This window comes from Rosa rugosa, chromosome 7, assembly GCF_958449725.1.
Source record: "Rosa rugosa chromosome 7, drRosRugo1.1, whole genome shotgun sequence".
Lineage (NCBI taxonomy): Eukaryota > Viridiplantae > Streptophyta > Magnoliopsida > Rosales > Rosaceae > Rosa > Rosa rugosa.
The window spans coordinates 8,088,329-8,231,807 of NC_084826.1; the positions used below are offsets into that span (position 1 = coordinate 8,088,329).

Consider the following 143,479-nt stretch of genomic DNA (forward strand, 5'->3'; position numbering starts at 1 on the left):
TTTAGGTTTTCTGTATGTTCTTGTTTTGGTTGCTTAAAGCTAAATAAAACACAGAAACTTAAACATATTTTCTTTACAAACTGAGAACTCACTCGAATTTTTGTTTTGCTCCTTAGATACTCTTACATGAACTTGAACAGTGTCTTGATGTTAACTGGAACCAACTATAGAGCTTGGCTAGACTCTGTGGAAAATTATATGGGAATGCATGAGAACATAGACTACTGCTTTACTGAGGATAAGCCTGAAGAGTTAAATGAAAAGAGCACCAAGAAAGATACTGACCTTTACAAGAAGTGGCATAGATCCAATAGAATGGCTAAGAACCTCATCAGAACATCTATGTCTAAGACTGTCAGGGGGAAGTATAGAAGAGCCTGAGCTAGCATCAGATTTTCTGGAACTCATAGGTGCTAAGTTTAAAGAAAGTGAAAGGGCAGAAGCAGCTAGGCTAACCAAGGAGTTTCATGATTTGAAGTACATGGGTTCAGGGGGAGTCAGAGAGCATATCATGAAGATGATCAATATAAATGGCAGACTCAGGGAACTCTTGATGGGGGTTAGGGATGAGCAGGTAGTGCATTATGCACTACATTCCTTGCCTAACAGTTTTAGTCATCTTAGGACCAGTTACAACTCTCAAAAGGGAAACTGGACTCTAGATGAACTTATATCCATCTGTGTGGATGAGGAATCTAGGATCAAGGAAGAAAAGCAACCTGCTACAACCATTAACCTCATTAAGAAGCCTAAAAGGAAAAAGCCCCAGAATAAGCTCAAGCCTACCAAAGCCATAACTAAGAGTTCAACAGCTGCAGTGGCCAAGGAAATTAGGCCATTCAGGTTCAAGTGCTACTTTTGAAAAAGAGTAGGACACATGAAAAAGGACTGCACTGGCTATAAGAACTGGTTAGCCAAAAAGGGTAAGATTTTTTCTAATACAGTTTTTTCCTTACAAATTAATCTTATAAATGTTAAACCACAGTCTTGGTGGATAGATTCAGGCTCACCTATTCATATTACTAATTCTTTGCAGGGATTCATAAGGAGGAGAATCCCAAAAAGTGATAAAGTGAACCTGTGTGTAGGCAATGGCATGAGAGTGGCAGTCAAGGCTATTGGAACCTTAAAGCTCGATCTAGGATTAGGAAAATTGTTAGTTTTGGATAATGTTTTTTATGTACCTTCCATGAGAAGGAATTTGGTTTCAGTTTCTCTTTTAGTAAAATCTGGTTGTAGACTTGTTATGGATAGTAATGGAATTCTTATTTCTAAAAATTCTGTTCAAATTGGTTCTGGTGTTATTATGAATGATTATTTACAGTTAAATTGTTCAATGGCTCAACAAGAAATTTTACTTGTTGAAAATAACACAAACAGTACTAGCACTTTAACAGGTGTTAAAAGAACCAAACTAAATGAAAAGTCTGCATTTTTATGGCATAGAAGACTCGGCCATGTTTCAAAAGAGAGACTGAAAATTTTGGTGAAAAACAACATCCTAAATGAACTTGATTTTTCTGATCTAACAGACTGTGTTGAATGCTTTAAGGGAAAAATAACTAATACTAGAAAGAAGACTGCATATAGAAGCCAAAATTTATTAGAACTCATACACACTGATATATGTGGACCATTTAGGCATCAAACTATCTGTGGGAATGTGTATTTTATCACATTCATTGATGATTTTTCTAGATACAGTTATGTTTATCTACTTTCAGAAAAGGCACAAGCATTGAAAGCTTTTCAAATCTTTAAGTCTGAGGTAGAAAATCAATTAGAAAAGAAAATCAAAACAGTAAGATCAGATAGAGGGGGTGAGTTCTATGGCAAGTACACTGAATCCGGCCAACAAAAGGGTCCATTTGCCTTGTTTTTGCAAGACAATGGAATTAAAGCTCAATATACAACACCCTATAACCCACAACAGAATGGTGTTGCAGAGAGAAAGAATAGGACTCTTTTGAACATGGTTAGATGTATGATGTGTACAACAGGTTTGCCTAAATTTCTGTGGGGTGAGGCTTTAAAAACTGCAAATTATATTTGCAACAGGACACCTAGCAAAGACATAGAAAATACTGCTTTTGAGCTTTGGTGTGGCAGGAAACCTAGTCTTCACCACTGCCATGTTTGGGGATGTCATGCAGAAGCTAGGATTTATAATCCAAGCTTGAATAAACTTGATCCTAAGACAGTTAGTTGCTATTTTATAGGTTATCCAGATAAATCTAAAGGCTATAAATTATATTCTGCTCATCATTCACCTAGAGTTTTTGAAACACATCAAGTAAAGTTTCTAAGTGAAAAAGTTCACAATACAAACCTTGAGGATTTATCATCAGATTTTGAGGAAATTGTGTCAGATGAAAATATAAGTGTAGCATTGCCTTTAGAACAAGATGTAACTGATCAAGTCACTGGTCAAGTAACTGACCAAGTAACTGTCACTGGATAAATGACTGACCATGTAACTGACCAAGTAACTGTAATTGGACAAGTAACTGACCATGTAACTGACCAAGTAACTGATCAAGTACCTGTAGCTCAACCTAATCCTGAACATCCTCAACCTAGAAGATCACAGAGAGCAAGAAAACCAACTTATGGGGGGGAAGAGAGTGACTACATTGTTTATCTGCAAGAAGCAGAAATTGAAATGGACTGTGCAGAGGACAATGATTCAACTACATTTAATCAGGTCATTGAAAGTAGTGAATCTCATCAATGGCAGCTAGCAATGGAAGCAGAAATTAATTCCATGAGTCAAAATGTAGTTTGGGAATTAGTTGAACCTGACCCTAATCAGAAGCCTATAGGTTGTAAATGGGTTTTCAAAACCAAAAGAGATGTAAATGGCAATGTAGAGAGACATAAAGCAAGATTAGTTGCCAAGGGTTTTACACAGAAGGAGGGCATTGATTTTACTGAGACTTTTTCTCCAGTTTCTACAAAAGACTCGTTTAGGATAATCATGGCTTTAGTGGCTCACTTTGATATGGAGTTGCACCAAATGGATGTTAAAACAGCCTTTTTGAATGGTGAACTAGATGAAGTGATTTATATGAGGCAGCCAGAAGGTTTTGTACAAGCTGGAAGTGAAAATTTAGTGTGCAAGTTAAGAAAATCAATTTATGGCCTAAAACAAGCTTCTAGACAGTGGTACAAGAAATTTGACTCGGTGATTTCTACTTTTGGATTTACAGAAAATCTTGTGGATGAGTGTGTTTATTTGAAGACAGTTGGGAACAATTTTATTTTTCTGGTACTCTATGTGAATGATATACTTTTGGCCAACAGTAACCTTAAACTGCTTAAAGACACCAAGAGCTTTCTGTCAAAGAACTTTGACATGAAAGACTTAGGAGAAGCATCCTATGTACTAGGTATTGAAATTAAAAGAGATAGGGCACAAAGACTACTTGGTTTGTCTCAACAGAATTATATTACCAAAGTTTTGAAGAGATTTGGTATGGAAAAGCGTGCAGCTGGAGAAGTTCCTATGTCTAAAGGAAATAAGCTAACCAAGAAGCAAAGTCCCAAAAGTGATGTTGAGAAAGAAAATATGGAGTCGAAGCCTTATGCCAGACTTGTAGGAAGTCTCATGTATGCACAAGTCTGCACTAGGCCAGACTTGTCTTTTGCAGTAGGGATTTTGTCAAGATTTCAGTCTAATCCAGGCCATGAACATTGGGTAGCTGGGAAGAAAGTGTTGAGATACTTGCAGAAAACAAAGAATTACATGCTAGTTTATAGGCAAGTGGAGGATCTGAAACTCATTGGATTTTCAGATTCTGATTTTGCAGGAAATTATCCAGACTCCAAGAAGTCAACTTGTGGATATGTGTTCATGCTTGCAGGAGGTGCTATTGCTTGGAAGACCATGAAACAAACTCTTGTTTCAACTTCTACTATGCAAGCTGAATTTATTGCAGTATATGAAACTGTGTGTGAAGGACTTTGGATTAGGAATTTTTTGATGCAGACCAAAGTGTTAAGTCACATTGTGGCTGGTACACTTGTGATCTATTGTGACAATGAAGCAGCTGTTTTCTTTAGCAAGAACAATAAAAGATCAAATAATTCCAAACACATTGATTTAAAGTATTACAGTGTTAGAGAAAGGGTAAAGCATGGTGAGATAGCTGTTTTGAGTATTGACACAAATTCACAGCTAGCAGATCCTTTCACCAAGGCCTTGTCAGTAGCAGCATTCCAGAAGCATACAGCAAGCATTGGAGTTTTAGCTAATATAGATGCTTAGGTTCAGCAGAGAGTTAGTCCAGTTGGAGCAATTAAAATTCTAAGGTTTATGCGTTCTTGTGCTTTTCAGTTGTGATCTTTTGTTTTATTTATCACAACTCATTTGTAATGATAGATTTTATTATTATCAATAAACTTTTGAGGTATTTCCAGTTATGATTTTGCTGCAGCTTTATTGTTTTATTTTGGAAATTATCATCTTGTTTTGAATATCATACTTGCTATCAGATGGCTTAAATCATGTTTAGCATGATGTTAAGGTTCAAGCAATAATTTTAAGCCATCGGTGTTCAGAAAATTTGCTTAAGTTTCTGGTTTTAGAAACATACAGTTGGACCTAATATATGTTTACTTGTTGATACACATTAACATATATTGTATCACTTCTAGTTTGACATATGTGGATTGCAGGAGCTTGTGTTAATGGTTTTGAAACTTTGCATTTTTGATAAAATGTATTATGTTTCTTGCTCTGCATAAGTAACTGTGATCTGACCATGTTGGAATGGATTTTTGGTTTGATTTTGTTGTCTGGCGCGCACTACAGTAAGTTGAGTAGTTTTTGACATTTTCTGGTGCAAATTATCAAGCTTAATATGTGTCAGTCCAAGGGGGAGATTGTTAGAATCAACATGGACTTGTCACACATTAACATATGGTAAATTGATAATTAGCTTAATGTCAAAACTAGTTCAACATGGACACAAACTATAAACCAATACTTGTAACTTAATGGAAGAGTGTATCTATTCATTAAGGTAAGTAATCCATTGCTTAGTCTACAAGAAAGGCTACAAGATGTGATACATTAAGAATCTAACTAGGAAACCTAATCCGATAAGGAATGCTTTAATGGGAAGCTTCTTGAGGGTTAAGTCACATATATAAATAAGATGAATTGGTCCCTGTTGCCACCGACTACTATTGCATAAGTTCTGTCCATTGAGAAACAAGTTGGTAAGTAACAGAAGGCCATATTCAGTGATCATGTTTAGCAGCTACATAAGATGGAATCCATGCCAGTAATTGCTGAAGGTAAGCCTTAATCCCTTTTATGATTGTTATGCATATGTTGTGAGCATGTAACTATGGTTTTACATATACACCTCATCCTAGAAGTGCCCTTGATCTCATCAATTCATTAGTACATAAAATTTTCTATGAAATCTCAATACACATGAAGATCGATTTTCTGTTACCATGGCACAAGCAATCATCAGCCCTCACTTCTGCAGTGTGTACCCTGTTGATCTTGGAATCGTTAGAGAAGTTCTGTCCGGTGACTTTTCAGTCAAGGATGTTAACGGCAACACTGTTTTCAATGTTAAAAGAGCATTTTGGAGCTTGCGTGACCGCCGAGTCTTAGTTGACGGTGCTGGATATCCCATTGTCACTCTCCAAAAGAAGGTTTATTCTTAATATTTGGTTATGCTTCACTGGCTATATCACTGATCGAGTCCTGTATTCTACATGTATAATTGCTGAGTACACATCATAGATGGAAAGTTTACAGGGGTGATAGCACGATATTCGAGGAATCCGGTCTTTAGTGTTAAGAAATCTTCGTTCTTTCAGTGAAAGACAAAATTGCACGTTTTCTTAGCACAAAATAAAGGAGAGCATGCCCCTGACTTCAAGGTAAAAGGAAGTTGCTATGAACAATCTTGTGTTGTATATGCCGGGAAATCCAAGTCCTCCAACAATATTCTTGCTCAAGTAAAAACCAATACGATGACTAGCTTAATTTATTTTATGTTTTAGTAAGAGCATTTTTAGTTGAGTCTCTATCTTTGCTACTGAACTATTTTGAAGAGAATGGTTAAATCGATTTTTATCCATTTTAGCTCTGTATTTTAACTTTTAACTATTTAAAACAATTTTGTAAAGTCGCCTGATATTATTTCGGGACCTCTAGATGCTTATTGTAATCAGAGTTTTAAGCTCAATGTCCCCCCCTTGTATTCAGCAGTTTCATTAATTAAGACTTAAGGGTAGCTGCACCAGTCCTTCTTTCAAAAAAAAAAAAAAACAATTTTAAAGTTGTGTGTATTTTTGTTAATTTAAAATACTTTTAAAGTTGTGTGTAATTTACATGTAAACTATTTTTTCTTTATTAAAAAAAAATAATAATTGAAAACTAGCTAAATATAGAAAACTTATACATACATATTTTAATAGTGGCTAGCAAAAATAACTTTTTAGCTACTTTAGCTCAAATTTGACTAAAAAATAACTAGCATTGCTAAAGATGCTTTTGTTCAAGTAAATCCTTATTTGTGTGTCTGGCCCAAACCCTAGGTTACTTGACCTAGTGGTAATAGGGTTAAATTAGAAGGATCTAGATATTCCTATTCAATGTATGATTACATTTCCTTGTATGATTCGGATTCTATGCATTGTAATCCTCTATATAAAGAGGCCTCTATTATCAATGAGAACACACAGTGATTCTCTCTCAAATATCGTTTCCCTTAAACACGTTATCAGCACGAAGCCCTAATCCTGAAACAAATAGCCAAACCCTGATTCAAGAAGCTAAAAACCTTGAATCCGAATACAAAACCTTGAAGCCTTTTCTGCCTTCACATCACACCTTGAAGAAATCGATCCCAGGATTCCAGAACCGGCGGCGCCACCCTAAGAACCGGCAGGAAATCTACCGAACCGGCCACCAGAAGCTTCATACAACCCGCAGCAAATATTCCACCGGTTCACCATCTTCCGGACATCCAATTTCCTCCAAATTTTGTCACCAGATACCTCTCAACCTGACGATTCAGGAACCGGAAGAAAAGGACCAAAAACCTGTCTAGAAGTTACTGAACCGGCAACCAAAAGTTCTTGCAGAAAACCGGCAGAAAAGAGAAAAAAACAAAAGAAAAAGGAGGAGGCAGCCCAAGCCGCGGCCCACTGACCAAGCCACGTCAGCAGCTACGTCAGCAGCACGTGCCACGTCAACACTGGACCCCACGGCCACGTCAGCAGTCAACCTGGTCAGCGGTCAACGATCGCCGGAGACTTTTCCGGCCATTTTCCGGCGACCTATTTCGAGGTATTTTTTTCTAAAAGTTCCCCTTTTAAAGAGTTTTTTAATTCAATTTCTCTTCTTTTTATCGGGGACTTGCAACCTCCCTTCTTCTACCCCCCTTTCTTTATTATAGGGGAGACCAAAAGCCGAACTGTGGGGGTTCGTGCTCACTCCAAGCTTGGAGCTTGTTGAGATCTCCAAACTTAGAGTTTGTAGAGAATTTATGATCGACCACTTACGTCATTGTTTCGATCTAATCCAATACCTCTTGGAATTGAATTTCTTGGAAGCAATTACGCTCAGAAATTCCTAATTTCTTGGAAGCAATTACGCTTAGAAATTTTATATGTTTTCGTGGTAGCTTTTACGCTCCGAAACTAACCCTAATTTCTTGTTCTCTTTCAGGATGAGTAACCTGAACAAATTGGACTTTGCTCCATTGGGAACAACTGGCTCTGCATATCATAGGTGGGTTCGTGATGTCCGCCAACATCTCAAGGCCGATGGAATCCTGGATACGATTCTCGAGCCTAGCCAGGACGTGCTAACTGTTGAGCAAGCTCAAGCTTTGGAAGCAAATAGAGCAGCCTTAGAGGCAAATAAGGCGAAAGCCATCATCCTAATGACCCGTCATATGGATGATTCGTTCCAGTACGAGTGTATGTATGAAGAAGATCCCAGAAGGCTGTGGGTCTCACTCGAAGAAAGATTTGGCAACGTCCGTGACTCCCTGCTTCCTGACCTAGAAGTGAGATGGCATAGCCTTCGCTTCTGTGATTTCAAGTCAGTTCTTGACTACAACTCGGAAGCACTTTGCATTAAACCTTTAATGGAATTATGTGGTAAAGAGATCACAAATGCGATGTTGATTAAGAAGACTCTCTCTACCTTCCCCGTCTCTGCATTGATGGTTGCTAAGAACTATCGAATTGATGTTACTGCAGGACGGATCACAAGGTTTCATGAGCTCATTGGAGCTATGAATATTGCTGAAAAGCATGACAACATCCTTGTGAAGAACTATAATTCGAGATCCGTGGAAATAGAGCATATTCCGGAATCCAATTATAGTCGCGCCCATAAGAGAAGGCGCCAAGAGCAAAACCCTAACCTTAGGGATACTTCTGGACTTCTAGTCCATATAATCGCTCTACTTGGGAAGGTAACCGCCAAAATATGCGAACACGGAACAGAAGAGGTAAACGTGGAAAGAGAGAGGGAGGCAACGCTTCTAGCCATGTTGGTGGCGCCACCAACACTAAGAGCCATTTAAATGACGCTTTCAAAGCGCCTCAATCAATGGAGTCTGAGCAAAGAGATGTATGTTCTCTATGTGGAGTATCCGGTCATTGGGCACACATTTGTAGAGCTCGTGAAGAAATTATTACCGCCTACAAAGCATATTGTGAAGCAAGATAAGCTCACTATGTGGAACAAGAAGATCAAGAAGATGATCTAGAGTAAGGGGTTGAAGACTACAAATCTGGCTGGGATCAATAGATCGCCAATTCTGTTTAAATCTTTATTTTTCCAAGAGATGTAATAGGCAATTGCCATATTTTTTGTAGTAGATGCCAATGGTTTAGTCTTTCTTCAAAGTAGGCTCACCCAAAGTAAGTGTGATGTTTAGGAAGGTTCTGAGATTAGTGGTACTTAAGTGAGCCTTGCTCCACCGACATCTCTCTACTCACCTGGTCACATTTATTTTGGAATTACCGAAAGAAGATAGACAACTACCATTGTTTTGCATTAGCTAGCATTTTGGATTAGATTTTCTTTGGTCAAAGAAACAATGATGTAACTCCATTGGCTTATGAATAAAATTTCGAGTTCTTTTCATTATGACTCAATTTTGATTCTGAGCATATTACTTTGTGACTACGATGGCTGGGCCATCGATATTAATTCAAGGACATGGAATAGCCCAAGTTCCACTTGCCAAATGGCACCTTGATTACTGTCACAGAAACTCTCTACGCTCTTAGGGCAAATCGTACCCTATAGCCAACGGATTCCATGTGAAAACGCATGTAGAGAACGGAAATGAGTTCCTTTGCAATACCTCTAATGATTGCTAACAAAAGCGCATCTTAGAGAAGTTTATGTGTCTCTTTAGTGGACTCTATGTCATTATTCGAGCTATTAATCCAATGAAGTTATGAGAGAATATCTCTTGGATTTAGACACATATTGGCTTTGTCACGACAGGATAGGTCATCCTGGTCATGATATGATGATCCGTCTACTAAAGACTTCACATGGACATCTTTTCTCTCGAGCAAAATGAAGCATGAATCAAAAGTTAATTCCTGGACTAAGTGTGACCGACGCTGCTGCCTAGGGCATCGCCTTCGTCCACCACCAGCCTAGGGCTGGCACAATCCCTATCCATGACGCCATGGATGGCGTCCATCATGGTGATGGCGCCCCAGTTGATGTTGCAATCACCAACTTGCTTCAAATAGCGTTTCAGACGCTCAGGCCTAACCAAAATTCTCATCGGTTGCTTTTAAAGCCTCTCACTCGTTTTACAAAGCCCGTTCCTTAGGGAAATTAGGACTGAGACCGTCCTATGCAAAGGATATAAAAATACTCATTATGTTATTACATAGAATCCGTGGGGATTCTGTGGACTAGTTCAACCAACTTGCGGACGTTTAAATATCTCATGGTGTTGGTTTGACACGCATACACGCTGGTCACGTGTTGTGCCATTGTCCACTTATAATGGTGCTTATGCTAAACTCCTAGCACATATCATATGACAACGGGCTCACTCCCCGAATCATCCTATTCAGTCAATTGGATTTGACTATGCTAGTGAGTTTACATCGAAGACTTTCGATGGTTATTGCATTGGGACGGATGTTGGACATCATATTCCCATGTACACACCCCAATGGTCTCGTGGAAACGACTACGATGGTCGTCAGGTTATTGGTAATGCGCACCAACCTCATTATATCAGCTTGGGGTGATGCAATATCGCATGCACCTATGTTAATTCGTCTACGACCCACCGCCACTCAATCTACCTCTGCCTTACAGCTAGTGACTGGGTACAAGTATCGTACTTACGCATATTTGAGTGTGCTATTTATGTGCAAATTACGCTGCCGCAGCGCTCTATGATGGGTCCTCACAGACGAATGGGCCACTACGTTGGATTTGAGACTCCAACAATCGTCCGCCACTTCATGCCCTTGCTAGGTGATCTCCTTACCGCTAGATTTGCGGATGTCACTTTGATGAGACAGTGTTCCCGTCGTTAGGGGGAGATAAGAACACGGATGTTCAGCAGGAACGACAGGAATTGTCGTGGCCTGTCCCCATTATGTCTCATCTAGATCCCCGTTAAAGTGACGAGATCACACAAATATGCTGCAAACATGCCTGCAAGAATGGACGTCCCTACGAGAGGACGTAACGCCACCCTACACGGAGGTAGGCATGGTGCCAACGCCAAAGAGAGTGGCACTCTGGTGTTACAGGCCATGGCCCCAGCTAGGATGCGTGGGAGGCCGGTGGGTTCGAAAGATACTTTGGCACATTCCAATCCTTTGATCATCAAGACTCAAAATCCGTCTCATGAGTATCTTCCGGGTTATGGTTATCGTTGGGGGACGCCTCAACGTCAAAACCTATTCCTGAGAATATAGAGCTCTATGAAAATTACACTAGTGTACATGAGACGTGGAATAAAAACTTCATCATAATTGATGATGTAGTTGCGCATTTCATTGCGTATGAGTTTGTTGAGTCCGATGATATCGAACCACGCTCCGTTGATGAATGAATGCCAACGTAGAGAGATTTGGCCTAAATGGAAAGATGTGATCCAGGTTAAGTTGGATTCTCTAACGAAGAGGAAGGTTTTTGAGCCAGTGATGCCAACACCTCCTAACATAAAACCTATGGATTAATGGGTCTTCGTTAGAAAGCGTGATGAGAAAAAGAGATGGCAATCTCGCCTTATGGCGCAAGGCTTCTCACAAAACGCCCTGCAATCGACTACGATGAGACATATTCTCTCGTAATGGATGTCATTGCACTCCACTACCCTGTTAGTTTGGTAGTTTCTGAATAACTGAATATGCAGCTTACAAATGTGGTCACTAAGTATCTCTATGGGGATCTAGATACGGGATGTACATGAAGGTTCATGGTGAACTTCATTTACCCAAGTCAAGTGGCTCTAGACCACGGAGCGCGTTTACAATAAGGTTGAAACGCTCACTAAAGTGACTACTTGATTGAGAAGGGATATGGCCGCACGTTTCCATAACAAGTTCCAGATTCTATCGCGGTTCATGTTGGACATGATCTTCATTGGAAGCCCTTAAAGAGTTAAGGGAAACCGCTGAACACTTGAAATCTGATTTTGAGATGAAGGATTTTGGGAGAACACGATTATGTCTCAGTTTGGAACTTGAGCATCGTGTTAATAGATGCTTAGGCATTTTGACAAGGTCAAGCCTTCAAGCACCCCCATGATCGTCCGTAGTCTTGATCCTGAAAAGGATCATCTTCGTCCAAAGGATGATGACGAAGATGTGCTAGAGGCAGAAGTGTCTTACTTAAGTACAATAGGCGCATTATTGTACTTAACTCAATGCACAAGACCGAGCATCTCATTTGCAGTAAACTTGTTAGCTAAGGTATAGCTCTGCGCCAACGCGACGCCATTAGATTGGTCTAAAAGATATCTTTCGGTACTTGAGATGTACGATTGATATGGGCTTGTTCTATCCCTATAGAGAGACGATGGATTCGGACCCATCACACACCAGGATCGCCGCCAACACTGGCCAGCGTCCACTATCCCCATCCCAAAACGACATGTATTTTGGAAGGTTTTGCTGATGTTGGGTATCTCTCTGACCCATACAAAGGCTATTCCCAAACTGGTTAAGTGTTCACCATGGGAAAAGACCGTGATATCTTGGAGGTCTACAGAACAGACCTTAGTCGCTATATCTACGAACCATGCGGAGATTATTACTCTTCACGAAATGGTTTGTGAATGTTTACGGATTGGATCCATAATTACGCATGTTCGAACAATTGTGGTTTGAAGTCTACCATAGATGAGCCTACGAGCATTTAAGATAATGCTTTTGGTTTTGAACAAATGAAGCAAGGCTACATCAAAAGCGACAACACCAAGCATAATCAGCAACAATAGACTCTCCTCAAGATCAAAGTGAACTAGGTTCAATCTGAGGCCAGTATGGCAGACTTGCTCACTAAGTCATTGCCTAAATTCCACTTTCGAGAAACATGTTGGTAGCATCGTTTGCGGAAGTTATCCGAACTCCAATGACCGTAGCCATCAGGGGGAGATGCAGACATCAGGGGGAGGTGTCTACATGTATGGTCTCGAAACGTGAAGGGTGTGTTGTGCTCTTTTTCCCCTTCGACCGAGGTTATTTTTTGTCCCACTGGGTTTTTGTTACTCGACAAGGTTTTTAGCGAGGCAACGAGAGAAGCACCGCGTTTGGGCGACACAAGGGGGAGTGTTCAAGTAAATCCTTATTTGTGTGTCTGGCCCAAACCCTAGGTTACTTGACCTAGTGGTAATAGGGTTAAATTAGAAGGATCTAGATATTTCTATTCAATGTATGATTACCTTTCCTTGTATGATTCGGATTCTATGCATTGTAATCCTCTATATAAAGAGACCCCTATTATCAATGAGAACATACAGCGATTTTCTCTCAATTCCCGTTTCTCTAAAACAGCTTTAAGATATTAGCATTGTTAGGACTAATTGTACGTATTAACATTGCAGATGCACAAGAAGCACACGGTTACAAGCGTGTTGTTTGGAAAAGACAATTTCATGGTCATAGTGTATCTAGGTGTTGACCAAGCACTTATCTTCGCACTGATTGTCATTCTTGATGAGATAAACTCTATTGGTTCTGCGTCTAATTCTATATTTGATTGTGCTGCTTCCAATGGAGACTAAGATGATCAAGCTTACTTTCAAGGTGTCTTGGCGAGTCTTGAGTGAGTACTCTTATGGATGATTTCAATCGATCATCTTTCTACTCATTCGTCATTATTTCCTTCATTCATGTTTTTCGAAAGGCAAATAAAGTTGCTGACCATTTTGCTAATCTAAGTAGGTAAGAGATTATGTCAAAATAGTATATGATGCATGTAGTCGATTCCTCTCTTATGTTCCTTAGCTTTTATATTTTGATGAGTGTATATATACGATCCCAAAGGAATCTATCTTTTAATATATTTATTTAAAAAAAAAAATCCAAAACATAGTGTTAGAGGTGACACACCCAAATTATTATTGAGTGCAGAAGTGTGCGCTAATAACAATTTCGGGTGTCGGCCGTGTCGCAATAACAAAGTGACAGTGCAGAAGCACAGCCCATGACAACATTCATGTCCTTTTTATTGCGCAACAGATTCGTTTAAAATTCGGAATTATGCGATTCTCGCAGGCGGTGACGCGGTGTTGTTTAACTCACACCCTCCCACCGCCTGCAAGTTTTACTCAATATTCCTCCCTTTGTAATCGCACTCACACCGAAAGATTCCTGCGCTCACGCCACTGTGTCATCAAGTCACCCCAAAATTTCGCATCAAAAGCCAACCCATAAATATCAGTTTCGACTTGGTGATCACTGATCAATATCAAACCAGAAAGCATTAAACTCAATTGACTCCGTTGGGCGAGAGATACGATGTCCTATGCAGTGCCGGTGCCTGCGGCTGGGCCGAGCTCTCAGCCGCTGGCAAACCCCGTGACGGTGGTTAGCCCGCAGTTCCAAGCAACCTACCCTGTGGATCTGGTCATCACTGAGAAGATGATGTCGATCAAGGAAGGTGCTTTTACAGTGTCAGACGTTAATGGAAATGTCATGTTCCAGATTAAAGGCTCCTTGTTCAGCTTTCATGATCGTCGAACTTTGGTCGACAGCGCCGGCACTCCTATAGTCTCCTTCCGACAAAAGGTAACTTTTTTTTTACACTACTGGTGAATCCCGTTAATAATGTTCCTTACTTGATAATCGTTACTGTTACTGCTTAAGTAGCTTGGTGTTGTAAGCTAGGTGAATGGCTACCCTTAATTCATGTTTTTCTCAAATTTCATCTTTATTAGAGTTGGATTCATTTCCATGTGTATGTCATGTCGCATCCGAAATGCTATGAAGGTCTTGTTTTGGGATTTTAACATCCGTTACTCATTGTATCTAATGTTTGGGAACCCGTGGGAAATTCTATATAGTTACAGGATTCATAGATATTATTGTCCTCTAGAGATTTGGATGATGCTCAATTCATCATTATGTATATGCTGCTTCCATTTTTCGAATTCTGTCTTCTATCTATTATTAACTTAATTGGGGAATCCCATGTAGATTATGACCTGAATCAAATCGGTTTTTTTGCAATCTCTATATGTCCACTTCTTTTTTTCTTTTCTTTTTTGGTATACGATCGTGTATTTTTTGATATTCTGTAGTTCCTTTGATTAGTTGTGCAAACTAATGAGAATGAAAACCTTAGGTCGTTGCACCAAGCTGAATTTCATTAACTTTGACATCTATGTATGTATATTCTCAGATATTGACGGCACATAGGAGATGGCACGTATTTAGAGGAGAGAGCTCAGACGCCAAAGATCTACTCTTTAGTGTCAAAAAGTCATCCCTTTTCCAACTGAAGGCAGAATTAGATGTGTTCTTGGCTGTTAATACTAAAGAACAAGCGTACGATTTCAAGGTCAAAGGAAGCTGGGGGGAAAGATCATGCACCATATATGATGGAAACAACAATATCATTGCACAAGTAAGGACTCATTATTCGATCTTCGTCAATTCCAATATCATCATCATCATGACTGATATAAGTAGTCATAATATACATTAATGGGATGATGAATAATTAGAAATGTCTTGTAAGTAAGGCTGATTGATGCTTGGTATATCGCCAAATGCAGATGCACAAGAAACATGATCTTAAAAGTATATTCTTTGGGAGAGATGCTTTTGCGGTGACTGTGTATCCTCATGTTGATTACGCCTTTATAGTTGCCATTGTGGTTGTTCTTCATGAGATTAACATGGACAGAAGTGGGCAGGACTGAAGCTGACGCTGCTGCTTTGTTATGTTCTTTATTAGAATATGAAATAAAATAATTTCCCTTATTGTCACTTTAATCTGTTAATGCACTCATGTCTCGATCCTAACTTTCACGTCAGTATGTAATAGTCCATCTTGGCTAAATTATGTACTCTCTTTAAGGTCTAATTCCTACTGTGAATAAATAAAGTCTGTTCCAACAACAACAACAAAAAATCTGGTAATTTTCTTGGAAAATTAAACCACAACTCCACGGGTACTTTATTGTGTGTTCTGGTCGATGAATATGATATGGATCTCTAAATATAATTGTGAGTTTTGAATGTGGGAAAATAGCTATAAAAAAAAAATTGTTCAATATTTTTAGTTCAGTTATTTAGAATAGATCTCAAAAATTATGTTTTACCAACAGTGAAATTATGACAATATATAATTTGAATAAAAAGTAGTCTAAGCATGGTTGTGACGTATGTGTCGTGGCATGCCAAAACATGTCAACATTGTCAACATTTTCTTTTATTGAAATTCTCCAATGACATAATCTCAGTATTGGTAAACCATGATTTTTAGAGACTTTTCCAAGTGCCGGACCGTAAAACTTTCAACCGAAGTCTTTTTTTTCTTGTGACTTATCTCGTTTTTCAACTTTGGGAAAATTGTAAAAACATTTTATTTTTTCAAGATTTTTGGGCTCCATCAGTTCTAGAATTACTTAAAAATCATGATTCAGCTGTGGAAAAATTTGGGTGAGAAAATAAGAATATGCTAATTTGGCAAAAAAAAAAAAAAAATTTGAAGGAATCCATGTGCTAGAATCCATAATTTTGAAGGAAAAACTACGATCTTGGATAAATTTTTATTTTTCTAGAGAAAGCCTCAGGGTTGGTTCCCACAGGGTTAGAAAAGTGTACGGTATGTTTAGGTGTGCTTAGCCTCGCTTGCATTGGCACTGTTCGCCTCACTTATATGAACGGGGACCATGGGGGTGGGCATGAGCATGGGCATCGTTAGCCTCACTAACAGAGAAGTAAGAAACAGGTTATTTTTGAAATTTTACTCATAAGTCAAGAACTTTCAGCAAGGAGTAATTATTGTGTGGTCCAAAATTATGACCACTACGTGTCCGTAATCTCAACGACTATGATGCAAATACGTGCATGCTGGGGTAAAGATAAGCAAAAATTAGACCAATTGTACATACCGCTAGTATTACATGTCACCAAGCATAAATAATGCCCTTTTAGTGGACCCACACGACATGGTGGGACTCAACCACCAACATGCATCACATAGATCGACATCCAAGCTACCTCATCATGGTGGAAGCCGGCCAAAATCTTACGAGGAGGCCACCCTCCCGACCTCACCAAAATGAGGAATGAGGGCTCCCTTACTTATAAAAGGGATCTTCCCACTTGGAAAAGATTTTATCCTTACTCTCTCTACTTGGGCCTCAAGGCCCATTATTGTATTTGTACTCCTCCCCTCCAAATAGTGAAATATTCTCAAGTGAATTAGTCTCCAAAGTCCTAACATAGGAGGTGAATCATGTGTCACCATACTCTCTCTATCTTGCACTTCTATCCAGACCCCCAATATCAATAGAAACATCAATCACTATGAAAACAAGATCACGTGGTCCAATCAGATTGTCCAAAACCACGGATACTAGTCGACATGTTGTGATTTTCACTGAACTCACGGCGTGTCGTAATTTTCACTAATATGAAGCGCACACATAAGGGTTAAATTACTTCTATGGTACTTGATGTATAGCCAATTGGAAATTTTGGTACCTAGTCTTCAAAAGAGGACAATGTGATACCTAAACTAAGGTTATATTTGATAGTTTGGTACTTCTGTTAATTTTTTCAGTTAAATGTAAGGATAAAATTGAAATTTAGAATATACGTATAAAAACAAATAAAAAAACATGAGTTTTGTGTGCTGATGACCATCAGCCGTAGGTCTTCATCATTTTTTGGGTCATTTTTTTTTTTTGACAAAATAAATATAGAGATTTCATTAATACGGTAAGGCTAGAATGACCATTACATATCCTTCCGCTACCATGTAAAAATAGTCAAGAAGTTGTGATGCTAACACACCACGGTGATACATAGGCTAGATCATTCATTCAACAAGTCATGCTCACTTATTCTAGTGAGCCTATGTACTATGAAAAACAAGCATAGTAATAGGCAATAAACCATAAAAGTCTACATCTTTTCTTTGCCCTTCAAGCTAGGGCTACCAGACTTTCCCGAATGCAAATAGGAAAGCACATCTTTAGTAGAGACTTGTTTCTTTGGCTAAGGAGGATTCTTGTTTTTGGACCCCAAAGGCCTCCCTTTTTTCTTTTTGACAGTGTAGTTTTCAAGGGCACCTCCTTGGGGCATCATCACTTCTGCAGGTACAAGCATGCCACCTGGTGTTTCAACTAGCCCCAACGAATTAGCATAAAGCTTGAAAGAGTCTGCGGGCTTCTTGACCTTTTTAGTTGGTACAGCACTACTACACAAAGTGAATCACACGACATGTAACAGACGACATACGACATTTTGGTGTTGTCTGAGTTAGTCAGACGACATATTTGTTATATATGTCGTTTCTTCTCAAACTCAGCCAACACATTGTAATCAATTGGAGTTTGGTAAAATTGATAACTTTAAGACAATAGTTATTAGGAAATGTGTTGTCTGAGAAATCAGAAAAAACAAAAAAGTTTAATTTATATTTATTTTTGTAGCCAAAACACAAATCCCTATCTAGCTCAATTCCCTCCCTTGGTCGTATCGAAACCAAAAACTTCCCTCCCTTTCTTGAAAAAAATTAGGTCATTCTCCCTCCCTTTCGCTCTCACCATCTCACCATCTCAGCAGCCTATCGAAACCAGAAATCGATACACTCTCACTCTCAGTCTTACTCTCTCTCGCTCTCGCTCTCGCCTCACTCTCTCTCTCCGCCTCTCACTCTCACTCTCTCTCCGCTCGAAGTCGCTACCTAGTCAGGTGGTTTACTCTCTCCGCTGCCTCAGCTCGAAGTCGCCGAAGCTTAAGGCCGCATCAACTCTGGTCGAGCTAGAGAATTGATTAGTCTACAGGTACTATATCCCTCTTTAATAGGGCCTTTGTTTGATTAGGGTTTGGAAATTTTCAATTTGGGTTTGTTGGGTATGATTGGGTTTGGGTTCTGACTCTAAGGTTCTGACTCTCTCCAATATTGCTTCGTCCTCTCTCTCAATCATCACCCTCCATCTCTGTCTCTTTGATTTGATTTATTGACTGGGTTTTCTGATATTATTCAGTTCTCAATCATATTGACAGATTTAGTTCTTCAGCTTTTGATCTGATTTATTGACTGGGTTTTCTGAAATTTGTTTTTTTTTTTTTCTGGGTATATGAATGTTTGGGTTTATTGATTGGATGGTTGCTGCAAATCTGCAATTGCAAATGAAACTGGGTTTTATGTTTTCTGTGTTGTATTGGTTTGAGTTCAGATAGTGGAAAATCAACCTCTTGAGGTTTTAGAAAGCTCAATTTTAGTGGGTACCAAATGATGGAAATTGAAAACATTGGATGGTCTGATGCTGATACCGCTACCACATATTCTTAGCTGACTATGTAAAAGTGATGGGTTTTATTGCATTGTTGGTTTTGTTCTTTGTGTTTTCAATTGACGACTTATAAATTGGTCAAATTTCTAATGCGAAAATGAGTGATGGGAATGGCGTTGATGCTGCTATGTACTTATGCAGCTTTTCATGATTGTGCAGATATTGTATCTGATTGGATCATAATAATCACTTGCTACAAGTAAATGAGAGTGATGGTTGTTTAATGTTTAATCAAACAATTGCTGATTGTTCGTTTGATTTTTTGGAACATTGGATTATACCTGCGAGTTTGGGAAAAAAAAGAAGAGCAGCTGCAGCTTTGTTTTTAGATGAAAAGCAAGCAGCTTTGTTTTATGTCAAGTCACTATTAGTGTTGTACTCGTGTAAAAAATAATAAAGAATGCTCTTTTAGTAGACTACTAGACTAGCAGTATGCCTTCTATAATTGTCATGAACTACATGATAGCAGTATAAATCATGAATATTCAAGATTCAATTATATTACTCTTTATATATTCTATAATTGTCATGAACTACATGATGGGAAACTGCCACTTGTAGACCTTGTAGTGTGAAGAGAGTAACATGCTTGGTTTGTCTTATCTTCTAATAGGTCGGGCTTCCCTTTGTATTTTTTGCTATGCTTGTCCTTCATCTTGTCAAGACTATTTGCCACACGTTTTGTTGAGTTGTGAGCATGGTCTGAAATAAAATAACTTGTATACCAAAGGACCTCTCCTTGTTATCTAACTTAAAAAAATGCAACTAATATAAACATGATACTTTATCAAAATAGAGATATACAGTGAATTCAATGGTTGCTTAATACTTTGCAGTAAGTGAATTGTGTGATTACTAGCATTAATTTGTTGCGCTGGAGCAAAGATGTGGTTATGATATTGATCTTGAAATTTGTTACCATGTTAGGTAGATTTGCCTAAAGTTCAAAGGGTTGAAGAAGGTCAGCTGGTGTTGGTTGGACTAAATTAAGCTTGCCATCCTTAAGGTATATCACTTATTTTCTTCTTTGGACATGAATGTATAAAAGGCCTCATGACTGTGGTTTGCTGCTTGTGGTTGTCAGTTATGTAATGTATATATATGCTTTATAATATGGCTTAATTATCCTTAGTCTATAAATATGGTAATGGCCGGTTTGGAAATTAAAAGAGAATATGTAGCAGTCTTCTAATATGCGACGTTTTATGTTTTGGTGGAATATGGAAACATTTGAATTGAATTGGCTTCTTCTGTTTTTTGGTTTTCTTCTTCTTTTAAAGTAGCTGCATTATGTTGATACATATATAAGATAATGCTTTTCGAACTTGGCAGATGTGAAGTTTTTTTTTTCTTTTTAATATGGATAAGTACTCGTGTATATATTGTGTTGATACATTAGAGAATGCTTTTTTAAGTTGTCTGAACTTAAGTTTGTTTTCTTTTTAAGATGGATAAGTCTTGGATGCATGCTGATAGGAGATCACATACATATAAGCTAGGTGTTCAGGAATTCCTTAAGTTTGCTGTAGAGAATGCAAGCGATATAGATCATATCTGCTGTCCCTGCGCTAAATGTGGGGGTACAGATGGGTTCTTATCAGCTAGGATGATAAAAGATCATCTATATTGGAATGGTATAGATGAGAGTTACAAAGATTGGGTATGGCACGGAGAACCTTCTAGGGCAACGATGAATGTCATTGAAGGGATATCTGAATGTAATTGCAACAATTACAGAAGTCAATGGTGAAAACAATAGCCAGCTTATCCATGGTGTTCCATTGGACAAGGGAAACAGGCGTGTGTCAATTGTCACTTCTCTAGTGGATGAAGCTAAGCTTCCATTTCCGATTAAAGATGAAATAGTGACTGTTCGAGATGCTATCGGGACTTATGTGGCCTGGCCTGAAAACCTTATAATTTTTCAATGCGAGTCTAAGGTAACAAATACTACTTATAACTTCATTTAAATGTACCTTAAAGTTAATTCTTGCTTTGATGACTTGTCCCTACTGATTTGTACCATTTTCTGTTACACAAGCAGACGACAGCAAAGAGTAAAGGATTGAAGAAGAGAAAAAGGGCAGATGAAGATGATGATGAAGAGGAAGATATAGACACTGCATCACTGCCACCAACTACTCCTGCATCTCTTATTGCGGTATGCAATTGGGCCAAAGAAAGAATGAGAAATGCGCAAACAATTATCTGCGAGTTCGATGAAAAGATTTTCGGACATCCATCCAAAACTTTTATCTGCAAACATGATATTAATAATTTTGTTACCATGAAGGAAGTATCGGGCAGCTGCATAGGCATCTATATTCGGTAACCTACTCACATTAGTTGGAATTTACATATACGTGTCCTAAAACTTATGGTTTAATGTTGCATTCTTTCATTTGTAGCTACCTATATTGTGTGTTGGAAAAAACAAAAATGGTAGATATGGTTGGATTTCTGGACAATACAGATGTTGGTGCCATTGGGTGTGGCAGTCCAATTGAGCGTTCCCGTGCTATCGCCGATAGGCTAAAACGAGCAAAGCGTGGTCAGATTATTTTGGTGCCATATAACTCTGGGTATGTAATCTTCATACATTGGATACATGCATTCTGAAATTGATACGGTCCTGAATATATTGTGATTTGATGTCCATTGTCTTGAAATGTGAATTTTTTTTTTTTTCTGCTTTGAAGATGTCATTGGATGCTGACTGTACTCAGTCCTGAAGAAGACATTGTCTACTTCATGGATCCATTAAAGAGGAGACTCTGCACAGGAGAGTGGAAGAATATTGTTGATAAGTAAGTGGATGTTTTTAGTAGTAATGGACTTAATTTAAACTGATGTTTCAGCTGCATATTAACACAAATTTTCTGCTAATTTTAAAGTGGCATCAAAATACATAATGCTCAACTCAAGAGGCAAGGCAGAAAGGCAACTACTTGGAAAAACTGTGCGGTACGATTATGAAACCTTTTATGAAACAGTTTTTATAATTTTTGTTCCGAGAAGTTGGTTATTCCCGAATGAGTTTTGCCCATTGTTGGTATTTAATATACTTTTTTTAGGGTATTCCGGAGCAAAAGACGGACAAAGACTGTGGATATTATGTAATGAGATATATGAAGGAAATAGTGGAAGATAAGAGCTTAGATTTTTTCACCAAGGTAACTACAACTAGTTGAGGTTGCTTGGAATATAGTTACTGAAATTTTGGTTTCTGTTGTGTTTCATGTGTTTGGGTGAATATGACTTTTGGTTGGTGTTGGTTGCTTGGATTATGTCAAGGTTGTCCAGAATGCTTGAAATTTTGGTTGCTGTTGTTTTACATGTCTTCTGTTGAACAATGACATGTATATGTAATTTTTTGGTTAATGTCGATTGCTTGGAATGTCAGGAAAGTCCAAAATCCCTTAAATTTTGGTTGCTGTTGTTTTGAATGTGTTTTGGTGAATATGTCATATATATATATAATAACTGCATTTGCTGTTGGTTGCTTCGATTATGGTTATTGAAATTTTGATGTCAATTACTAAGTGGCAAGGTTGTCCAGAATACATAATGCTCAATGACAACTATATATAGATTCTTTTTGTAATTTTGTCCATTACTAACTACGTACAAACCAATTTATTTCAGTGGGAGAGAAGAGGCAAAGCAGCATATACCCAGGAAGATATTGATGTGGTCAGAAATGAGTGGGCAAAGTTTATTGTGAAGACATATATGTAAGCATTGTGCTTGGTACTTATGGAGCTATATCTTCTTTTTTAGTTGAGTTGAAACTTTGTTCTATGGATTTGGTTGGACATGAGTTGATGCTTGTACTTTGAATTGATCGATAATGTAAGATTTGCGAGAATGATGTATGAGAATGATGAAGTAAATGACAACTTTGAATTTCATATTTGCCTATTTCCAGATCAATTATGCAAACTCAATTCCAACAACATATATATGAATGTAACTGTTGTAGTGCAAACTATCACACAACACAAAAGAAAGGACCAAATAAAGCTTATTGTCTGAGGAGAATTCAGACAACACCTTTATATACCAACTTGTCATCTCAAAGATATTCAGACAACATTGGCATCTACCAACTTGTCATCTTAAGCTAGTGTAGACAACAATGGCATCCAGCAATTTGTCATCTTAAAGGAGCATTGACAACAAGAAGGAAAAAATATTGTGGTCTGAGGTTCATTCAAGACAACAAATTCATCAACATTAATGTTATCTTAAATTACATTTAGACAACATCAGTATCATCAAACTTGTTATATAACTGTTAATTCAGACAACAAGAAAAAAACAATCTGTGGTCTGAAATTCATCCGGTACAACACATGCTTAATTAATATTGTCATATTAATTGAATTTCAGACAACATTGGAATCTAGATAATTGTTATCTTAGGGATATTCAGACAACATACGGTAATTGAAGATGTAGTCTAAGGTTCAACCGAGACAACACCATATCGAGCAAATTGATATTTGTAATGCATTTCACACAACATTTGGTAATCAAAAATGCTTGTGTGATGTTTACTTCACACATCAGGTCTCATACAATATTGCCGTTGAAGATATTTAGCAGACAACAAAGGCTTCGAAAGATTGTTGTGCTTGGTGAATTTCACTCAACACCCCGACAATAAGCTGTTGTCTGAGTTCATACCCGACAACAGACTACTGTCATGAATCGAAATTTGGTAAATTTAGACAACACATATTTAGGTACACATGTTGTGTGAATGACCAGAGAGACAATTAAAAAAGAATGTTGTCTGATAGGGGAGATCAGACGTCATGCCAGTTTACAACATCTCCATTTTCATTCAAACAACAGGCTTTTGACTGTTGTCTGATTCACTTGGTGTAGTAGTGCAGGTGAACCACTGCCTCTAACTACAAGCTCTCCAAGCATGGTCCTGGGTTTCTTTGGAGAGACAAAAGGAGAGCTAGGTCTTCCATGCTTCAAAGGAGAATGTTCTGAACTGAGGACCAAAGCAAGCTGCTTATTAGCATCCTCAGATGCCTGCAGATTTGCATGACGAAGAACCAGTGGCTTGCGCAGCTTGGACGACGAACTAGAGCCAAACAAATTACGTGCCACAGGAGGCAGGATAGGCGTCTGAATACCATGAAACCTAAAAGCACAGCCAGTAAAGCTGCAATGTGCGAAACCTGCAAAAGAACTAGGCAGCTCCACTTTGTTTTCATTCAACTTGGGATCAGGGCTTGGTTGAGCACTTTTACCTACATACTGGCATGTCCCATTCTCATGAAAGATGAGGTCGCACTCTTTACAACGCCCAAGCAGATTTTCAAAGAAGAAGGAGATTTCCTCAATAACGCCCGATGCTAGCTTTAGGGTTCTTGTCAGGAAGAAAGGTTTGGCTATATAATGCACCACATGAACCCTAACGTCCCCTGTTGCTTTGAACAGTTAATTGTCCCATTCCATAAACTGTCCTGCAATTGAAGCCACCTTAACAATTGTGACAGGACCCGCCTCGAATTTCACCATGAAATCCAAGGTGGCCCAGTGGGGCCCACCTTAGGAATAACTCTACCAAAAATTCAGCAGAGTCACCCCTAAAATGGACTACCCAAAACCTGTAGAAACACATTCACACTTCTAATAAGCCATCTTTATTCTTCTGGAGCTGCCCTGCTCCCCAAACCACAACAACTCCACAATTAACAACTGAAAACCGAACCTTACAACATAATCCAATACACTAGTGAAACTCCCAAACGTTACAACATTTGTCCCACAGGTTATCAGAGCAATCTAAAAGAGGAAGAGAATTTATAATACAAGTAGGTTCAGCGATTAACCTACAATATGAAAACAACAACAGCAGATGCTATGCCCTGAATCCTACTATGCCGAACCAACTACTCTGCAGACTGGGCATTTGAAACCGAAGGGCCCAAGGGAAAGTAGATAAAAACGTTAGCGTGAGTGGACAAAAATAAATAATTGTAAAGAATAGGGAGTTTATACTTTCCCACATTTATTCCTTTATAAAAATCCAATGCATGTAATATTTATAAAACACATTTCTTTAAGCTCGAAAACTCTTGAGAACATATCAACCCCGCTGGTTAAACAAAATCGGACTAGCCCCGCTAATCAAGTAACAACAGAGTATGGGGAAGAAATCATCACCATACGAGTAAGGGAGCCTCCCAGGCTCGAGTCGGAGTGTCCCACACTCTTGAGCATTCCATGCTCTGCTCAACTCACCCACAAACACAGAGTAAGCGGGGAGGAGTACTAATAGGCTAGCTAGCAATAAAATTATACGACCCATGTATGGTGGGTTAAAATCATACGAAAACTGAAAAAATCTCACGAGAAAAATAATATATATCACTGACGTGGCCCCGCACGCCAAAATATTCTCGAATTCATAAACCAATATGCGAGATTAAAGTAAATCCATGAATCCCAACGAAAATCCCATTTTCGAAGATCCTTTGGGAAACTCAAAATCGACAAATGAAAACAATATTTAATTCTGGAAATCACCTCGGAAAATAATTCGTCGAAAATCATTCTAAATCATGAGTTAAAATCGAGCATAACAATTTCTAATCCGAAAGTCCAATCAAACAAATAATTCAATATTTAAAAACTCGGATAATATGCTCAATAATTTAAAATGATAATTTAAATAAATTCTTAATTCAGAAAATAATTGCATGCATTATTTAAAATCAAACGTCCACTCACAGTATACGGCTAACGTAGTACCCAAGTATAAGGATCCTCGTGGAGAGATAGGTCGGTACCTCGTCCTGTACACAATTATATTCCGTAAACAACAATTCGACAAATAATTATGATTCTAAAAGGAAACCCGAAAACCCCACGTAAACCAACATCTCCATTTCTTTCCGGATTCAAGCAAAACTTCACCACTAATATCAATCTGTCGATTAAAGTATTCCATATTGGAAACAAGGGAAATCCGAAGGTCGGATTCCCACAAATCGACATCCGAAACTCCAAACTTCGGAAATTCACAATCAATGTCAAACTTCTCCAAAATTCACCAAAATCACATAACCAACCTCTACAACAAATATAGGATTTAATTAGCTAAAAAAATCGAAATTAAAAAGCTGCCCTACATGGCGCCACCGCCACCAACTCCAATGGCCACCAAATTTTGGCAGCAGCTTCGTCTCAACCATACAAACAACTTTGTCAACTACAACGAATCCAGAAAACGACTAGAAGTACCCCAACAATTAAGGAGAAGTTTGAACCCGAATGGTGAATAGTAACCTGTAGCTTCCAGCCGTTAGTTCTTCCTCCACGTTTCAATTCTTGGCAAAAGCTTTGGGGAAGATGCTCTTCGTCTCAATGCGCTCCTAATGGACCTAGTCTGACCGTTTTTGGTGGCCGAAGTTGGGAGATCGACGCGTTGACTCAAAACGGGGTCGTGGAGTTCTCGACTATCTCCCACCGTTTTCCGGCCAAGGCACGGTGTTCCACCGCCACAGACGAGTCGAGGATGAGGAGAGGAACCGATCGATGGTAGAAGCTCGTCCCCAGGTGGCCGGACGATGGAGTTGCAGGGGAGCCGAAGAGAGAGAGATCGGTCGGGGAAGAGAGAGAGAGTTACCTGGCCTCAGTAAAAAAAAATTGAATTTATACTACTTACCATCTACAGTAACTTTTGTATTTCGCTTATAACTTTCGCATACGAACTCCGATTTTTACATACCACATATGCACGCGCTCGGTTTAACGTCCTCTACAACTTTCATGAAAGAAATTTTCTCAAATTTTGACCCGAACAAAAATTCAACTTTTAGAGCCACTAAAAGTATTGAAACAAAGTAAAAAGTGAAAGTAGTTGTCGTTTATCGTCCAGATGACTAGTAAACGGGTAAATTAAGATACGAGACATTACAGATTGTGTTTTTAACCTCCAAGGCCGGTGGTATATTACGCAGCTTCACCCAAAAGAACAATTCATCCATTTGAATTGCAGCGGGGGATTTCAAGCCATCATATTCATGGATGATGACTGGTGCCCGCTAAAAATACCAAGGACCGCCTCGCAGTACCTTGTTCCTGTCCTTGCGTAGGTCAAAAGATACCAGAGTTCTGCGCTCTTTCTTGAACCTTGAAAGCAGCGTTGAGAACCCAAATCCTCTTGAAATGGCGCTGTAGATCTGGTACGTGTTATGCATAGTGAGGGGTCTGCCTAAGAGGTATGCCTGAGAGCCTCGCCTGGTATCCGCTCCCAGCATCTTGGAGATATCCACCACATCATCGCCTAGGAGGGCCAGTGACAATGTGAAACTCGCTGCAACATCTTCGATCATTGCCATGGTAAGAGTGCTCAAGAAGCAAAACTCAGATTGCTAGGGTTTTGGCGTCAAAGCGGCGCCTAGGGTATTTTTTTTATTAAAAAGTCTAATGATAGGACAGCCTTACTCAAGTTTTTTCGGTCACTTGGGAGAAAATGAACTTGAATTAATGCGTTTGGGTTATGTTAAAGATGACATAATTGAATTTTATGTTTAAAAAATTTAGTTGTCATGATTTGAACACTCACAAGACTACTTTCGATGGATCAGACATTAGTTTGGTGGAGTAGTCTCGTGAGTGTTCAAATCACAATTGCTATATTTCTTAAACATAAAATACGATTGTTTCACCTTCAACATAACTCATAACCATTCATTCATATCCATAAAATGATGAAGAACGGCCATCAACCCAAAAAACCTCATGTTTTTTATTTTGTTTTATACATATATTCTAAATATCAGTTTTATCCTTACATTTAATTGAAAAATTAACAGAAGTACCAAATTGTCAAACGGAGCCTCATTTCAAGTAATTAGGTATCAAATTGTCCTCTTTTAAAGATTAAGTATCAAATTGTCCTCTTTTAAAGATTAAGTACCAAAGTGTCTAATTGGCCATATCTCAAATACCATAACATCGACCTAAATCATTCTCCCGTCATTCTCGCGTTATAAATCATTCTCCTAATTTATTCATGTGTTTTCCATGGCGGAGCAGATTCTTTTTCAATCTTGGAATCATGCGAGCGGTGGCCCTTTAACGCACTCGAACGGTGTGGGAACCCGAAACTTGTCTTGTAGTAATCATGAGACGATAGCACTACAGTATTCTGCCCGAATGAAGTTTGGCCGAGTCGCCCATAAATAATGGTATCCAGTCGCTGCTCTTACTCCAAATTCCAAAACAATCAAAACAGATAATCTTGAAGCCTCTGTACGTGACTGATACGATGTCGTATGCTGTGCCGGTACCTGCGACTGGGCCGAGCGCTCAGCCTCTGGCCAACCCCATTACGGTGGTCAGCCCGCAGTTCCAAGCAACCTACCCTGTGGATCTGGTCATCACGGAGAAGATGATGACGATCAAGGAAGGTGATTTTACAGTGTCGGACGTTAATGGAAATGTCATGTTCCAGGTCAAAGGCTCCCTTTTCAGCCTTCATGATCGTCGGACTTTGGTCGACAGCGCCGGCACTCCTATCCTCTCCTTCCGACAAAAGGTAAACTCTTTTACCGTGGTGAATCCCGTTAGTTAGGGTTTCATCTTGATAATTGTTACCGTGTTACTGTTTATATAGCTTGCGTTGTAAGATTATGCTGGTGATCGAGTGGCTACAGTATATCGATCAGATATCTCAAATTTCATCTACCAGAACAGTTAAGATACAGTTCCATGTCTAGGTCAACGTAATTTTACCCATGTCGCAACAGAAATGCTATAGAGGTTTGAGATTTTAACTTCCTTTACTCACTGTACCTGGGGAGTAATTGATTTGTGGACTTGTGAGAACTTCTTTGGTTCGAGGATTCATAGATACTCTCCTCTTGGAATTTGGAAGATGATCAATTCATTATTATGCATATGCCACATAGATTAATATCTTGGGGAATCGATGCCACATAGTTGATGACCTGAATCAAATAGGTTTTTTTTTTTGGACCTCTATACGTGCAATTCCCTCGGACGTACAGTAGAGGAAATTTTCAGATTTGTTGTTGTACATAATTGATACAGTCGTGTATTTTCTGATCTTCGTGTAGATCCTTGGAATAATTTTTTGGTTCTGCAAATCAAAGATAATGATCACCTTAATTAGCCGAGTTGCACCAAGTTTAATCAATTTTAATTTGATGTCTTTTTATGTTGTTTGGGTTGCGTTTTTCTTCATCTCAGATAATGACAGCACATAAGAGATGGCACGTATTCAGAGGAGAGAGCTCAGACGAAAAAGATCTACTCTTCACTGCCAGGAAGTCATCCTTTTTCCAGCTCAAGACTGAATTAGATGTGTTCTTGGCTGGTAACACTAAAGAAGAAGCTTACGATTTCAAGGTCAAAGGAAGCTGGGGGGAAAGATCATGCACCATATATAATGGAGACAACACTATCATTGCACAAGTAAGAACTCGCATTGAATCGTTTATTTCATATCATGACTGATATAAGCAATCATAATGTACATTATAGGATGATGACTTATTAGAAAATGACTTTCAAGTAAGGCTGATTGATGCTTTTATATATTGCCAAATGCAGATGCACAAGAAACATGATCTTAAAAGTAGTTTGTTTGGGAGAGATGCGTTCTCAGTGACTGTGTATCCTCATGTTGATTATGCCTTTATAACTGCCATTGTGATTGTTCTTCATGAGATTAACATGGACAGAAGTGGGGAAGACTGAAGCTGATGATGATGCTGCTTTGTTATGTACTTATATATCTATATAAATAAGAATAAACAATTTCCCTTATTGTCACTAAATCAGTTAATTGTCTTGGTATATAATTACCGAGAGACTTTATTGTGTGATCTCTGGCTTCGGGCCATCTAGTACAAATGAATAAATGATTTGGATCTCTTAGTTTAATTGTGATGTAAGTTGACTTGATCTACTTTCCCCTATTCATAGGATCTGTATTTTTAAAGAAAAATAAATATATATTCCAACAGAACATAATATAAAGGCATACGAAGATCGTATCAGAAAGATGGAAATGAAAGGACACATCACACACGACATCCCAAAGCGTGCATCAAATGAAACTCATCTAGTTCGTCTCAAACTCTTATGCTGTTGTAGCCTCTCTTGTGTGTATGTGTGAGTGTAAATGCAACTCTGTGTGTGACAATGTCCTTTTCTGTGCCTATGCCTTCGGCTGGACCAAGCCCTACACCCCTTTCGAACCCTATAACTGTGGTTAGCTCACAGTTCCTGGCATCCTAGCTACCCCGTGGATCTGTACATTTCTGAGAAGCTGATCACCATTAAGGAAGGTGCCTTCGCTGTCACCAATGTTGATGGCGAAGTCATGTTCACTGTAAAAGGTTCTTTTTTCAGCCTTCATGATACTCGACAATTGCTTGACAGCGCTGGTACTCCTATATATCCTCACCTTCCGTCAGAAGGTAAATTATATAAAGCACTCTATCTGTACATCTGATATTTCATTACTATGTCCTTTTGTACAATTTTTCAAAGCAGCATCAAATTAGGAAGATAGAGTTTAAGATCCATACTTCCACCAGGTTGGCATACCCTTGATCTCATTCTCATATGTGTCAATTCCATCTCATAATCCCAGTATTGACTTCCATTACGATTATATGTCTCCAAATGTGTTTCAATTCAGATTATTTCGATACATAGGAGATGGAAAGTATATAGAGGAGATAGCTCGAGCAGAAAAGAACTACTTTTCAGTGCCAAGAAGTCAGGGCTAGTCCAATTTAAGACTGAACTAGATGTGTTCTTGGCTACTAACACAAAGGAAGACCAGCATGATTTCAAGGTCAAGGGAAGCTTTAGGGATAAAGCATGTGTTAATGATATAGGAGTGAAGTGTAATTCCAATCCTAATATTGAAGTGGAACACAACAACAATCCTATCAGAAGCCAACAAGCAACACCTGTCATCAAGTGTGCTCACAACATTATCAAGACACAGTCTGGGCTACAAAGCAGAATTCTGAGTAGAAAGCATAACACACCAAGCCAAGACAAAAAGGAGCCTCTACACCAAGACAAATGTCCTCTGTGCTGTTGTAAATCACACCACAAACTCAATCATGATATGTACTAACAGATCAAGCACCACACATTTGTATAGCATCTCAATTCATACTAGGGCTTTAGAATTCGACTATAAAAACCATTGTAAAGTCTCATATTCTGATACAATGAATGAATATACAGAGTTATACATTAAAACTTCTATCTTTATATATTTCACTATGGAAGTTATAGATTTCTTTCAGCATGCACCATATACTCTAAAGACAACACTATCATTAATTGGACATGTAAGATCATAGTTAAATATTACCATTATTCATCAATTATTTCTCTTTAAGTTTTTCCCATTTTGGGTAAGTGAATATGGAATTGACGATGATGAATGATGCAGATGCATAAGGATGTCAGTATTAAAAAGAGTATATTAGGAAAAGATGTGTTTTCAGTGACTGTGTACCCTCAAGTTGATTTCGCCTTCATAGTTGCTGTTGATTCTTCATGAGATTAACCAGGACCGATCAGGAAAAGACTGATGATCATATATTAATGTGATATGTAATTGCTACTCGGAACAACTTTTCTACAACGATATGATTACTCTAATTGATTTTATGTTGATTTGAGCTTGAAGTAAATTAACTCTTCATGCATTTTGAGAGGATAAATCATGTGACGTAGTCATAACTCATAAACATGTAAGTTCATGACTTTTAGAAATATATGTGTGTGTGTGTGTGTTTCATATGATATACCTTTGATGCTGTGTATCAGTTCAGTAGAATGTTCCCACATGTTTACACAAGTAACCTCGTTTTAGTGAAACTATATAGATACACCAGATGCACAAAATAATTTTCCGCTTTCTTCCTATCACTTCTGGTACACTATGATTGCATTTGCCTATGGACAGCAATGTCAGATTTGAAAATACGACACCTCTCCATTAACTTGGCTAAAGCGAAAAGCATTTAAAAGAATCTATGCCAATCCAACAAAAAATGACAAACTGATGACAGAGTAGAAAGGCAGTATTATTTCTCGTACTAACGATTGTAATTATCTGCCCGTGGACCAATTTCTCAAATGAAAACACAACCCTCTCGCTTCCATTATATCTGCAAAAGCAAAAAGTTTTTTGATAGATTCCAACCATTCCAACTTCAACTACTATACTGACCACAAAATAATTCAAGTGCTCTTCATTCATTATTTAAAGAAGAAACGAAGAACACAAGGGTATAGTGGATTTACATGATGACCTGCAGACACAGTTAATTATTTATAATGGAAACTGGAAACTGACGCTTCTGAAAGCAATCTTCTCATGAATAAACAAATTAACCACACGATCAACAAAGGTACAAAGCCAACCTGCTTATACATTAAAGCAGATCCATGCTAACTAGTCATCCAATTATACCACTCAACGCTCAACTTAATGGTGCCTATCTATCACCATTAATCGCATCAAGGATCACAATAAGCGTGGCAATGGATGCATAGTCAATACCAGGACATACTCTGACCATGAAATTGTCCTTGCCAAACAGCACACTTTGAACTGTGTCCTTCTTATGCATCTGCAATGATAATTGCCACAACACTATTCAAATACCAATTTTCAGACACACAAACACACACATTATTAGTACATTACATCGAATCAATTAGCTTCATAAGTACGTATCGCATGTACATAGATTAGAATCTTACTTCGGCAATGATGGTGGAAGAGTCCCCAGCATATATGAGGCAGGATCGTTGGAGCCAGCTTCCCTTAACCTTGAAATCAGGGGCATTCATTGTGGTGTTTCTTGTATTGAACTGAAACATTGAAGATTTGATTGCACTAAAAACCAGATCACTTGGTTCTTTGCTACTGCCCCTATAAACGTTCCATTCGTGGATGAACTGCACATAAATTATGCAATATAAATCATTAGTCATAAGGTAATTAGAAAGTAATTAATAAATTATGTGTATACAGATTTAGGCATCCAATCCAAGACTCCCTACCGACAGGAGGAGAAGCCAAAGATCCTATATGTACGTTAATTTGCAAGGCTTAAATTTTCTGATATGCATGAGATTCTGTTCTCCAACAGTACTGATTATTTTCATCACTCCATGCCTACTTAAATGATTCAATAAAGCCTAGTGCACTACTTAGCTGTAACTATTTGTTTTAGAATGTAAAACGATATATCAAATACATAAACCTCTGTATAGAATAGGATACATGATGTACGTCAACATACATATGGAACTTTTACCTTGTGACGTAGAGTAATAATTGGATTTCCAGCAGCATCAAGTAAGGTTCGCTTGTCACCAAACCAGGAAAATGTTTTAGACTTTTATCCACTATGAAAATGATATTACCATAGATATCCTTGACTACAAAGTTTCCGGAGCAAAGGTATATAGCGAGAAAAGTCGTGCTAAACATTACACTTTTTTTATTTTTTATTCAATCGGAATTTTATTCAACTAAAGAAATGAGTACATCAATTGAACTCTGCTGGTTTCTATCAATTGAACTCATACTCCGAAATGTGGTAGAAAGTTATGATGGTCAAACTATAGGGCAACTATGAGGTACCTTAACGGTTGAGCTATATTGCCACATATATCCTTTACTAATTAATTAAGCTAGATTTTGATCTTTATGATTGATATCATGGAAGGCCTAGGTTTTGATTCAATTGATACCGTTGTCTTTTTTTTTCTTTTTTTTTTAATTCGTCAATATATTCATCTGAGGCCAGAATAGATCATTACATACCCTTCCGCTGTCATTGAGACAGACAAGAAGTTAGCGGTACGTACAAATAGTCCTACTCATTATACATTCAAATACGTAGAGTCAACGGATATCCTCCTTCGGTACTACTCCAGAGACGCTAAAGAGACATAGATGCACATCGGTGCTTAGTTTCCTAATACAAGGAATTTATTGTAAAAATAACTAAAAAACATAGGAAAGGCTTAGGGTTAAAAAAAACCCCAGCCCAACTTTGAAAGCCCAATAGGGCAGTCCAGAGAGAATAGGTCAATTGAAGGGCCCAGCAAGACATGTGGACCACCAATCCACCACGTCGGCAATAGCCTGTGCAGCTCCGCCCTCGAGCCCCGCCACGAACCACGCCACGAGCCAGCCTTGCCACGAAAACCGCCTCGCCACGAGTTCCACCATGCACCAGCCTCGCCCCGAGCCGCGTTGTCCAAACTCCGCCACAAGCCAGCAAACGCCTCGAGCCCCAAGCCTCTGCTGATGCAGCACCCAGCCCCGAGCCCCACCAGCCGCACCGTTGCCCAGACGCCCACTAATCACGCCGCTGCCGAATCGCTCCTTCCCTGCACAGAAACCACCACGCCGTCCAGATCTGCCTTCCAACCAGCCTGCCGAAACCCCACGTTACAGCCATCTTCTCTCTCGACCTCAACCCCGGACAGTGATGTGCCCGTCCGGCAGCCAGCATAAAGACAACGCGGCCAAAGCCGGCGTTATCCCGGGCCGCCGGCGGACAGGGAACGATCGGATGGTGTTTGTTCTCTCGCGGCGCTAGGGCTAGGATACCGTTGTCTTTTAATGACACTGTTGATGGTCATATATAATAGTGTTTTTTCTCTATTTATTAATGATTTATTTATCTTTCCATAACATCTTAATATCACTTTGCAATTAACTACAAAAATTGCCATAAAATTCCAATTATTTCTTAGCAACCAAAGAAAAATCTGACTCGAGGTTTTGTTAAGGATATGATATTCTAAAAAGTAAAAACCTACATCAAGAATGACAAAAGGCACCACAATGAATGCGTAATCCATGCCAGGATACACAGTGACCATGAAATTGTCCTTCTTAAACAACACGCTGTCAACTGTGCGCTTCTTATTCATCTGCAATATCAACAACATTAGTCTCACCATTAGTATTTGCACACCAGACAGTTCTCATGGCTAGAAATCAAAGCGCTAAATTAAATTAATCTCTTACTTCAGCAACGATAGTGGAGGAGTTCTTAGCATATACAGCGCAAGATCGTTCGAACCAATTTCCTTTGAGCTTAAAGTCAGGTGTATTCTTTGTTTTGTTCTTTGCTATGAACACTTTCAACTTGGTATCTAAATGGAACTGTGAAGCAGATGATTTAGCAGTAAAAATAAGATCACTGAGTTGTTTGCTATCGCCCCTAAAAGCTTTCCATTTGTTTGTCATCTTTGACTGCACATGAAAGATATGTCTTTTTAATCACTAACGCTTTTGCTGGTAAAAGCTAATCTTTGTTTGAAACACATAAGAGTGAGCTTCACAATTTAGGCTAAAGTAACTAAAGAAAAGCATTTCTATACAGTTCTGGAAAAGATATGTAGCTAGCTTAGAAAAACACTCAAAACCCATATGATATCCTTGAATTCAAACCTTACGTCGAAGGGTTTTCCAGCGGCGTTGTACAAAACTAGTCGGTCATGACAAAACCAATAAAATTTCTGCTTCACTCCGACAATGGTATTACCATCAGCATTTTTTACTACGAGGATGCTAACATCATCATCAGTAGCTAAGGTCTTAACTTCTCTGACAATTGAAATACTGATGGGGTAGAAAACTAGAAATTACAGTACTTAAGGCTGATGATGGGTGATGGTGATGGAGTATTTGTTGAACTGAATGAGCAATTAATCCAAGATCAATTCACAAAGGCATAAATACACTTAATATTAATCAACACAACATGAACCAAACATCATGATATTTGAGACATACCTTCTTCATTGTTAGGTGTCATTGCAACAGACGGTTTGGCAGCAACTAGTATTGATCTTCTCCTCAACTCTGAATTCAAGCTCCTTCCTTCTATGGGGCAGGACTTGAGGCTTTTTGTAACAGAGAGAGCAGGGACCTACACTTCCTATATATATTGGTTATGATCCTAAGAATCCTCCCATAAAGATGTTTCTTAGAAACCAAGTCACCAGCAACAAGGAGACCTAATGCAACACTAAATCGGATTACCAAGTAATCCTACTAATGGAGTCCTAACCTATGAGCTGATATAATTAACTCAATAGGTTTCTAGGTATTGTACTAGACATACATCTCCTATTAATGATCATGGTTCAATCCAATTTGTAAACTGAAGTCCACTTTTAGTCTAACAGTATTTGGTATTAATATCATCATTATGATAAGAGATCGTGTTAATTAAGGATCAACTATGACCTTATTTTGAATGTGGCGAGCTATAGAAATTGAGACAATCATCTTGATTGTAATATTTATATATGGAACTAATGAAGACCTATTTAGGTTTATTTTACAGATCGAACCTTGGGAGTATGTCATTGATATTTACGTAAGACTTGGAATTTGATGTGGGACTTATATATAGTATACATTCTAAACTTCAAGTAGATAGGTTAAGGTTAATTCGTCGCGTGTATTGGAAGTGCTTGATTGGGATTTCTGGTTGTATCAGAACTGAAGCACATTAGCAATGCTACAAAAACAACAGAATCAACAGAATTGTTATATATGTGCCTTTCCTAATTGTTCGATCGGAAGAAGCGCTTACGTACAGTTTAAACAAGTCTTGTTGTTCTTTGCAGTAATTGAATGATGACTAACGTTATTTAACTGGGATCGCGACAAATATGCCTTCTTATTCATAGTGTCTGTTTTACGTACTAATATATGTCATATGTTGTCATTTTGTCGAAACTCATATCTTCATGAAATCTTAAACCCCAAACCCTTCTTAGCTTCTCGTTCATAGTTGTAATAGAATTAATTCCTAGGAAGTTTATAGGGAAAGATCAAGCAGCACATATATGTTTGTTTGTTTTTTTTTTTTTTTTTTTTGTCAATGAATAAGATATGTACTAGATGGTCTAAATGATGCATCAAATTACAAGATGTACATAGACCCCCAGGAAAAAAACGCACATAGACCTCAACAATAAGAAGCACATAGGCTCAGGAATAGAAGTGTAATACATATATGAATAATCAATAGTTAGGATGTGTACTGATATCGATTAGACGAGAATCCATCTTTCTCGATTAGCAATCGTAAATTTTCTTAAAGTAGGTAAAAGAAAGAAAAGTTTGAGATAAGAAAAGAACATAAAAGTCAAAACTCCGTCAACAAAAGCAAAATATCAAAGGGTCTTACAATATTTAATAGATTACTAAGAGCCACAAATATTTAGGCTCACTTAGGTATCGATCATACAAGGGAATTTAGTAAGGCTTGTCCATCGCTCTTAATTTCTTCTCAGGTGTTTGAGCAGAACTCGATCTATAAACATTTCTGGCTTCATTACCATGAAAAACGGGTGGAATCGAAATTTGGGCAACAGATCAAGTCCTTTTCTATAAAGTTCTTCTTTTTATTGTGTTTTTAATTAAGAATAGGCATGCATGGCATGGATGCATCTGAGAAGATTGAGGAAGAAGAAGATGTAACTAAGAGAGAAAAAAAAAAAAAGTTTCAGACTTTGATATAAGGGCAAACAAGTTACAAGCCAGTTTCCATTATTTAATAAAATAAAATAAAATAAAATAATTTTAAAGTCTTTCCTTCTCTCCTTTCCCTTCACCCAGCCAAGGTACTCTCTACAAATGCAAACGATATATATGCCTGTAATATGAGTATATTTAGGGCATAAACAATGTTCTTTCGCGTGCTTTTGCTTCACTTTGCAGAAGCAGCAGATTTCATAAACCAAACTCACTCCCCAAACTCAACCCTAGATCTATCTGAGAACGACCTTAGACTAGACACCGGGGAGCACCTGCTCATGCACCAAGACGGCGTCAGTTGCATGCCGTACGTCCACCTTGATATTGTTTGCACCCACATTAATTTGCATGTCCACTCAGACATAGCCAATGTGCATATAGTTATTGAATGATTTTGAGTTACAATGAGCCGCTCAACAAGTAATTGGGCTGATAGCCAGAAATGTTGGCTAATGAGTAATTGGACAGTTCAGTTGGTCCAAGACGAGTTAGACAAAGCTAGGCTTTTGGTTATCGGCCAGCCCGTAGTCATCAATTCGAAAAGAGATTTATTGTCTAAAAGCCCATCGGCCGATTGCTCAAATCACTTCAGCCAGTTTACAACTTGGACTCAGCAACTAGGAAAGAAAGCAGCCGATTGATAGAGAAGGCCGATAAATGATAAAGATGAAATTTGATCAAGTTAGTGTTTCAGTCGAATTGAAGTTCGTTAGCCGATAAGGAGAGTTCAATCCAAGATAGTCTACTTCAAGGTTAATTACAGCCGTTGATGACGACCATCAGAGCCGATCAGGATAGAGTCCAGCGTCAAGTCAGCCGACGATAAGTATTGGAGCCAAATCAAGATAGAGTCATTGGGCCAAGAGGAGGCCAAATTCCACTCAACTTCAAAGAGTCAAGAGATCAGTTCAAGTCACAGAGCAGCCAATATAAATAGAAGCACCGATAGAAGACATCACACACACAACTCCAGAAACTAAAGCCATCAAGCTTTTCTCTTTTGTTTTACTTTTTGCTTAGGTAGAATTTCCATATGTTCCGTAGTTAGTTTGCTCTGCTAGTTACAATTTCAGTTACTTTACTTTCTTTGTAGCCTAGTATCGATTTTGAATTGTTTCTTTTGTTTCTTTCAAACAATAGTTTATAATTTTCAGCCGTTCAAGATTTCAGTTTTATTGTTATATTTTATTTGCTCCTTATTGTCTTTATACTTTATTTGTTTGACCATGTTATTTACTGTTCGTAGTTGCATAGTAGCTATCAATATTGAGAATTACATTCGTTACGAGTTCACCTTTACAGTTACATGTTATTACTTGGATCCAATTGACTTAAGCCCTGTGACCAAATAATTCATATTCACTCACACTCTCACAACCACACTCAATTCACCCGACCTTCAGCTATCAAGTCCTTGATCCAAAGGCAGCGAACTATCGACCGAGAATCAGTTCCTTCCTCGGCCAACAATTGCTTGATAAGTCAGTACTACATCTACAATTGCACACTTGGCCTTCTGGCCGTGTGTTGGCACGCCCCGCAATCAATCCATTGAGAAGGACATTTGTTCCTTGATCTCTCGGCTTTCTTGACCGAGGTGATTTTTAGAGGCTAACAGATATATAACTGCATGCATGTACTGAACTACTCATTTACATGAATTTTGTATACACGAATCAAGTTATCTGAGATCTCGGTCAGAGTAGGCATATGCCAAATGTGAATACCCCCTGAAGCGGCGGCAAAAGGATTAGATGCGCCCCCCCCCCCCGGCGCTACGGTTCCTTGCGGTTTCCATCCGATTTAAAACTTGTCGTTAAAAAAAAAAAAAGACAATCAATTAGAATCAAGAAAAAAAATTTAGCAGCATATGAATGTATTTGGGAGCTAGTAATAGATTGAGAATATGAATATGTGGGACTAACATTAGTTGACACATTATATATTGATTTATGGAATTTAATGAATCTTGATCATGAGGTTTCTTTTAATATGCTTATGCATGCATGTCATAATCATATGTGAGTTTGAAATTTTCTTTTACAGAATCTTGGCCGGGGAATAAGTCGTTGATGATATTAACCAAGGACTTGGAAATTGACGTCGGACTTCTAGGATGCATTCAAAAAATTCCATGTAAATAGGTGATTAAGGTTAAGTTATCTCCTCTTATGGGAATCTACTCTCTGCTTGCTTTCATATTTACCGATAATGACCTTTTATTGATAAATGATTTGTCTTCATCGGTATTGAAAGGCAAAGGCTGCACAAGGATAAAGAAATGGGGGAGATTATTACGTTCTAGTTGAACCAGAATTAAAACAGAAGCGATTTTTATTTATATATATATATATATATATATATATATATATATATATATACAGAACTTATCCAGAGCGATGCCTCGCTCTGAAATTTCAGAGCGAGGTTAGGGTTTAGGGTCACTTTTCGGTCGCATATCCACATCTCGACCGTTCAGTTTTTAGGTACTAATGTATAGATCATCTCTGCAAAATTTCAGCCAAATTGATGATCTATAAGGTATCTAACTCGTTCAAACCAATAGACGAACTAAATCTGTCCAACCTGGACCGTACTAGCTTTAAGGCAGTTATCAATGTCTTACCGACCATCAATTTGACTGAAATTTTGCAGAGATGATCTATACATTAGTACCTAAAAACCGAACGGTCGAGATGTGGATATGCGACCGAAAAGTGACCCTAAACTCTAACCTCGCTCTGAAATTTCAGAGCGAGGCATCGCTCTGGATAGAATCTGTATATATATATATATATATATTCTAGCTTTCAATTAAGCTATTATTTTTACATTACACCAAGTGTAATTGTTCAAAAGATTGTAAATTCATTATCAATGATACTTTTGTAAGGGTCTGAAGTGCCTCACCCATGCATATATATCAAACTGCACGTATAGCAGTACATTGAGAATAATGCCGGATACTTAAGACAGTCTCCTGATTAAAGTTTAATGCCTCGTATAGGCTATTAGCTGGTCTGCAATATTTGAGGTACTTGAGAGTAATAGAGAATCTAAGGCTGGTGAGTTGTGACCTATTAATAATTTAGAATAATTGGCATCATGAATATCACAATCAAATCTCACTTAAGATAGACATGGTGGGAAAAAAATTTCGTTTCCGCCTTGATTGATTAATAGGCTAAAATATTTGATTAATAGCATGTCTCAGGCATCTCTTGAATTACTTTGGTCCTATAAACTATTCTTTTTCTTCATAATTTACAATAATTTTGATCACGAGACATTGTTTCTGCTCAACCTTGAACCTTTGATAATCCGCCTTGATTGAGCTAAAATCCCTTTGAGAATAATATTAATCAATTAAACATTAATGTGAGAAATACCTCATGCTTAGAGGGTGACTTTTGGAGCTAGAAGGGAGTAGAAGCACAGTCCACACAAGTCTTGTGGTAATGCAATAACTGGAGGCTGATTGTACTTAACATTAATAGGGACAAATATATGCTTTCTTATTCATACTTCATAGTTCATAGCGCTGGTGTGTATCACAATTCATGTGGTAGGATCATAGGAATTAAAAGGACATCCACCTCTATTATTGTCATATAGCAACCTGATTATGACTTCTACCAGACTAGATCGCTAGTACGTACTAGCACTTGACCCTCCTAGAAGTTTCACGGACCCTTCAAAACTTTGACCAGAATGTTGCATGAGTTGAACAAAATTCGTTATATATCGAGTTTAAGCTAGGCACTATTGACACAGAGAAGTGAAATGCAAGTTTCACGTGTTCATTATTTGAAACTGACAATATGTGGAATCTGCAGGTACATATTTGGATGGGAAATCCAGATAATTTTAGGCCGCGTTTGTTAGGGGGATTGTGTTATCCCGGCTTAATTTCTTTTAGAGTCTTGCACTCCTCAAGCCAGACTTATGCTATAGAGTGCTTTTACCCACGTTTGGTGCCAGCGGGATTAAGTATAGAACTAAAACCTTCAACACCACCAACCTGCAAAACTAGCAAAGCTCCAAACAGTGACCAGATCATAACTCCGCCGTCAGGCCACCTCTGGCCAGCGCACCGGTTGGGTTCGATCCATCTTCTGGTCGCCGACGTGCCTCTAGCCTCAGTCTGTCCAATTGGTGGGTGTGGAGAGAGAATCGAACGCCGAGGTCTCCGGCGGTTTCTCTACAAATTCTGGCGGCTCCGGCGATGTTTTGAAGTGCATGAGGTATGAAAGTTGATCTACTCTTCGTGTTCTACATGCTAGTTTACATGATTTTGAAATTTGATTATGTTTTGGAAGAATTGGTTTCTGGGTATTTCAGCCACCGTTGGGTACACCGTCTGTGGTGGTGGTTTCGGGTTGACGACGGTGGTACTTGAAGGAGTCAATCAGTGACTGAGAACCTCGCACTGCTGAGGGCTCAATTATGAGGTTTTCCATCACCCAGTCTGCGTGGGAGCTGTGTTTGGTTGGGTGGCGAGTAACGGCGCCGCCATAGGGGTGTGGGAATGAAGTAATAAATGGGGCGGGGTTGAATTGCAGGTTGAGAATGATGAACGACGAACGGAAGGGAAGAGTAGATCGAGTGAGAGTGGCTTCCACAATCCCATGGTTTTTGGTGGGTTTGTGGTAGAAGGTGTTGAGGTATTTTTGGGACTGTGGAGTCTCATTAAAAAGAGTCCTCTTTGCTGCCAAATATGGGATAACTGGGATTAGACTAGATAAGGATGTCCAATCCTATCCAATCCCATGTAACAAACACCACCTTATAGTGCTATTGAAATTTTGAAGTTAGAGCTATTTAATTAATTAGTTAAATATGTCTCACAAATGAACACTGTATATAAAACATGGGCAATGATATAGGGCCTCAATGAGGCCTAAGATTTGTGGTCTCAAATCCTAGGTGTCATGCCATGTAAGCAAATACAAATTTTATTTTCAATTTCATATAATAAATCTTGCCACATCATACTATTGCAACACCAATTCTACCCTTTTATATTTCCTTCTAGATGTTAAGGGATGAATCAATTACATTAATGAATTAAATTAGGTGACGAAAAAAAAAGATTAGTTATTAATTATGTATTAATTTAAGAGATATGTCTACAAATTCTTTGACAAATATTTTTCTTCATTTAATTAAATTCTTTCCTATAATTTTTCTTTCCAAATAGCATCAATGTAGTAAAGAAATAGGCATTGACTTTTCTTTACAAATATTGATTAATTTCATCCAAAAAAATAGCATTAATAAATTGAATTTGGTATTATGTCTAAATTAAGAGGTAAGAAAAAATTCCAGCCATTAATTATCATCTACAAATCTAAATATAAGGAAAAAAACAAACAAAAAATAATAAACTCAAATATAACGTGTAAACCCTAGCTACATAAAGAGAGAGAAAAATGAACAAAAGAATATATATAATCATAATCATATGTATTTTTCACATTATTTTCAAAATTTACAGGAGCCCAACAAAGGTTGAATTCATATACATATGTTATGCAAATCTATTGACTGAATTACATTAATTTTTTTCTATTTTTGATTGAAGAAAAAAAAAATTGTTGTTTAAATCTTTTTTTTGAATCGAAGGAGGTCAGCAATTTATTGAAATCGAAAAATTACAACGATACGATGCCAAAAGACATCAAGAAACAGTACGAAAAAGAAAATACATCTGAAATATAAAAACTTAAAAATGCAAGGAGCAGCAACGTCGAGACGCAGCGCTGATTTTACACTACGGATTGCAGCCGTGTAGTGAATTGAGTAGTCGGTGGTTTGACTACCCATCGAACTCCAACGCACAAATTGACAAAAATCAACTTGGCGTCGGAATGAAGGCACTCTCCCACCTAAAGATCGAAGCCAGCCAAGGGTGTCAGAACATGGCCATGTTGGCAGACGATCTTTCACGAACAAATACCATAGAATTGGGTCCTGGATCCAATAGTAAATCACAGGAGCCCAAATCCATTCTAGCGAACCATAACAAGCCCACCAAAGATAGTGGGCCGCAGGCCAATACCAACCTCTACCCGGATCCCAGATCCGGATCCTGACACCATCCACCAGAAAACCAGCGCCGTCACACACCGCATCTCGACCTTTGTCCCTGCCGCCGGTGACGCACTGAGTGTCCGCCATGCTGCCACACGATCGGGAGTCAACCGGCCAGAAGAGGTCGCCTGCACTACCAATTGTCGACCCATCGAATGAACGCGCCCGTACCATACATGAACAATCACCTACACCGCCACGCCCACTGCGCCTACGCCGGCGGTCACTGCTTGCCTTGAAGACAACGGAATTCCCCTCAACCGCCGCCCCACAAACCTGTTGCAGCAGTCTCAGAAGATCCGATCGGAGAAAGAAAGCTCCCAATCTACTCGACCACAGCCTACTCATCGTGTCATCAGCGCAGGGATGATCCGACCCGCTAGGAACACCGTGAGAGAAATGGATCAACCCTCTACCCGGATCCCACTCCTTCCAACAACCACCGCCACCCTCCTTCGCCGATCCAAAAGTCCTTTGACTCGCCGGCAGGACCACACCAACGCCAAAACTCTCCTCAAACTCCGCTCTGCCATCGAGAACAGCAAAAGCCAACACACAGAGACCGAGGCCTGAAATTATCTCCATGAATGGAGTAGGTTTAGGATGCGACGGTCAAGAGACGCGCCGCTCCACAAACCCTAGCAGAGCGCTAGGGGCGTATTGTTAATGGTAGTAAAAAACATGTTGTTTAAATCTAATCATGAGTGTAACGAAAAGAAAAAATGAAACAAAAAAACCAAAATAATTTTTGTTTAGAAGAAAGCCAAAATAACTTAGATTCATTAGATTTTGGAAGGATAAGATGATCTTTTTCTCAAGAATTACATGTCATGATTTGACAAATTGGTGATGTGTGTAGGTGATATGGCATGACACCTAAGATTGAGGCCACAAATCTTAGGCCTCATTGAGGCCACAAATCATTTTCCATAAAACATTTACGATTCTAAACTCTGAGATTTAATTGTCCGGTATAATAAAATACTCATGAGATATCTCTTTATGTTTGTGTGAAATGCAAATAGAAATGACGGCTGACTCTGCGTACCCTTTAAAGTTTGAACACTAGCATATATTAGTATGGGAAATTTCTACCTTAGCCCTTCTTGCAGATTTAGGGTTTATGTGAAATGCAAATGTTGGTAATGACTGACTCTACCCTTTGATTTCTATTCAACACTTAATAACTTTGAAGGCAAGAAGAATCCCAGTAATAATGAAGCTTGCTGGTTAAATTGTAATCACCTCCACGCCAAGAATTAATATTATGATCAATATGGACATATATGGATCACATTTCTGAAGTCAAAGGTCTACATAACCAAACCATGCCACTTGTGTAGGTTCCAACTTTGTCCACTTCAGTGCGGGAAATGGGAAATTTCTTTATATTTCATTATAGAGATCATCCACTATGTTTACTAACTTCATTAGTATTATCATTGTGATGATTATGAATACAATAAAATTATGAGCATTATTGATGTTGTTTTCCTTTTTAATATACACAGTAGTCAAGATTACGTACATAATTAGCATATCGAACAGTTTTATCAGGGATGTGATCTCAATGATTTTTATTTGACCCACTTGATGGAACATGAATAAAAGGATCTTAAGCTTGCTAGGAATACAATTCTAAATTCACGCAAGAACCTCATATTCCATTCATTCAAAACAAAAGGAGTGGAGCTACCACCATCAAATGCTAATTCCATCAACTTTACAAAACTAATAATAACTAAAACTTTTCAAATATTAAGTTAGAAAATAAATTAAGAAATTAAAAACCTAGCAGAGTGTAATCACCACTTGACCAGGGCAGTACTGAGGACAATGTCTCAACAAAACCAAGAATCAATTAAGAAGATCGAGCCGAGCATAATCACCCCCTGATTAGGGCATTACTGTAGATAACATCTAGACAAGAAATGAATTTCTACACCTAAATCGTTAAGAAAACACTAATTTTATAATAAATTTATTCACATTCCGACTTCACACCGCTACTCTTACATTGTGTAAAAATGTAGATAAGATCCAAAAAAATAGAGATAAGATCTAAAATTTAACTAATTCACATATCCACACACTCGTAGAGTTAAGGTGTGCATATCACATCTAGAGAGCTTAATTTCCGCAATGTGTAAATATCTTCATTTTCTTTTACCATCGTTTCAATAATTAAACAGTTAAATACATTGAAATCAAATTTAGTATAAACCTGTCAGCCAAGTAAGAGAATAATCTTCTTCCCAAGTAATAGCACCAACAGCATTCATTACCAACGTTACTAGACTATTATGAGTAAGGCCACAAATGAAAGCGGAATCTTAGGTTAGTTCGACAAGAAATGACACCAAATCCCCTAGTTGGAAAACCTCAAAAAGTTGAACCTAGCTAAAAAATAGCCCTCAAATTAGTCACTATGCTTTTCCAAAAAGTGTCGCACACCATAAAAAAGAGACAACAAAGGCCGTCCCCGATAGGGACCTATACAACAGTGTCTTCTTATCCACAAAGTCACTCCCCCTCTATATTATTCCATTCTCTGACTTTTCAAGCTCATTATCACCACCACTCACCACCCCAACCTCACCTTTACTTGCCATTGAGGATCACACTCTTAGTTATAACTTATAATATAAAAAAAAAAAATACTTGTGTGTATACGTATAATGACCGTATGGGAGGGAGCTATGGGGGCACAGCTCTCAACACGCGTCGATGCCACGTGGCGGGGGTGGAAAAATACCAACTTTTATATAAGAGTCCGGGAAAGCATACGAAACTTGGGCAACAGTTTTTAGGATAGAACAAAACGCCTTTTTTTTTTCTGCAAAATCAAAATTTACCCAAAACCTCTCTAATCCAAAAAGCTTCGATCTTTATCTTCTTAGACTGAGAAAGATTGAGACTTTTTTTTTTAATCTAGGGTTTCGAAGGTTTTAGGCATGGAGGTGTGAATTGTGAAGGCGGTGTTGGCTGTCGTTTTTGAGGTGTGAATTGAATTGAATTGACTAGTCGGAGAAAAAGAGAGAGAGAGAGGGGAAGATGATAGTGGCCACGTCAGCGTCGTCGTCGTCGTCTTCGGCGAGTGTGGCGGTGGACAAGGCGACGAGCGATCTTCTGATAAACCCTGATTGGACGATGAACATCGATATCTGTGATTCCGTCAATTCTCATCAGTGGTACATGCTTCTGCTTCTAAAAGCTCCTTGCTTTTTTTTTTTTTTTTTTGTGGCTACGTTTTGGTCTTTTGGTTGACTTTTGAAATTTCTACGCTTTTGATGATTATGAGTTTGAGGCTCTCTACTGCTTAATTCAGATGAAGGTTCTTCTTTATTTGTTTATTTTTTTATTTTTTATTTTTTGTGTAGTACTTGTTATGACTTGAGGCTAATTCTGTTTGAGTGATGATGATGTATTGCTTAGTATTGGAGGGTTTATATATTTATTTATTTTCTTAATTTTATAGGGTTCTTTTTTTTTCTACAGATCATTGTAGGTACAAATTATGTTCTTTGTTTTTATATAAAGGGCATTCTTCCTCCTATTTCAATTTAATCTGTTTCTGGATTTTGTTTTCCCCTTGATGGGACTTGAAGCTGATGGGAAGGCTTTTCCATTTTTTTGACAGAATGGTTTCAACAATTTATTTTAGAAAAAAAATATATATATATATATATATGATGTGAGTTAAATAGAATGAGGCTCGGTTATGGTAGACTGTGCTTGTTCACTGACGGGCTTGTGTTGAATTTCTCAGGCAGGCAAAAGATGTCGTAAAAGCTGTAAAAAGAAGGTTGCAGCATAAGAACCCCAAAGTTCAATTCCTTGCTTTGACGGTCAGCTTTTATCCAAAACAATCTCACACTTCCAAATTGTTTTATCTGCGTGTGTTTCTTTCATTTCAGAAATCAACAGGATCTTTCACTTTTAGTTAATTGTGTGATAAATCTACTTTTGTAGCTATTGGAGACAATGGTGAAGAATTGTGGTGATTATATCCATTTTCAAATTGCAGAGAGGAATATATTGGGAGAGATGATAAAAATTGTGAGGAAGAAGGTAAGTCTGACAGACGCTTTAATACCCTGATTCTGTTTCTCAAGACTTTGATATTATTCTTTTAAGCCATATTGTGTGATGTGTAGTTCTTTTGAGGGAATGATTTTGCAAAATCCAATATGTTTTTTGGACTCTGTGTGCATGTGCACATGCACGTGATATAAGAATGAGTAGGGCTTAAATGGCCTGTTCTTGGTGGTTTTTACGCCTCCTGTGTCTTCAGGTTGATGACAGGTTGTAATTGTCCCAAATGTACTGCAGTCTTGCTTTGATGACATTCCTTCTATGCTCCTTTTTTCTTTTTTTCTTTTTCATTGTTACGTAATTCATGATGCATCAAAGCCTCTTCCTGTATCAGCATTGTTAGTTGTTGAACCTTCATCTCCTACATGATTGATTTAAATCTTCTTCTTGTTCTTCTTGACTTGGAATTCTTCAGTTAGAAAGTCTTATCTCACTCTAAAACCCATATATGTGTGGAATTTCAGTCAGATATGCAGGTAAGGGATAAGATTTTGATATTGGTGGACTCTTGGCAAGCAGCTTTTGGTGGGCCTTCAGGAAAGCATCCTCAGTACTATTGGGCATATGATGAGCTAAGGGTATGCATTTAGCTATCCAGTTCAGCTTTCTCTTATGTTCTTAACTCTTCAGGTCTCCTGCCTAGTCGGTATTAACAGTTAAGATTGGATACATACATACATCTGTGTGTTTCGCTGAGCCTGTGTATTAGAACCTCCAACATGCTATGTCAGAAATGTCTCATGGATGTACTGAATTCTGTTGGGTTGTAAACGGGTGGCATGATAATTAAAGAATAACAACAATCCTAAGATATATGTATACTTTAATACTCATCGTGCAATTTCTGAATGCAGCGGTCTGGAGTAGAGTTTCCTAAGCATTCCTTAGATGCAGCTCCAATGTTTGCACCACCTGTTTCAAATTCAGTACCAAGACCTTCTCAAGCTGGATATGGAATGCCTAGCAATTCCTCAAGGCGGCTTGATGAGACAATGGCTACAGAAAACGAAAATTTAACGTGAGTTTGGCGTTGTCTCATTCCCTAAACGTCCCTTGTGTTTCCTGGTTCTTTGTGTATCAATGCTCTTGTTGAGGAATGATTTCTTTCAAAAGGCTTCTTTATTTGTTGTTTCTCATTGATTTTTGTTATTTTATATTATCTTAGTTTGACAAGCCTGGATTCTATGAGGGATGTTATGGAGCTCTTGAGTGACATGCTGCAAGCTGTGAACCCTAATGACCGATTGGTATGGAGAATAATGTAGTAAACTTTGTGCTCATAAGTTGTGGTAAGATGCTTACCTTTGTGTTTGTGTCTGTAGGGTGTAAAAGATGAAGTCATAGTTGAACTTGTCAACCAGTGTCGTGCCAACCAGAAAAAGCTGATTCATATGCTAACTACAACCGGGTTAGTCTCCTGCAATCTCTCTTTTGACTAATCTTGTATATTCTTTATAAGATTAAGATCTTTTCTTGCTGAAATGTTTTATTTATTTGCTGGTACAATATGTGACATCATCTTTTCTGCAATGTGCAGAGATGAAGAACTTCTTGGACGGGGTCTCGAATTAAACGACAGTCTGCAAAGTTTGCTTGCAAAGCATGATGCTATAGCTTCTGGTTTACCTTTGCCAACCGCAAACTTTAGTCCTCAACCAGCTGAAATGCCCGCATCCAGTTCCAAGCATACTGAAGCAAAAGACTCCAGCACAAGTGACTCTAGTCCAAGACCTAAAGCTAGTCCCTCTGCACCAGTTGTTACCACGTTCAGGGTCCAAATTGATGAAGATGAAGAAGAGGAAGATGAATTTGCACAGCTAGCTCGAAGGTTGTCTATGACTGATCATCATTCTCTATTTATCCTATTCTTTAGGGTCATTAAAATTCATTTTCATTCGAGACTGTCGTTTTCATTGCAGAAGTTCTTCATCTCTGTAGCATGGGTCTAAAGAATAGCATGGGTCTCCATTGCTCTAGACCCATTCTTTAGACTATCGTTTTCATTGCAGAAGTTCTTCATCTCTGTAACGACAGTCTAGACCCATGCTATTCTTCTAGACCCATGCTACAGCTCCATTGCTCTAGACCCATTTTCATTAAGCACCTTACTGATGACTTGCATGACCAATTAATGGTGCAAAAAGTACTGTAGATGTAGATACTCTCTGGCTTAAGCTCATATATTCAATTTGGTTGGGTTATATTCCTAACTGTTGCTTGTTTTATTGAATGCAGGCATTCCAAACAAAGTTCCTCCAAGCCTACTGAAAGCACACCTAATGGTACCAGTGAAGGTTTGGCATTGGTAAGCGTAGATCCGTCTCCGTCTGCATCAGTGGCAACATCTGTCCCAAACAACGCCTTAGTTCTGTCTGATCCACCTGCTTCAACTAAGACTACACAAGAGCAGAACATAATTGACCTACTGAGTATCACTTTGTCGACAACAGAAATCTCCAGTGACACCTCTCCTCCTCCTCCAACATCTGTCCCTCCCCCACTTCCGGCATCTAACGGTAATGTTCATCAGATACCTGTTTCCCCCGCTATACAAGGCAATCCCTATCCTTCCCAAGCTTATCCTGGAAATCCTGGGCTTGGATCCTACAACAGCTATGTTGTTCCTTGGGCACAACCTCAGGCCCAACAACCTCAATTCAGGCCGCAATTACAGCCACAGCAACCTCAATTCCAGTCGCAGTTTCAACCTCAATATCCCCAATACTCTTCTGCCTACCCTCCTCCACCATGGGCATCTTCTCCTGGTTATCCTAACAACCAAAATCATGTGCCCGCCAATAGTACGTATGCGGCTCCTCACACCAACACAACAGCTTACATGCCAGCGCAAGGAGCAAGGCCTTTGCAGCAGTATAATTCGTTCCCTGCGAGAGGAACCACTGGGTCAGATAACAACGGAGGTTTCCCAACAAATCCTGGTCCCAGGAGCCCTGGACCTGCTGCAGGACAAAAGCCCTTCATTCCCTCGTACCGATTATTTGAAGATCTGAATGTTTTTGGCAATGCTGATGGAAAGCTTAAGGTGGCGAACAGCAACCCATCATCTGGCTTCTCTGGAACTCCAGGCCAAGGTATGGTGGGTGGGAGGAAGTGAAATACTGGCGTACAGAACAGCCCATGTGAATATGTGTTGCAACTCAGTAGCTGCATCTTCTATTTTGGATGCACTGGATGTTATTTAGGTTGGCAGGCTCATAGCCTTGATTGTCAGTATTAGCAGATTCATTGCTTCTAAGACTTCATATCATTTCTTAAAACGTTTTCTGTTTTACTAGTATTGTGAAGTGACATCGGAGAACTTGGTTGGTTCCACAAAATGTATTAGTGACAGTAGTTATCCTCTATCCTCGCGACTTATAATTCCCTGAGTTTTTTGGTGTGTGTGTTTGGAGGATACGAATATGGTTTTGAGAAGTGAGAATGATGATCGGTTTTCTTTTTAATTAAGCTTCAGACCAATATAAAGTTCCCACACAGCAACAGCTCTTTCCACCTCAAGCTTAAAAATATAAAAGACAGTATACCGGCCAAGGCATTCAGTTTAGCAAAAAGAGCATTACTCATCGGCCAAATGAAAACATTACTTTTGCCTAACGAGTTTGCCTGCCGAAGTCTTTTTAGAGCCAAGCACAAAGGTCCCTTTTATTTTACTTTTTGCGGGAGACTTTTGGGAGAGAGGTTAAGGGAGAACAGATAGACACCAGCTCAAACATCTTGAAGAATTAATTACAAGTTACCTGCTGCCTTAATTCAATTGGGAAAGAAATTCACAAATTCTACTAATACAAGGTGATGAAGGCCGAGTTCGTTGGAGATGATTGCCCACATCACCATCTATAAGCAACACTAACATTATGATCATTAAAAGTGTGTTGCATTTACAAATTGGAGAAAAAAATTGAGCACACGAAAATGAGGGAACTAAAACATTAAAAGGATATTTACACACATTTACCTATATAACAGATTATTTTCCAGAGCCCCCAATTTATAACCAGGAATTGCTTCCCACAAATGTGACCTTCAACACGGGAGGCTAATGAATATTATAGCATACACTTGGTATAGCGCACCCTACAGATACTTCCGGACCTTCCAGATCCATCGACAGCAAAGAAGTTTAGGACAGTGGGGCATATCACACAATGGTCCAGATGCACCAAGTAATCTTCAATAGCACCAACGGTAATCTTCAACAGCAGAATTGTGATTGAAGTTCCATCCGTTTGCACTACCTTCCAATACAAAAGGAAGGCTTATCAAACCAATCAGAAAATGATTCTCATTTTCATCTACCTTGAGAGTTGTCATCGGCATAGATGGACGCGCAAGCATCTGCAGCACCAGCAGCAAGCAGTACTTCATACGGATGGAAGGCTAGGCAGCTAACAGGACCAATTTTTTGGGCCATAAAGGAAGGGTAGTATCTAATGGTGCCTAATTGTTCACCCTCCAAACTAAAGACTTTTATGAGCTGCTTGGCTGAGCCACTGGCAATGAGCGGAGCGTGTCTATGAACAGCTAAAGCTGTGAGTGAACCCCTGTGAGCTTCGATTGTGAGGTAGGGATCTTTACTATTTCTGATATCAAGGAACTGAATGTCACCAGCCTGACATGCACTTACAATCTGTATGAAGGCAACATGTCAGGTAAGCTACACTATATATATAAGCAAGCTGCAAAAGCCCGTGCATGATGTGGAATAACTGTATCATAGCCAATGACAGACAAACGTCTCTTCTTACCTTAGAAGGATCAAGCCCCGGTTGAAAGCCAATCCCCACAACTCTTTCTACCTTCTGAGTGTTCCCAACAACTCTTTCTATCTTCTGTGCGTTTCCTACAACCTTTGGAGTGTGCGGCCGCATTTCACAGACAAGCCTACGGAGGCACAATAAGCAGATCAACTGAATGCACTTGCTTATGCAAAACCAATATCAAACTAGAACAAGAATAAAGAGCTATGCTCAAATCCAGAAACATATGTTCAAATATAAAGGACCAAAAGTAACAGTGGTGATAGCAAACGAGGTTAAATCATTAGAAAGTTGTATATGAATCTTTTACTATCAAAGGCAGTCCACTGCTAATATTTGCACCACGCAACAAGAAGATTTTGAGTGCTTACATGTCAGGAGTTCGCACATCATAGAGCCTAACAGAACCGTCAACAAAACCAGCTGTGAGTTGACTTCCATGAACTTGAGATGCAGACTACACAGATAATGCAGGATAAATCGTTATCAAGTTCATTTTTTCCATCAAGCACATGACATAACCTAACAAATTATAAGTTTAAAAAAGGTTCCAAATTTATTTAACAGAGCCAATTTAAGCAAGCCAACATAATATAAAGTGATATGGTATTAACTCACCAATGCTGAAATGCTACAGTCTGATTGAGAATGAATAGAATTAACAAGCTGCTCCTTATCGAGATCCCAAAGCATAATGGATGATAGCTCACCAGAGGCATACTAGCAATGTAAATGATGGAGAAGTACACAAAGAATAAGAACAAAGGAAACATGACAAAATTTCCACCAGTCCATAAGCATAACAACTTGAGAAAGCATACCAGATATCCAGATTGCTGCTGCCAATCCACAACAGCATTAAGACTTCGAACACCAGGTTTATGTCCTTGAATTGAAGAAAATGCAGTAACAAGTTTCTGTTTACCCTTCAAAGTATAATCTTTCCAAATCCGAATGTTTCCATCACCTAATCATATGAACACAGGAAAACAAGTGCAAAATATTAAGAATTTTTTTTACTAATAAGCCTTCCTAACCAAGAAGTTTATATCTCAGTGTAGAAGTTTACTTGAGGCAGCAAGAAGCAAGCTGTCATCAAGTTCATTCACAAAGCAAAGCTTGGAGATTCCTTTGTCGGGAAAATCATGGTTATCAAAGCTGTTCAGAAGGATAGCCTCCTTAGCCTCTTGGTAATTCCATACCCTACAAAGCAATAGACACAAAATAAGTCGGTCATCGATAGTATGAGGGTAATCACAACAACAGCCCTTAATTATATCATACATAACAAAAAGAAAAGAAAAATGCATTTAATGAGCATTCAATTTTGATAGCAAGAGGCCAAGGAACAACCAACTGATACCAGTCAGAACCTTTATCAGAAGTCATAATAAGTTGCGACTATTTTCAGCACAGGTCTATCTTTATATTTGTGAGATGGTCCATGCAAGCACAAGAAGAATTGTCGAACAAGGCTTACTATTTCAGAAACATGTCTACATGATGCTACCTAACAAAATCAAGCTATAAATCTCATGAACATATCAAAGATGCTGAAGCAAAAGATTGAATATAAATAAACCTACAAACCTGATTCGTTCATTCTCATCAGCTGCAATCACAATAGGAGAGAATGGTTCCAGCAAAATGCTTTTCGTACCCGTTTCAAATTTTGTGTCCCAGCTTGCAATTTGATTATTAAGCTTGCTAACAGCTGACCAATAACACGGAATATACATTAATTCCATTACCAAATACTCAAATGTTATCAAAATGGGAATAATAGATGACAAATAAATATTAAAGAGGAAAACCAACATGAGTGCCGGCATTTAGCTATGTGCTCCATGGCAAAGTTTTCTCTCTCCTCTCTTCTAGTTAATATTTCTTTACTGTCATCTGCCACTATAAGAAGTGGCTTGGAAAAGTGACCGCAACTCCAATTGTAGATTGTTGATTGAGGAAGAAAACTTCGTTCTGAGGCACCAAAAGTTCCCCCAGAACCTAAAAGGGGATCAGCTAAACCTGAATCTGGACTCATTAGATGAGGCCTAAATTCTAGAGAGCAAACTCTTCGCATTCCAGCCAAGTAATTTGCCCTTGGAGGGCTGACAGGTGGAGTTCGGAAAGGCAAATGACCTGCCAATAGCAGTGCAAAACCAAAACTCAGACAAGAGGTGCAGTAATAGATTAATCTGACACCAAAAGCAACATGCTGTCCAAACTGGAGCTGAATGTGAGACAAAAAATATAACTAAGCAGCATGCACGCTTATTAACTTTGATTGGTTCCTTCAATTACAATTATATTATTTCAAAGGGGGAAGCAAATGGCCAACTGTAGTCAAAGTTATTCCCATTCAGTTTTCACCAGAATATCGTTACCTCCATTCATATCGAACCATGAAGACGATCGAGCCAATCCAGCAGCAAGACTCTGACTTGGAGACGCTGTAATGGATTCACTAGGTCGAAAACTGTTACCCGTGGACTTTACAGGTTTCGCCACCACTTGCTCAATCCCTATAATGGCTAATACTCGGCGACCAATTTTTGCAATTCGTGGAGATGGATCTTTGGCTAAGTTACACATAGCCAATACACACTGAGAATACATTTGACTGTCCAGGGGTCTGGGGGTCAAATGGTTAACAATACCATTGCTCCCACCATCATCTAATATTCCAGAATCAGAATGATGAGATAAATCATCAGACAATGGAGATCCATGCATAATTCCAGAACTTGCCAGGGGACTGCTGGTAGAAACTCTTCCATCCCGAACCAATGAGCTGTCATTGCCAACTCTCGAAAGTGGACCAATATGAGATGAAGCACTACCAGGACCTTTAATACTAACCAAAGCAGGCAAGGAAGTCACAAGAGAATTAGACTGTGGTTTCCAATAGGCAGCAGCAATCGACTTCAGGTGCTTGTTGTGTCCAAAGGCAAAGCGTCCTAGAGCTGTCAAGACAAAGAAGAAACCATAAATACATTTGCCACTAGCTATCTCTTCATCATTAATAACAGTAAGCCTGATGCTTGAAATGGAGATGAAAAGGAAGCAACACTAGCTATTGTAACCATTAACTAGTAATCAAATGCACATAACTACTTATAAGCAATGAACGTTCCAACCCCATGAATGAGAATATAAAATGACTGATACATACCAACAGCAACTTCTGCTCTGACAAGAGGGCTTCCATCTGAAACAACACTTAATAGGCTTTTAATGATACTAATTTCAGCCCTTATCTTTTCCTCATCATCATACTCATCGTCTCCACCATTGCCATCTCGACATGATCCTGAACCCACATCAAGCAGGGTGCCCAATGCGAAAACAGCAGAAGCCCTCACCTGAAATGAAACAATCTCGATGACTAAGTTACAGATCATGGACGTAAGGTCCAAATTATCATCTGTTAATGAATAAAAACAGTCTACATGGTAAAAATGTAAACCTCTGGTTGGGGCTCAGCAAGCAGAGGAGCACATATTGCAGGGGCATCTGCCTGCAAACCAAATATTTGGGCCTCTGTGAAATCCTCCCATAGTTTCCCCAGACAGAGGCAAAGCCACTGAAGAAATAGGGGTTCAGTTTGTGTGTCATTTGGTGTTGGACCCTGAAGGTGCTTCAAACAAACATGGATTAAACCTGCTTCAATACAAGCTTCCTGGCCACGTCTATGGCCATCAACTATTACAGCCAAAACAAAAGCAGCCATTGCACGCTGCTCTGGATATGCTTCCATGCTATCAAGAAACCTGATGAAATATATATGACCCCCATCCTTCACTAGATCCACCTGGCATGACTGAAACAGTGAAACAGAAACAGAATTACTACTAATCTAACAAAGAGGGGCGGTTTATATAGCGCACATGAAAGGTAGTTCGTGAAGGTATTATATAAAAAGTGAAATAGGAAGGAACAAACTTGGTTGATAAGGTATAAGGCGACATGCCTAGCATATCAAGATAATAACAATTTGGAAATGTAGACATGGATGACTAAGACTAGAATAAGTCAGAATAGTGACACCATGACATACAGTAAGTTGCACATTCTGATAAACATATCATCGGTATTAATATCTGAACAAGGAATGTTCTGAAGAAATCTAGATATACCTTATCCAGTGCAAGAATTTTTGTCCAAATGAATACAAGAATCTGTCGTAGTTCAGGTGTCATCGTTTGCAACAGCTTCAGTACATATGGAAATATTCCAACAGACAATGCCTATAAAACACAAACGTGATTCCAAATAAAAATCTCTTATTAGTTATTACTCAAAAACATCAGATAGAATACAGGATGGACATGCAAACAAAATAAAAAAAACATACCAGATCTACAGCCCAGGGTCCCATATCAAGGAATCTCCCGAGAAGAACCAGAGCTCGAAACCGATGGCATTGACTAAGTAAGACCTAAAACATAGATGATACATGAGAATTAACAATATTGCAAAATTAGTTGAGCTGAATCAACATATAAAAGAAAATCAGTGCCCCTAAGTTATGCTAGAAGACCCACATGCTTTCCCCACACCTCCACCTACTTCCTTTCTCTTTTTTCTTCCGAAAAGTCATTTCTTTTGTTGTCTTTTTCCTTCAGCACTTGGCATACATGGAACAGATGCCAAGAAGCTCCTCACTGAAGGGAAAAAGGAAATAAAAATATATCTCAACCAATACTTCCTAGGACTACCATGTCATTCTGCCCACTTAAATTTACAGCTGGCTATAATGAATGTGTGCGCGCCCGCGCACAATTATCATGGTATGCATACATATAATATATATTATTGCCAACTACACACGTATTACACCAAATTTCTATCAAATGCCTCACATAGGATACTAACTTGGTAATACCAACCAGGCAACTGGCATAGTAACATTTTATGACTTTTGTCAACCCACCATAATAACCGAACCTCAAAACTAATAACATGACTTATTAAATGTTAATCCCACAAGCTTTTAGTCAACCCAAACTAGTTTGAATGACAAGTAGAGCATCAGACCTGAAGAACAATAGGCAACTGCTCTGGTGGTTTCTTGTGTTCAGACCCGTGGTCAAGCCATACCTCAAAAGCAGTCAACTGCTCAGTGAAAAATGGACTTGGCTGGCATAGAGCAAAAAATAATAAAAGTCAAGTCAATAGGATAAACACCACTGAACAAGAAATCCACAGGCAAATTGATAGGCATATCACGCAAATACAAATTATGGCACTATTGAAATGGATCAGTCTGCATATAGCCATTCTCACATATGATCAAAGAATATGAAACTTGCACATGACATAAAGCACACCTGAAACTCAGCATTAGGATCCTCAACCAACAATGGAAGCTGAGAAAGGCATATCTCAGCAGCCATGTCCCATGCATCCCTGCAGAGTGCATAAGCAAAAGTGACTATTGATTCAATAACACATAAAGCGTAAACTTGAGAATTATATCCTTTAGTACCACATGTGGTGCTGATGGGTAGAAGGCAACTGTGGATGAGAGATTGGAGAGCAATTTGCAGATCGCATAATCCGCTCGGCAAGTAAAAAGTTTCGAAACAGGCTGGCAACTAACAAATCTTGTCTGAAAAGTCTCTGGAAAAGATCTGCAAAACAGATAGATGAATAAGCCATAATAAACAGGCAATTCGAAGATATGATACACCATAAAGGTGAATACCAAATCAGTAAATTGTAAAATTACCATGAGGAAGAACATTCCATGCAATTGTGTCAGTGATAGCAGTAAAAATCCAGTTCAATTCACCCAAAAGGGTTTTCCGGTCATTTTGACGGCCAGGGATTTTATCTATTAGTGAATAATCAAGAGACTCATGAAGTAAGGAACGTGTGCAGAACCTGAGAAGATAACAGAATTTATTAGCGCCCCCAAATTAACTTATCTTTAATAAGTAATGCAACATATTCCGCATTCAAACAAAAGTTGGAATGATATAGCATGCCAGAATATAGCTAGGCCATAACATTAAAAGCATGAGATGCTATTATTAATAACTAATAGTCATATTGATAATAGCATGACTTCCTACAGCAAGATAAGCTTAAAATGATAATCAGAACACCAAACAAACAAGGAGAAAATTTCACCATCTTAAAGCCATCTTGATGGGAGTTGTGAGGCAAGAAGTAAAGACATCAGCAGGAAATTCCGCACTCTGCGGAAGAGTCTCGTGTGGTTCACAAGCAGCAAGCAGGATACAATCTCTTGGAGATCCAGAGTTAGAGCCAGCCCAATCATGGAGCTGAGCCAAAAACAAAAATTCCAAAATTATATTCAGAAGTCTAGACTATGAGAATATTATACCCACTCTGCAATAATAGACATAATTTATCAATTCAGTAAAACATGTATAACTGAATTGTTAGATACCTCAATGAACGAATTAACAATCATGCCAGCGGCAGAACAGTCAAAGACATATATTGAAGGTGTCTTCAACCAGGAATCAAGGTCGCTAATTGGCAAGGGAATATACTGTGTATAGCTCTGCACCCAAAAAAATTATAATGAAAAATAGAAATAAAATAAAAAGGAAGAAGTTAAAACTGAGGATAATTTTATTTTAACATTGCAACAGAAAGGCAGCAGGCTTCAATTTAGTAAAAACCTTATTAAATAGCCAGATTTCACCATTAGCAGTTGGCTTGGGTACACCATGACCATTATAATGGAAAAGAACTCTCTCAGACTTGGCATATTTGCGGCATGTACTACAAAGCTTCTTGACTTCATCTATAGTAGGATCAAGCTGAACCCTGTATTTAGCCTGTCAAACATCGTCAGCCTAAATCATTACTCAATGTAAAACAAGAAAAATAACAGTGCACAGAAGACACATTCTCACCCTTGGTTGCCATCTTTCATACTGTGTACTCAAGGTTTTACCAATTGTTTCAAGAGCTTTTGTTGGAGCCATAGAAAATGGATCTGAAAATAAAGGAGAAGACAATATGTTCAACCATTATAAATGAGAAATTCAATAAGGCATAAATTGCAACATAAGGGAGTAACAAATGTATGGGACACAATAACTGTCTCAAACAAATTGCAAAATAGGTTTATTAATTACTTATTACTGGTACAAAAAGATTTTAACAGAAAAAGTTTGGACCTCCTTTAAGGAATATGAACATATTTGGTGAAAAACGTAACCATAGTCCCCAATATCGATTTTGATACTGGATGGTCTGTGCATTCTAACTAATGGAACCAAAGGATCTACAACACAACACTAGCATACAGAACCAACTACTAAAGGCTCAAAATATCAACACAGGGAAGGAAAGAAAACAGAAGTTGACAACCAATACATAACAACAACTAAAGCAATAGTAAGAATCAGCAGCATAAAAGCACCTATCCAGCACTCCATTCTGGCACAGGGAGATATCTTAATTACATCGGGCGGATCAACGCTGATGTTTAAACATAATACTAGAGCTACACATCCCGTCTTCATCTGCACAGAAGGTGAAAGTTAGACCAAAGCAGCAGTCATATACATAATAAATAGAATTTTTTGGGCATCTTCAACCAGACACTAAACCAAGAAACTAAATTCGAATACAAAATTCCAAGTAAGAAATCATATAATATTTTGGAAACCCCATGAAGAGAGGATCAATCATAAAGACGATTTCCATAGCAACATAATTGCACATTGCAAAAGTTAAAAATTTCAGATACGCAACTCATTGTTAAAACACAGTTACACAACCAAATGTTAAACCAAACAAAATGACAGGCAGCCACTCACATAGGCAATAGCTCCATTCCTACCTCTGATCGCCTACACTTATTTTGACTAACACCCCCAGATCTAACCTAAGGTTCAAACGGTAAATATGTTGAAATCAAAATACTATAAGTAAGTATACCTTACAATTAAAATCTCTTGGTCCAATAATATCAGAAGTATCACCAATACTTCTAAAATCCCTTATCTCAGTACTAGAAAGAGCAGATATTTGTATTAATATTTAAATATTCCAAAAGTCATGCATAATATTTTTGAAATCTCTCAGTCTCAGTAATAGAAACTGAAGAAATTGGTATCAACAGTAGGAAATTCAAAAGGCCATAAAATAAATCTTTGCCCCATCAAAGTTTTCCAACCATAGTACTATATCTTCCTGTCATATGATGCATTTGAGAGTTATCAAACTCTTTCAAGAATATTCCATCATCTCTTTAAAACTGTACTTAAAGATACTATTTTTCACCCTTACTGCAAATTTAAAGAACCTTAGGCTTTCAAGAAGACAGGAGAAAGAAGATTTTACCGCAAAACCAGGAGTTCAAGCATAGTATCACTGACACCAGAGTTGCAAACAAGGTGGCACTTAGTGTTCTTACTCCTTGTTTGGCAATAATATGTTCAGTTAGTCACTTTTCTGAACCTCGTGATCTAAACATTTTGGCATTCTCTTTTTGTTCCTTTTACATTTGTAGAGAACTGAATTGAATTTTGTCTACCAATGTGATGATACCAAATTATCAACACTAAGTAGAGATTGACAAGCTTTTGTAGCCAACGGAACTACCAAAGGTATTGGTAGTACCATTGATCAAACAGGGGAGATGGAAATCACAAAATCAGTGGAACCAAAATTAGCAAGGGAATGTTAAAACTTCTTAACGCACAGCAAACAAATTACCTAACTTCATACTCTTAACAAATTAACATCGATGATGAAAAAGTAAAATTAATCAACCTTTCATATCACTATAAATTCAAATTAATTGGCTTTTATCTACAATAAACCACTAAAGAAAGCGAAAGATGAGCCATGAGCAAACTGGAATAAGGAATTTCAGGTCAATGATCTCACAATTAACAATCATTCAGCACTGTACAATCCAATTTCCAACATGAAAACCAGAAGAAAATACAGAAGCTTACTCGGTCTTTAGGCCGCCATTTGGAAACCAATCCGCTATCAGAAGGACCAGTAGGGACTCGAGCCTCGAACGCGTCGTGGCGAAGCTCACACAAGACAATGGTTTGGGGCAAGTACGCCATGCTTGTAGTGGTTGTACCCGTGGCATTCTCATAGCTACTACTCGCAGTCTCTGATTCCCTTCTCTGCGAGCTCACATCACCGTCGTCGTGGCTGGAAGCGCAGTCGTCGAAGTGATTGGAGACGACGACAACCGAGGATTGAGAAAACCTGGAGGCCATCAAATCCCCCAATGCCATTCAAATCCAAAACCCCCCGAACACAAGCAGAACACCAATCAACTCCGCCCTAATCGAAACACCATCAAAGACTGAAATCCTTAGTTCCTATTTAGGATCGAGAAAGAAACAAAGAAACGAGTGGAGGTTTACAGAGCACGGAGACTAATCAACGAAGCCGCTAAACCAGCGGCGCATGGAGATTCGCCTGAGGAAAGACAGAGAATCCAGCTCGGAAATTCGCCGCCGGAGGGCTCTGAAAACCCTAGAAACCCTACGCGAAGAGGAGGAAGAAGAAGGGAGAGACGATGGAGGCGCATAAAACAGTGGTGGCGGCACAGCGAGAGAGAAAATGAAAATTAATAAAAATAAAAATAAATAAATAAAAATGAATAATAAAGAGAGCGAGAAAAATATGGGAGAGGGGGGATTTGTTTCCTGAATAGCACAAATGGAGGAGAGACCGTGGGTTTGCTTTTTCTGTGTCAAAACAATTTTGTTTAATTGGCCGAAAATCGGGTCCGGGTTCGGGTTTTTCCGATTTTTTTTATAGTGTTTTTAGTTTTTTTTTTTACCCCCTCTCTCTGACCCAGAAAGCGAAGGTTTGGTTTTTTTACCCTCCTGGACTCTAGCACGCACGCAAATTAAAGAGACGTGTACGAAATTTACCGGGGAGCGTCCAGCGTCCAGCGTCCAGCTCAGCAAGTCAGGTCGGGTTTAACAGTAGTTTCTTTTTTTCTTTTATTTTGCTAAGAATTATATTCTAGTACAAGAGTTTGTTGTGGCCTACTCGGGGACTGTCCCCCCAGCATTTTCATTCAAGGGGTCTACGTTCCTCCTAGGCAACAGCTTTTGCTAGCCCAGCCCTACTTTTTTTTTTTCATTTTTATTATCTAGTGACATGTCCATGTACTATAAAGTATAAACATTATATTTTTGACAAATTACATCGAATATTCGGATGCAAAGTTCAAAAGAGTTGACTCTTTGGGAACAGCGGTGGCGCAGCCAAAAATCCTATTAAGGAGGGTTGAAAACATGATCGAAATAGCTCACTACCTTACATATAAAAGAATTGAATTTTCATAGTAAACAATAAATGATAGTTTTATGATTTTTTCGAATGTTTGTGGCTTAAATTTATTGGAACTTTGATGGTTTACTAAAAAGTAACAAAAAACAATAAAAAGTCGCAACATTTGAAAAAATCAAATAACTGAGTTTAAAAACTAAAGTTAGAAACGACCACCCCTAACTACGCCCATAGTGAAGAGACATGAAAACTCACTTGCTTTTCTACATGAAATCCAAGTTTAGTTTGATTAAGAGTGTTAGTGAATATGTGGAAACTCATGAATCGAAACATTTTTCTTTTGAGAAAGTACTTGTTTTCATAAATAAGGAAATATGTAATGAGAGTTAATGTAAAATTTGGTTGTCTTTAAAATTTAGATACTTAATTCCGGTGTTTAACAATGCCATAATTAGCAGTGATGAAAGATTCTTAGGTAGGGCAGTTGTACCACGTAGCGGTAGGGCTGGCCAATCATAACCTTGCACAGGGGTGTTTAGGTATATTACTTTATTAAAAGATGGTTAATTTCAGAATATGCAAAAAAAAATTTAAATTTTGATTGGATTGTCTTACCGCCACGTGATAGGACAGTCCCTACCTAATAATTTCTCGTAACCCCCCACACCTTAAAAGCATATTCAAACAATTTCTTCTTTTACAAGCATATTCTTAATTCTTGGTTATTTATTTCCTTTTTTTTCTGTCTTTTCTTTTTGTATGCAAGTTTTTTTGTCCTTTGACAGCATATCCTAACAGTTCTCATACCAAAGTTGGCTTTGTTGCCAGAAATATTGTTTTTACTTTAATCAAACCCTACATAAAAAAATTTCAAAGGCACTTTCAAACAATACCATATAAATTGAAACACTATAGGACCAACTAAAAGTGACATTCAATATTTTCCCTAAATATAATGTGAATGCACATAGTCACACATATTAGAAAATTACAAAGAAGTGTCACTTTGAGACTTATATTAGTCATAACTCATAAGGCCACCTAAATTGTTTTGTGCACATAAGGCCACTTGCCTCTTTAAATTATTTTTTCTCTGTCCATTTTACCCTTCTACCTAAGAAGACTAACCGCCTGGTATCAGATTAACCTCTCTCTCTCTGCGACTCTCCAGAGGAAGCCCTCTCTCTTCCTCTTCGTCCTCCGACGAAACTCGTCGCTTTTGTTTTTCTGGCTTCCGGCAACGGCGGCCGAGATGACTACGACCTTCATCAAAGCACAGGGGAACGACGAGAGGTCTCAGCGTACCAAGCACAGGGGAGGCGCTTGTTGAATTGAAGCATCTCGATGTCGCTCTCATGTCGCCGGCGACCGATTCTCCTGCAGTGATGACGAAGAAGAACCGAAATGGTTGGGCTGTGCTTTGTACTCGATCTGCAAGATTTCGCTGTCGCCGACTTGGCGCAAATTGGAGTCGCTCCGAGATCGGTTAGGCATGTGCTTCGTCTTCAAAAATCTGCTCACCTCCTCTGATCGTATTCCCTTCACCGTCATCGATACATCATCCAGCAACAGCTCCGACGAGTCTCATGCCTCCACCGCCGCCGTCCCCGCTTAACCTTTCACAACGATTTTCCGCTCCGAAACACCGACCAAGATGCTTTCCGGCAACCGCTTGCTCTAGGTAATTTTTTGTTTTCTTTTTTTGTTTCAGATCTTGTAATTTTCTGCAAAGTTTCGTCGCCTTAGATTTTTATTGTTGGCCGTATGATTTGGCTAATTCTTTATCTTGATGATTTGAGTTGTTTGTGTTTTTTGGTAATTGATTTGAAGGAATTGAATTCCCTGGGCTATGAACGAACTTGATGTTGTTTATGGTGTTAGAAGTTGTTAAATGCTTGAAATTGCAGAACGTATTGATTGATGGTCCAGTAGCTTGAAATTGCATAACGTATTGATTGATGGTCCAGTAGCTTGAAATTGCATAACGTATTGATTGATGGTCCAGTAGCTTGAAATTGCAGTACCTATGTAGTTTTTTATTACTGGTTCAGTAGTTTTGTACGTGTTATAGTAGCTTTATATACCTATGTTAGTTGTTTTTTATTAATGGTCTAGTAGCTTTATACATGTTTTATAATAGCCTTCTGTATCTGTGTTAGTAGCTTTTTATTACTGATCAAAGTAGCTTTGTATGTATGTTATAGTAACATTCTGTATTTATGATAGTAGCTTTTTAGATTGCTTATTATTATTATTATTATCATTATCATGATCATTATCTAGTTGATAAAGAGTGCCACGTTTGCGGCGCAGTGATACATTGTTGTATTTAGTTTTTATTTCAAATACTAATATTTTGTTGTATCTTTGTTCTTGCAGAGTTTTGGTGAGAGTAAGTTTTGGTGATGCGAGAGTAGATTTTCTTACTGGTGAGTGTAGCTTTCTGGTGTTGGTGACGGTAGCGTTTATTGTTGGTGAGCGTAGCTTTTGGTGTTGGTGATAGTAGCTTTTGGTTTTGGAGAGTGTAGCTTTTGTTGGTGACAGTAGTTTTTGTTACTGGTGACAGTAGCTTTTGTGACATCGCGGGAAATCTCACCGGAGTAGCTTTTGTTGCTAGTGATAGTAGATTTTGTTGGTAATAGTAGCTTTTGTTGTTAGCGACAGTAGCTTTTTTGACCTAGCCGGAGATTGCCGGAAATCTCACAAGAGTAGCTTTTGTTGCTGGCGACAGTAGATTTTGGTGTTAGTGACAATAGCTTTTGTGGTCGCCGGAGGTCGGCCAGAGTTGGCCGGAGGTCGACCGGAGACCCGCCAAAGTTGGTCGGAGACCTTGCCGGAGATGAGAGAGAGAATGATTGTTGACTTTTTACTATAGTGGCATTTATGTAAATATGTTGGTTTTTAATATCCAAAATATAACACATTTTTTAATCTAGTGGCCTTATGAAGGAAAAAACTAGTTGGTGGCCTTATGGCAAAAAAAACATTCAAATATACACTTAAATGTAATTAACCCTATAAAAATCGGAGCTTGAACCTTTTTTTTTTTTCCCCTAAATACTTCGCCGAGGTTATGAATGAGAAATATTTATAAAATAATTAATAATGCTTGTTGATTCATAAGTTACAAAATAAATACAATAATGACATAATTTCGTAAAAAAAAAAAATACTCTGCCAAAAGAAAAAGGATTAATAGTAAGAAAAACTTAACGCCAACCGAAAATAGAAATTACTTGCCGTGATAGGATTGAGATCCATGTCTATTCGGCAGATATGCTTAAAAAGGATGAACACAAAAGCATTGATGCTATGACGCATGTACACTGACCTCACTGTGTCGCTATCAATTGTGCATATATGTACAGACCTATGGTTGCATGATTAGCAAGCACTCCCATATATAACCTCTCATTAATTTAACATTCCTTAATCAAGCATGCTTAAGCAATAAGCAGGCCGTCCACGTGTTGCCCGCTGTCTCATCCAACGTCCAAATTCCCAAGATTTGATAATAACAGGTCCACCATACACGACAATAGTATAATCGACCCGCGCGTGCTTTGTTATGAACTTCCGATTAAGACTCTAATTCAGTTTTGCAAAAAGGAAAAATTTTCAAAAACGTGATTTTGAGAAGATATTTATAGCGTTCCAGTATATTGAAACTTCCAGAGCCATAAATATTTTAACTAGCTCAGTCGAATATTGGAGCACCATAGATTGTTCAGATTTTGATTTGAGTTTTATAGGAGATCAAAGCTTTTCGATCAGCTCACCGAGTAATATACACCGAAAACAATCTGATACTCAAGAACACTTGCATTAGGCAATTAGCAGAGTAAGCACGCACACTACAAACAATTGGTAACTTAACGGGTCCCCGACTCTGAAATATTGGAATATTGTAGAACATTTGAGTTGTGATTAGGATTTTGAAGTACTGAGTGATACATACCGATACTTTAGAAGTTAGAAGTTAGAACACAGTAGAGTTTTCGAGTTTTTTTCCGCAAGATTATTGTCGAAGGGATTCCAAGCTAATCATTGATGCCATTAACAAGAAGTGTTGTACTCCTTGACGTTTGAAGACTCCTCAATGATATTTTCTCCCTTGCAAGCTATTTCGAAGAAATCTCGTTTAACCATATTTCTCGTGAAGCCAACTTTGTAGCTGATACCATTGCCAGTTTGGGTCATAACTCTGATGTTCCTCTTACGTGGATTAATAAGCTCCCGCTTTCGGCTTTGTCAGCTTTTAATTTTGACTTTTTTTAGGACTGATTGTTCTAGGAGCTTATGTTTGTAATTTATTTTCCTCCCAAAAAAAAAAAAGAAAAAAAAAAGAGTTTTCGAGTTTTGATTAGGTGTAAAAGTCGAAAGCATGACCTTGTTGCCGTATGGTACTAGAAGACGTGAAGTAAAAACGAAAGGGGTAGTGACGTCTTTTGGCTAGAGGGGAGGATCAGAGATGAGGTTACAGCTTTACAGGTTTGGAGGTCGGTTTTCATGGATATAGAAGGAAAATATTTGGGTTAGAAAAGAAGAGAGAGACTTAGGTACAGCACCCGCACCACGTGGCAGTGGGGCTGCCCAATCAGTGTCCAAGCAGGGGGGTATTTTGGGTATTTCACATTAAAAATCAGGGGCAGTTTCCAAAAATAGAAAAAAAATTTCTTTCTTCTGATTGGAGGGCCGCACCGCCACGTGGTGCGGCAGCCCCTATGCAAGAATTTCTCTAGAAAAGAGACTATAGTCTTTGCAGTATCAGGAATAGAGCGGTCAATATCCGCAAGGTAAAAACAAAGCCTGAAGCTAGCTAGCTAAGCTTTGATATGAGAGCACGCAATTAAAGTAACTGCGTGATTGACAGAGATGGATGAAAATGTGAGTTGATGAGGATGAGCTTTTGACAGGGGGTGACGTTGAAAGAGAAGGACGGAGACTGGTGCGGAGGACAGTGGTGAGTAATTAGGGGTGGATCTAAAGTAAGCATGGGGTGGGCTCAAGCCCTCCCGAGAATTTTGGGAAAAAAATTATACCTATATATAGTCTTTAATAAACAATGTGGTTTCGTTGTTGAAGCCCACCCAGAATTAGGACTCCATCTCCTCTGATTCGTGGCTAGATTAATCAAAGTTCAATTCTTCTAACTCAGTTTATATTAGGCCTGGGATCGGTTTGGCTCGGCTCGGGAATGAGCCTATACCAAGACCGATATCGAATTTATAGTCGGCTTGGATCGGTTCGGGATGCCGGAATTTTGTCAGGGATACCGATTGGTCCCGAAACAGATCGATTCGGTATAGTTTCGGTACCAATCGGTTTCAACAGTTCGCCGGTGTAAAAATAACCATCTTTCATGCAACTGGCTGTGCCTTTTGGGTCTTTCAGATAACCCAACATCACAGACCCGCCTCTGAAAGCATATGGGCAGCAGGTTGAAGGCGCTTTCGAGTGGGCGAAGGGACGCCGGCGTCGGTGAGTGGGAGGACTGAGTCTGTGGTGAGTGAGTGGGAGGACTGAGTCAGACCAACCTTCTTAATCTCCATCTCCATCTTTCATCCCCAAGCGCTGGCAACTTATTCCACCCGGGCTTCCACGACAACGACACCACCACCCCCGCCGTCTCCGTCAACCCGTACCCATGGCTCACCACGAATCCCAGCGACTCAATCCGAGACAGAACCGCCACGGGCAGCGGAGCTCCGGCGGTCATGATCTAGTTTCGGCTCGGTTCGGTGAATACGGTATGCTTTTGACCCATACCGGTGCCGACCCGTTTACATAGGTTTCGGTATGGTTCGGATCGGGATTCCGGCAAAACGACTCATCATACCGACCCGATCGGCTTCGGCTCGGATCGGACGGGATCGGTTTCGGGATCTCGGTTTGGAATTCCCAGGCCTAGTTTATATGAAAGGTAGTAGCTTTATATCAAAGGGTGTGTCCATGTGTTTTTGTTTCTATGGTAATCAATAAAAATTGAGTCTTTTGTAGTAGCTTTAGATCTGTCATGCCCCGATTTTTAACACAATTAAAAATCAATATATAATCCTGGAAAACTTTTTCCTTTTTAAACCAAGTATATATTGATGCCCTGAACCCACTATGTCAATACAGACTCGCTCCTCAGAGTCAAATATTACACAAGTTTACGAATTAAATTGCCACAACAAAATAATAAGTAAATGCTCCTCAGAGCTTACTACAAGTGAAAGTCTTAATAACGGTAAAGTCACAAAATTGGCTTCCTACCGTAAAGCTGCAAGCACGCTACCTCAGTTTCAACCACGATTACCCTGACCTGCAGGATTAACTTCTACACCATCGAATAGTGCACCGGATTGCCATACAACAAACTTGGTAAGCTTATGAAAGCTCGTATGAGTAACTCAAAACAAAACTCCACACAACTCACACCAAAACGAGGAAAACCTTTCAACTTGAGAAAAATGAACACATACCATGCTTCCCAACACAATATTCTTTTCCCAAAAGAAACAACACAAGTCACCCCGTGACAAAATCATATAAATTGAAACTCTGACAATTAAATATGCATTTCCCCAAAGAACACAACAAAAGTCACCCGGTGACAAAATCATATTAATTGAAACTCTGACAATTTAAATATGATACACAAGTCCTCCCTGGACATTTAAAAGAAAGAATCTCTGAAACTCCCTTTTAAAACAAGTACTCATGAGCATCAAGTAGCTCCCCGCTACTCCCCATGATGTACAATGGCAACATACTAAAGCTCTAACTAATCGTATCCACTCACCCGGCCAAAGGCTTGAAGTCCCGATATATATGCCTGAGGTCATTCCCAGCAACCCCGAATCCTTAGACCTCCCCAGTCGTCAGATCAAAATATTTAAAAGCAGTCACTTAGGACCAAATGTTACTCAACTCTCAAAAGGAGATGTCACCCCGTGACCTCCGATCATCAGACCTCCCCGATCGCCAGATCAAAACATTAAGCAAGTCGCTCTGGACCCAAAATGTTAAACCAAATCAAAAGGAGATGTCACCCCATGATCTCCGAATCATCCAACCTCCCCGATCGTTAGATTCAAAACATTAAGCAACTCACACAAAATCTTGACACTTTTCAAACAATAGAAATTCTCAATTCCTAACACACTGTCTCCCGAAAAGTCAAGCCTTAAAACAATAGAATGAAACTCATCAATCCCTATTGCTTAAATCACCCATCAACCCATAAGGATATACATATTTCATGTAAATATATATATACGTAGTCATTTACTCAAGAATGCCACTAATACCAACTATAATTTGCAGTTAACTAAATAACTCTCAAAACAATGAACGTAACTCCGTTCGTAAATAAACATTATGAGATTACTCACCTATAAATCCTGCTGCGTCTTCTATACAGAACAGAGTAGCACAACCACAAAATATCCGTCCAAGAATACTTCGTTAAGTACCTAATCACATACGGTTTCAACTTAGTACACAAATCACAAGCGATTAAAGTCTAAAACCCCCGTTTGAATTAAAATCCCCAAAAGTAACGCCAATCGAAGCGAAACCTCATCCGAGACCACCCAAACTCTCCGGAATACTTCTACGATCGATATGTCAAAACCACAAGTCAATCGAACACTCGAATCCTCACGGATCGAATAATCGAACGGTTCGAAACCTTAAAAATCATAACATATTCATACGATCTCCAAAAATTACGTATTATATATCAAAATGCTCGTATCGACGAGTAGATGATAAATAACATAAGAAACTGATCCTTACATGGCCGGAACACCGCCAAAGCACCGCCACAGGCGGGGCACAACCACCACCGGCCAAAACTTAAAACCACACTAATCCAACCATCCAAAATGTCAAGAATACCAAATAGAACAACTTTAATACCTGAGGTTTGAACCAACTCAGCCTAGATCGGCCAAAATCAAGTTCACAACCCGAGGATCACTGTTCACCTCATGTTGAACCAATTCCCACGTAAATCGCTTCAAACAACTACCAAGGATCGACAGGGAAGGCTCATACGAACTCAAGAAGCCAAGTTTGGGCCGCTGTCGTCGTTGGAATTGAGATTTTCTACCAGGTTCGCCGCTTTGCTGCACCACCGTGATTGAGAATCGACGCTAGAGGCCACCATCAGGAGGATCGGAACAAGGAGGCGAAGAGGTCGCTGAAAAAAGAAACGCCGGCCGGGTCGGGTTTCTGGGTTTGGGTCGGGTCTGACGCAAAGAAGAGAGAGAATGGAGGTTTTGGCTTTTCGAAAATGGCAACCCTCTAAAAATGAAAGTAGTAAACTTCCGAAAATGGAAATTTCTATTTATAGTGGTTTCCAAAAATATCTGAAATTTCCGCTGACCATAACTTTCTCATATGAACTCCGATTTTCATGTGTCGTATGTCTACAAACTCGTATCGACGCGGTCTACAACTTTCGTGAAGGAAATTTTCGGAGAAACCTAACGAATAAAAAGTCAACCTTTGCGCCCCCCCTAAAATGACGCATCCTGAATAATTATTCGCCCAAAACACTTCCGCTCCATCCACAAGCCACAAAACTGTCTAATAACCACTAATTAAATTCTGAAAAATCATCAGAAAATGAGTCTTTTTGTTGGTATGGTAATCAAAAGTATACCCCTAAAAACAAAGTCGATGCGAGTGTTGCTAGAGTCCAGAAAAACAATATATCAGGTGCTATATGGAGCATGAGCTTTATTCCACAGGATCCTAATCAAAGTAAGGAGCATAATCCTATACTTGCCGTTGGTATAAATAGGTATGATGATCATGTGTATTTCTGAATGAAAGGATATCGTATATTTTGAATTGTCAAGTGTTTGAGGATAGAAGCCATTTCTCATGCTATTTTATGTTCTGAACTTTTACTGGGCTCAAATACAATAGGAATATTTTGCATTGCATGAGTGGGGCAATATTTAATGAATTGTTGTAACTAGGATGGAACATTAGAGAACAAGATGTTTATGTTATTTCTCAGTATATAGAAGATGGACCGTTAGTACTTAGCATTGCTGAAGTTCCTCATTCATATGGATTTGTTTTTCTGTTTAGGGAGGGTAATGCTACTTTAATGGATCTTACAAATGCCCACAACCCTTATTGTATCTCCAGAACAAGCCCAAATTTCTTATCCAATATGGTTGATGAGACAAATTTTGTTCAAGAGTCGTATAAAGGATGTGATATGTCTAGGGTACTTCAAGTTTACGATGAAGGAGGTTTGTTTAATGTTAGTTGTCTGTGCTGGAATTGGGTAATTTAGATCTTATGTGTATAGATGGTGACAAATACAATGTGAATGTGACTAATTAATAATTTTTTCTTTTTTTGGTTAAGCCCACCCAAACTTTCATTCCTAGATCCGCTACGCCACTGTGAGTAATTAATGCTTGTTTTGGTGAGACAATGGGAAGAAGTAAATGTGTGAGATGATTGTTTCCGTGTGAGGTGTAAATCATTTGGGTTTTGATGTTGACTATACTTGCAATGGAGATGAGACAGACCAAAGACAAATTTCTTAATGAATGAAGATGATATTTACATCTCACTTGTACACTAATATTCCATTATGTTTTCGCTCACTAACTTATAGATTCATTAATACTCTTTTCGTACTCATTACAGTCACTAACTGTAGAAAGAAAATTAGTTAGGATGTCAAAATCCTAGCCACACAAAGTAATTCTTCAATAGCAACTTTTATTGGCGAGTTCAACCTCAACCGACTCTGCGTCTCAATGCGCTCGATCTAATGGAATTCTTTGTGTGTCGAACGACAATAATCATCATTTGTCTTAGATGTGCAATGTTCTTTTCATTTAATTACTCGTCCAAGCATCGATTATGACACATAAGGAGTAATACCAAGGTGAAAATGTCGTGACATTTCTTGTTGCTTCAGAGTGTCCTTCCGTTCATCGTCTTGGTTTGCAGTTGTTACGTTGGTGCCCTTTGGCTTCATATCGGGGACCTCTAGCTCATCCATCTATGGGTGCTGCCTGTTGGCAGTTCGGGTGGCTACTTACATGATCTAGCGAAGGGGTTGCATCTGTGTAGTTTTGGAGGGGGCTTTTTCAATGGTAAAATAAACAACATAGTAAGGAGTGGTAGAGATTTGTTCCGACTAGCAATTGTAGTGGAATGTCCAAGATTTGCAATAAAGTCAACTAGAAGATTTGTTTATCTTCATATTGGCTTGAAGGAATTGTTGAACTCAAAGGCAAGGGAAATGACATATTTAAGTAGCATTCTGCTCCGTCAAGGAGGAGCACTTTGCTTATTGATGCTGTCAATTAGGTTCTTTAAGTCATCTTCAACTCAACTGTAGTTAAGGCCTCGTTTGGTTCGCGGAAAGGAAATGAAATGAAAGGAAATCAATTCCTTGCTCTTTTCACGGGCATGAAATATTGCAATTCCATTCCCATCAATTTTCCTTTCCAGTGTTTGAAAATGCTAGGAATATGGTCATATATTTTCGTAATAAATGTAGGAAATTGGAAAATAACCATTTTCGTTTCCTTTGTCATCCTAAAAACAGGAAATGAATTACTTTCCTTTTGCAAGACCCTGATTCCTCGAACCAAACATGGCCTAAGTGTGTAGTTTGGAGGTTGGGAGTTATTGGGCTAAGTTATCTTAGGTTGAGGTTCTTTTTTCTTTTCTTTTTTTTTGGTATCATTTCATCAACTTGCGCTTTAAACTCTAATTGCATGATTTAGAATAGAATGTGTTCTGACACCCTTAATTTGCGCTTATGATCTTCGGTTTCTTGGATCCCGATTAGATAGTTTGATTGTTATGTGATTCATTTGTTGAATAATTTCGACTATCGTTATATGTTCTTATGTGGATTCATAGTTTTTTAACACTCTGAGGTTTTTTTCTTTTCGATAAAGCAAACAAACCCTTTAAAACAACCAAATCCTAACTCTCCAAACAATAAAGCATGACTAGCAACAAGGGGTAAAGATTTAGATTTAATCCAACTCTGAGCAGGACTGTCATGACCAACATTGACAATTGCATAGCTAAGAAATTCGTTTCTCTCTTCATAGGCTTGAAAGAAACTGAATTCATAAAAGCGGCCAACTTGAGAATATCTTGAACCAGTGGTTTGATTATCCAAAAAGTTTGAATAGAACCAGTTATATCGTCAATCAAAATCTTGGAGTCACCTTCAACTTCAACATTGGAAAATCCATGCAAGCCTGCTCTAAGAGCCATATATAGCCTCGGTGGTAAGGACATCAGTTGAGCCTAACTAGGTGGTTAGCAGCCGCTAAAATAGGTTCACCTTGTGCATTCCTAAAAATAAAGCCTCCTGCACTACTATAATTATGTAAAACTAAACCATTAAAATTTAATTTCAAGAAACCAGCATGAGGTTGGTATCTATTTTCAATCTGTAGGTTCGGTTTCTTATATTTTTTTGCAATATATAAAGTTATAAACGAGTTATTATTAGTTGTAATTTTAAAATCAAGCATTTCAGTATTTCAAGTAAAATAAATAAAAGGTCATGTTCAAAAAAGTAAAATTAATAGGGAGACAAACTTTTCCATCCCAGCATATCAAAAGTTAAAGCCAGCAAGGTGTCCGTATGGGCGACTGGTTGAAGCTAGGCTATAAAGCGGAGCCATAATCAAGTTTTCAGTCCTTCAGTCCTTTGGGATTTAAAATCCTGGAAATTTATTCCGGTGGCAACCTAGCTAGCCATGGTACAGTGGGGGTCACGACTCTCATGGCTTTGCAGCAGCGACCTCATTTTGCTGCATAAGGTCGGCCACCACCCCTCAGCCACTCACATTCGGCCACCCATGCCAACCAAGTGACCAACCCAGCAACCAAAGCAATAAAATAAGCCATTCTCTGGTGGGTCTACTAGAATCAAGCTGAAGTCGACCACAGGCGTATAGCGAATCATCTACACTCCATAAGTGCCTTCTCCTCCCCCCCTTTCTCTCCTCTCTCTCTCTCTCACAGACTCTGTCTCTACCATTTTTAAGAAAGACAGCCACCACAATTATGCGAGCTCTTTAGGGACTAAAAGAAGAAAGGTTGACCTAGAGATCCCAAAGAAATATGATATCATGTCCCCAGCTTTCTTCATTGCTTTTTGTGCATGACACCCTTTAGGGTCACGTTGTGGCTGTCCCCTACGATTGTAGAGTTTATCTTAAATTTTACACGGAAAAGATCCAACAATCCTTTCCTTCTTTTGTTTTTCACTTGTATGTATTGGCCTATTGGGGAACACTTTGTAAAGAGTGTAGAGAAATATGCCTGTGAGTCATGGTGCACTATGAGTCTATAACACTAATGCTATTGCGTTGTCATTTCCTTCATTGTGTTGTTTGACTAACAAAGTGAAAGTTGAGGAGTTAATAATATGATTGGCGTTTCATGTAGTGTTCTCGAGTAGTGAAGTTGCGAAACAGCAGAGAGTTATTGGATTAAGTCATCTTATGAGATGCTCCGTAAACAGTTCTTAGTCTAATAATTTTCAGTTCTCCGAAGCAATGAGGGACTGATATAATAGAAGGAAAATATCTTATATTCCACAATTTCTGTGAAATTTTTTCAATATCGTCAAATATCCCCGATATATTAGATATTTGGGATATACACCAATAAAATAAAGAAATATCTTTAAAATTTAAGAGAAAAAAAGTTACTCTCATAGAGAAACTTTATGGATTATGGAGCTTGTATGGGGGTATAAAATTTAAGAACAATTTCTAGTCAGGAAATTGCCTAATCGAGAGGCAACGCAACCTGTTTAGAAAAAATGCCTTGAGGTGAAATCTGTCAAAGCGAATTTGGGTGAGGCGAAATCTCTTCAAGGTGAATCTTAGTGTTGTGAAACCTCTCAAGGAGGATTTGGGTGAGGCAAAATTCCCTCAATGTGAATATGGGTGAGATGAAACATCTCAAGGCCGATTTGGGTGAGGACTAATCTCCTAAAGGGAAATCTAGATGAAGAGAAATTCCCTCAAGGAGAATCCGGATAAGGAGAAATCCCCTCAAAGAGAAACTGAGTGAGGAGTAATTTCCTTGAAGGAAATTCATTTAAGGAGAAATCCCCTCAATTATATGAAGGTTTCAGACAATCAAAGTACCTCATATGATGTTGCTTAAGTTACTTTAAGTTTTGACTCTATCAGTTTAGGCGCAGAGCGCATTCTGACTTTAAATGAATCTCATTAAGACATTAATCAATTTGACTTTAACACCTATGGATATAATGAATGTGGATAACTATATGAGCAGTCATCCAGTTGGATTCATCCTTACTATCTCTTTATAGGGGAAATAGTCGGCAGCTCCAAAGAGATCTATGACTATCATGCTAAAATTGTAGTGATGTATTATATAAGTTATATGTCTTGGTTTGATTATTGTACTTTTGTAGATTAGCTAGCGTCTTTTCAACCACTTAGAGTATCTTTTTTAATATAGATATGAAATTGACATTTATATATAAATCTAATAAATTGAATTTTTCAAAAAAAAAATTTCTTTAATATCTTTAATATATTCTTGATATTTCTGATGTCTCAATTTTTTAAAGTTCCAATAGATATGTATAAACCGATATTTTAATCCTTGCTCTGGAGTACTATAAGTTTCAAATATTACCGGTTAGTTTTTGTTTTTTTTTTTAAGGTTTTCATGTTCATTATGCTGATGTCAGTGGTGACGTCATCACATGTCACCATGTTCTGGAATTTTCAAGCCCTAACATGTTGCAGTATTTTTCTATACGGAACAATTGGCATCTTGACAATCTTTGGCAGGTTAGGGTGTCACCATGCTTTGAACCTCTTTTGGCGTATATGTGTATGGTGACTGTGTACTATGATATATAAAAAGAAAATTAAAGAACTAAAAATGAAATAGACCTGAGTTGGGCCAATCCGCCAATATTTTCATAGAGTTTGGTCAGGCTCAAATCATAGTGTTTCGCAAAGGAGTCCATCAACACAGATTGTGTGATAAGAGTGTCCGTCATTGGTCGGTTGGATGCTATGTTGGTGTTTCTAAAACCTACTAGACGTTGCAATGCACTTGAGATGATGCTGTGTTTGCTTGGCCAATATGGGTCATTGAAAATTGGAAACTTAATTCCATTACCTTTTCATGAGAATGAGAAACTAAAATCTCCGTTACAACATTGTATAACAATAGAAAATCAATCACGACATTAAAGAGTTAAGTATATGGAAACTCTAGAAGTCATCATCCCTGTCGTCTGAATTGAGTATGCGATTGAATGCCTATCTTTTCACATATGTTGAAACAGTTGAAGTTCTTTGCCTAGCTATCTCCTACACATAGTTGCTCGTAAATCATACTTTGTGGCGGGTCATTTCCACAAATACGTAAAAGTGGATCCCATGACATCACTGTGCATTTTGAGGCTACAAGGATTGACCGTTGAGATGAGACCATAAATTCGACTTATTTGTATTGACATTGAAGCTCTGTTAAAGAAACATCGTGTTATCAATGTTTGGATCCAAAATGAGCATTTTGGCCTGACAATGCGTGTCTTGGAGAAATTGAGCCAATGTCAACATTAGCACATTTTCCTACTTCGGCTAGGAGAAACCGAGCTAAACAAGGAAGGAGGGGCGGCAGACTAACCAAACGAAATCCAAATAAGCTAAAACTTTCCAGATTAATTCTAGACATCCCAAGAATCATTTCTTATGAAGAGTTCCAGAGCTAGTTTTGAGTGGAAAGCCTTCAAACAATCAGTCCAATTTTCTGCAGAAGCAAAACTGGAAAACTGGACCTGTAAGGAGTCCAGCAGCGTTTCCGGCCCAACCACATGGAATTAAGCTCTAAAATTTTACCAGAATGATCTACACTCATGATGGATCATTTGATATGAAGAAGTCGAAGGCCCATTCCGAATTCTTGGTGAAGATATAATTGAAGGAATAAAGGAGCAGAAAGTGCTCAAACCTAACAATTCCATTAGTGTTTAAGTGCTTAAACCTAACAATTCCATTGGTGTTTAAGTGCTCAAACCTAACCCATCATGATTTGTTTAAGGCCAGCCACTATGGCTTGGTAGCCTATATATAGAGGCTACAACAAGTAACAATTCACAACACAATTCAACAACAATCTCTAAGATTATCCAAGCCTCTCTAGAGCAACCCCTCTCTAAGAGCAACTCCTCTCCTTGTCTTACCGGTGATCACACTCCAGTCCTAGTCTTCTCAAGAGCCGACTGTCAGTGCCACCAAACCCTCTGTCAATGTGCTTCGGTCCTATCTCCTCGGGAGCCGATTGTAGTACCGCGACCACAACGGTTACGGAACCAGCTAAGCAAGGGTAACGCCCTCGCAAACCATCCAAGCTAAAGTCACGCTTTAGCAAGTTCTCTCTACTTGCCGGTGATTTCGCTCTGCTTAACCTACAACGTTGAGTATCGACTTGGTAATACAAGATAAAGTCCTCGCCACGAGGCACAAAGGACCCCTGCAACGAGGTTGGTGCTCTCCTCGTCTACAATCGCTTGAAAGAAGTCAGGTCAAGGGACATCCCCGACGACCGCACCCGACGGTGCTGGCATGCCCGCGCTCAGAAAAAAGACTGTTGACCAGCTGCAGGAAAATTGGAGCCAAACATTTTGGCACGCCCAGTGGGACAGTAGCTTGGTAAGGGGTTGTGAATCATAACGGAATAGGTGAAGTCTCTTTTGTTAATATTGGCCTAAACTCCTTATACCTGCCTAGTTCAGGTCCCTTAAGGTTAAGGGCGGCTTTTATTAACACTTGTTGAACTGTCTTCACACTTATGACATTTCTCATCTTAGTAAGTATAGCCTATGTGAAATGGTGTCTAGAAAGGGGACAACGTTCATGACATGTTATTGAATCCAGAAGTGCGTGCAAATGGGCCTAAACTACTAAGTGGGATTAGCTCATGCCAAAATAGATTATGCCTCTCTTGTTCGCCCTCCCCCACCTGGCCATTTCAGTAAGGTTGCCCAAAGGATTTGAAAGAAAATTTGTGTCTAGGCAACTATACTTGGGCCGCATGTCTAAACCTTGATTCACATTGTCTTATTAAATTTAGCTACTTATTTAAAAAATAAAAAATAAAAAATAAAAAAATAATTAGTGCGATCCCAAAATTATTGAGGAGTCGAAACACTGAGGGATTAATTTATTAGCCAGTTTCTTCGCATAAGCCTTCGTGGGAAATTCTAGTGTTCCTACACTCGCGAAGCTCATTCATGAAGGCCTGTTTTTGAGGCCCATAATCGTTTCTTCGCTACGCCTAGCAACATTAGGGGGGCAACACTACACTATACTAAGCCGAGTCAGCGGCTCCGGAATTTTTTTACAGCTTTGTCTCTTCTCTCGCAGAGAAAACACCTTCGCGGGAAAATAGGGTCGAGCCGTAGGAGTTGAGGCTGAGCTCAAGGGAAATGTGAGAGCCACCGTTGTAGCCGCCACCTCCCTCGGAAGTGGTCTTCATGTTGCCAAAAATGTCTTCACCGTGCATGGGGAACAGAGGAAGGGTTTCAATCTCCATGTTCATAGATCCATAACCACCATAGTTCCCCATCTGCCCGTTAAAAGCAATCATCACACCAGCCGAAGAGGCAGAAGCAGATGCAGAAGATCCGAAGTTAATAACGGGCACGGGCCGGGCCGACCTAATATTTCACTGGGCCCGGAACCGGCCCGTTTTTTACGGTCGGGCCTAAAGCCTGTTTTGGCACTTACAGGGACCGGCCCGTTTACTTTCGGGTCGGGTTTCCGGGCTTTCGGGCCCAAATACCATCCTTTTTCTTTACTCTCTGCCCACATATATAATCCACATTCCATTAATTTCATGATTTCAACAAGTTGAAGTTCAACACACTATCCATATCCAAAATTCAACCTGCACATTCAAATATCCAAATATGTAGAGTTCATTATCCAAATTCAAATACAAGAAGGCAAGAATATTGATTGAAATCAAATACAAAGTCCCAATTCAACACACAGTCCCAATTCAAATACAAAGTCCCAATTCAAATACAAAGCACTCACAGTCCCAATTCAAATACAAAGCTGCAATTCAAGTACAAAGTCCAATTCAAATACAAAGTTGCAATTGAAATAGATAAAAAGTCCAAATTGGAAGAAGCAATTCAACAATTTTTCTTTTCTCCAGTCTTCTAAGCATTCAGCAGCTATTTAGCAAAGCCTTCCATCAATTGGTAATCACGATCCCTACACCAGCCAATATACAAAAAGTCAAAAACTATCAACCAGTGACTCAATAGAGTGAAGACATATCAAAACTGGAGCATCCCAGAACTAGAGCAGAAGTTTAAAATAAAGTGAAGACAAATCAAAGTTGACATCAGTTTATGATAATATCGCAGAGAACAAAATAATCAGTTTGTAAGAATATTGATAATATCACCTGACTGCTCAGCCAGCTTCGATTTTTTTGCCTTACAAGCAGCCTTTTTTGCTGATTGTTCACTGGATTTCTCCTTCGCATAATCTGCCATTTCATTAAAACATATTAAATTAACATTGATTCACATCAAAAAGTGAAAAACAATAGCATAGAAGAGTAATTAAACATATAAAGAGGAAACATACCCTCTTCACACAGCTCATAGAACTCCATCTCCTCGATTGTTGGGAAAAACTCAATACTTTCAATGTTCTCTGATTTGATCCAATTCTGTAAGCATATTAATGCTTCAACAGATTTAGGAGTTAGAGAACTCCTATAAGGATAAATTACTCTATTCCCGGTGCTAAAACACGATTCGGAAGCAACGATTGACACTTGAATTGAAAGAACATCCCTTGCAACAAGCTGGAGATTAGGATACTTGGAGCCATTAAGCTTCCACCATAGTAAGATGCTGAACTCAGCTGCTCTTGGAGGCTTTTCAAATGGATCCAACAAATACCTATCTACCTCACTCTCCACGACAACTTCACAGCTGTTTTCTAACTCCCTCTCCCAATCATCGAGCATTTCAGCTATTTTGCCTGTCATATTCTTTGCTGCAGAACTGCTAGTGCCACTGCCACTATTCACAGCCTCTCTTCCTCGATTTTTTTGACCGTTTTGAGCAGCAGCTGATGAAGCATACAAATCTGTCAAGGATACCAACAACTCCTTCAATTCAGCTGATTTTTTTTTCTCAGTTTCATTGTCAAGATGCAGATGCTTCACCAAATTATGCTCAACATTCCTAAGTTTGTATCTGGGGTCCAAAACCAATGCTACTAACAGCAGTTGATTCACATCATCTATGCTCTCAAAATACTTCCGGAACTTTGCCCTCATCTTCACAGCCATCTGAACCATAAGCTTCTCACCTTCACTTCCATCTTGCATTTTTGGCGTCCTAAATAATGCATTAATCTCTGCATTTACAACAACAATATCGTGAAATACTCTATGTGCAGTAGGCTTAGTAGATGCAATGATCCGGAGTGTGACATCATAGAAGACTTTCAAAAACCCCACAAACAATTCAGCCTTCACCCAATCTTCGTCGTTTGGAGGCCCTATCCTCTTCACCGGTTTCCTGCGTTTTGCCTCTTCAAGACCAGCTTCTTCTTCTAATAGTTCCTCATCCTCATCAAAATAGCTAGAATATTTCACATCTTCTTCTTCTGCTAGTCTAACAAATGCCTTCCTTAACTGAATTGCAGTCTCTAACATCAGGTATGTAGAGTTCCATCTTGTTGGAACGTCGAGAATACACACCTTCGTGCATTCAGGCACTTCTCTTTCAACACACAGCTTAAATACATCTAATCTAGTATTTCACCGCATTCCTTATACTAGCTATGGCTCTTTCTAGTATAGTCAAACCAGATCTCACAATCAAGTTTAAAACATGTGCAAGACATCTAACATGCAAATGCTTGCCTCCCAAAACAGGGGGTACAACCCAATTGCTAATTTTTCTCTTCAAATAATCAATGGCAACCTTATTTGCAGATGCATTATCAATACTCACAGTCAACACTTTATCAATTTTCCACTGAACTAAACAAGTTTCAAGCATTTTTCCTATGGTTGTGCCCTGGTGATTGGAAATGACACAAAAGTTCAAGATTCTTTTGTGCATTTTCCACCCACTATCTATGAAATGGGCAGTCAACACCATGTAGTTCACATTTTGTATCGATGTCCATGTATCGGTAGTGAGACAGACCCTATGCTTGCTTAATTCCATTTTCAGCTCCTCTTTTTTTTCATCATACAATTCTAAAAACTTTCTTACAATGGCACGTCTAGATGGGACTTTCCAACAGGGGATAGCTACTTCACAAAAATGCCTAAACCCAGGTTTCTCTATATGACTAAATGGCAGTTCATCAATAACTATCATTTTACAGGCAGCTAAAGTACATGCGTCTTCTGTCCAGGTTCTAGACACTAGACTATGGGAAGCCATCCCATCACTAGACGTCGGACCTGGTTGTGACCTTCAGTGTCTTGACTGCCTTCTTCTCAGCCCTTTTCCTCTTGCTTTGTGGTGCTCTTGGAGGACGAGTAGATGTCGGAGCTGTAGGCTCAATCGGAGCATCAGGCGCTCTCGCTGGAGCTGTCGGTGATGGTACAACAGCATTCCCGTCAGTAGCCATGCTATTGTACAAAGCAAGTACATACATAGTTGAGAAATCACACACTTAGCCAAAAATCATTCTTGAACTAATCCACTTCAACCAATTACATTACCTTAAACTTGCCAGCACGCCTTGGGAAGACAACTAATTTCTGCTTGTATGTCTTCAGACGAAGCACATTAACTTGAAACGATCAATAGAACTTATTTAAGACTGGAAACTGTTTTATCAAATGCATAACCATCAATAGAACAGGAGGTTATGGAGTTAACTAAAGTTGAATCAACATTCATCACAGAAACTTCAATCATTTCAAATCGAATCACATAAAAAAAGAGCAACTGAAGAAGGGACAAAAGGAGTACCTACCTACTTGGTGCTTGGTGAGCTTTTCGCGACTGGCCCTGGACCCTGGTCTTATTCTTCTACACTTCCTTCAACGCAGCTCCAGAGTAAAATCACTGAGAGAGAGAGAGACCTTGAATCCTTGATACGGGGCAGACTATGGCGGACGAGACTCAGAGGAAGTAAAGACCGAGTGAAATCGTGAATGAGTGAGGAAAGAAGAGGAAGAAAGGAGATCGAGTTCCAGTGGTTTAAGGAGATCGAGTGAAATCTTGAACCAGTAAGGAAAGAAGAGGAAGAAAGGAGATCGAGTTCTGGACTTTTGGTGGTTTAAGGAGATAGAGTGAAATCGTCATTCAAGGCGGAGTGACTAAGTGAGGAAAGAAGAGGAACTAAGGAAGAAAGGAGATCCGAGATCGAGGAAGAAAGGAGATTCAAGGCCCGGATCGAGTGAAAATGTGAAATCGTGAAGAAAGAAGAGGAAGAAAGGAGGCGGAGTGAACAAGTGAAGGCTGAAGACTAGATCTAGATCGAATGGAGATTAGGTTTGGGACTTTGGGTCTTTGGAGCTGAAGACGCAAATCTAGTGTGTCCGATCCTAGAATAACAATTTTGAGCCTTGTGTTATAACCACTCATATACAGAAACATGTATCCTTTTTATGTATACGGGCTTTCCGGGCTTTTGCATTTATAAAACTCAAGGCCCGAGCCCGGACCGTTCTTCGACTACCAAGGCCTGGCCCGGCCCGTTTCTATGAAATTAAAAATAGGGCCCGGACAGTACGGGTCGGGCTTTCACGGGCCGGTCCGGGTTTGCGGGTTTTCAGGCTTAAACGCCCAGCCCTAGTTAATATACTGATCCTCAGGTTCCCAATTGGTACCATTACCATTACCAACAAGCCCTGATCTTTGCATGGGCGCATGAACATCCGAAGTGACCCTCTTCTTTTGCTTCTCCCGAGCCCTGTGGTTTCCGAACCAATAAAAGACGTTCTTGCTCTCGATCTTTCCGTACCGTTTCAGCTGGAGAGTGATCATCTGAACCTGCTCTACAGTTGGGGACCTAATTCCCTTGTTGTAGTAAAGCTCCTTGAGCATTCTTATCTGATCTGTAGTGGGATTCCACCTGGTACTGGTCTGCCTGCAAAGCCTGTTAGCACTACTTCCGGCTGCTTTGTTGCTTCCTCCATCTTTAGTTGGTTGCTGGGTTTGTGGTTCCATTGGTAATGGGTTGAAAAAAATGCGAGAATTGAAGATTGGTGATGATGAGTAATTAAGAGAGATTGCTGTTAGAAATATTGGGAAGGACTGAAGATCTGAGAGAGAAGGACTGAAGTTGATAGAGAGATGTTCGTAAAAAAGGAAGGGTATTGTTGAGGATTTGAAACTCAGAGGAAGGTTTTTGGCGTGATCATTCCCATCCCCAGAATGCACCTATTTATAGGAACAGGGCATGCAAATCTCCACCCTTGGATGGACAGTCTCAGAAAAGCATCTCCACCCTTGGATGGACAGTCGAAGATTCAAACTAAATGTTAGTAAATCTTGATTAAAGTTGCCCTAAATCTCGGAAAAGAATGGATTATTGGCGCGTGGGGGAACCGAACGGTTTTCGAGGAGGTAACTATTCTATTCACGAGATTATCTTTTCACGACCGTTGTTTTTCAACGAGTGATTAATGCCTTAAATCTCGGAAAAGAATGGATTATTGGCGCCAAGAGTTTTGAGTTGGGGCCAGCAAGTGATCCAAAAGATAAACATTTTCTCAAAACCATCGCCGCGAGGCTCTTTTTGACGCGGAGCATATTTTAAAAGTTCATATTATTTTCAATATAGGGGCCTATATTTGGGGCCTTACACAATTATTGGCTTCTCACGGATATTTGAATATCAGGATAAGAAAATATTATTGTATTCATAAAGTGGCTTTGCGGCCAAAATCAGTACATTCATTACAAAGCCAAAAGTGTACAAAACAGGAATCTTCGGATATCTTCTGAATCTTTTCTCAAGTGGAAGCAGCTATGGAATCCAACGTTGGGTTGAGCCGCGCCATTATCTCAGGGAGGGGCAGAGAGTGAAGGAACCGAATATCGGCTTGAGTCTCTGCACCCCCTTTAGCCTTGGTAACCACCATTAGTTGGACGTGAAGTATGGGAACAACCATTCTGTAGCTTGAACCCATTCCTTCAAAGAGTCCATCCCTTCTCATCCCTCCAAGATTCTGTCAAGAAGAGAGAGGGGGAGAAGGAGGTGGTAACCAAAGCCCCTTCCATCTGGAGGGCACAACACGGGCCGGGTCCAGAAGGAAGGAAACAGAGAAGGAAAGACGAACCACAAAGTGGCCTTCCTCCCTTTCCCTGTTTCGCTCCACGTATGAGATTTTCTCAAAAAATGATCTCACATGACCGGAGATCCCACACTAATGGAGCTCCCCGTACTTCTTTTCCCCTGAAAGCCTACACATTCCATCCAAGCTTTCAAATTTTACATGGGGTTGCCTAAGATTACGCCATAAGGCCTAACCCGGCCAGGCTTAAGATTACTCCATAAAGCCAAAAATTTAGAGGCCAAAAGGTCATTTCATGAGGGGAAGATTTGTGAAGAAGGAGAGAGAGAAGCAATGACTGAAAGACCATTTCTTGAATGTTTAAGAAGATTTGTTGTGAGTATTCCCTGCCCAAAATACAACTATTTATAGAGACTTCAGGCAAATCCCCACCCTTGGATGGATGGTTAAAGAGTCAAACTGATGTTAGTAAATCGAGATTAGTGATTCCAAATCTCGGGAAAAAGGGATTAGTAGCACGTGAGGAGACCGAACGGTTTTCGAGGAGGCCTACAGAGATTGGCCCGTGAAGCTCAATTTTCAAGCAAAGTTCCTCCACGCAGAGGTCCGCCACAATGGCACTAGCTTCGGCCTGAGTGGCCCGTTCTCTGACACGGGCCAGGTTGCGGCCCATTTCTTCAAAAGCAGCCAAAGGTTCATCGAGTTGGGCTTCTTCTGCAGCAGTCGCATTCTCAACAGAGAGCTAGCGAACAAGGCAGATACTTGCTGCTATACACATGGCGAAGCTACCACCAAGGTAGCAAAGGCTACATACTCACTCACGGTCAAAAGAAGTCTTCTTCGCTTGGGGGGCACGTTGAAGTCTTGAGGTCCTACACCCTTTCCAAAGTTCGCCAACCCCTAACTCAACACTGTTCGTGTTGGATAGCAAACTGGGGGGCATAGATGGGGCAGTATTTCCAAAACTTTGTGGCATGAGTTTAATGCCAAACTTTGCAATAAACTTGGTGTCTTAATATCAACGAGGCCAATAACTATGGCCTTTTATTATTGGAAGCATCCATTCTATCTTAACATATCAGACCAAGTCTTCATGGCGGATTGCAAGAAATTCATCAAAGATAGTTAATAGCATCCGCGATCAAAGTATCACGTATTCATGTTCATCACATGATTATCAATTAGTTAATGCGCCACTTTGATTATTAGCTATCTCATTGCACGCCAAGGTAACTTGGTGACATTCATACTTCATGGCCTAATTAGAGGCCTATATGGGACCAGTCAAGTAATTTCAGTCAAGCCAATACAAGTGGCTTTGGAGCAACAACATTATAAGAGCAATGCTGATTCAAGACCTCTTTAGTCAAGACGAAGACCTTTGACTTCGAGGTCTGGGGAGCAATGTTTGGACCCAAAATGAGCATTTTGGCCTGACAAGGCGTGTCTTGGAGAAATTGAGCCAATGTCAGTAGCTCAAGCTATATATTGTCGACAAGTTTGAAATATATTATTTAGAGGCTAAATAAAGCCTACCTGCATAATTATGGAAAGAAAAGGAAATGATGGAAGCATGGAAATGAAAAGTCAACTTTAGCACATTTTCCTACTTTGGCTAGGAGAAACCGAGCTAAACAAGGAAGGAGGCGGCAGACTAACCAAAAGAAATCCAAATGAGCTAAAACTTTTCAGATTAATTCTAGACATCTCAAGGATAATTTCTTATGAAGAGTTCCAAAGCTAGTTTTGAGTGGAAAGCCTTCAAACAATCAGTCCAATTTTCTGCAGAAGCAAAACTGGAAAACTGGACCTGTAAGGAGTCCAGCAGCGTTTCCGGCCCAACCACATGGAATTAAGCTCTGAAATTTTACCAGAATGATCTACACTCATGATGGATCATTTGATATGAAGAAGTCGAAGGCCCATTCCGAATTCTTGGTGGAGATATAATTGAAGGAATATAGGAGCAGAAAGTGCTCAAACCTATATGGTTAAAAGAGGCAACCATAGAAATAGAAAGGATTAAATACTTGTTACTCCTCAAACTTTTGCCTGAAAAACAGTTTAGTCCCTCGCCTTTCAAATTAAACTGGATAGTCCTTATTCTCTCTAATTCTCACACAACAGGTCCAAAAAAGGTCTAAAATGACTATAATACCCCCAAGATCATTTTTTTATATTTTTTTTTCTCTTTTCTTTTTCTCTTTTTTATCTTTTTATTTTTAATCATTTTTTTAAATTTTTTTTTTTTGCTTCTCTCTCTGCTCTCTCTCTCTCTCTCCCCCCACCCCCCTCCTCGTCCTCATCGCCGAGGAGAGAGTTGACGGTCTAAAAAAATTTAAAAAAATGATTAAAAATAAAAAGATAAAAAAGAGAAAAAGAAAAGAGAGAAAAAAATATAAAAAAAGGATCTTGGGGGTATTATAGTCATTTTAGACCTTTTTTGGACCTGTTGTGTGAGAATTAGAGAGAATAAGGACTATCCAGTTTAATTTGAAAGGCGAGGGACTAAACTGTTTTTCAGGCAAAAGTTTGAGGAGTAACAAGTATTTAATCCAAATAGAAATCTTTAGCATATTACAGACCAAATGAAAAAATATTGTTCCATTTTCCACCAAGAAATAACATCAAACTCTTTCTTTTTGTCCAACCTTTCTTCATCAAGATACATATGAAATTCAATTTCCAAACTTGAATTTGAACCATTCTTGTAACAAGCATCAAAATTCTACCCAAAAATAACCAAACCATGTACACAAATCAACTAAAATACAGCTATAATTGAGCAAATTAGTGAAGAATTTATAGGTATATTGACCGAAAGACATGTACTAACTACTAACATACAAACTCTCAAGAACAAGATCCATAAACATGGGTTCCAATCCAAGAGCAACAGTGGTCTATAGCTGTAATACCTTGCAAATTTGTGATACAAACTATATAACTAGTTGGTCTTTGTATGCCTAGGAAAAAAAAAATGAAAAAATAATAATAATATTAAATAAATAGATAAAAGAATGAAGACGAAGTTTTTGAGAGTTATTATCCCATTAAGGATTGTCTAGGACACAATTTTCTAAAAAAAATTGTGAAGAGTATTGTCCAATTTGAGGACTCGATATTAAATTCGTATCCAGACGAGATTGTGGACATTTTCGGACACTCGAGCTATTTAGTATGAATGTCTAAATTATGAAAGGAAAAATTTTGACCATCAGATCTCACACCACTTAATCTGAACCATTGCATTTGTCATCGTTAATCTCCACCATCAGATTTAGGTATATATAGATAAGCTAAGATCAATCTTGAAAGAAGAAGAAGCAAGAAGCTTCTCGCAACACCGCCTCATATCTCTCTCTCTCTCTGGAACCCTTTTGAGCACTATATCCCGCTGTCTCTCCTTCTTTTTCTATGGCAGTTGCGACGCTTTCTTAGATTGCTGGCAATCAAAAACAGCTCGGCCGTAGATATTAACAATTCTAGTGCTTATAGTCAATTCTCGTACCGATCATGGTTATGTGAGGCGAAGCTTGTTGGTGATTCCGATTGTTGGTTGCCACTGAGATCGAAATAGGTCCTATGATAATCGACTCAACCAAATCTACGTGATGATATGATTTGATCGGTTTGGTTTCTAAATATATCCTTGAGTGATAAAAATTTAATTGGATTTTTTTTTTCAATTACATCTAGGTGAGGGTTGTTACAATAGCCTAAATCTAGTAAAGAACCTAGATCCAAATCCATAACCAAACCCGACACGGAGCTCATGTTCGAATTTGAAAATGATTCGATTCCAGATTCCAAATCTAACCTTGTCACGCCATGACTCGAGCTAATTTTCTAATCTCGAGTTAAGGTGTGAATCACATCTTAATTATATAACTAAAATCTCTATAACAAAAATGTGACAGAAAAAAAAATTTATCGTGAACTAACAACTAGATAACAAGATCTCAAAATTCTAGCGGAAACATATATTACATTGTCTTTATCACATAGTACACTAGTACTCATTCTTTATTCCAAACAAACATAAAGAAAACACAAGTTTCACAACCCATTTGACATTATATACATATCGGAACTTCTTGCTCTAGTATCTCGATTCCATACCTGCAAAATCTGTTAAGGGGTGAGCTCAACCAGCGGCTCAGTAGGGATATAAAACTTCCTCATGGATAATTGACCAAAGATAATACCATCATATATTTCAATTATAACATGCATATCAAACAATGATGCAATCCAACTCCATTTATATACCCGTTAATTCATATACCATAATACGCAAGCCTACATGTCCCATACCGTGTACTTTACAGTTTTACAACTGTGACTTGAATATCCAAACATATAAATTAATCCCCTGACTCAATCAAATCCCCCAAACCCCTTTTGTTAGTCATCTTGTCCGAAACATTGATCTGCAAGCTCAAATCACCCAAATATATCGACAATTATACCGCTGGTATTCTAAACCTAATTGTGCACACTGGCTCGCCTGAGCTTGATCCCTACAATGTTCAGACTCAACTACACAAAAGATAATTCCCACAATCACCAAATAACCATAATTTTCCCCCAACTCCTTTACACTTGATAAATAACAACCTCCATGAAAACATGCACTTACATCGATCAACGTACATTTAGTACATGTAATTTAAATATTATCAAATAAATCATTCAAAAATAATATTAACAATAATAACATATACACGAAGCACATAAAATCAACATCCAATCATAAAATTTTTCCCTGAGATCCCCCAACCTTATTTCCGACAATCGTGGATGATACAAAACAAAATCAAGCCTCCTAAGTCGTCAAAAATAAAGTCACAAAATCAGACTTTTATTTCCACTAATAGAAAGAGCTCGTCGAGACGAATCTGTAGGCGAAAACGGATCTTAAATCGGACTTACGGTTCAAAAGTTATGGCAAAAACAAATTTTAGAGAGAGAAAATCAAAGAGAGAGAGAGTTCTCCAAAAAATGTGGAGAAATAATGATCTGGTCGGGTCCTATTTATAGGGCTGAATAACCGACACAATTGGGTCAGTTTTAATTATTCATGCCTATGGAGTTGTGGAATTTGAATGTCCTCCAATTCATGTTTCTCAGGCTTACTTTGAAGACCTTGATAATACTGTAAGAATGCGCAGAACAAGTATTAGGCCTAGTGTGAGGCTTGCTAGCTAGTTGTTTTAGTTTTGTTCTTTTCGTTTTGGGCTGTTTCGGTCCATAAGTGAATGACACATGTCAAGGCATTACTAATTTTCCAACACTTGTACGCCACATGTCCAACTCTGATCAATTGCATTATCATTATCTGCCACATGTCAAACATCTGATATACATATTCCCACTTGCAACACGTAGGGCTGCTGTCCTTGGTCACCAAGTAATGCATACGGACTAATAATAACGCGACATGTGTCCAAACTAATGTAATTTCTACTCAAACTTCAAAAAATCATTAAAAATAGCTGGAGAATCCGAAAAAATCACCGAAAATTGCTACGAACTCGTGGAAATGTCTACTTTATTCTTATGTAACTGAAAATAAAATTTTACCTACTAAAAAAAATTTCAAATATTTTTCAAGAGCTTTAAAACTAGTAAAATTGGATAAATTTTTTTTTTCTCAATAATAACTTTCCACTTTAAAATTTATAAATTTAAAATTCAGCTTGTCACAAACCTACAACACATGCTAGGCTTTATGGCAACACTGCTACAACACCAAGCATCAAATCGCATAAGAACATCTCGAGCCAATTCGTCCTATTAGAAACCTTGGGCCTGGAATCCCACCACCGCCACAAGTGCCACAACATCTGCACCATATCGTAATTGTTTAATTGAACCAAATCCAAATGAATTGTCTCGGATCCCATACCGCTATAAAGCCACGAGTGCCACCTTGGTGTAGCTGAACCAGGTTGGCTCCAAAACAAGCTCAAGCCCGCCACCACCACGGCCACCCGTGACATATATAGCAACTAACCACCTCTATAGACTTTGATCTCCAGAACTCGTGCCTTGAGGAGAATCAAATACCAGACATTGAGAAAGAAGATATCTCAAACCCTGCAGTCCAGAGCCACACCTAGATAATGTTTCAGCTTTAACCAATTGGAGATGTTGGGACTAACTGAAGGAGACAATTGCCTGCCACGATAAAGTCCAATAGCAACGCCACCCAAGAGAGGGAGCTGCGCTAGGGTTCCCATCTTTTTTATAAATGTTTTATTATGATGCAGTGTCACATTTCCAAAGAGTTATTGTCTGTCATATTGGTTATGCGCATAAGAAAGAAACATCTAAAAAAAGATAGACAACATGATAGTCAACTCTCAAGTTATATGTGTCACGCACGAGAGGGCTAGCATTTTTCTTGAGAGTTGAGAGACACATATAACCAATATGATAGACAATGACACTACTCAATTTAAAGACCGCCTATAAGTTCTTAAGTACACAAATGAGCATTTGGAAAGATGACAATTGTATTGATAATGAAAAATTCTTATCAAAAGATGAGTGGAAACCTGCTAAAAATGATGCAATTAGTATAGTTCTACGGTTGCTTGCTAATTGGTGATCGCATTAGTAAAATTTGACAAGAGCAAGCTGTTTTTATAAATATTTCAAATAATTTTTTATACTTAAGAATAGAGAATGCACTATTTTTTTTTTGGATCAAATCAACAACTCAGATACAGCAACCAGCCTATTGTGAGTCGATCTCCCACTTACAAAGAAGAAATTTATGCAACTAGATTAAATGGTATTGGGGGCAAGAATGCACTATTTTCGATACTTTATTTTTAGTATTTATTTTAGTTGGTTATATATAGAAAAAGTAATCTTGGATTGCCATAACAGAAAATAGGTTTTTCTTTTGGTTTTGTCACACACACACACACACTATTAGTATTAGTTGCAAAGGCTTTATAATATTCCAAGCCCAAACAGTTTTCTTGTCCAAAATTCTCCAGCCTACGCATCACTCTCTCGCTCCAAGATCTTTTACTACAAAACGAGCACCTGCCTCTCTCTGAGCTCCCCGATCTGGATGCTTCTCTCCTTCACATTCCGAGCAATTCTGATCTCCCATTCACCAATTCGCGATGGCTTTCATGGCGGTTTTGGAGTCAGATCTTCGCGCTCTCTCCGCCGAGGCTCGGCGTCGCTACCCTGCTGTCAAAGACGGCGCTGAGCACGCAATTATAAAGGTCTCTCATTCTCAAAACTCTTCATCATGTATAGAATTCATGCATATAATTGGTGTTGCTGGAAATTCAATTGCTTTGGTAGAGAAATGAATAGTTCTAAGTAAACTATAATACTCAGCGAAGTTGATCATATTGTAAGTAGAGGAATTGAAGCTTAGTAATGCTATCAGGTTAATCTCAATTTATGGAGCTGAAGCCGAATTAGTAATTTACGAGTTAGGAAAGAAGTAGTTCACAAGTTACTGTTGTGCAATCTAGTTAAGTTTTGCATTTCTTTGTAGTGTTAAAAAGCCGAATCCCTATCTTGCTTAGCAGTCAAGTATGGTTAAATCATTTATCATTATATGCAAATTCCTAGTGCATTGGGTCTTTTAAGTACTGTGCACTGTAGTTATTGCTGAAAGAAGTGAATTTCATTGGTTGGTTTCGGTGAGCGACCGAGATTGATTAGTTATATGTTTACTACTGTTCACTTTGCAGCTCCGTTCTTTGTCAAGTCCTGGTGAGATTGCGCAGAATGAGGACATATTGAGAATCTTCCTGATGGCTTGTGAGGTTAAAACTGTGAAGTTGAGTGTTATTGGACTGTCTTGTCTACAAAAGCTTATATCCCATGATGCTGTTGCTTCATCAGCTCTGCACGAGATACTTTGTACATTGAAGGATGTAAGTGCATGTTTATAATTGGGATGTGTTCTGTTCCAAACATTAAAATACTCTCAGAAACAATTTTTGGAGGGAAGTGGAAATATTTGGTGAGCTGATTGTGCATGTAAAGCTTCGTTTTTGTTAAGCTCTTGTTGTTGGCTCTGTCAAATTATTCTTTACTGTTGCTACTGCTATATTTTTCTTTATCTCCTGCTTACAGGGTGAATGCTTCTTCACCATACAATAGTTGCTGTTAATAAAGATTGCAATGTTAAAAGCCCTTTTAAGTATTCTAGCTTTACATCCTATGCTGCTATAAGAACAGATCTCGCCTGCCGAATATTAGTTTGAATATACTTCATATTTTAAAAGATTAGATGATATCTATTAATTTTTTTCCCTTAATAGTGAATAAATTAGAAAGTATTTGTCTCTTTATGCTTTCCTATTTGAATATCTTGATAATTTAAATAATCGTAGGTTCTCCATGAGATGATTGTTATTGCAAAGAAGAATCTTTCATTGAACACTTAACAGTTAATTGTTTTGAAATTTTCTCCATGAGATGAGCTCAATCATGTTTAAAAAAATTTAAGTTCAAAGATTGATACTAGCATAACCTTCTAAACGAAGACTTATCATTAATCGTTTGATTTTTTCCCCTGTGAGATGAGCTCAATTTATATGTGACCAATGTTGTAGGCTCCAATATTGGTTGAAGTGCATACCTTGACTTATTTATCATTGGATAAGAAAGATTTTTGTTGCCAAATGGTGAGTAAAAACAATTGTTCGCATCACTAATCATGCCACTGTCAAAAAAGGTTATGTTTCTGATGATAAATTCAGAATGCCCCTGACTGTTGAGCATGGTGCTTACAAAAGTCCCCCTACCCCCCCCCCCCCCCCCCCCGGCGCGGCCGCGAGCATCGGCACTGAAGTAGCTGATGCATTCTTGCTCTTGGTCATTCTATATATATGCGTGTGTCTATATATATATAATCTTTTAGTTATATTATTTGAGGAGTAGTACAGTTGCCCAGTTTGCTAATCCCATTCCTTGAAACCTTACGTGCTTATCTGTTTCTGGCAGCATGCTGAAATGACCGATGAGAGTGTTCAACTTAAGACCCTGCAGACTGTATTGATAATATTGCAGTCACCTTTACACCCTCAGAATGAGGTAACAAGCATAAGTTACATAACTTTTTATCATACTATTTTGAAATTTATGTCAGCATTTGACTATGGTCAATATAACGAGAAAAAGATTTCATTGCATCCCATTGTTTCAGGCCTTTTTGTTATTGAATGGTTATTGATTTAAATTTGATATATGTTGGGCCCTGGGGTCTCATACCCGTAATTGTTTTATAACATACAGGACGATATGGCTCAAGCTCTTGGTATATGCCTTCGGCTTCTCGAAAATAGGTCCCCTGACAGTGTGCGCAAGTAAGATAACATTATTTGGAACGCTATTAATTGTTGAGCTTGTGGTTGATTCATATACCTTTCTCTTTTGTTTTTTCCTGTTGTTTTATTCTTCTTTTCTTTTGCTACTTTATATTTGCACACATAATTCTTTCTTTTCAATCTCAAACCCATCTCAACTTGGAAATTTCCAGTACTGCTGCAGCTACTTTCAGGCAAGCTGTAGCACTGATTTTTGATCATGTGGTTTGCGCTGAGACTCTTCCTGCCGGCAAGCTTAGTTCTGGAGGTTACATCTCTCGGACCAGTCCAGTTAGTGGTGACGTTAGTTGCAGCATAAATCTTTCAGAGTATGTGACAAGTTGTAAGCAACAGCTCTGTAATTTTTCTGCATCATTATCTTGCTCATTTGTGTTTTGGTAAACTGTGACTAGTAAATGCCTGCAAATTGTATTTTCTCCATATCTCTGTTTCATCTGTGGTATTGTGTTGAAAAAGGAAAACTTTGTGGACTAGAAATTCTTACTGGTGGTTGCACTTTGGTTTTAATTGTTTTCCTCTACCATAGTTATATAACAAACCCAACATCGACAGGTCTTTGGATGGATCTGTTTCTGGACGGTCATCATTGATGAGGGAGACACTAACTAAAGCTGGAAAGCTTGGGCTTCGTCTGCTTGAAGACCTGACAGCTCTTGCTGCAGGTGGATCTGTATGTGCTGATTTAAAAGTTATTTATAAAGTTTCCTTAGAACCATAACTAGATCTTTCTATGTTGTGTTTATAAGTGTTGGGGATACAATTGTTATTGTTTTTTTGCTTTTCCCATTTGCCATATATGTGATGTTGTCAATAACGATGACATCGGCTTTTTCTGACAGGCAATCTGGTTACGTGTCAGTTCTCTACAGCGGTCCTTTGCACTTGACATACTGGAGTAAGAGATCTTGCTACCTGCGTCCTTTTTAACATAATAGTAGATACATGTGTCAAATTTACATCTCTACTATTTATTTAAGTCACGCTCCCTCTTCTCATGATTTTGAATCTGTTAGCTGTTGTGGGGTGAGGCCGGCTTCTAGTGTTTTCTGGTTGCTAGTCTCTATATTTCATTCTCAGCTCTAGTGTCATGGATTTCTATCCACTCCTTGTATTACTCTCTCAGTCTTTTGTCATAAAATGGTTTTTTCTTAAAAAAGAAAAAGAAAAAATCTCTCTCCATATTGTGAAACGTAGACCTACTAGGATGAATATTCTTTTTGGCATATGTGGAATAAGGTGGGGCAGAGTTAGAGGGTTCATTCTGTCCATCCTAACATACATTAACTCTAGTTAAAAATTTGCCTCCTGTAGCACCTCATATTATTAATTTTTTTTTTTAGAAACATGAATTTTATAGAAAAGAAGATCAAAGTACAAGAGAGAACAAGAAGTCCTCAGAACCTAAAAAATTCAAAACTAGTATACTAATTATGTCACTGCGGCTTTCCAAACTCCAATCTAGCAGTGAGAAGGCTGAAAGGGAGTAGCACCTCAAATTGTTCATCTCTAACCCTTATATTTAAAATTTTCCTTTGAAGCCTATGATGTTAGCTGTGATATGGGTGGTTTGGATGGAAAATAAATAAAAGGATCTTTGCAGCCTATGGTGGTGCCGAGTTGGAAGATCTTTTGGAGCGAGTGAAATTCTGGGCATCTTTATGGGACTGTATCTGGGAGTATAATAGTCTTTCCTCAATCCTTTTAGATTGGAAAGCAGTTGTAGTCTAGGGTTTTTTGTCCGGGCTGTTTTAGTTGCAGTCCAGCCTTTTGGTCTGATGCTCAAGCTGTCTCTCTCTCTCTCTCTTTTGGGGATTTAAACATACCCCGACTCTCACCATATAAGATTTACACTTTGAAGAGATTTTGTCAAGTTCTCCCTTAGTCCCTTGTCTTATTTGTGTAGTTATTTTAGATCTCATGATTGAATGTTACTCAGCTTTAAAACTGAAGTTGAACAGATCTAGAAAATTAAGTTTTATTGTAAGAAAAAACTTTGATATAGAAGATTCATTAAAGGCAGAAGGAATGAGAACTTGGAAGTCCTTTCCATCAGAGGGAGTACGAGGCTCATGATATCTCTTTTCAAGTATGTACAATGGTGCTATTTTATCTGCCAAAGGATTGAATGTCCAACTTGCTAGAGTTTTTGTTGCTTTTCTTTCCTCGGAAATTCGGTGGAAGCCAGTAGCACCTAACCGTTGCCAAAGAAAATACTAGTTTCCTCAAGTCCCGTTGAATATGTAATGTCGCAATATTTAATCAAGTGACTCCACATGGAAATTTATGCATAAAATTGGGAGGGGTCACGTAATATATTTGGTACATGATTGGTCATAATGAATTCCACTGAACATATAAAGAAGCTATCCCTAGTATAATGCCTGTGAAGTGTGTGTTAGACTGCTAAACAACAGAAAACAAATTCACAGGGACGTTGCAATCAAGAATTTGAAAGAAATTACGTTATTTTCAATTAAGATTACTCCTTGTATATTCTCCAGGTTTGTTCTGTCCAACTATGTGGCTGTTTTCCGAACCTTGCTTCCTTATGAGCAGGTGAGTTTAGCAGTGTCATGTCTAAGTATGTTTCCTTTGATTTGATACATTTGCTAGTGAAGTTTTCATAATTGTAATACTGCTGGAAACAGGTCCTGCGTTACCAGATATGTTCAATTCTAATGACCTCACTTCGTACAAATGCGGAGGTAATTTACGTATATAACATGTAGTCAAGTAATTTATTGGGGGCTTTTAGTGCTCTTTTGAAGAAACTTCAATGTGGCTTCTCTAAATCATGTTTAATGTCGAATCAGCTTGAAGGGGAAGCAGGAGAGCCGTCATTTCGACGCTTGGTCTTGCGGTCAGTTGCCCATATTATCCGGCTTTACAGTTCATCCCTTATCACTGAATGTGAGGTGTGTCCTGTATATGATTGTCCTAGCCAGGAAATGACATGCCAATGAAACTCTTAAGAAAGATAATGCAATTATAGTTGAACAAGAGAAATAATCAATTTAGTTATTGAAGTTTCACAAAAAAGTTCTATTAAACTCACACTTTGGCCTCTGAGGTTTGCTATTGAGTTGCCAGAATGTTGGGACCCATTTTCATTTCAAACTCACCCCTTCCCATTTGCTGGCATTTTGTTTCATGATCAATCTGCAGTTTCATGTTTTAGCATGTTAGACTCTTCGCTCCTTATTCTGTCCTCACAAGTCACCGTTGATTTTAAGGATTAAAAAACTGGCTGGAGCTTAATTTCCCAATCATCTCTTTCTCTAAATTTTTTTTTTTCTGTGGCATCAATGTACAACTAATATCCCAATTCCATTTGTTGTCTTATATTTAAACTTATTCAACCGCAGGTCTTCCTCAGTATGTTGGTGAAGGTCACATTTCTTGATTTGCCATTATGGCATCGTATTCTTGTTCTTGAGATCCTGAGGGTAACTTTGACATTGCAACATATACATATCTTTTTTCTTTATTTCTTGCATTACATATGAAACGTTATGTGATCCTTTAGTACTGTGAGTATTTTGTAATGTTCATAGTTTTGACAGGGCTTTTGTGTGGAGGCAAGGACATTGCGGATTCTTTTCCAAAACTTTGATATGTAAGTTTGCAGTTACCTTATCTATCCTTTTGTAATAATGTTTACACCTTTATTCTTTGGTTTATAGGATGAGTGAATTGTGTACATATGTGTGTGTGTGTGTGCGCGCGCGCGTGTGCTTATATTGCTCTATGCCATTTGTTACATGCACAGTGGCCCCTCCCGATTTGGTATAAATTTCATCTCATTTGATCACAATTTAGCCCAATCTATTTTCACAAGGTATTCTAGCTAGTGTACTGACATCCTACTTAACCCCTGTAGTCACACGTCCTTTTATGCACTTCGCTCTTGAGCACTTAAGTTCCTTGAGGGCTTTTAAGGATCTTCTGAAATGGTTATTTCTGCACCTTAATATCTTTTCATGTATGCCAGAATGTTGGCTACTAATGAGACTAGAGATTTCTTTGATCTTTTCTAGGTTAAAGCGTGCACTAATCATTCTTCTTTTACCCGAAGTTATGATTGTGGCGAACTCATTGTTGACTGTCATGTATTCTTTTTCTTTCCTTTTAAGGAAAGTTCTATTTTTTTAGCCTGTGTATACTTGAATCATAGGGTGCTTGAAGACTAGACTAGACTAGACCTCTGAAGGGTCAGGTTGATGTCTAATACATGCTAGAGTTGGGTCAGTTGAAGTTCCTCCTCATTCATTGGAAGGCAAGCATTGACCTATTAAGGTTATTATTGGTGGTTAAAAAAAAATGTTGACATCTAAGAAAGAAATGATTATTTCAGGGAGAATATCTATCATATTGAGTTATTTCCTTTTTAATGCAAGTTATGTTTCAAATCTTGGTTATGAAATGAAGTTTCTCAAAAGAATTATTGTGTATAAAGTACAAACTGATTTTTTCATCCTCATGTAGGAATCCTAAGCACTATTGAGTTATCGAGTTATTTTCTTTTTAATGCAAGTTATGTTTCAAATCTGGGTTACAAAGTGAAGTTTCTCAAAAGCATTGTGTATAAATTGATTTTTTTCATCCTCTTGTAGGAATCCAAAGCACTATTGAGTTATCAAGTTATTTTCTTTTTAATGCAAGTTATGTTTCAAATCTTGGTTATAAAGTTAAGTTTCTCAAAAGCATTAGTGTGTATAAATTGTTTTTTCTCATCCTCATGTAGGAATCCCAAGAACACCAATGTTGTGGAGGGCATGGTGAAAGCTCTTGCTAGAGTAGTTTCAAGTGTACAGGCAAGATATTATTCTTTATACTCCCTAGCCATATTGTTTAGTTGTTGGTCAGGATGGGTGTATGTGAGTCTATTTGTATGTTTTGAGATGGATAGATTGCTTTCATGGTAATTGTATGTGTTTGTTTGTCTTGAGACGAACTGCACGCCATCTCAGAAGCATGTTTGAAACAGGCCTTATATGTCTTACATGTGAAATCGTTCTTCCCATATCTTTATTGATACAGTTATGAGCATGTTCTATTTTACAACTTGCCCCACCCAAGGAATTCATGTCAGATCTTGTTAGTGTTTGTATTTCAATGCAGTGAGGTTTATCTGTAGTTGGCAGTGCTTTCTCTTGTCAGCTCAGTTGCATCTCAAATTTTATAGTGTAGACGGTCTTTGTGCTTTTTACAAGAATAAGGCCTGTGTTCTTACATATAATATAATATATGCCATTGGCTGAGAAACCTAAACACTACAGGTTCAAGAGACTAGTGAAGAGAGCCTGGCAGCTGTTGCAGGGATGTTTAACAGCAAAGCTAAAGGTAAATCACGTATTATATTATCATTTCGAACAATTAAACTGACGTCAACCAGAACACCGCAAAGACGGTATGATTTTCTTTGAATTAATGAGTGAAATGAAGGTATTGTGTTCTGATTGACAATTTGTTATTATGAATTTGAGTTAGAACATCATATCATTATTACTGATTATTTATTAAGACTGCTATTGGTAATAATTTGCCAACAGAGCTTTTTACAACTTAAGAATTTGTTAATCTGGAACTCACCATTCTAAAACTGAACATATTGTAAAAGAGGTTTTGGCTTTCAGTTTGATACATTTTGAACTAATTAAGGGTATCTGAGCCTAAGACACATATTTTAACGCTCTTAGTCGCCTAAAGTCTTGTTGGGGCAGGCTTAAGTGCAGGCTTTGCTCAAGCTAAATATAGGACTTGCAGTGACCTACTCTGTTTTTAAAATACCATAGACTGGTCGTTCTTTTTAAGGCATTGATTTGGACTGATCCATTGGGTGTCCATTGGTGCGCTATCACTAATACAAATCTTTAAACGCTCTGCCCTTTAAGGCCTCAAGTTTTTACCTTACAATTCATGATTGGCTTCCTATGGGAAACAATGTGCATTAAAGGTAGATTATGATTGGTTAAAAGAATATGGTTTGCTTGATTTGATTTATGTGGTACAACTTGTACAAGTATAAATTCTTTTGGATGTAAGGTATATATATAAACCTACAAGAATATTGCACTTCATCACTTGTTCTATTCCTCGCTGCACAAGTTAACCATATTCACGATATACAGGAGTTGAGTGGAGCCTTGATAATGATGCATCCAATGCTGCAGTATTGGTTGCTAGTGAAGCTCATTGTATAACCTTGGCAGTTGAAGGTCTGCTCGGTGTTGTCTTCACAGTAGCTACATTGACGGATGAAGCAGTAGATTCCGGAGAGGTATTTATCATCTTTTTTCGGACATTCTAATATTCTTAAAGCCATTGAATTAAGAGTAACATTTTATGTGACAAAGCCCTGTCTACTAGATTGAATCCCCCAGATGTGACTATGATCCACCTGCAAAGAAGACTGGAAATGCTGCTCTTCTCTGTCTCTCAATGGTTGATTCATTATGGTTGACGATACTAGATGCGTTCTCCTTTATTTTGTCAAGGTTGGACTCTTCTAATAAAGCATGTACATATATTAAATTTTGCCTTATTTCTTCTAAGTAATAACTTTCGTGAAATAAACTTTGAATTGAAGGTCACAAGGTGAGGCTATTGTGTTGGAAATACTGAAGGGATATCAGGCCTTCACCCAGGTAACAAAAACTTTGACTTATTAACTTGGCGTGTTGTCTACCATTTTCATTTTCAACTATTTTTAATTGATCCCTTACCCCGCATGTTTTTCAACTTTGACTTATTAACTTGGCGTGTTGTCTACCATTTTCAACTATTTTTTATTAATCCCCTTACCCCGCATGTTTTTCAAGTTATTCTTTTTTCTTTTCTGTTGTTGACGTGCATTTCCCTGCCAAAGTTTCATGACTCCCTTTGTTCTAAATTATGATAAGTGAATGATGGTTTGCTTGCAATACAGGCATGCGGAGTTCTTGGTGCTGTAGAACCTTTGAACTCCTTTTTAGCATCACTTTGCAAATTTACAATCATTTTCCCCGTTGAAGCAGAAAAAAGGAGGTAGCCTTTTCTAGATATCTTGTTTTAAGTACATGTCTTAATTAGGCGACTGAGAATATTAAACTCCGGGGTTTACATTGAGATTTCAGCATTACTTTACAATCTCCTGGGTCCAAACGGTCTGAACAAGTAGTTGATCAAAGGGAAAGTGTTGTTCTCACTCCTAAGAATGTCCAGGTAGACAGTCAGGTCCATTTTATTTCTGTATACAATGCTATTGTTACAATTATTCCTTGTTTGTGTTGTCATAAGTAATTTGTACATGGATTCTGATAAAAAATTTATTTTCCTATTCAGGCCTTAAGAACTCTCTTCAACATTGCTCATAGATTACACAATGTGTTGGGCCCATCCTGGGTTTTGGTATGTTGTACTTTCGTGTTCGTCTAGAAAAACATAGAATGCATACTTATATCATCTTTGCCATTAATTTACTGCAGGTATTAGAAACCCTCGCAGCCCTAGACCGCGCAATCCATTCTCCGCATGCTACCACACAGGTAATCTTGGCAAATGCTTATCAATAATTCTTGCAGTTCAGAATTGTATTGCATTGCAATGTGCACGGATCATTATATTGAATTACTTGTATGGCCTTGCAACCAATTCCTCCATAGTTTCTTTATTCATTTTAAACCTATACAACTGTATTTGAAATTAAATGGGTTTATGTCTACAATTAAATGTTTAATAATGCACTTTGATACAAAGAAGCATTGATTGGCCTTTCTTACAACAACTATCATTTGAAGATGGTTCAATTCTAATGTGATAATCCAATGGTCTTCTGGATGGGTTAATTGCTATACATAAAATTAGTATGGCCTTAAAAGGGGGAGGATGGTATTAATTGATGCTAAGATCTTCTAGTTCATTTTTGCTGATGGATACAAGGATATCAAATATAGTATCCAATGGTTGAACATAGTAAGGGCGGGGGGAATGCTTTGGGTCTGGGTTACTCTGGAGCATAGCGGGTTGGGTGGTGTGTGGACAAGCAAGGTATGGTCATTCAGTTACTTTGTTGTTTTGAAGGTATAGGCATGTTCACAGGGCTTTGGAATTCCATGGTGGATTATTAGAAGAGAGAAAATCACCAGTTGAACCTAAGACCAGGCAGACAGTGACATAACAAAAATCCTTCAATTCCGTAGTGTGGTTATTATTATTATTATTTTTTGAATAACCATAGTGTGCTTATTTACCAATCACATCTATATTGAATTATTGATGTCTCCCAATCAGATCAGTTTGTGATTTGCTGTCTGAAAGCTTGGTTTCTCCTCTGTACTAATAATTCCTTTTCGAAAGATCAGCTGCAAATTATGGCAATTGTGTGCATCTTTTAGCTTTCATTGGGTGATTCATCTTAACTCGAGATGCATATCTCTGCAGTTGTCTTGATGACTTCTTGTCCACTAACATTCTGGCTCTATGCTCTAATAAATTTTCATTTTCTTTCTCAAAAAAAAAAAAAAAAAAAAAAAAGATTTCCCAACTCTGCAGTTCTTATTTTTTTATTTGCAAGTCTCTAGTTATAGTTATTTACCTTAAATAGTCATTTATTACCCGATGTAAGGTTTTAATTATGTCGGTTTAATAGTTTTGGTTTGACAGGAGGTGTCCACGGCTGTGCCAAAACTTACAAGAGAATCATCTGGTCAATCCAGTGACTTAAATATTCTTTCATCCTTGAATTCTCAGGTAAACCATGAAAAACCTTTGCCTTTCTGATAGCCTTTTGCCTTTCTGATAGCCTTTCAAAGTAATATTCCCTGGAGACCTATAGGCAATTCATTTGTTCAGTTTTAAGCTTTTCCGTTTTCTTCTCATTAACAAAAATTAATGGACCTGTGTGTTACAAAATGTAAAAGTACAATGCAGTGTTGTCTAAAACCATATTCATTAAATTCTTTTTGTAGTCCCATCTTTCAATTTTCATATAATTTAATTCTTTCATTATGAATTGAAAATAAGTTTTTGTTTAAGTATCAATTTTTTCTAATAGGAAAGCTGTTTGGGTCCTTATGAAGCTCTTTTCATATTTGTATACATGTGTGCATGTGTTTTCTATTACTATCTAGTATCTACAGTACATGCTCTGACTTTATGCTTTCCTCCACTGTGCAAAGCTGTTTGAGAGCTCAGCACTGATGCACATATCTGCAGTAAAATCCCTTCTTTGTGCACTGGGCCAACTGTCACAGCAATGCATGGCTGGGATTTCAAATGGATCTGTACCTGCTTCAAGTCAAAAAGTTGGAAACATAAACTTTTCAGTGGAGAGAATGATATCCATCCTAGTCAATAATCTACACAGTAAGTAATGTCAGTGAATCTGCAATACAAAGTCATAATTGAATGGTTTTCCGTTCAGTGATGTATGTTAATCATAGAGGTTTGTTCAAAGGAAATGTTTGCTGCTCTACAAGTGTTACCATCATTTAGATCGAAAAGATGTGGTAGTAAAGTATGCATTGCATGTGTTACTAACTTACTAGTGAAATAGTTGTGTTCACCTCTTGTCAGTTTGTAAGCTAAAATGTAGTAGATCTGTAATAGTTGCTAAAAATGTTGAAGCGAATCTTCACTGGTACATTTTTTTTTTCCTTTTCAATTCTTCACAGTTCTTCGAAAATGTTTACATCTTTTTTCCTATTTTTTTTTTCCTTAACTAAACTTTGTTTTGAGTATGGATCCTTTTCATTTTCTCATTTCTTAGCATAACTATCTGAGACATGCAAGATTATAATATCTTAGATCTTACTTTGACAGTTATCTATATCGGTAATTTTATATGTATATGTTTGTTTATTTATGTAGATGATTTCTTAGACTAAGCTATTGTTCTGTTTTAGTATTGAATTTTTGGTATGATATCTGTCTTTTCTGACTTATCAAGGTAATTGTTCTTATGGACCATATTCAAACTAGTTAGAAATTGGTCTCTGTAAGACTTGATTTCCTGATCTTAATAGTATAATCATTATCATCTCTTTCCTCTTTGTTTAAATGACTGTAAATGGGTGTATGATATATACTGGAATCCTTCTAGTTGAATATAAGAAATGTGAATGCATAAAATGTATTGCTGGTTTGATCTGTAATTGACGTGCTTCTGTATTGCAGGAGTGGAGCCATTGTGGGATCAAGTTGTTGGCCACTTTCTTGAGGTGATCAAAGTCAAATTTGTCTTCAAACATATTTTTTTGCCTTTTTCCTCTGTCCTTGTTTAACACTTTTATATCTTACAGCTTGCAGAAAATTCTAACCAGCATTTACGTAATATGGCCCTTGATGCATTAGATGAATCAATATGTGCTGTTTTAGGTTCAGACAAGTTCCCAGACAACACAACAAGCAGATTCAATGGCTCATCTCAGAGTGTGAGAACTTTCACCTCCTTATGGCCGAGTGAAATTAGTTACTGAATTAATGACCTACTTGTCATTTTCATACCTCTACAGATGGATACTGGGGTTACAGATTTGGGATCACTTGAGTGTGCTGTCATATCTCCACTAAGGGTTCTTTATCTTTCTACTGGTGTTGACTCACGTACTGGATCTTTGAAAATTCTTCTGCATGTTTTAGAGGTAATATGTAATTTACATGAAATTATTTCATGTTTTCTTTCGTATGTGTATCTTGGTCCCTAGCCTGTGTTCATAATGTCTTATTACTGACACCACTAAATTTTACAGAGGCATGGGGAGAAATTACACTACAGTTGGCCAAATATTCTTGAAATGTTGAGGTTGCCTTAAGTTACTTTCCTTTCCAGTCATCCGTTCTGTTTGTGGTTCTATTTTGTTTCACTTCAGTCTCCTATGTATTTTATTTTGTAAGGTCTGTAGCGGACTCTTCAGATAAGGAACTCATTACTCTGGGCTTTCAGGTTAGTAAAAGATCTGAGCTATTTAGGAAATGAATTACGTAATTTGGAGCTCTCCTTATGGAATACAGACGTGCACCAAAATCTATTTTGAAACATAAAGTCTATTAAGTAGGCGCTGATACAGTGGTACTCTTCAGAATTTCTTAGGGCAACTCTCAAAGAATCTAATTGGAGCCCTTACATCTCCATGATAAACGCTTTTTGGAGTCATCCTTTATGATTTTGAATTTTGTTCTCTCATAATATCTGACCCAGAAAAGATTGTTCGACAACTAGTTGCAGATTGTAGCCTCTCTTATGTCTTATATATATATATATATATAAATATATATCTGTTTATTACTAGATATCCCTTGTGTTTGCAACCTGACAGCTGCTCTTGCTTCAGTCCAACAGAACCATGCTATTATGAAGAACTATATATATTATTATATTTAGTGGTCTTGTCGGTCATGTAGGTTCAATTTCCTTGCATGTTCTTTTTTGTAGTGCCTGCGGGTGATTATGAACGACGGACTTTCTACTATACCTGCAGACTGCCTTCAAGTGTAAGGCTCCAAACTTTGGCTATTACACATATGCACATACACACTTGTGCATAGAGAAAAGTATGTGTGGATTTATATGTGTAACAATTGCTCAGCGTTGGTCCTGCAACATGAACAACTATGATTACCACAATTGGACACCTAATAGGATTGTGTGAGTGATGCATCTATGTTGCAGATGTGTAGATGTGACTGGAGCATACAGTGCTCAAAAGACAGAGCTGAATATAAGTCTGACAGCAATAGGCCTCTTATGGACAACAACTGACTTTATTGTGAAAGCTCTAATCCATGGACCTGGGGCGGAGAAGAAAACAGGTTAGACCATCATTGTTGCTGTCAGCCCATCAATTAAACTGTGTCAAAAATGTGCAAAAACTGAACCTATCTGAAATATTACAGGGATTTCTGATGTGCATCCTATTCTAAAGCAGTTGGATGGTGACATACCAAAAGAACAAACAATCAATGGCTCAGATAATGCCAATGAGCAAGTTCCCTCATTAACTATAGTTGACAGTGACAGGCTGCTTTTCTCTGTTTTCTCATTACTTCAAAAGCTTGGAGCCGATGAGAGGCCAGAGGTGGGTAACATGTTTTTTAATCAACTTTCTTTGTTCATTCTATGCTTGTGGTTTCTCATGTTTTTTAATCAACATGGTTTCTCATGTTGGTAGATTAAGAAACATCTATATTTCTTGCAACTTTTGCATAATTTCATTTTCCCCTCGCAAGTATGCCTGAATTCTATATAGTATTTTGGAAATATGTTTTGGTCTCATTTACATTGTTTGGTAATTTCTTTGTCTTAGTGACATAGATTGCAACCCTTCTTCAACGCCTTGGACATGTGACAGTATCCATGATAGTGTAAATTTCTCTTAAGCTGTGGCTATATATACATAAAGATTTGATTTTTGTTGAATTTGTGTAATTTTTAATACAATATCATATAAAGATTTGATTTTTGTTGAATTTATGTAATTTTTAATACAATATCATACTCATCTCTTACCCTTTATTTAATGAACTTTTACAGTGTTACATCTGATTTTGTTTTCAGACCTTTGTATTGTACTATATAGCCCCTCCAATGAAGGAGCTTGAGCAGTATTACTGGAATAGCTGTTTTATTCCACCATTGATACTGAACTTTTTATTTCAGGTTAGAAATTCAGCGGTCAGGACATTGTTTCAGACACTTGGAAGTCACGGGCAAAAACTTTCGAAAAGCATGTGGGAAGATTGCCTTTGGAATTATGTGTTTCCTACACTAGATCGTGCTTCTCACATGGTTTGTTACTACACTTGATCGTGCTTCTCACATGGTTTGTTAAAGTAGTTGTGAAAGATATAAAAGACTTATCTGGTCATGGACTGATGTGATTTGAATTGCTTGTCCTCAGGCTGCAACTTCATCGAAAGATGAATGGCATGGGAAAGAACTTGGAACTCGAGGAGGAAAAGCAGTTCATATGCTCATACATCACAGGTATATAGCTTTAGAGAGAGATATACTCTTTCCTTCCTTTGAAAAAAAGAAATACTACTGACTAAATCTACAATTCATCAATAAGGAAAATTTTTAAAAATAATTTAGTAATTTTGTTATTGAATGAAATTGCAGTCGCAACACAGCTCAGAAACAGTGGGATGAGACATTAGTACTTGTCCTTGGTGGTGTAGCCCGTATTCTACGCTCATTCTTTCCTTTTCTTAGAAGTTTAAGCAATTTTTGGTCAGGTAACTTACGCTTGAATCTGATAGATGAGATATTTGTTGTTATATTAATATTGATGCCAATCCTACAGATAACACCTGATGTATCACCCTGCAGGATGGGAGTCTTTGCTTTTATTTGTGAAGAATAGTGTATTAAATGGAAGCAAAGAGGTTGCGCTTGCTGCAATAAATTGCTTACAGACACCTATTCTTTCTCATTCTTCCAAGGTGATGATAATTTAAGGAACCAGGTTACTCTTATGTTTGTAAACTAGGTTCTTATAATTGTCTCTTGTCTCTCCTAATTTTTCTGTTATCTTTGTTTGTTTTCCCTTATGTAAGAACGAATAATATTTTATTAACTATGAAAAGTAAAGTACAGAAATTAAATTGGGACTTCCAAAAGAAGCATGCTTCCTGCAATTTTATGAGAACAATTTATAGAATGTCATTTCGTATCTGATGTCAATCAGGGGAACTTGCCGATGCCTTATCTTGAATCAGTACTTGATGTTTACGAGCTTGTTCTTCAAAAGTCAACAAACCTGAGTGGAAATGCAGCCAGCAAGGTGAAGCAGGAGATTTTGCACAGTCTTGGTAATGCTTTAATTCAACTCGACTCTGTTAAACATACATGAATGGATGGTGGAGGCAATGACATATCAATCCAGATATATGCCCTTCGTTATCATGAATTAAACTCTTAACATGCTTAGCATAGCTGCACATCCAATTTTGTGTTTGCTACTTTTACCTTCCGATTAAGTAAACCATCTTTTTATGTGGCTTTATGAACTTCTAACAGGGGAACTATATGTGCAAGCACAAAGGATGTTTGATGATCGGTTGTATACACAGTTGCTTGCAGTCATACGCTTGGCAATGAAACATGCCATAGTTGCCAACGATAACTGTGAAACTGAATATGTAAGTGATTCTTAACCCCACCCAAAACCACGAAACTAACCATCGTTTATATATAATGGAGTGGTGTTCATCTGGTCATTAGGTGACCAAGGATTTTGTGGTCACCCACCTTTGGATTTAATTAAGGGCTTGATGCATGCATTTAAAATTTTTAATGTCAACCCTTGATATTATATCCAGGGGTGGGTGACCACAAAATCCTTGGTCACCTAATGACCAGATGAACATCCTTGATATATATTGTAGTATAATTTATCACCCTAAAAGTAAGTAGCTCAAGAGAACCCTGTCTGACAGTCATTGTTGTGCTTTCGAATAGTGGACACTCTCCTTATAGCTATGAGCTATCAGGAAAGTTTAGACCATACATTATTACTACCAGCAGTACCAGGGAACAAATTGATAAGGTTTTATCCATCTTATATGGCATTATGAGAAAATGACCTTCTCACTTTTCTCCAGGGAAATGTTCCACCTGTACTACGTACTGTGCTTGAAATCATTCCAATGTTATGTCCAACTGAGCGCATTTCTTCAATGTGGCTTATTCTTCTTCGGGATTTATCTCAATTTCTGCCAAGACTGAATTCTACCGTACAAATTGAGGAAGATGATGCAGAGGAAGCTAGCACTAGTGACCGAGTTCCAGGTATAGAATTGGCTTTTCTCCCAATACATTTGACTGTCAACTGTAGCTAAAGAAAATTTTGAATTTACTTTTGCAGATACTCACTCGAAAATAAAACATGAAAGACCTAATGGGACGGCTTCGATGACTCCAGGAGTAGGAGATTCTCCTAGTTCTAGATTAAAGACATCCGTAACAACCTGCATTCCTAATTATATGTTTGCGGAAAAGCTTGTTCCCTTGTTGGTAGATCTTTTCCTACGGGCTCCAGCAGTTGAAAAGTATATCTTGTATCCTGAAATTATTCAAAGTCTTGGGAGGTACTGAAGGCTCTTTCGTCTAATGCTAAATTTATTCTGTTGCGAATAGACTGCTTTAGAAAAGGTTGACAGAAAGAGACATTTAATGGAATTGAGGTGTATAAGTTAATATTAAACTCTCTAGAAAGTGAAAATTCGGGCAAGACCTGTTGTAATCTGCCTAATCTATGATTACAAGGACCTATTCCTTATTGTTAGGTGAAGATGAAAGGTTTCTCTGCCCTTGTCTAATAGATGGGTCAAGGGCAGGCTTGTTAAAGACTATCATATGCTCTGTATATCATTCATATGATAAGTTTAAAAATAAAACAAAACGACTTGGATATTTGGGAAGATTTGGTCAGATAATACCTGTTATGGTTGATCTTGTTTTCATAATTAAACGCTTTTTCACTAGCAAATGACAGCATCATACTTTTGTCTCAGGTGTATGACTACAAGAAGAGACAATCCAGATGGTTCTCTTTGGAGATTAGCTGTTGAAGGCTTCAATCGCATTCTTGTTGATGATGCCAGCAACTCGACTGTAAATGCTGCATCAGATTCAGGTGCTAGTAAGCCTGCAAGAACACGTATATGGAAGGAAGTTGCTGATGTTTATGAAGTATTCCTTGTGGGTTATTGTGGCCGAGCTCTTCCTTCTGATTCGTTCTCAACAGTGGATGTAAAAGCTGACGAGTCCCTTGAGATGACTATCTTGCACATTCTTGGCGACAAGATTTTGAAGTCACCAATTGATGCACCTATCGATGTAATTTTTCTCACCTGACATAATACTGATAGTAGATTCTCATAATGTATAGTTCTAACAGTGTACATATTGCATGCTGTTTAGTGCCAGTGCCTAGTGCCTAGTGTTGATGCTCAGATGAGTTAATAGTAACAGGTTTGGATGATGGTAGTAACATCTTTAGGCATATCTTAGTGTTGAATTATGTTGTAGAAAAATACAATAGTAACTGCTAATGGGCTATTGAGGTTGTTTGAGCAACTCATGTAATCCTTGACCTCATTGAGTAGCTTTCTCGAGATCAGAACCGAATTGCACAAAGGCTTCTAATTTTTCAAATTGCTCCAATTTCAACCTCTTGTGATATGAGTCTGATGGAGGGTTCCCATATCTTGTCCTATTTTGTAACCTCTGCTGGTTATTTTGGTCATATATCGTTTGTTTGGGTTCAAGATTTGAGCTCATTGTCTACTGGTCCTTGGTGTACACATTTACCGTCCTTTCCCCATCTTAATCATGTTAAAATACATATTACCTGCATGGCGTTATTTCATTATGGGTCTCGCACAACTGTCTTCTATTTCAATATGTTCTAATAGAATGGCTTTGATTTTGACAGATTTTGCAGCGTCTCGTTTCCACCTTGGACCGTTGTGCTTCACGTACTGGTTCTTTACCTGTTGATTTTGTGGAACGTATGCCTTCCCACTGCAGCAGGTTTTCCTTGATTTGCTTACAGAAGTTGTTTTCCTTGAGCAGGTAATTTGTTGTATAGAGTTTTTGTTCTACTTAAACTGCACCTTCCGATAGTGTTAATTTCATTGTTGCTCCAAGCAAGTAATGGTCGACCTTTTTATTTTCTTGCATTTTAGGATAACTTTATGCAAACCTTTGACTAACAAAAGAACAAAAAAGATGATTGGGAAACGATCGATGACTTAAAAAGAAGAGTACAATCATCATAGTGATCTTTCTTTCTTTTTCTTTTTTCCCCTACTTTTTTCTCTACCAGTGTTCCTGCTCATTACTATGTTTTATTTGTTGTTCCATTTTCTTCCAGACTCCCAAACATAGTATTAACCATTAAAGTATAGACCTTCTTATACCCATTTTATTTTTAATAAGATGTAATCTCACAGTGTTATTATGTTATCAGTTATGACACCAAAGACCATGATTGGAATTCAGCGAGAGCTGAGGTGAGTAAAATTGCAATCATGGTACTGATGATGAGATGTGAATACATCTTAAGCAGATTTCTGAATGACGAAAATGATTTAGGTACGTCGTCATGTAACTTATTTGAAGTTATCTTCCTAGTCTCATACTTCCTTTTAAATAAAAAATCTTATTCTCTTCTACTGTCATAGGTCTCTTAAGTTCATTTTACCTTCCAGATTGTACACCTTTAAGCCATCCAACTATTCCTGCAGGTGGACGCCCATTGCCAGCAGCAAGGCTTGAAGAAATCATATATGTTCTTGAAGAGTTGGGCCGACTAGTAATTCATTCAGATACTGCATCCATTCTTCCCTTGCAACCATATTTGAAAGGTGCCCTATCGAGAGAAAAGAATCATGATAACCGTTTGCACCTTCTTGTTCTATTTCCATCCTTTTCTGAGCTCATAGTGTCAAGGTGAGAATAATCTTTTTTTTTTTTTTTTTTTTTTTCTTTTTGCCAAAATGATTAATTATGTACAAAATACAAATGGTACACTGTTGAAAAGACAGAAAAGTGGACAGTGAAATATGGGCAGGGGCATTAACTCCCAATGAATGTTCATAAACAACATGGCGTTTGGTTCACTTACATATTACCAAGTCATAAGCTCATAGAGCGACTGTGGGGCTGACCACACTATAATAATAGTAGAATTCTCTTCTAGGAATACTTGAATAGTTGAATATGTCATAAAATACTTGGCAAAGAAACATTACTATATAATTCTTCGTAACCGTTATTCTAGTGTAGATCAGTGTGATCACAGCTAAATCTTTTGGATAATTTTGTCAAACAGAGAAGCAAAAGTAAGAGCATCGGTGCAAGTCTTGTTTAGACTCATCAGCAAAGAATTGTCACTTGAAAGAGTTTCCCTTACCAGTCAAGCTGTGGAAGAATCTCAAAGGATACAGCAGTCCTAATTTAGTTCCATGATCTACAATGGTTTACTTTGTTCAATACAAGGTTTCTTGAGGATTTTTTTTTTCCTCCTCGATTTTTCAGTTATATTGTCTGTGTACATTATATCAAATTTGTTGTATGAAAACAGTTACCTCAGCATGATGTGTTGAGGAACCAATTTTTGATTCTTTGGTGTAAAGGCTGTAAAGAGTTCTCTTTATAGAAACCACTAAAAGGGCAATGCCAAGCCTTGCGAGATTATGTTGAATGCGTCACTGTTTGAGTTTGTGAACATGATGAATCACAACAATTGCATATGTATAATGTTCACATTAGGCTGAATTACTTCACGAGGTGTTTTACTCATGAGTACAATCTTCTTGGTTACCAACTTACCAACAATTCCTAGATTCCGTTGGTATTTCTCAGTAAAACAAAAACAAAATGTGAAACTCAAAGGAAGAACGGTTGTTGTGTTCCAATTGTACTCACGTATTAAATTTTCGTGTCATTATACTCGCCTTGGTTCAAGCTGTAACATCTACCATGCCTATTTATGCAATGCAAACTGCTAAACTCCCTATTTCTGTGTGCAATTCCCTGGATAAACTGTCTAGAGATTTTTTATGGGGTGACTGTGATGAAAAAAAGAAAGTTCATATGATAAATTGGGACCTTGTTTGCAGGCCTAAATCGAATGGTGGTTTGGGGTTGAAGAAAGCTGTTCATATGAATCAGGCTATGTTAGCAAAGATCGGTTGGAGAATGTTTCAGAAAGATAATGGGCTTTGGTGCGATGTTCTCAACAAAAAGTATGTGAAATCCCAATTTCTTTTCCATTCTAATTACTCTTGTCCTTCTGGGTGTTTTAGTTCCTGGAGGGGAATTGTTTATGGGGCTAAATTGCTTACTCAAGGCCTTTGTTGGAGGGTTGGTGATGGCTCGCTCATTAATTTCTGGTATGATAATTGGTTAGGAACAGGACCCCTAATTCAGAAAATTTCAAATACCTCTGCTATTGATCTTCATCTTAAGGTCAATGACTGCTGGAATGATGTGGGATGGGACATGAACTTTTTAAGCTCAGTTCTTGATGAAAATACCATCAATGAAATTGTTAGAATTCCTGTCAATTTTGATGGCGGTGGGGTTGATAAAATGATTTGGGGAGCTAATTCCAATGGGAAATTTTCAATGAAATCTGCTTATCTCTGCTTAATTCAGCATGAAAACTTTGCTTTATTTCCTTGGGAGTATATTTGGCGTTTATCTATCCCTCCCAAATTATGGTCTTTCTTTTGGTTGGTTTGTCATGGTAAGCTGCTATCTAATGTAGAAAGGGCTAAGAGACATCTTACTGTTGATCCAAGTTGTTCTTACTGTCCTAATTGTCCAGAAACTTTGCTACATTTGCTTAGAGATTGCCCCATGGCTCAATGTATATTGAATAAGATTATGTGCTCTGACTCAATTGCTAGGACTTGGAACCTAGATTGGAATGGTTGGTTGCATGCTAACACTCATTGCAAACTTCGTTGTTATGGTGGCCTGATGTGGGTAAATATCTTTATTTTCACATGTTGGTTTATTTGGAAATGGAGATGCAAGAGAATTTTTGATAGTGAGTTCCGGTGCCCTTTTGATCCTGTTACTGTTATTTTGGATACTGTGACTGAATGGGGTCGTGCTCATACTTGTGACACTCGTGTCATTGAAAAAGCTGCTGTGACTGTTAAATGGACTAAGCCTCCTCCTGGATGGGTGAAATTGAATATTTATGGTGCTAGAACTCAAAATGGAAGTATTGGAGCTGGGGGGGGGGGGGGGGGGTTATTAGAGATTGTGATGGTAATTGGATATCTGGTTTCTCTGCTTGCTTAGGGAGTGGTTCTGTTCTTGAGGCAGAAGCTTGGGGTCTCCTGCTGGGTTTAAGGCTCACTTGCTCTCTTAAATGTGTTTCTGTTCTCATTGAATCTGATTCTGAAATTTTAGTTCGAATGCTAAATCAAGGGGTGGATGATCTTCATCCTTTGCATAGTATGATAAGTAGGTGCAAGTTTCTGCAGAATAAGCTCTCTACGTGTGAAGTCTCACATGTGTTTAGAGAGATTAATATGGTGGCTGATATTCTCTCCAAGTCCAGATTGGGGTCTGAGTTTGGAGTGCAGTACTTTCAGCAACCTCCTCCACAAGTTGTGAATGCTGCTCTTGATGACTTGTGTGAAACTATTAGAACTAGGAATGTAGTTGTTACTTCCTGATTGTTTTCTTTGTGTTTGTTCATTGGGCCTTTTGGCCCCCATATATCAAAAAAAAAAAAAAAAAAAAAAAAAAAAAAAAATCCTGTCATTATATTAAAAAAATAATAGATATGTAAATGAACGAGTATAGATCTCATGTCTGTTGAATATTTATCAAATTGTTTAGTGGTGCTAGTTGGCATGGGAAACATTATCATATCTGAGGAGTCTTGAAAAAATCTAATCTATTATGAAAAAAAAAAATTAAGAATTTTATTGGCTCTAGAAGCTTAAATTATATGGAAGAATGTGAATAAAATTATGGATTGAGATGGTTTGGTATGTTTGGATATGACTCTCTATCTTGTTTTAAATTTCATACATGTGCTATGAGCTTAGTATTCATAGATTATAACTTTTTATAGTATGCGTAAACTTACTAAATACTGAAATATTGAATTTGATTTTTTTTTCAATGACTTTTGTTGCTTTTTGACTATGAAAAATCATTTAAAAAAAATCCATTAGGGGGGTGTATTGTATTTGGATTTGTGCATACTTTTTTTAAATGACAGACTTTTTGAAAAGTCCACAGACTCTTTAAAAAGTTGATAGACTGTTATGGATTTCTTAAAACCATTGATTTTAGCAACAAACTTTTAGTGATTCATGAAAATCTATATACTTTATTATGAATGACTTCTACAGATTTCCTAGGATGTACAAAATATTAAAAAAAAATTAAAAAAAAAAAACAAAAAACAAAAACAAATAAAACAAATACAGCCCAAACACAAAACAAAATAATAACTTGTTGTCTCTTCAATGCTCCAGTATCTTCTAATAGAAATTGACTCAAATTAATGATTGTTAGTTTGTCTAGCGAGTTTATTCTCATTCCTAATCTCTCAACAACATAAATATACAATATAGATCACTTGATGTTTATGGTTAATTATTCTCATCAATTTTGTTTTCGCCGATTAACATATATTGTAGCAATATTGGTCAATGTCTTGATCTATAATCAATCAATTGAAATTCAATTGTTCAACCTTGTTTTGAACCATAATATAAATTCAAATTAATGAGAATAATTAATTAATAAGATAAAATATTTAGTATGGTTCAAGGTCTTAGGGTTAGACCACAATATTTGAGTTTTAGGGTTTCATAAATCATTTTTATGCTATTAGGGTTCGAAGTATCACAATTGAAAAAAAAAAAAATCACATTCAACAACTACAATGAACATGTTGGGTATCAAAAAATGTTGATATCATAAAAGATTAGAGAAAAGACAAAAAATTAAGAAAGAGAGATGATGAATGACAAACTTCTTCGTGCGTAGAGAGAAGAACTTTGATAGACCTTTTTTTTTTTTTTTTTTGAAGAGGAAACTTTGATAGACTTTTTGAAATCTTTGGTCTGGAGGCTGGAAAATTATTGGAGTTTGGTATGTATAGTTAACACTACAAAGTCCATGATTATCCATGATTTTCTAATTCCATAAGTATGAATGATATTTTGAATACCTCTGTACTTTTATTCATTTTTAAAAGTTCTAATTGAATACCCCTAGATTTTGGTGGAATTTATGAAGTCTTTAAAAATCCTAATTGAATACCTCAAGACTTTCATAGACTGTTAAAAGTCTATATTGAATACACCCAGACTTTTAAATTCCATATATTTCTTTAAAAATTCCACTAATTCCATATACAATACACCCCCCCTTAGAAATTCTGTGTTTCGTCAATAGAAACACAGATTTCCACGCTCAATGTATTATCACAATCCCATATCGTGTCTCATTAAAAAAAAACACTATATTATGTCCCACCACCAAAGCATAAAATAAATTGCATACAGTATCGTGTGTCGACATTCCGCGTGCAAGAGTTTTGAAAATGGAGGCACGGAGACTTCTATAATCTTTGTACGTTACATACACAAAAAATATGAGTCCATAATGTCATCATCTTCATACGAAAGCTTGTTTCTCTCTGATCGATCCACGCAATTACGATATTAGCCCTTAATTTCTTTTTAAGGAACACTGAAGAAGAAAAGAATTACGATATTAGCCCTTAATTTCTTTTAAGGAACTGAAGTCTAATGCAAGTTACACAAGAGGGTGGGAGCTGAGGAGGGACTAATGTTGAATTTCAGTCGATAAAAGAAAAGGGTATCTCAGTAATTAGACCCTCTACAAGTCGCATATTGCTTGGTCTTGTACTAATAAGCATTACATAGTCAGTGCACATGACAAAAGAAGCTGAAATCTAGCTAGCTCAGACCAGCAGCAAAGATCGATGGCTAGATTTAAGGATGCAATATCAATATTGGTGTGTGTACTTTTTCGAAAGAGCACACACCTATATCGGGAATTCGCCGCCTTCATCATTGACTTGGTTTCTGTTGTATCATCCACCATCCAAGTTTCTGGCTTGATTTTTCTGCATAGTACAAGGGATGTTTCTGCAGGCAGCAGCAGGCACTCCCCCATGTACTCATCGATGTTCGCTCGACATGATCATTAGTTCTTTGCAGAATTCATGAGGCTTATTTTAACTGTAAGTGGTGGTTTATCAATCATTGCTGACGATCTGGTGGTGCTATGAGCTAGCTAGTTTATTTTAGATTCAATTTTCAGTACTTTTTTTTTGTTACACGCTGGATGCTGCTAATAATGAATGTATGATTATTCCATATTCATAAGAAGATGCAATTTTTAGTTTTGATCGGATATGATTGCTACCAAGACAGAGTGTGGAAAAGAAACTCAATTGTATATTCATCATGCGAATGCGACCTGAAATGTTTGGCTACCAAATCAATAATTAATGTATCCACTGTGAAGTTAGTGTCATTCATGCATATATTCTTTTGGCATAAGCTCTAGATTTTCAGTTATATCACATTATTCAAGCACATTCTTGGGTTTATAATTAATCTAGCTACTGCATCAGCCATCACTCGGTCTAATTCACCGGCAAAATATTCCATTTGTTGAGTATGTTTAGCCAAATTTTTTATATTTGTTTCATCTAGAAAAGAAAATTGCGTATTTTAGAGATATTGGAGTAAATTACTTTGATGATCTATATGTTTAGAAGAAGAGTAAAACTTGGATCAGGGTATTTATTTTTGTTAGAGATATTGGATTATTAACAGTTTTCTGTCAATGCTGATTGTCTATGTGAGTTATTATGAAAGCTCTTGAAATTGTTTGTGGCAAGATTTACATCTATCGATATATAATAGTTTTATTCCATGTATAGTTCTAGAGTTTTACTGGTTTTATTCCATGTATATTGCTACAATTTTACTTGATCTTTTTCATATGAAAGTTCTCCTAGCTAAATAGGTAGGAGAGAATGAGAGTTGCCAACTATCAGGATACAAACTGGTAGCTAGCTCTAAATGTTACTTTCATCTTCAGGGTTCAATGATTTTAGAGATGGTAAAATAAGCAACGGCCAAAAGATATTCCTCTCCTTCCTAGCTTTCCTGACAACCTTCCTTTTGTATAACCTTCCTTTTGTATAGCCTTAGGACCCCATTCACAGCCTTTAGATAGTTGCTCGAGTCATGGTCCCTTAGAATTGTACCTTCCGAACCATACGCTGTAGGATCACTTAGTGTTTCTAGTGGATGTGGGGAATTCAAAAAGGCCCTCAAGACACTCGAGGAGAATCCACATTGGCTACTGTCCAAAGCATAGAGAGAGCTCCCTGAAGGGAGTAGAGGGTGTGGAGGAGATGACTTTTCATCAGGTTGGACGATAAATAGTCTACCCATAGGAGAGTACAATATCTTCTGCATAGAAACACATAACTTCATATGAGTTTAAGTCCACACATAACTGCATAAATTTATGGAGGATTTTTATGAATTTGCTTGTATAGATTGATACATACATTCTTTGTTAGACAAGGATGTGACTCAAATGAACCATGTAAATGCTTAAGAATTGCTGCGACATGATTAGGGTAGTTAGAGGAGAAAGATCTAGGGACAATATCTCTGTGCAGCATAACACAACGGATGTGATCATACTCATCCAATGATAGTTGCTCAAATATTTTCTGGCCTCCACAGAACACATATGGGGAGCCAAATGTGACAACAGGCAGAAGAGTTGAGGGTTTCACGAGCTTCCTAGTCAGTAGCATCAACTGGACTATAACAGAGAGGCTTCCTCCAAGACAATGGCCAGTAAATTGAAGCTTCGCTTGCTCCCCATGTCTTGCCAAGTGGTCAATTATTTTGGGTTTGAACTGCTGGTAAATTTCCTTTGCCAGTTCATAAATCCCTCGGTGAACAAGTACACTAGTTCCCTGCATAAGGATAATAGGATATCAATCATTTAGGTTTAATTTCTCATTTTCTTTCCTTGCACTGGAGACTTTATATATTAATATCTTATCCATGCGTACCTCAAATTCAGTGGGTTCAAATAAGAAATATGCCTGCCAGGATGCAAGGGATTCTATACCCTGCAAGTCAAGAATCAAAAATAGCATCCCTTTATTTAGAAACTTAGAAGATTAATCCGACTTGTGAAGATCAGTGGCTTAACAGACAGTGTGAGATGAAGTTCTAGGAATACTTACCTGAAGCACAAAGAAACGAGTATACGTAGTGGGATCATCACAAACAAACCACTCACAAGGTAAGGAGTGCAGTGACTGATTCTCCTTTGCTGCTCCTTGCTTTTCCTCATTACCTGCTGCAAGCATTAACGTCATTGTTGATGCTGTAAGGGAAGCATCTATCTCTGACTTTTGATTTTGGGGTGAGCTCCCTCCATTTCTGCTTGAATTCTCTCCAGCAACCTCCTGCTGTGATTTGCTTACTGAGTGGAGATAAGCTGCAGCTGAGGCCATAGAGTTCACTGCAGTAGAGTCCTGATCAAGTTTTGGTTTGATACTCACAATTCCATCTGCCTTTGCTTGCTTATCTAATGAAGATGTTACAAATTGTAGGGCATAGTATCTTTTTAAATCCGTGGCCTGCGCATTAATCATGACCAGGTCTGATTAGCTATATAACAACATTTTGAATGTAAATCATGTTGTAAACTGTATGGTGTTAACAAAAACATACCTTGATCTCTGGTACCACATAAGCCAAGTTGCACAAGAAGGCTAGCTGAGAAAATAATTTGGTATCTGACCATGGTACTCCAACCAAAAATCTCGAGAAAAGGTCACGATCATATGATCTGTTTGTTTTTTGGAATGAATATGATCTGCATTTCCTTTCCTTCTGCTGCCAAATAATCTTCCAGTTGTTTCTGCCGAGTTCCACAAGACTATCCACCCAACTGGTTCTCTTTAGTTCCTCCCCTTCACTGCTCTCCCGAGAGCTCTCCACCTCATTTCTGTCATTCTCCACTATGTTCATATGCTTACTCGAGTCTGGATCAAATGAATATGATCGTAGCAAATTTGGAATGATAGAACCCCGACTTTGAAACGAGGAAATTCCCACGAAAGGACTCTTCTTTGGTTCTGGTTCTGTTGATGTTCCATGGATACGGTTGATGCAATAAGAAAGCTGGTTATCAGCTGAAGAAAACCTTCCCTGGATACTAGCACGATTTCATAGGTCTCTGCTAGAGTGTGACTGGTGAAGATCATTGTACTCTTTGGGGATATCTTTTGTTGATGAAGCCAGAGAGCTAGGAAAAGCTAATGAAGTCAATGCCATGGTTGTACAGTTGTACTGCAAATTTACCTATGGAAGTTGACTTTTATAATCAGCCGGCCATCTCCTCCTTGTTCACGACGGAAGTCTTATGAAACGTAGTGGATAAGAGGAACACATATCGCCATATCAGATATTGATGTCTTATGTTTGTCTTCTTGTACTTGGAACGAAAGGGTCTGGTTGATAAGTCCAATGCTTTACCTTGGTTTCGACCAACAAGAATCTTAATACTAATTCTCAAGTTGTCCATCCTCATCACTATCAGTGCTGACAAACTTTACTAATTAAATGTTCTACAGCATGTTCATACTTGCTTATAGATAGCTAATTCTAGGGAAAAATGCCTCTGAAAATAAAATGAAACAAAATCTAAGAACTTCAAAAATGGTCACAGAAAGTACATAAATCAGAATTATGACAAAAAGCGCATGTTTATATGAAGAGAAACCCATAAGTATGAAATTACTGGAATAAAACCATGTAAAAACCAGGTATCAACTGAGTGAGAGACAACAAGTTGTTGGCTCTTCGTTGTTCAGGATCACAGAGAATTATTGAAGCTCAAACCTACATATATTAATATTTTTATCACAAGATAACAGTACAACAGTGCTTAAACCGATTTGTGAATGATTCATTAGTGACCGGTATCTACAATTTCTTCCTGGATGCTTCAAACTTTAGACATTGTGTAGTCCATTGCATCCACAAGAAAATCTGCAACCAGAGGATATACGTCACAATTGGTTCTAGAAATTTTGGACTAACATGTCACAATCACTAGTATGCTTGGATTTTTAAGATGGCAGTGAAAAAAGTATACCTGCATCTTCCTTAGTGAAGCACAAGGGAGGCGTAATTCTGAAAACATTTCCATTGAACCCACCTTTGCCGATCAAGACTCCCAAATCTAATGGTAAAAGAAAAACAAGGTAAAAATTAAGTTGCAGATCATGTATTATCAAAGACAAGAGATTAAGAGATTAACACAAACCTTTCATTTTGTCCATCACATGTATAGTTTCAGCCTTGGCTGGTGTTTTCAGTTGACGGTCAGTCACAAGTTCAACTCCAAGCATTAATCCTTTTCCCCTCACATCCCCAATAACTGCATAAGCAACCATCATGGAAAATTGAGATAAACAGCACTACAACCAGCAGAATGCTTAAATGCATAAACAAAAAAGAGCGAGAGAGTTTACGTTCATATTTATCCTTAAGGGCAGTGAGTCTTTCTTTCAGATAAGAGCCCACAACGAATGCATTTTCTTGAAGTCCTTCTTTCTCTATCACTTTCAGAACAGCCAGTCCTGCAGCTGTGCATACAGGATTGCCACCAAAGGTGTTAAAGTAATTGCGGCGGGTCAAGACCTCTGCAACCTCAGGAGTGGTTACCACAGCACCAAGGGGAATGCCATTTCCAATGCCCTGTATATGCCAGCAAATTAGAAACAATTCAAAACAAACCATGGCTTCTTATACAGCTCAACTAAGAGCACAAACAGGATATTGTTTGTGTTGGAAGTTAATGGGTGATCAATGCATATATGGAATAGCATAAGAGTTGAGTTAACCTTGGCCATTGTCACAATGTCAGGCACAACACCATGGCCCTCAAAACCCCAGAAGTTGCTTCCTGTGCGAGCAAAACCAGACTGGACCTCATCAGCGATGAAAAGGCCTCCTGCTTTTTTTACACTATTATAAACGGCTGGCAAATAACCCGGGGCCAATTCTACAATTCCCCCTACTCCCTGTGACATGTACAAATAAGATCAGTAATAATCAAGTAGTGTGAAGCAGCACGATAGTCAGTATATGCTTATGAGGTAGATGAGAATATGAGATGATATACCTGTATGGCTTCAGATATAAAGGCAGCAACATGGCCAGAAGTTCCAAAGTCAATGAGATCTTGGACATCTTTGGCATACTTCTCACCATCTGAACCAAATACACCTCTGTATGGATCTGGATTCATTGCATGATGAACTCCACTCTGTTGGTCATATCAATATTTCGAACGTTAACAAATTACGGTCCGTTACAAGTTCAGATTTATGCAAGTAAAGAACTTAATTCTTTCTCATGAAGAAAGATATACAAACTTCGTGGACAAGCTCAACATTTTGCATGAATGATTTATGCAATGGACAAAGATTGAATTACGTACGTCACAATATTATGTTTCTGATTAGTTTTTTATTATAAAGCTAACTACTACATTCAAGAATGCAAACGACATCATACATATTATTTTAAAAGAGAATTAAGATAAAAGATGAAATGGGTCAGAACTCACAGCCCAAAAGTCTTGGTTTAGAGGCTGGAAGAACTGTAATTAACTAAGAACTTTAATAGTTTATCACGTTCTCATTATTAAATATTTAAATGTGATATGCAAAATGGTTTCCTTATGGGCGGTCCACACCCTATTATCATATTTTTATTCTATAATGCATTCTATACTGACTAAAAGTAAAGAAATTGACAAAGAAGGACCCATACCCCAACCCAAAAGAACAACATAAGTAAAATGTTACTATAAGCACTGATTTGGACATCCTTATCATCTAGTCACATAGTGGTGCTTCAATTATTTCTTTCTATGAATATATGGTGGGTTCATTTCCAGCATCATTGATGTGCTTTGTTCATTTGATCTGAAATATCCCAAAACGTTAGGTGGTGTCAATATCCTAAAGTGGGGGGTCCTTGCACCAAATCATCAATGATATCAATGATAACAATATTAGCATATGTAAGCCTGTTGGCCATTCTAATTTGATAACTTTGCGTGTTCGAATGTAGAGGTAAATGTTTTCTACTGGCCTACAATGAAGTGACTCGAAGAGAGTAACTTTGTTTTTCGCCGATAATGAAAGGTAAAGTTACTTAGGAAGGTAAGAATTTCTGTTGCACCACCTCATTGCAATTCTGGATTGAGTGTGGAAGTGGGATGAGAATAATGGATATGCTGAGGAAGTACCTGAACGACGTTAAATTTCCAGTTGGCCTGGGCAGTGGCGCCCATAGTGCCAGCAGCGTTGCCATGATATGCGTTTCTCAAAGAGATTATGTCATGGCAGCCAGTGTACAACCTCGCTATCAACATCGCCAACTCGTTTGCTTCCGTCCCTGAATTAGTGAAGAACACTACCTACAGCACATTCCCACCCAACACAAATCAGTCACTAACCCCAAAGAAACAAATATGAAAATAGTAAAGATAAAAAAGATAAATTAAACAGTATATATTTCCTCTCTAGATTACGATCATCGTCTACTATTTGAGTCTTGTGGTTGATTTGAAAATGACCTAATCTCACCTAATCTAATTCCTCATGCACTTCACCAAATTCAGTTTGGAGATGATTGATTCTATGACCTAACCTAATATCAGCTCGCACTAATCTTTCAAGAATAATCTTCGTTGTTTGTAAGAATTTACTCTTCTATATTATTGACTTTGTCTCGACTCTCAAGTGAAACAATCATAAAATGCTAAAGACCCCAACTTGGTGCTTCAAAAACAGTACGCATACCAATATAGATGAGATTATTATCTGTTTGTATGATACCAAACTTCGGAACATCATAATCCAGATCATTGCTTCAAAATTTTATTAGAAGTCTGGAGATTTCGGAATACGACACATTGTCCTGTTCACATATTCTCTTTTCATGAACTTGACAATAATCTTTCATACAAAATATCATATTAGGAAATGACTCTTGGGGTTTTCGATAATTGTCAAGAAAACTTGGCAATCATGAAGCCACAACGTCGATGGAGTCATGGGTGTGAAACGTGACCCATAACAACAAAAGATAATACCACTCACCCTCTTCTTCACTGAAAATGACAATTCTCTTCCCAAAAATTACTGTCACTTTAATCACAAAAAACGTGGACCGTCAAATAAATTACTGAACAAACAAAATGACATAGAAATATTAGGCAGAAGAAGACGCAGACCTTGAGATTGGCGGGCAACTTGGAAGCCAGTGCCTGAGCGAAATCGCCGATTGCATGATTCAGGTAAAGAATCGTCGAGTGTTGTAGTTTCTTGGTTTGGTTCAGTATGGCCTCCACCACATCAGGGTGGCAGTGGCCGCAGCTCACCGTAGCAATCCCTCCGAAACCGTCCAAATACCTCCGACCATTCTCGTCGAACAGGTACTGCATCTTCCCGTCGACAATATTCAGCTGCCAACACAAACAAGGTTTTTAATATCTCTGAAACAACCAAAACTTTGCAACTTTTACTTCATGTCTTACCCTCATTCATCATATTCCAACCACATGTGACAACCCTAAACTCTACTTTCTTCGATATTAATATGGATCATGTGCATGTCGGTTCTAAATATTAGTTAGAAAATCAAAATGGGCATGGATTCTTACGGGTTTGTTGTAGAAGTAGAACATGGAGGGGCTGAGGTACTCTTTCCTCTGTGCCAAGATCTCCTCGGCGGTGGGGCCGGTGTACGGCTGAGGAGAGTAATCGAACGGGGGCATTTTGGGAATATGGAGGCCATTGTCGGCATCCTCGCTCTGAGCCACCTGAGAGAAAGAACAGCGTTGCCATGGTCGCAGATTAGATAATTGTCTGGTTCCCGAGATTACCCTCCTCCCTATAAATCCCTGCATATTTTAACAAAAGCTTGGTCTTCCGAAAATGCAGGCGACTGTTGCTTGGTTTTGGTTTTGGGTCTGAGAGTGAGTACAAAACAATATGTATGTGATGGGAGGAGAAATTAATATTAGAGAAGAAGACGGACGGGGGTTTATATAGGACGAGGTGGGTTTAGTTCGTTGGCTTGGTTTAGTAAGCAGGTGAAAAATTACAGCAACAACTTACCGGTGGTATAGAAGGAAAGGGGAGGAATTAATTAGAATAACAAATCGCCATCAATGTGGTAAAAATGAATATGGCCTGTTTAATGCTGCACGTTCCTATTATGACTCGTTTTCCTTTTTGGTGATAAACTGATAATGAAATGAATATGCTAATAGTTGATTGGTTTGGATGTGCTGAATCAGATTCAAATCCCCCACATACAATACAGATTTTACTTGCTATTTAGGGTTCAAATGTATTAATTTTCAAGTTTTTATCCAACTTTGAGAAGATGCTACTTATCTTGACGTGCTGCATTAAACTTGTATATCTTGTTTTTGGTGATCTGTAGCATGTGTGTTATTAAACTATGAATTCTTGAACCGTCACAAATGAAAACTCCTCTGCACCACACATGCAAATTTCCCTTCATTTAAATAACTTTTGCCGTAAAACGTGTCATATTGAAAGGAAATTAGTGTAACGTATAGTATTTTCACCTAAAGAGCATTTGTGGTTAAATAATTTGTAATATGACTTGGGATATTCTTTTGAAGATTGTGAAGTTTTGATGGGAGATTTCCGTTACTTCCAAAGACGTATACATTGAACTCCTAGAAAGTCACTTAAAACCTTCTCAACCATAGAAAATGTTCTACTTTTTTTCATTGGATATGTAAGACATTTGACCCTTTAACCTTCTCAATTGATGAAAAACACCTGTTTACCCTTACACTTATAGATATACAAAATACCAAATGCATGATTTTTTCAGTCTAATCTTCTAGTTATTTTAGTTTTGATAGTGGATGTTTTCCGTCTGTCTTACCCTTACACTTTATCTGTTATATACACTTGATGTATTTTACCCATTCAGCATCTCAAGAAAAGATATACAAAGTACATGATTTTTTTTTTTCTTTTCAGTATGAACTTCTAGTTATTTTAGTTTTAAGTCTCCTTATATAGATTTTGACTACACCATTCTTGCGTCTCCCATTGTACCTTTCATATAAGAGCAACTCCAACAGCTTCCCTATAATTTTTGTATAATAGGGAAGCAAAAGTCAAAGCTTTAGCATCTTTTTCTTTTCCAACTCCAACAGATTCCCTATTTTACAGCAATCTCTAAAATCTTCATATTCTTCCTTAAATTTTTAGAGATTGCTGTAAATATAGGGAATTTGGTTTTCTCTTTCCTCACTTTCCCTAAAATAGGGATAATCTGTTGGAGTAAAAGATGCTCATTTTTCTCTAAAGTAGAGAAAAATCAAAATATGGGGAAGCTGTTGGAGTTGCTCTATTGAATATATTCATTGTGATGATCCAGTCTCCTGCTTTTGAACTCTAAAAGGGAAACTTACCTAATCTACATAGAAATTGAAATCAACACATCAATATTATGTAGTATTCAGTAGTTAACTAGTTATCATACTCCCAACCCTAAAATGCATATGATCGATGATGCTATATATATTGGTCATTGTTATCATTATCTTTGCACATCGATGATGCTATAGTATTCAATTCTCTTCCAACTCTCCCCAAATTCCAATCCAATAGCTATTGCGTAGGGTAAATGGCAAAGTGTAATATGGGAAAATTCTGGATGAGAATCAAACGAAATTTTTTTGTCCAAGCATGGAGCTATATGAGAAAGGTGTCATGCTTTAGTGTTTCATTAAGAATTAAGAATACGTTGTAAGGTACAAGTGTCTATCATGTCTGTCTTCTCACGGACTCATCATCTATAACCAGTCACAGAACTCATAATTCTGATGACTAATATACAGTGCAAACTTTCATGTGGTTTAAATTTGATGGGTGTACGTGCCAATTTTCAGCAAATAATCTTCAATTACAACACCCGTTATAGTCATTTTCCCATGACATCCACCCAAGAAAGCCATATATGAGTGTTTGCAATTTTCGACTAACAGCAACTCCAAACCAAACAAACTGTCATCAAGCAAGTGATATTTCATCTTACAAAGCACTTTGCTTCAATAATATGAGTTTGTTGAACTTAGTGCGGACATGTTAGTCCCCACCATATACATTTTGGCTAATTCGAAAGTGCATTTAGCCTATAAATGAAGCTTGATCAAGGTTAGTAACATCAGCCAAATGAACTTGGTCGAAAATTTGGGCAAGATGAGATACATTACGTACTGCCCTGTTCATCTAAAGGAGTGACGACACAGTGAATGAATATCTTTCGAGAATCACAAGTGAGGTGGGGTTAAGTTAGTTTGGGATTCCGGATGCAACAATTTATGCTGAGCTAGATTATTAGCCATAAACTGATTAAGAACTATAAACAATTCAATAGATTAATCAAGCAACTTTTAAGTTGTGGCCATGCTGAAGCAAAGCAAGCAATAATGCACTTATACTACTATAATCCTACAATTAGATAATCATATTCAGAATGACCAACTACAAACGAAACTGTTAATTAACACAGAAGTCATCATTGCAAACAAAATGGATTTCGACATCCAAGTTAATCAGATGGCACCTTTGCGTGTTTCCTGCGTAGGATTTCCACATCTCTATCATCGATGCAAAGCAATTTAATATTAAGTCAGAACCATACTACAGCCCTCCATAGACACCCCAATTAGATGACAGCCATCCCCAAGAAATAAGTCGAAGAACAAGGTACGTGTCCAAGACAATCTCACACTAATCATCTATCAACAAGAATCTAATCGATCGTAATTGATAAAACCATATGTTAGTGATTCACCAATGCAAGAAATGACAACGAAGGATAGGTCAGCAGTGAACGTAAACGAGATGGTTTAGACTGCCGATCATTTTCCCTATAATATTATATAATAAGAGCAAAAATTGCATATACACGTTAGAAGATAAACTCATCAGTTCATAAGCTTTTACCAATGCAAGAAATGACAATCTATATCCAGTCAGCTTACTCAACGTACTGGATTATGCAGCATAATTGATGCTCAAGTAAGTCGACAGAAGACAAGGGACCTATGTCAGACCAAAGTCTATATTGTTTTTAGTTATGTATCTTATCTTGACAACTCCAATTAGATTCCTTGCGTATGTGGCTTGAATTTTTAATTTACAAGTTCCCTAGACGATCCAGGTTTCTGACATGTTTAAGATCATATAAAGCAAAATTAAAGTTATATTATCTACAGGACAGTACTGATGCATACATCCAAGTAGAAGGAAGTAGAATAATGTTGTGAATGTATCACTAAACTCATACTTCAGCTATTAAGCTAACAGGACAATACTCATGCATACATTGTGTTCAAATAGAATATGAAGCTCACAACCGAGCCAATCAAACAGATGCACCGCCAAAAGAACCTTCAGCGTGAAACACATTAAACACAATATACAAACAAGAAACCTATAATATACCTGATAAAGAAGTTGAGAAGCAGACCATCAACATTTTAGATGCCAAATATGAAAATAAAACAATTTTAGTAAGATGTTACGTTAATGATAGAGGCCTTTAATTTGATATGAGTGAACTAAACATGTTACTATCACGGCGTAACTCACAAAGAAGCTCGAGATCATACAAACAATTTCATAGTTATTTTATGCTGAATGAATGAAACAAGTTGCAGTCACAGCGTCGATCTCAAAGTCGAACTCAATTTGTTATTCATTAATAATGTAGCTTATGCCTTAATGACGATTAAGCAAACTTGAGAGGCCACCAGCTGCTAGAAATATTAAAATTGTATTACTCCACCCAGTGGACTATGACATTAGATAATGAATATTAAATTCTGTATACAAGTAGTACAGATGCCAAACCTGTGGTTACAGAGGAAGGGTCTCTAATACTGTCTGAAGGTAAGATTCAGACGGCCAGGACGAAGCCTAGTTTCTTTTAGCAAATTGTTTGGAGCTGAGTTTGGTATGATGGATGTTACACCATGAAATATATGTCTTGAACGACCACCGAATATTAACACATCTCCTGAATCCAAAACAACACTCTCTGCCTTATCAATATCTCTCTGATCCCCATAGAGGAAATCTGCAGAATCTCCTACAGAAATGGAGACGACAGGTAATCGTTTTTGGAGAGACTCTTTGCTTTCATCACGATCCTGGAAATCAAAACTTCATCTGAGCACAAAAAGAAACTCTTGAAATAACAACTGCTTCATAAAATAATTCAATCTTGCAAATCAGCACAAAGATATCAATATTAACAATTGTTTTACACAACCAATTTTGATGAATGTAAACCGAATGTATAGATATGCTCTTTCACATCTATTTAGGATTGTTCACTACTCATTAAACATGTAAGTAGGTTTGGGGGTATGTAGAGTGTATTTCAGTCGGGTAAATACCTGATGAAGACCAAGCCTCCCACTAGTTGTATAAAAGTTGGCGATGCATATGTCTGGAGTCATTAAAGGTAGCACTTTTTCTACACTGCTACATCTGATTTTATCTTTGAGATGGGCATGTGCCTCTTGAATTGCTCTTTCAACCAACAAACTAAATTCATTAGGAATACCAGGAGGCCGAGTGCCATCTATTGGTCGTATATCTTCATATATCCTAGTCTCAGGATCCCAATTCCGGCCCAGGCACATCATCTGCAGTTGAAGTTTTCTTCCATGCTGGAAAACTGGTTGATAAAACCCCCCAGGACCTAAACCGAGCTCCCGACATGTCTTTACGATTTCAACCTATAAATGTAGGCAATAACATATGGTACACATAATAAAAAACAATAAAGCTTGCAAGGAACTCAAAATGTGACTCTAAAGAACAGACATGTAACAACCATAAAATAGGAGAGGGCTGAGAGTTGCAGCACAAGATCATATGACACACATTTTTCAGGATAGTCATCAGAGCAATAACTTTAGTGTTCAACTTAGCACTCACTGATACTAGAGTCTATATTATTGATCATATGCCAATCATCATGTGTAGATAAAGATGTTCTCTGCTAGGCCACTGCTCCTATTTAGAATCACTAAACTCATATTTAGAAGTGAATGAATGAATACCTGTTCACTGAGGCTGACATAATTTTTCAATAAGACCATTCCTGGCCTCAGTACAATTGGATCTTTGAATTCCACCATCTGTTCTGGATTAGCAAATTCCACCGACTCCTCTGCTTCCATCATTCTTGCATGAAAAGAAGCTTGAAGAGCAGAATTTCTCCCATCCAAGCATATATCAAACGGCTCATAACGATGCAAACGCTTAGATAAACCCGAACTCTTGGTAACAGGTGCATATTTCAAAGTTCTCGGTACAGAATGCCGCTTTTCCGCACCATGATGGTGCTTCCTTTTCATCCCAAATTCGGTAGGCAAAGAGCATTCGCGCAATTGGCTTTTCCAATCCGGCATTGTACTCCACCTCTCATGTTCCCTTTCACTTACACTCTCCGAAGTTGAACTCGCACAAGCATCCTCCACATCATCCCCCGACACTAACCCCACTTTCGATCTCATTTCATCGAAACGAATACCATCACTTAGTGAAGAACATTGCTTCTTATCACTAAACCCTGATGTAACTCCAAACCCAATTGGCCGCTTAACTACATTACCAAAACTATCGTAAATCAGAATAGGAATACTTCCAACCTTTAAAATCTGACAATCTCTGTTTCCAACATTAGCAGCTGATGCCTATTCACATTTAGAAAACCAAACAGCACTCGACTTCAGAAAAACGCTACCAAGGTACACCAACCAAGAACAAGATTGAAAGATTGAAGAGAACAACTTACGGGGCTTAAGGAAATGACGGAATTGCCACCGGGAGTGGCGGGTGAGTTCGTCGTGTCGTTCCTGAAACTCATTTTTTCCGGTGGAGGGAATGAACGACGAAGAAGGGTCGTACGGCGCAAGAGCCACCACATGTTGGGGCCATTACTAAAAACCCAGAATCTTGATCGACCTCTTCTTTACTTTCTTGGGTCGGTGGCTGTGGCGGTTGCGCTTCTAGGTATATATATATATCGGCGGTGAGAATTCAGGTGAGCCAGAAGGGAGCCCAATTGGTTGGGTCTATTGGGCCGTCACGGATAATTGGTAGTCGGCCCAAGAATGCTGGCGGGAAAGTTTGTTGAGCTGACGTCATTGAGGCGCGAGAGCAATGTCAGCAGGAATGTTTTTGAGACGTGGGTGTTATTGTGGTTGTACACGTGGCGGCACGATAGAGGGTTTTCATATTATGCCACTCAAAACTGAAAGGATCGCAACAAGGCTTCCACTAAAGAGTGCACTCGAGTAGAACACTCATACGTGGTTCACAACTTCTAGGTTGGCATGTAATCGGGAAAAAAGTTCTAGGTTGGTAGAAAGAAATTTTGGGTCAAGTATTTACAGTAAGAAATTAATCAGGAAATCTCATATATTAAGGGTAAAGTCTCTTGAAATAAAAAAAAAAAAACAGTAATAGATTGTTTGACCTCTTAGATGACTAAAGCGAGGAGAGCTCTATTGACATGTTGGATTGCATAGGATTTGCCAACTCTTTCACACAACTGAGTGGTATGGTAGCGCAAAATAAACTTCAAGTTAGTGTCGGTGAGCTGTGACATGTTGGTTAGCTAGACTAACTAACACCGTGAAACTTATGGGTTCGAATCTCATTGACATCAGAGGTGGGGTGGGAAGTTACATTGTCGTTCAGAATAAAAATAAAAAAAATTTCAAGTTAGTATTTGTTGCAATTAAAGAAGAGATATCAGAGGTATCAGCTGGATTTGAATCACAAAAATGGACTTATAACTTTTAAATCGTGCTCAAGATGACAAGATGGCAATTGCGCACTGACAATTAAAGATGACTCATAGTTCGCTAATATTTAATAGGGTAATTTCAATTAAAATCTTAAGAATATTACATTGGAATTTGAAAGAGTTCATTCATTTAAAATTCGTTTCATATTCGGAGTGATCAAACTGTAGAGAATATCAACATTAGACACTTATATATTTATCATAGTGACACAGATTTCATGTAATTTTATCAAAATGCCCTCACGTGGACAGACTGTACATGGTCCGCCTTTATTTTTGACAAGAATATTCACAGGTCCTTAACTCCAGCATGCCATGAGTAACCCCACTATAATCCCACATTTGTATAACTATAACATTAACATACCAAAGCAAAATGAAAGCTCCTCCCCTTTTTCGAAAAGTTCCAGCATTCCTACTAGCTCCTGCCTACCTTTTTCCTTCTCTGTCGCCTCTCATCAATTTCTGCCCACAAAACCTTAATGGTTGCTTTGCAAAATCCACCTGCATAATCTCCACTCATGATGCTCTACTACCTGTTCATTTCCCTAACTCTTTTCGTCGCTCATGGCCACTCCAAGCCAGAGATTCATATTGGCTACAACCTCACTTTGGCAGTGCCTGTTGAGTACACCATGGGATTCATTGGCAGAGCTTTTCTAATGGATACCAATCTAACCATACCCAGTTTCAAAGCTGCATTGAGTGTTGAAGCTTTTAATGGGAAGTACTCATGCTCCTTTCAAGTCTTTCTTGGAAATGTGAAGGTATGGAATTCTGGCCATTACTCAAAGTTTTATACATCGAATGTATGCGTCCTTGAACTCACCAGTGATGGAGATTTAAGGCTGAAGGGTCCAAAAGACAGAGTGGGATGGAGAACCGGGACTTCTGGACAAGGTGTGGAGGTAAAAGCTAGCTATGTCAAAATTTCCCACACACAAAAAAAAAAATGTACACTTTTGTTTATAATATGTGATCACAATTGAGTTCTTGTTACATTGTTGCAGAGGTTACAGTTATTGAGGACAGGGAATCTAGTACTAGTTGATGGCTTGGACCGGATCAAATGGCAGAGTTTTAATTTTCCAACCGATGTGATGCTTTGGGGTCAGACACTTAGTGTGGCGTCACGCTTGACTTCATTTCCAAGCAATTCAAGTTCATACTACTCGATGGAAATTGAGCACACCAGGATTGCTCTCTACTTGAATTCCGGTAAGCAAAACTATTCGTATTGGGAATTTAAGCCTTCCAAGAACAGAAATATTGCTTTTATTCGATTGGGTCTACAAGGATTAGAGTTATACAGTGATAAAGGTAAGAAAATCGCGCAGATAAATCCATCTGAGGAAACAGTTCAGCCCCTGAGATTTTTGGCTTTGGGGAACCAAACAGGGAATTTGAGGCTTTATTTTTACTCACCCAGCTTGGAAAAATTTGATGCTTCTTTTAAAGCACTCAACACAACATGTGATCTTCCATTGGCTTGCAAGCCTTATGGCATTTGTACCTTGTCTGGTGCTTGTTCATGCATTCAAGTTTTGACAACGGAAAATGAGAGTAGTAGTACTAGTACCACTTCTAATTGCATTGAAGGAGTTTCATCAGATGGGTTTTGTGGAAGAGGTAAGGCAGAAATGCTTGAATTGGAGAGTGTCACTAGTGTGTTAAGGGGTGCTCCTAAAATAGTTAATGTGAGCAAAGAAGAATGTGGTAAATTGTGCTTGGAAGATTGTAAGTGTGCATCTGCATTACATAACTCTGAAGAATGCTTTCTCTATGGAATGGTGATTGGGGTTAAACAGGTTGAAAGGGAAAGTGGGTTGAGTTACATGGTTAAGGTTCCAAAGGGATCAAGTCATGGGGGTCATGGAAAGTCTAATAATGTGAAAAAATGGGTGTTGATATTGGTAGGAGTTGTTGATGGGGTGATAATTCTTGTTCTCTTTGGAGGTCTTGGCTACTACTTGATTAGAAAAAGAAGAAGACATTCTTTGCCTAATGGCCATAACAATTGATAGCATTGGTGCAGGTTTTTTGTCATTTAGAAGTTATCATACAATATTGTTTCAATTTTTTTTCCCAACTTTCCTTTTAACACAATTTTGGTTGGTTTTTTGATAACTCCAAAAGAAAAGCAATGTCATTTTGTTCAAACATTACAATATTAATACACAACATTTCACCTTATGTAATCACCTTCCTTACAAGTTTGTGCAAGCGCAACAATCATGTTAACCAATTTGCAACTATAGTATTACCACCCTACTCGATCAAAATGTGTAAGTTGTTCTTAATTAGAGGACTATAAGGGAGCGCCAATTTCATCGATCTTTTGGCGCCATGCTAATAAGATCAAAAGTAGCAGCTAGCAGGAGAGATGCCCAACAAGTATGAAAAGGAAAGTAGCCAGCGCGAGAAATTTCTTCTTTGATTGTTACTTTTTCATCCATATTAACCTTCAATATAATTTCAATTTACTTCAATATCTAATATTTGTCATAGAGAACAAGGGAACCAAGGCCTAAATTTTTAAGCAAATCTGATGTTCCCCAACTAAACACGCATAATTTTCCCTAATGCATAAAGGATAAATTATTATGCATATATCTACTGACTGTGGTTGATTAGATATGGAGCTATGGTAGATTAAGTATTCATTTCAGTTATATACCTCAAAGTGTGGTGTTGATCTTGGTAGGAGTTGCTGATGGGTTGACTATAGATACTGTTTTCTGGAGGGCTTGGATACGACTTGGTAAGAACTCACCGGATGGCCATAACAATTGACTACATTTGGTACAAGGTTCTATGTCATTTAGACTTCAAGGCTAGGGCTGTGATACAATTTTTTTTCAGTTTTCCTTTTTGACACAAAGAGAAGCAATGCCAGTTTGTTCAACCATTACTATACAACAGCATAAGCATTTCAATATAGAGACCGAACTTCAAAAAAGAGTAAATGCAGACATTTCATCACCTACATATTCCATCTGCAGGTTTCTGCAAGCTTTACAGCTCAACAAATGCTGATAACCAATTCACCACTATAGTATTACCACTCTACTCAGTATCTGTTTATCTGCTTCAGATTAACTATAACATTTTACTAATATGACCAAACATGTTTATTGAACCTAATCATGGTGTAACAACTATAAGTGGCAGTCTTTGAATGGAATGATAAGTTGATAACCCTGTAAACACCGCAATCATATGGGCTAACAGCCGACATAGCCTGTAAAGTGGCCAGGACTACTAAGGCTTCGTTATCTATTTGTATATAGGAAACAAAGATAGCTAATCCTTGGGTTATCTATCATAGTGCGCACTGGTACGCTTCTCAAGTAAACGCATAAGAATAAGAATAGCAGTAATATTTGTTTGATCAAATAATTGCATTCATATAAGCGGTATGAATAATACAAGTAGGGCCATTGACGGACCACTTATAACAAAAGTCAGACTAAAAGACATGAACATAACTTTCTAATGGAACTACTAGATCTTTCCGGTAGGGATTGGCGAATCTCCCCTGTGATTGCTCGAATTCGAGCAGCTCCTCCCCCATGCAGGCTAATCTCATGGTCGTGGATTTCCAGAAAAGTAAACTGCGCAGCCCACCATATTGCGTCGCTTAGTGTGAGGAAGACGTGCCCGGATGTCTGGATTGACAGGCCGCCCCGTCTTCCCTGGTCCATGTTCTCTCACGCGATGGATTACCATGTCCACCGCCGGCGTCAATGGCTGGGTTGAGACCGTAGACTACTGCCGTGCCGGCCTTCTTTCTCTTTTATCGTTGTTGTTTCTCTTTCTGTAGCTTTTCTCGTTTCTACTTAGTTAGCTTGTCTAGTCGTGCCTCTAGTATGGGCTGATGACTATGAAAGCTTGATTGTATTGTTTGCTGGGCCTTGTTTATGTTGGGTCTAGTATGTTCCTTCGCCCTCTGGGCTTTAATGAATGTCTTGTCACGTCCAAAAAAAAAAAAAAGATCTTCGGTACACCATAAGGCAAAAAAAATGGTAATATCGACCAAGGAGACTCAAAATCCGACAAAGTGCCAACATCATTGGTAAAGAGATGTCGGCATACCAACTGGATAGTAGCTCTAAAAAGAATAGCAATAATATTGAACAAGCATAATCATCATCAATTGAATTAACTCATATATAACAACTAGACAAACCATATATACAAACGTCTAGATGATATTGAGCCAAGGCCAAAGCAGCAGTACAAAATGTTTTTTTTTTTTTTTTTTTTTTTTTTTTGTTAAATAAGGGATTAGGCGATATTAGTTCCTCGGAGGCAGACAATGTAGGGAACAAATCCCACCCTCAATCCCGAAGGAGAAGGGTCTGCCACACTCTGGGAACCCACCCCCCATCCCCCTATTTTATTAAAACATAAAAAGACCAATACAAATCCGTTGGGGGGACCAAACCAAAACCCAACCTGTAAAAACAAGGAAGAGACAAGTCCTCTTTCCCTGTGCATAGAAAAACAAACGCCAAAAGAAACAGACAAAATAACAGAATTACAAAAAAGAAAAAGAAAAAAAATAAAAACTACAAAACCCATCAACGAAACCTATAGTTAATCATAGAGGACAAATCCCGCCCATAAGGCCTAGCTATAAAGGTAGGCACATCATCCCACCAATTGTAACCCTCATTAAGCGCACCATGATTAGCAAGAGCATCAGCCACGGTGTTCCCTTCCCGAAAAGTGTGAGAGACCCTAAAATGAATCATACGAGTGAGATAGAGAAATAGAGAAATAGAGAAATAGAGAAGTTTACAGCACAACAAAATGTGAATTCCAAGTTTAAACTCGAGTCTTCAACTTTTATCCCTTGTCATGTAATAGGCTTAGAAGCTTAAAACAACTATTACACCTTTTCATTAATTACTTAATTATATATTCTCAACCACATAATTCAAAACAATTTGAATTGGGTGCGGATATTGCCATGTATAATTAAATAATTAATGAAAAGATGATTGATAATGGCATTGGGTGCGGATACTGCTATGTGTGTGTGTACTGTGGGACTCATTTTTCGATCGCATTTCGGCATCTCAACCGTTCAGTTGTTTTGTCTTAACGTACGTATATATCATTTTTGTAAATTTTCAGCCAAATTAATTGTTAAGTTATCAAATTAGATTAAATCAATGGACGAACCGAATCTGTCCAACCTGAACCGTTCATGTTTATAATTGTAAATCGCAATTATGAATGCCTTAACGATTATCAATTTGGCTGAAAATTTGCAGAGATGATCTACTTATATAGACCTAAAAGCTAAACGGTTGAGATATGAATATGTGATCAAAAAATGAGTATAATAAGTGATCCCTTAAAATGACCAAAAAAATGGATCCCTCATTAGAAGGGCCATGTATATATACATGCTGGATCAGAGACGGACATTCACAAAGATGTAAAAGTGCGGACGCTGCTCAAAACGGCTCAGGGCGGTGCGGATGGCGGCGCTGATCTTGCCGGTGCCGAACTAGGCCTCCATCTTGAGATTCTTCTTGCTGATGGACTCCTTAGTGATGAGTTTGAAGTCGAGATTGAGGTGCTTGGAGTTTATGTTGAACTTTCAGTGCGGACCTTCGACTTTGATCACCTTGGCTTTCACCTTGATGGTGACGTCATCCAGGATGTCCCTGGTCCCTTAAGACATAACCAGAGCCGTCATCCGCACCTCCGTGAGCCTCCTTGAGCCGCGTCCGCACTTTTGCATCAGGTGCGGACGTTCGCTTCTAATCATATATATATATATATGAAAATTGTGAGGATGTTTTTATTTTTAGCATTTAGTTTAATCATCTAAACCATCCATTCTCTAGTTACATACACACATGAATCATACAAAAAATTAGCCAAATCGAAAAACGTTTAACCATTTGATTAGCACAATGTTCTTTTTAATTTTATCTAACGGACTATATTTGTTTACACAATTTTGAAAATATATATATATATATACAGTCCTTCTTGGCTAAGGATGTCCTTACCGAAGCTTAGGTACGGATTTCTGGTTTTTGGTCACTTTTCAATCACATATTCACATCATAACTGTTCAGTTTTTAGGTCCTAATGTATAGATCATCTCTGCAAAATTTCAGCCAAATCGATGATCGTGAAGGCATTCAAAAATGCAATTTACAACAATGTACACGAACGGTTCCGGTTCGACAGATTCGGTTCGTTCGTGTAAATTGCAGTTTTAGATGCCTTAACGATCATCGATTTGGCTAAAATTTTGCAGAGATGATCTATACATTAGGACCTAAAAACTGAACAGTTATGATGTGAATATGTGATTGAAAAGTGACCAAAAACCAGAAATCCGTACCTAAGCTTCGGTAAGGACATATTAGATCATCTCTGCAAAAGTTCAGTTCTTAGGTCCTATTAGATCATCTCTGCAAAAGTTCAGTCAAATTGATGATCGTTAAGGCATTCAAAACTGCAATTTACAGTAATGAACACAAACGGTTCTGGTTCGACAGATTCAGTTCGTTCATTGGTTTAATCTAGTTCGATACCTTAACGATCATCAATTTGGCTGAAAATTTGCAGAAGTAATCTATACATTAGGACATAAAAACTGAACGATTAATATATAAATATATGATTGAAAAGTGGTCAAAAACTGGAAATCCGTTCCTAAGCTAAGGTAATGATATCCTTACTTGAGAAGGACTGTATGTGTGTATATATATATATATATATCAGATCTTATCCAGAGCGAGGCCTCGCTCTGAAATTAAAGTGCGAGGTTGGAGTTTAGGGTCACTTTTCGGTCGCATATCCACATCTCGACCGTTTAGTTTTTAGGTACTAATGTATAGATCATCTCTGCAAAATTTGAGCTAAATTGATAGTCGTTAAGGCATTGATAACTACCTTAAAGCTAGTACGGTTCAGGTTTGACAGATTCAGTTCGTCCATTGGTTTAAGTGGGTTAGATACCTTAAAGATTATCAATTTGGCTGAAATTTTGCAGAGATGATCTATATATTAGTACCTAAAAACTGAATGGTCGAGATGTGGATATACGACCGAAAAGTGACCCTAAACTCCAACCTCGCACTTTAATTTCAGAGCGAGGCCTCACTCTAGATAGGATATATATATATATATATATATATATATATATATATATATATATATATATCTGGTGGCCTCAACTGTGTTTGAAAAATGTGATTACCGGTAGCATATGGTTTCTGTTGAAAGAAGACTAAGAGGTAATAATTGAATGACAATGGCTTCAAGAAAATTAATAATGACTGATATGCATGACATCATGAATGATCAGGCAGCGTCTCCTTCAGACCACACAAGAACAAAATTATTATGAACATCGCACAAACCACAGGCCAATGTTAACACATGCATGATATACAAGGTATATAGATCATTTATTTGATTTCATTAATGTCAGGAATCAGGATATGAAGGTATGTGCACAATAGAACCCTTTTTTTTTTTAAAGGAGGAAACCTCAACTTTTATTGATGTTAATATTACACACTTCGGGGGCATATAGGCCTTGACCCAGGTGTGCATTACATAAATCTTCGAAGATGACATCCTGAATAATAGCAGGAGTCTCTTCAAAATAACAAACATCATTAATAGATGAACTAGCGAAGTGCGCAAGTCTATCTGCTACACTATTCGCTTCACGGTGAGTATGGTGTAAAGATATACCATGAATAACCGCTGCAAGAGCCTTGCAGTCATCAATTAGATGCCCTACCTCAGAGAAATCATCTTCTACTCTGCCCATGGCAGCGATAAGAGTAGCACAGTCACTCTCGACATCAATATTGTGCCAATCACGTTGTACTACTAAGACAAGTATCTCACGTAGTCAATGGCCTCCATTCCCAAAGCCGACCCTGCATGCTCCACTACCTTACGCATAGCACCGATGAAATCTCCATTAGTCCCACGAACAACCACTCCCACACCACCCCGGCCACCCTGTTTGAAGGCCCCATCAAAGTTCACCTTGAGCCAGCCACTCGGTGGACATGTCCACTTGACCTGCCTCCTAAGTTTCGACCTATGAGAACAAGGGTGAGCCTGCTGGTACTCTTCCAATAAGCGCACACACCAAGCCACTGCATTTATCGGGCAGAAGGTACCCCCTCTCCAGACTAGTTTCAATAGAACCCTTTATGTGATTGGATTGCAAGCAAATTATATCACCTAAGAAATTTTTCAGATTGTCTTTGACTTTTTTTTCTTTTTTTTAGGGGAATGGAATATATTCCAATGATCGAAAGATCATAACGACTGTACAAGGTCAATCTAGGGGATCCGAAGAACACCCATTACATTCACTGCTCAACTGACTATACAAATAGTCAGACTAATGCCCATAAGGGAATGCGAAAACTAAAATTCAAAAAGGAAAATGCAACAACTACAAACCGAAAGGAAACTGCAAAGAAAAAACAACTAACAATTACGTTTATTTCAAAATACAACCCTAATTCTCCGCATCTACCATTAGTGGCTTGGGGCCTAATTAAAGACCATTTTGGTGTACCCGTCCACCCTTCAAAGAAGTGAATAGCCTCAAATTAGAGTCATATTGAAGTCCAGCCCACAACAAGCCCAACAAGAGTCTCGACCCAACTTCCGGCCCAAGCAAGAGAGATGACGGAGAATGGACTGAAGCTAGAAGCCCAGCCCACAGTCACTGCCCTCAATCTGCAACACGGACCATCGATCACCAGAAGCCTAGGAAGCTTGCCGGAGGCACTGCTACCACACCAAGCAAGCAAGTCACCACCGCCATTCTGACGGACGAACTCAATCTTCAACCATTCTCGGCTTCCCGCCGCCTTGAAGGACCTGGGTCCGACCTAGAATATAGCCTCGCAGTCGGAGGAAGCCCGACCTGCTGTGAAAATTAGAACCGCCTTCGAAGAGACGCCAACAAGGGTGCACCGCCGACAAACAAAAACTAGATCCGTCGCCGCCTCACACCCACTTTTCAATCAGAGATGTTGTTCGTCCCCGATCCCAAATCCGAGAATACTCCCCTCCGCTGCACACGCCCGCGTCTCACACCAGATACGAATGGCACCAGAAGACGCCCCCTGATAAGCAAGGAGCGAACCAGCTGTCGCCGCCCTGCTACCAAGAATCCTAGGATTTTAGTATACTCAGCTCCGAAAAAGTTGGAGCGACTGCGATCAGGTAAAGCTGTACCCAACTTAAAGATGATTGTCTTTGACTTTTTGAGATAATTTCAATTGGTTAAAATATTTAAGCATGTACGTAATTACTAAGTTACGGTGGCTCAATTGATCTGTTTGTTTGTTTTGTTATTATCTCTTGCTATCATTATTTCCATGAAATAAATTTAAAAAAGGGGCGAATGAGACTTTGTAAATGAGGACTAGCGTACTAGTGGAGCTAAGCAACTAGCTTGAAGTTTTTTTGACTGATGTTGAGATATATATATCCAGGGTGTTGCTAAAGGTACCCGCTGATGAATTATTATTTTTGTTTTTAGTCCCGCTTAATATTAACCTTATCACTCGATCATGCCGAGAATGAGAATGGTGACAGAGGAGTATGGTATATGGTTGTCACGAACTTAAAAAATTTCCCATAGTAAACTTTCATAATAATTTTAATTATATATATATCAGTCAATGAATCGACTTTTTAATTTACCCCAATATATCAGTCAATACACCAATAAATGCTCATCTCATAAATTAAGCATATTTTGTTAAATTTCCCAGCCCAAGCCACAATGAAACTAATGTATGAAGATGTAAAATAATTTTGGATGCATGTCTATTAGTTAATTGGGCAATGATATGGGGCCTCAATGAGGCCTAAGATTTGTGGCCTCAAATCTTAGGTGTTATGCCATGTAAGCAAATGCAATTTTTTTTTAAATTCCATATAATATATCTTGCCACATCATATTATTGCAACGCCAACTTTATCTTTTTATATTTCCTTTTAGATATTAGGGGGTGAATCAATTACATTAATGAATTTAATTAGGTGATGAAAAAAATATCAACTATTAATTATGTACTAATTTAGAGATATGTCTACAAATTATTTGACCAATATTTTTCTTCATTTAATTAAATTCTTTCCTATAATTTTTCTTTCCAAATAGCATTAATATATTGAATTAGGTGTCAAGAAATAGGCATTAAATTTTCTTTCCAAATATTGATTAATTTCATCCAAAAAAAATAGCATTAATAAATTGAATTTGGAAAATATGTATGTCTAAATTAAGAGGTAAGAAAAAATTCCATGTTAGTAGCAGTCATTAATTATCATCTACAATCTAAATATTAGGGAAAAATTAAAACAAACAAAAAATAATAAACACAATTTTAATGTTTAAACCCTAGCTACATAAAGAGAAAAAAAGTGAACAAAAGAATATATAATAATCATATGAATATGTATTTTTCACGTACATTATATTTTCAAAATTTGCAGGAACCCAATAAAGGTTGAATTTATATACATGTGTTATGCAAATCTTTTGTTCGAATGTATGTGCAAATCTATTGATTGAATTACATGAAATTTTTTCTGTTCTTGATTGAAGAAAAAAAATTGTTGTTTAAATCAAAGCATGAGTGTAATGAAAAGGAAAAATGAAAAAAAAAAAAAAAAAACCAAAATAATTTTTTTTTAGAAAAAAACCAAACTAATTTAGGGTCATTTTGGAAGGATAAGATGGTCTTTTTCTCAAGAATTACATAACATGATCTAACAAATAAGTGACGTGTGTAGGTGACATGACATGACACCTAAGATTGAGGCCATAAATCTTAGGCCTCATTGAGGCCACAAATCATTTTCCTAGTTAATTCTCGCAGGCACGAGTAGATTATGTGATTTCAATTATATACCTCAACTGTGCATGAAAAGTGTGATTGGCCTAAAGCATATGACTGCTTATGTTGAAAGAAGTGATAATTGAATGAGAATGGCTTCATGAAATCAATAGCGACTAGCTGATGATGCATGAAATGTATGGGTTGATCGGGTATTCTGACAAGGGCGAGCAACCTAAACGGAATGAAATAAGATACAGCCAGGGCATCCAATCCTATCCTATCTAGATTGACAAATCATTGGATCAAGAACTTGTACTTCAATTTTCAAGTGAAGAAGTAGCTTAACCAATATGTCAACCAATGCAATTGGTCGAATAAATATATACCACCACTAAGCACCATCATGTTTTCAATTAATATGCAGAAAAATGAAGTACTCCTTAACCTTATTACACTACTCACAGTGCATACAATAACAGCCTACAATAGCTCAGAGATAAAGTTCATTCTATTCCTAGTTTTCGTTGAGCACAGGGACACACTTTTGATTTGAAATCTT

At 38.1% G+C, this 143,479-nt stretch overlaps 10 protein-coding genes and 3 pseudogenes across 14 annotated transcripts; 8 read left to right on the plus strand and 5 right to left on the minus strand.

Moving 5' to 3' along the window:
- Positions 1-5,466: 5,466 nt before the first annotated feature.
- Positions 5,467-13,265, plus strand: LOC133722760 (protein LURP-one-related 15-like; annotated as a pseudogene).
- A 405-nt stretch (positions 13,266-13,670) lies between these two features.
- Positions 13,671-15,558, plus strand: LOC133721324 (protein LURP-one-related 15-like). The gene is made up of 3 exons (XM_062147902.1): positions 13,671-14,271; positions 14,885-15,109; positions 15,261-15,558. The coding sequence occupies exons 1-3, from the start codon at positions 14,002-14,004 to the stop codon at positions 15,405-15,407; spliced, it is 642 nt and encodes a 213-aa protein (XP_062003886.1). The 5' UTR covers positions 13,671-14,001; the 3' UTR covers positions 15,408-15,558.
- A 4,908-nt stretch (positions 15,559-20,466) lies between these two features.
- Positions 20,467-22,827, plus strand: LOC133722761 (uncharacterized). The gene is made up of 8 exons (XM_062149633.1): positions 20,467-20,653; positions 20,757-20,959; positions 21,064-21,347; positions 21,428-21,601; positions 21,719-21,826; positions 21,914-21,983; positions 22,094-22,192; positions 22,665-22,827. The coding sequence occupies exons 1-8, from the start codon at positions 20,467-20,469 to the stop codon at positions 22,755-22,757; spliced, it is 1,218 nt and encodes a 405-aa protein (XP_062005617.1). The 3' UTR covers positions 22,758-22,827.
- Positions 22,828-28,203: 5,376 nt separating this feature from the next.
- Positions 28,204-29,960, plus strand: LOC133722850 (protein LURP-one-related 15-like). The gene is made up of 3 exons (XM_062149713.1): positions 28,204-28,590; positions 29,265-29,489; positions 29,628-29,960. Exons 1-3 carry the CDS (start codon positions 28,321-28,323, stop codon positions 29,772-29,774), a joined length of 642 nt encoding a protein of 213 aa, XP_062005697.1. The 5' UTR covers positions 28,204-28,320; the 3' UTR covers positions 29,775-29,960.
- Positions 29,961-30,101: 141 nt separating this feature from the next.
- LOC133722852 (protein LURP-one-related 15-like) lies at positions 30,102-31,639 on the plus strand (annotated as a pseudogene).
- Positions 31,640-32,551: 912 nt separating this feature from the next.
- On the minus strand, positions 32,552-35,889 carry LOC133722762 (protein LURP-one-related 10-like). The gene is made up of 6 exons (XM_062149634.1): positions 35,881-35,889; positions 35,110-35,337; positions 34,899-35,012; positions 33,374-33,430; positions 32,820-33,017; positions 32,552-32,686 (listed from the first exon to the last, which is right to left on the minus strand). The coding sequence occupies exons 1-6, from the start codon at positions 35,887-35,889 to the stop codon at positions 32,552-32,554; spliced, it is 741 nt and encodes a 246-aa protein (XP_062005618.1).
- A 10,621-nt stretch (positions 35,890-46,510) lies between these two features.
- Positions 46,511-51,191, plus strand: LOC133720502 (TOM1-like protein 6). The gene is made up of 9 exons (XM_062146831.1): positions 46,511-46,922; positions 47,501-47,579; positions 47,704-47,802; positions 48,291-48,404; positions 48,681-48,844; positions 48,992-49,073; positions 49,149-49,234; positions 49,364-49,654; positions 50,062-51,191. The coding sequence occupies exons 1-9, from the start codon at positions 46,786-46,788 to the stop codon at positions 50,939-50,941; spliced, it is 1,932 nt and encodes a 643-aa protein (XP_062002815.1). The 5' UTR covers positions 46,511-46,785; the 3' UTR covers positions 50,942-51,191.
- Positions 51,192-51,557: 366 nt separating this feature from the next.
- Positions 51,558-62,278, minus strand: LOC133723963 (regulatory-associated protein of TOR 1-like). Its single transcript, XM_062150832.1, has 24 exons — positions 61,985-62,278; positions 61,556-61,901; positions 60,010-60,112; positions 59,498-59,580; positions 59,261-59,419; positions 59,023-59,139; positions 58,740-58,894; positions 58,336-58,490; positions 58,093-58,237; positions 57,935-58,013; positions 57,642-57,743; positions 56,959-57,042; positions 56,741-56,851; positions 56,071-56,424; positions 55,777-55,966; positions 54,989-55,567; positions 54,423-54,743; positions 54,195-54,318; positions 53,674-53,807; positions 53,426-53,571; positions 53,223-53,324; positions 52,976-53,061; positions 52,593-52,728; positions 51,558-52,474 (listed from the first exon to the last, which is right to left on the minus strand). Exons 2-24 carry the CDS (start codon positions 61,850-61,852, stop codon positions 52,136-52,138), a joined length of 4,101 nt encoding a protein of 1,366 aa, XP_062006816.1. The 5' UTR covers positions 61,853-61,901; positions 61,985-62,278; the 3' UTR covers positions 51,558-52,135.
- A 29,858-nt stretch (positions 62,279-92,136) lies between these two features.
- LOC133719934 (uncharacterized) lies at positions 92,137-112,829 on the plus strand. 2 transcript variants are annotated; one of them, XM_062146125.1, is made up of 44 exons: positions 92,137-92,416; positions 92,897-93,082; positions 94,158-94,247; positions 94,449-94,519; positions 94,693-94,848; positions 95,093-95,210; positions 95,380-95,435; positions 97,042-97,096; positions 97,189-97,245; positions 97,354-97,455; positions 97,906-97,986; positions 98,104-98,156; positions 99,285-99,354; positions 99,820-99,883; positions 100,672-100,820; positions 100,910-101,037; positions 101,130-101,187; positions 101,469-101,566; positions 101,656-101,743; positions 101,864-101,929; positions 102,007-102,066; positions 103,184-103,270; positions 103,699-103,885; positions 104,696-104,739; positions 104,821-104,952; positions 105,034-105,162; positions 105,271-105,323; positions 105,416-105,464; positions 105,954-106,012; positions 106,191-106,330; positions 106,415-106,596; positions 107,178-107,306; positions 107,419-107,504; positions 107,640-107,755; positions 107,850-107,962; positions 108,208-108,331; positions 108,540-108,661; positions 109,124-109,310; positions 109,387-109,609; positions 110,036-110,360; positions 110,959-111,098; positions 111,496-111,620; positions 111,773-111,977; positions 112,360-112,829. In XM_062146125.1, the coding sequence occupies exons 1-44, from the start codon at positions 92,312-92,314 to the stop codon at positions 112,481-112,483; spliced, it is 4,992 nt and encodes a 1,663-aa protein (XP_062002109.1). In that variant the 5' UTR covers positions 92,137-92,311; the 3' UTR covers positions 112,484-112,829. The 2 variants fall into 2 exon arrangements, with proteins under 2 accessions (XP_062002109.1, XP_062002110.1); XM_062146126.1 differs by lacking the exons at positions 92,137-92,416; positions 92,897-93,082; positions 94,158-94,247; positions 94,449-94,519 and having other exon boundaries at positions 94,740-94,862.
- A 4,243-nt stretch (positions 112,830-117,072) lies between these two features.
- LOC133720521 (phospholipase A1 PLIP1, chloroplastic-like) lies at positions 117,073-120,697 on the minus strand (annotated as a pseudogene).
- A 136-nt stretch (positions 120,698-120,833) lies between these two features.
- Positions 120,834-125,197, minus strand: LOC133720522 (alanine--glyoxylate aminotransferase 2 homolog 2, mitochondrial-like). Its single transcript, XM_062146866.1, has 9 exons — positions 124,830-125,197; positions 124,401-124,631; positions 123,411-123,581; positions 122,277-122,420; positions 121,996-122,175; positions 121,624-121,849; positions 121,416-121,529; positions 121,245-121,331; positions 120,834-121,138 (listed from the first exon to the last, which is right to left on the minus strand). Exons 1-9 carry the CDS (start codon positions 125,073-125,075, stop codon positions 121,095-121,097), a joined length of 1,443 nt encoding a protein of 480 aa, XP_062002850.1. The 5' UTR covers positions 125,076-125,197; the 3' UTR covers positions 120,834-121,094.
- Positions 125,198-128,893: 3,696 nt separating this feature from the next.
- LOC133721035 (uncharacterized) lies at positions 128,894-131,242 on the minus strand. 4 transcript variants are annotated; one of them, XM_062147545.1, is made up of 5 exons: positions 131,036-131,242; positions 130,299-130,934; positions 129,627-129,971; positions 129,079-129,377; positions 128,894-128,981 (listed from the first exon to the last, which is right to left on the minus strand). In XM_062147545.1, exons 1-4 carry the CDS (start codon positions 131,165-131,167, stop codon positions 129,102-129,104), a joined length of 1,389 nt encoding a protein of 462 aa, XP_062003529.1. In that variant the 5' UTR covers positions 131,168-131,242; the 3' UTR covers positions 128,894-128,981; positions 129,079-129,101. The 4 variants fall into 4 exon arrangements, with proteins under 4 accessions (XP_062003529.1, XP_062003530.1, XP_062003527.1 ...); XM_062147546.1 differs by having other exon boundaries at positions 128,894-128,984; XM_062147543.1 differs by having other exon boundaries at positions 128,894-129,377.
- A 1,189-nt stretch (positions 131,243-132,431) lies between these two features.
- Positions 132,432-134,231, plus strand: LOC133723363 (G-type lectin S-receptor-like serine/threonine-protein kinase At5g24080). Its single transcript, XM_062150179.1, has 2 exons — positions 132,432-132,960; positions 133,063-134,231. Exons 1-2 carry the CDS (start codon positions 132,574-132,576, stop codon positions 134,071-134,073), a joined length of 1,398 nt encoding a protein of 465 aa, XP_062006163.1. The 5' UTR covers positions 132,432-132,573; the 3' UTR covers positions 134,074-134,231.
- The last annotated feature ends 9,248 nt before the right edge of the window (positions 134,232-143,479 follow it).

Bases quoted from the DNA above. Each gene is read 5' to 3' on its own strand.
- LOC133722762 (XM_062149634.1), bottom strand. The intron at 35,013-35,109 runs GTAAGAGATTAA...TTGATATTGCAG, and splicing joins CCTCCACTATCGTTGCTGAA to ATGAATAAGAAGCGCACAGT. The intron at 33,018-33,373 runs GTTCCATATGTA...ATTTATGTGCAG, and splicing joins CTCTACGTCACAAGGTAAAA to TTCATCCACGAATGGAACGT.
- LOC133721035 (XM_062147545.1), bottom strand. From the start codon at position 131,167: ATGTGGTGGCTCTTGCGCCGTACGACCCTTCTTCGTCGTTCATTCCCT. The intron at 130,935-131,035 runs GTAAGTTGTTCT...AAATGTGAATAG, and splicing joins CCGTCATTTCCTTAAGCCCC to GCATCAGCTGCTAATGTTGG. The intron at 129,972-130,298 runs GTATTCATTCAT...CTACATTTATAG, and splicing joins ATGTCAGCCTCAGTGAACAG to GTTGAAATCGTAAAGACATG.
- LOC133719934 (XM_062146125.1), top strand. From the start codon at position 92,312: ATGGCTTTCATGGCGGTTTTGGAGTCAGATCTTCGCGCTCTCTCCGCC. The intron at 94,520-94,692 runs GTAAGATAACAT...GGAAATTTCCAG, and splicing joins TCCCCTGACAGTGTGCGCAA to TACTGCTGCAGCTACTTTCA. The intron at 111,978-112,359 runs GTGAGAATAATC...TTTGTCAAACAG, and splicing joins TCTGAGCTCATAGTGTCAAG to AGAAGCAAAAGTAAGAGCAT.
- LOC133721324 (XM_062147902.1), top strand. From the start codon at position 14,002: ATGTCCTATGCAGTGCCGGTGCCTGCGGCTGGGCCGAGCTCTCAGCCG. The intron at 14,272-14,884 runs GTAACTTTTTTT...GTATATTCTCAG, and splicing joins TAGTCTCCTTCCGACAAAAG to ATATTGACGGCACATAGGAG. The intron at 15,110-15,260 runs GTAAGGACTCAT...CGCCAAATGCAG, and splicing joins ACAACAATATCATTGCACAA to ATGCACAAGAAACATGATCT.
- LOC133722761 (XM_062149633.1), top strand. From the start codon at position 20,467: ATGGATAAGTCTTGGATGCATGCTGATAGGAGATCACATACATATAAG. The intron at 20,654-20,756 runs GTATAGATGAGA...CAACAATTACAG, and splicing joins AGATCATCTATATTGGAATG to AAGTCAATGGTGAAAACAAT. The intron at 21,602-21,718 runs GTATGTAATCTT...TCTGCTTTGAAG, and splicing joins TTGGTGCCATATAACTCTGG to ATGTCATTGGATGCTGACTG.
- LOC133723363 (XM_062150179.1), top strand. From the start codon at position 132,574: ATGATGCTCTACTACCTGTTCATTTCCCTAACTCTTTTCGTCGCTCAT. The intron at 132,961-133,062 runs GTAAAAGCTAGC...ACATTGTTGCAG, and splicing joins CTTCTGGACAAGGTGTGGAG to AGGTTACAGTTATTGAGGAC.
- LOC133723963 (XM_062150832.1), bottom strand. From the start codon at position 61,852: ATGGCATTGGGGGATTTGATGGCCTCCAGGTTTTCTCAATCCTCGGTT. The intron at 57,043-57,641 runs GTCTGATGCTCT...TCTATGTTTTAG, and splicing joins AGTTGCCTATTGTTCTTCAG to GTCTTACTTAGTCAATGCCA. The intron at 54,319-54,422 runs GTTGGTTTTCCT...GTTATTGGTCAG, and splicing joins AGCTAAATGCCGGCACTCAT to CTGTTAGCAAGCTTAATAAT.
- LOC133720502 (XM_062146831.1), top strand. From the start codon at position 46,786: ATGATAGTGGCCACGTCAGCGTCGTCGTCGTCGTCTTCGGCGAGTGTG. The intron at 49,074-49,148 runs GTATGGAGAATA...TTGTGTCTGTAG, and splicing joins TGAACCCTAATGACCGATTG to GGTGTAAAAGATGAAGTCAT. The intron at 49,655-50,061 runs GTTGTCTATGAC...TATTGAATGCAG, and splicing joins TTTGCACAGCTAGCTCGAAG to GCATTCCAAACAAAGTTCCT.
- LOC133722850 (XM_062149713.1), top strand. From the start codon at position 28,321: ATGTCGTATGCTGTGCCGGTACCTGCGACTGGGCCGAGCGCTCAGCCT. The intron at 28,591-29,264 runs GTAAACTCTTTT...TCTTCATCTCAG, and splicing joins TCCTCTCCTTCCGACAAAAG to ATAATGACAGCACATAAGAG. The intron at 29,490-29,627 runs GTAAGAACTCGC...TGCCAAATGCAG, and splicing joins ACAACACTATCATTGCACAA to ATGCACAAGAAACATGATCT.
- LOC133720522 (XM_062146866.1), bottom strand. From the start codon at position 125,075: ATGCAGGGATTTATAGGGAGGAGGGTAATCTCGGGAACCAGACAATTA. The intron at 122,421-123,410 runs GTACTTCCTCAG...TATGACCAACAG, and splicing joins GGAAATTTAACGTCGTTCAG to AGTGGAGTTCATCATGCAAT. The intron at 121,530-121,623 runs GTAAACTCTCTC...TTGCTTATGCAG, and splicing joins CCTTAAGGATAAATATGAAC to TTATTGGGGATGTGAGGGGA.